We start from the raw sequence: 115,264 nt of genomic DNA, 5'->3' as shown, positions 1-115,264 counted from the left end.
CGGGGGCGTGCTCGGCGAAGAGGGCCGCGCGCAGGCGCGGGTTAGTCGGGGCTGGTCACTTTCCACGCGCGATTCTCTTGTGTGGAAGCCTACCAGGAGAAGGCCGCGGGTCACCTACTCTCTCCGCACACGCAGATTGGCCATGGATATGCTGGGCTCACAGTCGTGTGGCGGAGGTGGGGTGTGCGGGTTGACCGTGCGCGGCGCCTGGGTTTACCCGCCCAGACCCTCCTTGACCCTGTCCGTGGAGTACCAGGTCTTGCGCGCTTACCCACTCCGCCCACCCTCCCTGAGCTCTCCAAGCCATTCTGAGAACCTCTGGATCTGCACCTGGCCACTCGCTCTGCTCTGGAAGCCCCAAATCGGGCCGATGGTGGGCTCGAGCCCCAGGCAGCCCGCCCCCTCTCGTTGGCCACACTTTGTGCCTCACTCCTGTCATCATTTTGTTGGTTCCATGCCCCTTTTCTACAGATTGTTTTTTTAAGTACATATTTTTTTAAACCCATGAAGTTGAGGTTACATTTTGTGTAATATTTTTATACATGTCAGCATTCTTCAGGTCTTGTTTCTTTTGTGCAATGCACTGTACAGATCTCCGTGTCTTTGGGTGTCACCCGAGTTATTACTTAGGAAGCAGCTGGTTGTTGCCTCTTAAATATTTGTGGGAACTTACCCCTTCTCCTACCTATGTCTCCAGCTCCCTGCTCTCACAAACCTGGTTGCAAAGTGGGAACTCAAGATTTTAAGATGCTTTGTTCAGATGTGTTAGCATCTCTTCCTTAACTGCTAATCCTTTCAGGCCTCTCTCAGTTTCTTAAACATTATACTTCTGTTGTTTTTGCGATTGCAAATATCTTTTCTCAACCAGTGCTTTTGTTGAGAACAAATTGTACTTCTAATATGATCCACAATTTATATAATTTTGTATTTCCGCTTTTTGGTGGGGCATTTTTCTGTTACTACAGATGTTCTCATCCTCACCCGAGGACTCACCCATTGATTTTCAAGAGGAAAGGAGATAGAGAAGGAGAGAAACATTGATGTGAGAGAGAAACATCTATTGGTTGCCTTTTCATATGTGCCCAGACTGGCACTGGAACCTGCGACCTAGGCTTGTGTTCTGACTGGTAATCGAACCAGCAACCTCTTGGTTTACAGGATGATGCTCCAACCAACCAAGCCACTGGCTAGGGCTATTATTGCAGCTTCTTACAAATACTTTTAGTGGCTGCACAGTATTAAACTTAACAGATACCTACCTATTTAACTATGTATGGTGGTTGGGCACTTCGATAATTTCTGCTCTACTTAGCAGACCCCTTTGTGTTCTTTGAAAATTGGCACCAGACTCACTATTGTTTTTTGCATCATGGTTCCCAGCTTCATTCTTGGAGGTGCAGCTTTCTCTTAGAGTCTGAGTGGCTGCAATGTGTGTGTGAGTTGTAGGTCATCCTTCCGGCATCCTGTCCTGCAAGGACCTTGTCCTCTGCATGGCCCGAATGCAACCCCCCTTGCTGACCACTCACCAGTGCCTTTCAAACATTTTTAACCATGACCACAGTCAATGAGACATGTTATGGATTTGAAGTTTCTGTTTGGGATAACGACAACTGGGGAGAGTGGTGATGGTGCACACAATGTGAACGTACTTAAAATGCCACTGAGTCACACACACACTTAAAAGTGGTTCAAATGGCAAATTTTGTTACTGTGTTTTACCACAATAAAAATAGTAAAAATATAGACTCATTACGATCCAGTATACACACATGTAAGAAAAAGTTTCATGATTTAGTGCTTATTCTGTGCAGTGCCCTGGCATTCCCTGTACCTTCCTGTGTTCATTCAAGACTCTGACTTCACAAGGCACCCATCGGCCACGGCCTGCAGCCTGCCACCTGTCCCCCGTCACCACCACCCTCCCAACCTCCATTTTGGGCAGCCCACTCGAGGACACGGCCACGCTCTCTGGAGCCCTCCTGTTAACGATCTGGTCACAGCCACCTGCATCAGGAGCCACAGTGCATTGTCCCCTCCACCTGCCTGCTGGCCGTCCTCTTCCCTTGTGCGCTCACCACCCCCCTCAGCCCCTTTCTCACGCCGCACGCTTGCCCGGCAGACCCCCGACCCGGCAAAAAGAGACTGCATGGCTGGAGAAACGCTTTCCTCATGGAGACTGGTTTCCAGGGCAGTGCCGACCATCTGCCTGGCAGCCCTGCCCCACCTCTCGAGTCCATCCCTGCCCCCGCGTTCCTGGAAGATGACCCTACATCTCCTGCCCCTTGCTAGCTTTGTGTCCTATGTGATTGAAAACATCCCCGTCAGCCAGAGAGCTTGCCTCCTGCTCCCACTGCTGACCTTCCCGCCCCACCCCCCACCATGAGAACATCACCCATGTCTTCCCCAAGACCGTGCAAGTAGCACGAGTCCACTCGGTCCACCCCGTGCTGCTGAAGGGCCACCTCTGCCATGATCTCCTCTTCCTCCTGCATCCTCAGTCCCCTCTTTATTGGGTTTTCCCACCAGAATGAGGCGTGCTCTCATCTCCACATCCCCCTTTTCACTGTTGTCCTGCTTCCTGCAACTGTTCCGAGCAAGATCACTCAGGGGCAGTGGGGCCAGGCTCCCCCATTCTCAGGTTTCACTCCCAACCTCTTGATGGATGAGGCGGTGCCAAGCCTAACGCCTGGCCTCAGCCAAGTCTCCATGGAGGGCCCAAGCAGCACCTCACCCCCCACCTCTCATTTCCTACTCCTGTGCATGCATGGGGTCAGCCCGAGTTTGGAGGGACCCCCTCACTTCTGAGGACAACTGCAGGTGTGAGGCTCCCACGATAGATAGCTCTTCAGCCGGGTAATTTCCTAGAAGTAGACATGGGAAGCTGCTACACTCACAGCTACAGTTTACAGCAGAGAGGGGATACAGATTGGAATCAGCCATCGGGAAAAACACACACTGAAAGGTCCAGGGAAGTCCCAAACGTGGAGCTTCCGGTGGTCCTCTCACTGTGGAGTCACCAACAGCCGCCTCTCCTGGTTCCAACGAGTGACGACACACACAGTCTGGCCAAGCAGGGGAGCTCGCAGAGCCTGGGGGCGGGGGGGGGCGGGGATGGCGTTCAGAGCTTTCACTGGGGCTCCTTCACACAGCCATGATGGACCCATCGATCGAGTGCTCCAGGGTCCCAGAGTGGGCGGGCCCCAAAACACCCGCCCCGAACCCCGTGGTGGGTGCCCTCACTGAAAACCACATTGTTAGACCATCCGAAAGGACACAGCCCCCAGGCAGTCCTTCCCGTCAGGGCTTACAGCCTGCCCCCCAGAGCAGAGGGCGCAGGCCTGGCTCCTCACCACCGACCGGGTGAAGTTTGTCCTATGCAGTCCCCCTGCTTCCCCCTCTCCAGACACCTGGGCTCCCAGCCGCTCCTCCTCAGCAACTTGCCGGCCCCTCCCCTGGAAGGCGCCTCTTGCTTCAGGTTTCTCCTTGAATGTGTCCCCAGCAGAGAAGCCACCCCCTCCGGGCTCGGGGGGGACCAGCTGCCCCCACTCAGCTTTGTTCCTTCTCCTTACCCAACCCCCCCCCCACCCCGCCTGCATTTTCTCCTTTGTTTGGTGCATCGTCTGTCCCTTCACCAGGATATGAGTCCCCCGATGGCAGGGGCTTGGTTTGCTCCCAACTGTGCTTCCACCACTTAGAAAACCTGCCGGATGAGCGAGTCCTGCTGGACAACTGAGGATCCATGAGCTCCAAGACGCCAACAGCAGAAACGTCAGCATCCCCCAGCTCCTTCCTGCCAGGACGCCCCGAGCACTGGGAGCAGCACCGAGGCGGCGTGTGGGCAGTCGTCAGGGCTGGCGTGCCACGGAGGGTGCCGGTGTTCAGCGGTGTCACAAAACAGCTGCCAGTGAACCTGCCTTCTGACAGGGACTCCAGTCCAGCATGGGTGGATGGAATTGGAAAGTGGACAAGAATGTGGAACCCATGAGACTGTAGGTGCTGTGGGGCGGGGACTGTCCAGCCCCACGCGGCCTGTGGCACGGGCTGGCTGGCACGGGGCTCCCACACAGAGGTGGGTGGCTGAGGGCTGGGACAGTCGTCCCTAGGGGAGCCAGTCTGGCTGGGTGGGACAGGCCGCATTGTGTTCCCCCAAATGTGACTATTGTGGCGATGGTGGTCTTTATTTTTTTTTTTATTTTATTAAAATTGATGGATTGAGTGACTGATTTTACAGGGAGAGGAAGGGAGAAAGAAACATCCATTTGTAGTTCCACCCACCCACACATTTATTCTTGTTCATTCTTGCAAACATGTGCTCTGACCGGGCATCGACCCTGCCACCCTGGTGTGCTGGGACAAGGCCCTAGCGGACTGAGCTACCCAGCCGGGGCTGGAGAAGGTGGGGTGGTCTTTAGAGGGGTGATTAAATTAAAACGAGGCTGGTAGAGTGGGCCCTGATCCAGCCGGACTGGTGTCCTCGTGAGAAAAGACACACAGAGAGAGACGGCCAAGTGAGGACCCGGGGAGAAGATGGCAGCTGCAAGCCGAGGAGAGAGGCCTCAGGAGAAGTCAAACCTGTTGATATCTTGACCTTGGACTCTCAGCCCTATAAAGAAAAACATCTGTTAAGCTACCCAGCTTGGGGTACTTTGTCATGAAAGGCCTAGTAAGCTAATACTCTGGGTTTTAGTTTAGGTTGAGAATCACATCAATGATATGGAACATAAGGGAAAAAAATACCCCAACCACCAATTGGCCCCGGCTGGTGTGGTTCAGTGGGTTGAGTGCTGGTCTGTGAACCAAAGGGTCACTGGTTCGATTCCCAGTCAGGACACATGCCTGGGTTGCAGGCCAGGTCCCTAGCAGGGGGACACATGAGAGGCAACCACACATTGATGTTTCTTTCCCCCTTTCTCCCACCTTTCCTAAATATTTAAAATTTAAATATTTACATATTTAAAATTTATAAATATTTTACTTATAAATAAGTAGAATACTAAAAAAACAGAAGAAGAAAACAGAATAAAAAAATGATAGCGTGAGCATAAGTGTAAGCAGCCTCTGTCTGGGACAACTTCAAGTCCAACATTCGCATCTTAGGGGTGCCAGAAGAAGAGAAAGAGCAAGAAATTGCAAGCCTATTTGAAAAAATAATGAAATAAAACTTTCCTAATGTGGTCAAGGAAGTAGACATGCAAGTCCAGGAAGCACAGAGTCCCAAACAAGATGGATGCAAAGAGGCCCACTCCAAGACACATCATAATTAAAGTGCCAAAGGTTAAAGATAGAGAATCTTAAAAGTAGCAAGAGAAAAGAAGTTCCCTACAGGTGACTTCCCATAGCACTGTCAGTTGATTTCTCAAAAGAACCTTTGCAGGCCAGAAGGGATTGGCAAGAAATATTCAACGTCATGAAAAGCAGGGGCCTCCAGCTAAGATTGCTCTGCCCAGCAAAACTATCACTTAGAATCAAAGTGCAGATAAAGAGCTTCCCAGACAAGAAAAAACTACAGGAGTTCATCATCACCAAACCATTATCATATGAAATGTTAAAAGGGACTTATTTAAGAAAAGGAAGATAAAAACTATGAATAAAATGGCAAAAATACGTATCAACAATTGAATCTAGGAAACAAAATAAGCAAACGTTTTGATGGTTGCCAGATGGGGGGGGGTGTGGGGGGATGGGGGAAGAGGTGAGGGGATCAGGAAGTACAAACAGGTAGTTACAGAACAGCCGTGGGATGTAGAGTACAGTATAGGAAATGGAGAAGCCGAAGAACTTACATACATGAGCCACGGACACGAACAACGGTGGGGGGACTGCCTGAGGGAGTGTGGGGTGCTGGGTGGAGTGGGGCAAAGAGGGAATATCAGGCCAACTGTAATAGCATAATTAATAAAATATAACTTAAAAAACTTCCAGCGTCAGGATTAAGGAGAGAAAGATGTAAAAGCAGAGATGAAATTAAGTTACTGACAGAAGCGGTTGCCATGGTATCGTACTGTCCTTGGAGCCTGCCACCTGCCACTGTGATTTCTCCCTTCTTCCTGCAAATGAAGGATTCCATGAGGAAAAAAATAAAGAGGGAGAAAAATACAATATATGTCTTAATTAGGAATAGTCACTAATGACAGGAGTTTATATTTTAAGAGTATATATCAACATACAGAGTTTCTCAAAATTTAAACAGGTCCCTTGGCATCTTGTTAAAGTGCGGATGTTGAATGTGGTACGTCTGGGTTGGCGCCGGAGATTCTGCATTTTAATTTTTAATTGCGAAAAAAACTACATAAAATTGACCATCTTGAACCACAGAAGCTGCGTTTTCAATGGGCTCTGGGGTGATGCTGACGCAGGGGGTCGTGGCCCACATTCTGTGCGTTAGGCTTTAATAGAGCCTTTCTTTGTGCTGCCGCTCAAGGTCGGTGGGGCGGCGGGCAGACCAAGCGAGCCAGTGAGCCAGCGGCACAGCGTGCTTTCCAGGAAGTTCCTGGCAGGCAGACAAGGGAGGGGCGATGCCACTTCAGAGTGGCCAGGAAGCTGCCTGACTTAGAAGTGCGGCTGGGATTTGCATGTTGGAGGATCAGAGCCTGACGAGGTCACTTTAAGACACTTAAAATTTGGTCACTGCACCCTGGCTGGTGCAGATCAGTGGACTGGGCACCAGCCTGCGAACCGGGAGGGTTGCTGGTTCAATTCCCAGTCAGGACACACGCATGGGTTGCAGGACAGGTCCCCTTTGGGGAGGCACACAAGAAGGAATCACACACTGATGTTTCTCTTCCTCTCTTTCTCCTTCCTTTCCCCTCTAAAAATAAAATTTAAAAAACCTTTAAAAAAAATTCTGTCATTGCTGTACTGACTTGCAAGTTAGCCCGGCCATTCCTTAATGCTGGATATTGGAGAATGCTTTACTTTTTCTTTTTAATCCTCACCCAAGGATATATTTACTGATATTTTAGAGAGAGAAAAGGAGAGAAACATCGATTGATTGCCTCTTGTGTGTCCCCCAACCAGGGATCGAACCCGCAACCACCTAAGTATGTACCCTGACCGGGGATCAAACTCTCAACCTTCTGATTGGCTCCAATCTCTGCTAGATTCCACGGTATTCATCCACAGCACTATTAGCAGCATCAAAGGTTACACACTCCTAACTACTTCACCTCTGGCTTTTATAACTTTGCTTTTCCTGAAAAACCAGGAAGCAGTGTATGCTTAAAATGGCCCCTCATCATTTTAATTTGCATTTCCTATTTACAAATGGCCCTGCAAGTTTTTCCTCATGTAAGCAGACAACATTCTTTAATTGGCTATTAGTTGGGAACCAGGCAAATCTGTACTTTCGTGATTCATTTGTGCTTTGGAGAACAGACTTTCATTACTGGTCGCCGTGGCAGACGTGCCGCTGGCCCATGCGCCTGCCCCTCACCCCACCGCTGCCCATGCTGGTCTGTGTTGAAGGCAGAGGTTGGAGACATTTCTCTCCAGTCCCCCAGTCTGTCGCCGGACTTCTAGTTTTCCCCAACCGCACCTACTAAGCGAACGCCCTGCTCTTCCAGATGCGTTTGTTGGGAAAGGTGTAGGTAGACAGCAAGCATGAAAGGAGGGTGACTTCTCTTAGCGCCAAGATGAAGAGCTTCACAGCCATCACTCTCGCCCTCACAAGAAAAAAGCTGAACTGAAAATCAGTGATGTCCTAGATCCATGAGAGAACTGAGGTCACAGGACACGCCCACACACCCCAAACTGTAGAGACCGGCAAAGACAGAAAAGCACACAGCTCACCAGTAGCAGAAGCCACTGGAGCCAGCAACTTGAAGGAACATTCCAAGTGGCCCCTTCAATGGTAAGGTTGGTGAAAGTTGGATGCTGAGTGTGGACTCATTTGAGAGTTCAAAACTCATGGGGACCCAGTCTAGGGGGCCCCATGATGTCATGGGTTTACTGTCAGGGAGCCCCAGCAGGTGCTCACAGTGAAGACTGGAGTGAGACCCCCTGGGTTTATTACGGGGAGAGGGAACACATCCATCCGAAATATGCCTGGACAGCCCGTTCTCCATCACGAAAGCCAGACAGCAAGGGAGATGGCTTTCTTAGAGCCTCAGCCATCAGGGCAAAGGGATCCGCCTAACTCCAGCCCCTCTACCTAGGGGGACAAAAAGTCCCCGAGAAGCACCTACGAAGGCCACAGCCCGGGGTCGTATGCCCACTGGAAGACTGAGACCGATCCGTCTGATTACCAAGGCTGCCCACTCCTCCAAGCCTTACCATCCCATCGACAGAGCTCCTGCACACCCCCGAGGATTGCAGCTGGAGGAATGGCACATCTGATTCCATTTAAGAAGGAGTCTCTTGAGGTAAACCCCAACTCTACAGGGAAACAAAAGCAAGGGTGCTGGAGGAAGTTTCAGCCTCTGACCTACAGGTGAGCAAACTCAGCCTAATTCCTAGCCAGAAAAACATAGCTTCACACTCAGGGCCTGTCTACCTCAGTTCTATGACCCAATATATTATGTCTGGTTTTCAGCAGGAAAATCAGCATCAGGCTAAAAGAAAAAACACAGTCTGAAGAGCAAAGCACGCACTAGGAACAGACTCAGAGATGGCAGAGATTCTGGAATCACTGGACTGGGAACTTAAAACAACTGTGATTGACACGCCAAAGCTCTACAGGGAAAAGTGGACATCATGCAGGAACAGATGGGTAATGTAAGCAGAGACATGGAAACTCGAAGGAAGAATCAAAAGAAAATGCTAGAAAAAACACAACAACTAGAAATGGAGAATGCCGTTGACGGGTTCGTCGAAAGACTGGATGCCACCGAGGGAAGAATCTGTGAGCCAGAACGTCTGGTCGGTGGCCTCTGTGCTGCTGACCCACTCCCCGGGTCCGCTGTGGAGGTGTTACATCACCTGCGGCATGGTGTTCCTTCACCTGCTCTCTCTGGCGGCAGGCGCTGGCTCTTCTTTGGTCTGCCTCTGTGATCCTTCCTGGGTTCTTCTGGGGCAGAAGCCTTATGCTCCTCTGTGGAAGGAGACAGGCGGGCTCCTGGGCTGCCCCAACCTTGCTTATGCAAAGCAGGTGAACTTTTACTGATTTCATTTCATAAAAGGGTACTGGCGACAAAAATAGTTGAAACTTGAAAACCACCGTTGCATGGAAACTATACATGAACACTTTCAAAGGCAATTAAAAAAACACACAATTATTTAAGAGAGACCAGCACTGTCTTTTGGGTGCTGTCTTCACATGTTTTCAACACGGGTCTCTCCCCGTGGTTCTGCATCTCCACCTCCACCTCCCTGGGGAGCTGGCTCAATCTCAGAATACCCACACTTTTTCTTGCTTGTGAAGTCAGCCAGGTCCTGACGCTCACAGAATGGGAATTCTTGAGTGTGGCAACACTGGGAAGGAAGTAAAAGGGCTGTCTGGGCTTCAGAGGGAACAAAGGGGACACAGGTTGCTGGCAATGATGACGTGGCCACTGGTCCTTGCCTGACCCCCCCCCCCAAGCTGCCTCGGGGTCAGCACACTGGCCCCCTGCGAGCAGACCGCCAGCTCCCGAGCCGGCGCTCGCCATCTGCAGACCTCCCTCTGGCGCTGGCGCCTCAGAGCTTTGGCCCTGGTGCCCCGGGTCGCTGCACACCCCCTTCCCACTGAGCAATGTGCCTCCCCCATCCTCCCGTCATCTCCACAGCTGACCGCAGGCTTCTGTTACCTTCCGGTCTTACTAACAAAAAAAAAGGGGGGGGGGCATGGCTTCCCTGCTCCTCTGGTCAAGGAGTTCAAGAGTAATGTTTCCCAACTCCTGCCCAATTAGGTGCTCCCCTTCCCTAAAGCTTTCATTCCCCGTTTCTTTCTCTAGCTGGTGAGCCGCAGCATGGTCATTCAGGGTTTATCAAGCTTAACTAGCTGGGCACTCTGCCCTTGGACACAGCCCAGCACATCACGGGCTGCTGTCCTAAACCAGCTCCGCCGGGTCCCATCACCTCACTCTGGTCAGCTGAGTGGAAAAGCATCTCTACAGCCAACATCGAGTGCAGGACATTGTTACATAGAGACTTCTCTCCAGACTCAATTTTAGAAATTAGGAAATGGACGATGGAGGGGAAGAAGGACATGGGATAGAATTCTTCCAGGCACTGGTGATTTAAAATGCCCTTCATTTCAAAATGACGAGATCCCTGCCTCTTCCCCATGTGTACCCACAGCACTGTGGAGGCTCACAAGGCCCACGTGAGGGGGTGACAGTATTTTAAAGAGTTTTTCTGATCATCTCCGAAGGAGACAAAACTTTGCTTCTAAACAAGAACTCCTTTTTCGTATTTGTTGTAGTCATTCAGCTTTTGAGTCCACACCCTTATGGACCTCACAGATAGACTACTGCAAAGCCAGTGGACGCAGTTTCTGGCCTTTTACAGTTGTAAGGTTTCCTCCCCTCCTCCAGAGATCTGCACCACCAGGGATTTCCTTAATAAGGACAGCCCGGGGCTGGCTCTGCGTCAGGCGCACGGCAGGCACACAGTGCTGAGACGACTAGTGAATCAGCATCAAGTCAAGCAAGCAGCAGCCCACACCACTGGTTTCTTCCACTGGGTGATCTGCAACTGAAAGCAGACAGGGTCTCTTCCTTCCCCGCTGCTAACGACCGTCCCATGTCACATGAAAAGCCAACAGCATGACAGCCCACCTCGATCCACAGTTTTCATCCTACTCTGGTGACTTTCTGTGCCCTGCAGACATCCCCCAGCTCGTCACGCCGGGAATGCCTATGAGATTAACAGAAAAACTTGTATTGATCTCTGCCCCTGGGTCCTGGCACAGGACTTTTGAAACCCATGTCATTTCCTGGGTGACAGGGCACTAGGGGCACCTTCTGTTCTAATCGGTCTTTGACCTGGTTCCTGACACTGGGTTTCTGCAAACCTTACAGTTTCGAGTGCTGGGAGTGTCTTCTGTTCTAATGAGGCCACTCGGGGTGGGCTCCTGGGTGAGCACTGGTCACTGGAAACACCAGGCCATGATCAGAAGCTTGGAAATTTTCTCCTGTCCCTCATTCTCTTGAGAAGGGGAAGGGCTGAAAATGGAGTTATTGATCGGTCACACCTATGTGAAGCCTTCATAAAATCCCAAAAGTATGCGGTTCGAGGAGCTTCCACACTTTGGGAGGTCAATGTGCCCCAACTCAATGAGGACAGAAACTTCTATGTCTGCTCGGGACCCTCCCAGACCTTGCTTGACGTGTCTCATCTGGCTGTTCCTCAGCACCGTCGTAGAAACTGGCAAACCAAGTTCTGTGAGATGCTCTAGTAAATTAGCTGACCCCAAGGAGAGGGTTGTGGGAATCTCCGATCTATAGCTGGTTGGTCAGAAGCTCAGGTCACAACCTCGGCTTGTGACTGGCATCTGAAGTAGACGGGGTGGGGGTGGGAGGGAAGTAGTCTCTTTGGACCGAGCCCTTAACGGTAGGATCTGACACTATCTCTGGGTAGAGGGCGTCATAATAAAGTTGAATTCTTGGATACCCAGTTGTCCCAAGAATTGCTTTGTATTGTATGGAGAACCCCACCACACCAATGTTGGAAACTTGGGTACCAGAACCCATACAGCTTCATTTTCAAAGAACAGGACGGGAATCGGAACACTGCCTTCTACGTGTCCACATCTCCCGCCACACCCCCTGCGCACCGGGCCCCCCTCACAACGGCATGCCAGTCCTCCTGCTCAGTTGCCTTGCCCTCTGCCCCGAGTCCCCTCGGGCCCCTGCTTGATATCCAGCTGACATCGCTGCCAGAGACATCCCTGTGGCTGCACGGGCTCGCTGCACCCCACGCAGGCTCAGGAGTGTTGCCTCAGCCCGGCCCCCAGTGCTGAGCACCATTCCTGCTTCTCTCGGTGGCTCTTCCTCATTCTCCATGGACTGTTGCCACTTCACCTGAAAAAACACATCACGGGGTACAACCTCACCCCATTTCCCCCTCTCCACCTAGAAAATAACCTTTCGTTTTCAGCTCCCCCTTGGTACTAGATTCAGAAAGAGCCCATGCCCACCTAGACCCTCCCTTTACCTGCCCTTAGTCCCGCAAGGCCCAGCCCTATTGTCCCCCCGTCCCTCCTCACTTAGGCTCAAGACAGCCAAGCCTGCCCCCCACAAAAACCAATCCTTCCACTGCTCCCCCGTGGACACACACCCCCTCCCCTCCGCCTGCTCCGTAACCCCCCAAGATCTGGGGTTGGTTTCTGCGCTTGTCAGAGCACTGCTCTATAGTCACGGGTCTGCTCTGCACACCCTGGTTCTGATTAAACGCGACAAACTGGACCACCCAGGGTGCTGGTCCACCTCTGACTAGAATGTCTACGTTAGTGTCCAGGCGAAGAGCTTATCACAATGAAAGTGGGGAAGAATATGATCATTAGATTTCTGTGTTGAAGAAGGAAGATGACTGTTTTACTCACCATGTACAGAATTTAGGCAACAAAGTGTTAATCTGTCAAAGGGAAAGCAAATGTCATGCTCCCGTGACTGCTTCAAAAAGTCATTACAAACTCTCAGTTTGGGGGGGATCAACCCGGTGTCCTGCAGGAAGTTGTAGACAGCTAGGTTTTCCTCTCAGATGAACAGAAAGCAGTTAGTGAGATTAGCAGACACTTTAGTGCCACCTTAACAATAAAATTTAAAAAAGCATTTAGGAGGATTTGCTACTTACTGAGTACTTGTCTTTAAATTTTTATGTTTTGACTTTTTTAGAGAGAGGGAGAGAGAGAAACACTGACTTGTTGATCCACTTATTTATGCATTTGCTGGTCGATGGTGTGATATGCTCTGATGGGACCGACCCCACAGCCTTGGTGTATTGGGACGACGCTCTAACCAGCTGAGCGCAACCCCCGCCACCCCGCCCGCCAGGGCCCGAGTACTTGCTTTGAGGTCCTACACTAGACAGCTGGACTGTATCTTCACAGTCCTCACCACAGCCAAGAGGAGGACACCGGTTCCATTTTCCAGCTGAGGGACTGAAGCACAGAGCGGCACAATGACCTGCTGAAAGCCAGCTGCAGTTGTGAGCAGAGGGCTGGTTTTGAACCCAGTTTTATGGGCCCTAAACCTGTACTCTTTCTACACTAGTATACCGAAACATTTCTAATATTTTGTCTGGTAAATACCTCACCACATGATGTCCAATGTCTTATATCCAATAAGAGCCACATTTCCAAGAGTCCTGAAACAGTCATAATTTCTTGGTCTGACAGAGGCTGCCAATGACACCAGCCCTGGCGGCAGAGCTGCTGAAGTTCAGGAAAGCAAGCAGAGATGCACGTGAGCACTGCGTGAGGGCTCCCGGCACCGCCTTCTTTCCTCCCCTTCAGCCAGCGGTCTAGAGAACAAACTGGAAAAATGACGGAGCACTAAAACCCCAATGGACGCCAGCGCACCAGCTTATGGTTCTATCACTAATAAGCCAAGTCAAATTAGGAAGATTTACTTATTTTAGAAACATTCTAATAAAGAACTAGATGAGTTCATATTTTCACACATAAAATTCCAATTAAAATGTACATGCACAGTACCATGTTATTTTGGTAACACGGACACAATTTAATGATTCTAATTTCTTTGTAGTTTTTACAAGTCAGGTGCCATAACATTCAAATAATCCATCTTTTAAAAAGTACGTTTACAACATCAAAAGAATTAAGATGAAATATAAACCTTTCTACTTACAATTTTTATACAGATTAACCAAATCACAGATACCACAAATAAATGTTAAATTGTAACAATATAATGAATAAACATTCAGATTCTTAATAAAATCTTCCTTTAACTTCTTTTTCTAAACTTACCATTATACTAAATAATCTATGCAGAGTTTTGGGGTACAATACCAAGAAGGCACCAACAGTACAAAGCAGATACAAAGCAGTTTCAGAACTTTCTTGAGTGCTCTACACAGATAAACAGCACAAAAAAGGCAACGAGCTTTAGGTGAACCTGGTGCAACCCTACAGAATTCCCTCTGGATGCTCAGAACGGGCCGTTTCTGACCCACGCTGCCGAGCTGGACTACAGTGAGAGAAACCACAGATTTACTCTACTGCTACATGCGTCTTGTCTGCACTATAGGAGTATCATATTTCAAACACCAGCATAACAATTTTAAAGCACAAATGCTTTAAAAATGTATAAGCAAAAGGATTGCTCAAATTTTCAAAACCACTACATTTACAAAAATATTTCCCTTAAACTTGGGATTACTCCAAAACATTGATTTACAAATATAAAAGTATTATGGAAGGACCCAAAGCATGTGTGCATTATGTACGTGTGTATTAACATACTGTTACCACACTATATAAAAGTTACCAATTTAAAAACTGTATTAACAGATAAGCAAATAAAGGTAAAACAGTCGCCTCTGAATGGTCTGAATATTACGTGGCACTCAGCGAGGGCAGTATACCGGTCCGGTGACTCTTTAGAAACAACCACCGATGAACCACGTGTGGCTCCTGAAAGCTAACAGGTGCCGCTACCCCTGTGCCTGCAGCGGAAGGAATCACCGCGAACACACCGAGCACTGTGCACTGCACGCGAGCACGACGACAGCCTTTGCCCCAGGCATCGAAGTGGCCTGTGCACCCCTACCGTCGGCGCTGAGACCTGTGTCGGCACAGGGTCAATGTGAGTGCGCTCCAACCCACTGCACTGGCTTGGGAGGCATTTTATTTCATGCTAAATGAAAGGACTGGAATGTTTCAACAGGAGTTTTTTGCTTACATTTTAGACACCAAAAAAAGCCATTAGTCTAAATGCTTATGTTCAGTATCACCAACATAAACTTATGAACTAATCTGTACATTTTTAGAGATGCATGAAGATTCGAATGATGAATCTTGCACACATAACAGCTGGTACTTTCTCACAGGTCCCTTGGTTATGACAATTCTCTGACCTATTAAATCAGGTTTGGCATGATTAATAACAAGCACACAATGTATGGTTACAGTGATTCTAGAATGCAGTTAGTGGTTTCATGCCATTCTGACTCCAGGGTACCAGCAAGGAGGATGAGAAAGAGCCCCGTCCCCAAGGATTAGTAACCAAGGCTATGGCTTTCTATTTAGAGAACTGCAGATTAACCTCCTAATAATACTAACATTCCATCTAAAAACAAAGAAACAAGAGCAATAAAATCGTCAATGCTCCTTTTAAAGTGAAAACTGACTTGTCAGCGTATCGCGTTAACAGTCACATCTGCATCCGGTCAATGCTGTGTGGACCTGGACATGGTGGCTCTGAGCGTGGAGGTGAAGCTCATTTCAGAGCAAGAATGTGATTCTGAGTTCTGAGGATGAGTCAGCTATCCTTGTTTAGCCCATGAGGCATGAGCATCAGCACCCTGGGCTGGGGCGGGTGGGCCGAGGGATGCTGAGCAGCCCTTTTGAGTGCTCAGCTGTGCCGAGCAACAGCTCTGGGGCACACAGGCAAGCCCTCTTTAGAAAGAACCAGAGAATCCAACCTGAGACGTTTGGGCTTCTTCACTAGAGTGTGACAATATTCTGCTATGATATGTATAAAGAAACAGGTCAGAACTGATTTCTCTGCTGTGTAAGAAGGAAAAAAGGGGAAAAATGCTTTCTAAATCATTTCATGTAAACCAGTGTTGGTGCAGCGCCTGGGTGGGAAGGCGAGGCCTGTAAGCACTTCTGTTCCAAGCACAAACTGAGCCTGACTGTCCATTCGGACACGCTGATCCAGAGGAAATCAACACTGAATCTTAACATGAATATGAAGATAGAAGATGTACATTTATTTCCATGAATTACAAGTGCATTTCTGTTCATATTAGCAGGCAGTCTTTATATAACCCATTCTTCATTGCTGTCAAAAATCAAACAAGAAGAGAAATGAAAAGCTAAAAATAGAATTATTCCTAAGTGATCTGCTGAATAGCATTTTCCGTGGAACACAACTCAGAGGTAACAATAGATTTTTCATTTCAATCATAGGCATGTGGCACTTGGACAGTCATCTCTGCACAGAAAGCTGTAACAGTCATGCGAGGGTACAGTAATTATTGAACAAGGCAAATTTCTCACCACAGAGAGCAGTGGGGGAGTCAAGAGGAGGCACCGCACTGGGACAGAACACCGAGTCAACGCCACAGTGTACAGTGGCAGGAACAAATACTTAAAGAGATCAGGAAAATAAGGGACTGAGCTCCAAACATGACTTAGTGCTAGCTTTTTCCGACAGGCTTAGCTCAGCAGTATCAGAAACATTTGAGAGCACTTGATGACAGAACAGTGCTTCATGTCGTGAGCTCATGAAGGCTTTATTACAAACTGTTATATCGTAGGTTGAAAAATGAACTTGAGATGCTGACATGCTGTAGGAGGAAAAGAATTGTACACTTTCTCATTTAAAGACGCAGTGTTTACCCTCTGCTAAATCCCCAGGCATCGAATGTGGTTACACTGAATGTGGCACACCATGTGAAGTAGCTTGGGGTATGGGAACCCCTGGGACGGAGCTCCGCCCAGTGGTATCAGGCAGCCTATCGGCTACTTCTCCAGATACCTTCCTCAGCGCCCTGCTGTGACCTTTATTTCTCACTAAATCTCCAGTGAAGCTGCCACTTTAAAGCTTTTTGCATAAGTCCTGCAAACACTCTGTTCTGCATATAACACATTTTGGCCAGTGTTATACCTCTGTAAATGGTACAAATAACCAAAGTAAATCTACAGAGTGAAGTCGCTGAGTGCAGTACATCTTTCTTTTATTTAGAAAAATGACTGAGTTTTCTAAAAGCTGGGCAAACAGCGCATACCTTAAATGTTAGTGACTAACATGATATGAGAAAAGACACTGACAAGTGCCCCCAAGGTTCGCAGGACGGAGCACTTGCCGCAGGCTGCAATGTCATCCCAGGTGTTTCCACGAGTTCCTGCTCTGGGGAAACAATTATGGTGAAAAGGTGAAGTGCAAATAAGGGGCTGTCACTGACTTAAAGTGCCCAAGGTAGTAGCCTTTCCTATCATAAAGTGAGATGCCAGTGACGAGAGCCAATGTGGAAAAATGATCTCTGGTGCGACTGCATGGGTCAGCAGGGCGTCATGTAAGCAAGGGTTCGGGAGAGAGAGGAACCACTGCATCTTTCAAACCAGAAAGCGATTAGTGACTAAAGCAACGGTAAGCAGTAGGTGCACTGAAGGTACGTACTGCCACAGGTCACCAGTGGGTGACACACACAGGGGTGCCAGGAACAGTTCTCTGGACTGAAGGAATTCTTTGAAAGCGTAAAAGCCACAACTACCAGAAACCGCTCCTCCGAATGGCTCAGAGGAGTCAAGGTGGGTAAGCTGAGACAGGCTGGAGACAGGACCAGGGTCAAGAACTGGGAAGAACACCGATGTCTGAGCACGTCCAGTCCTCTGAGCCCTTGTCCTATTGAAAAATAAACAAACCTATGAGTTAAGAATGAATCGCATTAAAACATCAGCAGTAGCACTAGGAAAATGTTCAAATGTCAAGAATGAACCATATTAAAGCATCACCAAAAACATCATGAGAAACAAAAAGTGAATAAATAAATAAATAACCCTGCAACAAGGTCATTTTACGCGAAACCACTTCAGGTGTAACATGGCAGTTCTGAAGAGGAAGGGCTGCATTCACTTTGAAGCCACTTCTCAGACATTTCTTAGAGCATGTTTCCTTACCACTCAGAGGGCACACAGACACTTGCTCACAGGTGGGCTGGCTTCACTATGCCCAAGACACGCTAATGTCTGAATCAGAATCTGAGGGTCTTTGTAATACAAAGCAAAAAACTTTTCTCCCTCCTCATATTCTTAGTAAGTCTCTTTCTCTCTGGATGACCAGGTAGGGCAAAATCAACTACATGGTAGCAGAAAGCTCAAGTTTTCTCTGACTGTGATACAGAAGAACAGCAAAACAGAGTGCTGGTTGAAAGAGTAAGGGCAGCGGGCCCAGATTCCAGAAAGGCAGGGAACTGTGCAATAGTTCCTATTAGCATGGGAGGGTTCTGACCGTCCAGGTCAGAGGTGATCTGACCTCCAAGACAGGAGCCTGAAGGGCAGCAGCCAGTAACTTGCTGACAGCCTTCATTCATTGTCTACACAGGGTTCACCTGGCCCTCCAGATGGGCCTTGCAAATGGGCCACCTGCAAGAGGTCCACGAGGAGTGTCACCATATTCAAGTGTAAGAAGCATATTCCCCCCTTCATTATCCTAATGTCTCTATTTTACTTGGAGAAATTACACTCCAAGTCAGATCTACTCTAACTATGTAATAGGCTCATGGTTCTCAACTGTGAGAGTCAGCATCCTTTGGAGTGTTAAGACACAGACTGCTGGGTGTGGAGTGTAGACAGACCACACTTTTGGGAACCGCTGCCTAAGGCACCCGACTGTATGTAATGAATTAACTTCACCCCTAGGTTTCTCTTAGCTTTGCATCATCCTTGGTAGAAATGAAAACACTGCCACTCAAAACATGTTGTATGGTACTGGTTCTGATGAGGAAGCATGGTTAAGGTGGTCAGGAAGGTAACCAAATCTGTCAAAATGCATACAACATATCTCCTTGGAGACCCTTACTGGTGTGAAAGGTTGGCTGGTATGACGTAGCAAAATGTCGCTATGCTAGTTCACAAGCGCTTTCAGATGGATGGCTTTTGTCTACCACTCAAGGTTCAGGACAGGAAGGGTGGGTGTCATGGCCCAATTGTGTAATGAGACAGGCTCAGATAGGGGAAAAGATCTCCATCTAGAAGTACGCCATTTGGAACTGCAACCGAACACAATGTCTATTAAGTCAATTGAGATTATAGAAACTTCCTTTGAAATAAATGACAAAAATAAGATGGATTGAACAGAGGTATATGAGAAAATAAGCAAAGTAAAACATTAATCATAGAATCTAGGTGGCAGAAATATGGGTATTTACAATACAACTTTCAACTTCTCAGAATAGTTGAAAACTGTCATTTAAAAAATACTGGAAAAAAAATCATGCTATAGGCATGTACTTTGCCTCCTGTGACTCTGGAGGAAGTGACCTAAACACAGAGCGACTATCTTCAGAATTGGGGTGGACTCTGGGTGGGGCTGTGGTCCTTGTCTGTTAACTGGGACTTCAGGAGGCACTGAGCCAAGAGCCATGGCCTGTGGCCCAGAAGCACCCTTGCCTTCTTCGCCTTGCTCCCTGCATTCACTGCATTGCTTCTCCTCTAGCAGCCCAGCCAGTTGAGCCATGGGTTCCTGCTCTCCGTGGTTCCCCAACACCTTATTGCCCCAAGTCACCTGCCCTAATGCTTCAGGACCTGAAACCACGTTTAGGGGAAAGGCGGGTCCGCTGGAAAGCCTGGGCTTCAGCCTCTTCATAGCCTGCTCTTGTGGGGCTCCCATGCAGCACTATCTCCCTGGCTCCACACTGCACGTTCCACCAGCGGAATGCCTTCTTTGCAGCACTGTGATGTTGGCCCGCCTCAATCTTTGCGGCCCATACCCACCCATGACACAGCACTCAGCTTCTTGTTGTCTCCCATGTCCAGCCATCAAACTCTGAGAAAGCACAGCCTGGGTCTCACTTGTACTCCTCTTTTGTTTCCCTGACCTGGCCGCCACCAGAAAGTGCTCAATGGTGATTAAACGAAGACGAACTGACAACTATGCCAACCCCAAGCGCTCTTTTACACTAAAACATGGGTGACAGTTCTGCCCCCTACTAGACCATGTGAACTTTTGAGGCCATGCTCAAGTCTTACTTGTTCTGTGCAGCCGGGTGTCTAACACAGCCTGGCTTACAGCATGCCACTGTATGTGTGCAATGACACAAGCTGCTGGGGGAAAACGGAGCCACCAGCTGGCTTTGGTGTAATGACCCGTGAAAAGGACTGTGAAGGAAGAAAAGCAACTGCTCAGATCAATCTTCTAGGCGGGGGGGGTGGGGGGTGGGGGGGGGTGGGTCAGTGAACCTGCTCTGTAAAGGGCCAGATAAGAAGTTCTTCACAAAACCCAGTGGTAGCTGATGAGAGTGCAGGCAGTCTGACCTTGTGCAGACACAGGGAGGGAAGAGCAGGCTCTTGGGAAGTCTTGAGAGACTGTCTATCCTACTGTGAGCACTGAGCAGAGGGGCCAGGAAGGAAGCCCCATGGGGACTCAAGTTAAGGTGTGAACATGGGTGGGTCCTGGGGATTGACTTTCTGTCAGCGAGTGACTGTGTAGATGGATACATGTAACAAATACTTGTTGAAGTATTTTGCCATATCTGTGAGCTGTGCAAACGTAAATGGATTCAGCTCTCACTAGACTCTGTTGTCCTCAGCCCCCTGCTAACTTCTTCCTTCTCATTCAGACTCTTCCCAAGGGCCAGTTTATTAGAGCACAACTGATGTCCTTAGGTAAACATGGGTTTCCTCAACCCTCAATGTGCTTCAAGTGTGTCTTTTAGGGTGTGTCCAGTGATAACACAGGCTAAGGGCCTAACAGTGCCAGCATCACTCCCCCTGGCCCCCAGCTGCTAGGTTCAGAAAATTTGGAGTCTTTCAGACCTTTCCTCCATTCTCCCGAATTCACTGCTTCTCCCCACACAGCCCATGAGTCTCCACACAGTCTGAGCCTAGTCATTTGGTCTGACTTGAGCTCATCTCCCACCCAACACTTACTGCTTTGGTGTCAGACTTCTGAAAGTACCATTTTCCACCTCCCAAACTAGTCGAGTCCATACCCGTTCTGTTCCCAGCCCTCTTACTCGGCAAGGCTCTCTGAGGTTGAGTTGGCCATGTCTGTTCTCAGCTCTTTTCTGCCCTTCCCTTGCTTGTCCTGTCCTTAATGACAAGGCTGGAAACCTGTCAACTGCACTGCTGGAATTCCTTGGTGGCTGGTCTCTGGGGAGATTCTGCCAATGAAGGCAATGAAAGGAAAAAAGCCATACTTCCTTCTCCTTTCTGCTCCTAATGATACATGGCTTCTGGGTTTTAGAAGCACTGGCTCGTCATGGTGGTTTCAGGCCCTCAAGATCCCTCAAGGCAGTGGTACTACAGGTTCCTGACCCCTCTCCAGTGACAGTGATGCTCCAGCAGATGCAGTGACAGCAGGTGCCTAGCACCTGCCTTGTGTGGTGATCCAAGCCCCTGGCTAACACCATTTTCCTTCTTGCTCCTTTCACTGAAGACCAGGGACAGCTCCCAGTAGTTACCAATCTGCAGGTCACCCACCCCACCTCCTTCTTTTTGCTCTTCAACCCTTCAAATGCCTTCTGACCAGTCCCATGCCCTCTATGTAAAACACCTCAAGTCTGGTTGGTGTGGTTCAGTGGATTGAGTGCCGGCCTGCAAACCAAAGGGTCACCGGATTGATTTCCAGTCAGGGCAGCACATGCCTGGGTTGCAGGCCAGGAGGCAACCACACACTGATGTTTCTTTCTTTCTCCCTCCTTTCCCGTCTCTCTAAAAATAAGTAAGTAAAATCTTAAAAAGTAAATAAACTCCTCAAGCAGCTTCTGCTTTCGAGCCTGGATGCTGCCCAACAGAGTCAACCGGAGACCGACCCTCAGCCTGAGCTATTGCCCCCCGCCCCCCCCCCCAGGCCTCGTCATATAACAGTGAAAATGACAGGGCATGAGAAAATGGAACAGAGACCCAGCTAAGAAACTCCCAGATGCGCACCTCTGCAGAATCCGCCGTTACATCATGTCACCAGCGTGGTGGCTTCCTATTCCAATATAAGCACAGCATCCCCAGGCCACCTGTCTGCACTCTGCACAAGATGCCACTGCCTGCCACAGGACACCTCCAGTCCCTCCATGCCAGCCTGTCTGTAGCATTTCCCCAGCAAATGTTCCAACTCTAGGTTGTAATTCTTTACTTCACCATTCTCTTCTACAGAATTCTAGCATAAGCTCTATTCACGTTCCTCTTCCATATATTCTCTAAAATCAAGATTTGCATTTAATTTTTTCCGAGAACTTGTTTTTTAAAAAAATCTACCAGTATCACTGTATTGTCCATCACATCTTACAATCTAACCTTAAGAAGCTTCCATGAAGGCCCATGGAAATCCTTCTTTCTTTTAAATAACTTTTAATTAATTTGTATCCTTTCACCTTTGCTAGCATTTATTATACAGTAAAAGCTACAGGTACCTGACAAATTTAAGATCTATATCCTGGCTGGAATCTAGCAGTCTCTTCAAAAATGAGTTCTTTGAGCTTCTCCTTAGGCAAGTCATCCAATTCCATGTCAAACTTGAATGGTGCCTCAGCGATGGGCTTTAGGAGAAAACAAAGTATTTAGTAGACAACAGTTGTTATGGTTAAGGAAATTGTTTATTGATTCTTAAAATGACCATGGCTTAGAAATTTATACAAGACTGATGTTCTAGAGACTGAGAACCACGGTAAGTAGGTACTTGTGCCCCAGACGCCCGATAGTGCACTTCCCATGAGTCCTTAATAAATGGACCAGGAGCAACTGAATGGAGTATTCATGTAACCTTGTCCCAGAATAACTGTCAAATCTTTTAAGGCACTGAAAGTCAAAAATCACAGAAACATGATATTGTAGGGGTGGTGGTGATGGTATATTTATATAATCAAAACCCATGCTAATCAGATAGATGCATTTGATTAAATGCATCACAGTATCTTTATATGTAGAAATATCATGGAACTGTTAAAAATGAAACTAAAAGAATGATGAATATCACAGTAAAATGCCCATGTTTGTGTTAAGCAGGATGAACCCTATTTTATTTTAAATTTAGATACAGAAATATAACACTGGGTGGCACAAACTCCAAAATTTTAATAATAATAATAACTGTAACAAAACTACAAAGTGATCTTCCTTGTATTTTTCCTGCAAGTTTTATTTTAGTGCTCTCTATAAATAACCAGAAAACTTTTTTTTCCCTCTCTGTGGCACTGAGTGACAGCCGCCAGTGGCACAGTCCCAGGGCAAGGATGCACCCAAGGGTTTTTCTTTCAGCACCAGCTACCAAACAGCCCCACTACCTGGGGAGGACCTGTGAACGTGCTATCAGAAAACTTTTTAAGTACAAATTTGAACTATTTATGTCAAAGAACCCCATACGTAATCACTTACAAAAAATGAAGTTAGTCAATATTATGTATATTTTGATTTTTAATTAACCTCTAATTCTACGCTACAGAACTAACCTAATGATGATACCAGTTGTTGATCACTGGATGTCTAGTAGTTATTCATTCATGTATTTCTCACACTGGACCATTAGGAGACAGAAATGTGGACTCCAAACTGTACTAAGCTTTGGCCTCTTGAAAAGGGCGAAAAGGATTCACGTCCCTTAGGGAAAATCAAATGGCTAGCCCTCCCCTAACGGATGACTCTGTGGGATCACACTAGGTGTCCTACCTACGCCATCCTTCTAGCCCTCCCAACCCCCCTGTGTATGGGGTAGCACCCCAGCTTGTGATTACAACACAGGGCCTTTGGAAGTCTCTAGCTCACAGGGCTAGCAAGGGCTCCAAAAGGTACACTCTCAGCTAGTTCCTTATTATTTACTATGTTGTAGGGATGTTTGCAAAATGCCTTAATTGTTTCTGGAGGGGATAAAGGTGGAAGGGGAACCTGATTAATACTTCCTCTTTTTGATTTCTTCTTTCTCTTTCATTTATCAGTGTTGGCTTTTATAGTTTTTTCCCCTCCTCTTCCATTTTCCTTTAGTTTTAATAAATTCCCTTTGGCGCTCTCTTTTTAAAATAGGAGTGTGAAGGCTTGTTTTCTGCACATATGAGCCTCCCCTAGAAACATCTCAACGTTGGTTCATAATTGCATTTTTCTCTGCTATCTTTAGCTGGATGTCCAGAATGCCCTGGAGGGCTGTCACACTGACCTCTAAACTCATCATTTCTTACCACAACAGGCTCTTGTGTCCCCATCTTCAGGGAGGCACACCAAACAGGAAGTCACCAAGCTACAGTGCGAACTGCCCAGGCTGACCTCCCAACCCTCTCACTCTGTGACACCCTCTCCCCAGGGCAGGCACTTCGGTTCAGGTGTTTTTTCCTGCCATAGATTATGACAATAGTCTTCAGTACTGAACCCCTCCCTTATCTGCGCTCCCCTTTATCCACCCGCCCCCCACCTCTGCTGCAGGGGGCCTGGAAGAAGTTTTCAAAAGTAAAAGAGCCTTAAGGGGAGGGGGAGAAGTTTCAAGCTGTCCTCACACAACTAGGCCTCCAGGCTGAGGATGTGGGTATAGTGGGAGGACCAGATAAGGCACCACACAGTACCTCTCAAAACAATTTAAGCATGACACCTGGGCCCCTCCGGATTGGGCTTGCTGCTGACTCAGATGTGTCCCTGCAGAAGCAGCTAGGAGGCCAGGCTCTTACCTCATCACTTGGGTCATAATACTGCTCCAGATACGGGTGGGCCAGTGCCTGTTCCACTTCAATCCTCTTGTGAGGGTTGAAGGTCAACATTTTGTCCAGTAAATCCAGAGCTACAAAGACGAAGATTTTGCAGTGGTGAGAAGCCAAAGGAATAAAAACTGAAATACTTTCCAATTCCTGTTTAAGTAAAATGACCCCCAAAACAGTTGAGCTAAGCATTGCCTTAGGGAGAATAGTCAGCACGCTAAGTGCCTATTATATTTCTGAGCTTCTTGAGTACGTGACCATCTGACAATTGCAGACCCAGACTCAGAAAGGTGACGTGATCAGCCAAGGACTGAAAGTAGAAGAAAAAAATTCAAACCCAAGTCTGCCTACTACACCCGGACTTTTCCCTAAATCACTACTCTGCTTTGTAGGTGTCAAAAGCAACAACGTTATGTATGTACTTCTTTTAAGTCAACTCCAAAGTGATTTCTGCAATGGTCAATTTATGTTTCAACATACAGAGAAGACCTCCAAGGTTATAGAAGAAAATAGTCACTTGTTCTCCTACTGAGAGTCACGTGTGAAGCACAGGCACCAGTCTACTCTGCAGCTTGGCATCTTTCTCCAGGGCCCCAAACTAAACGCATTCTCTTGACCGGACCATAGTCAGCAGCTGAACATTTCTTTCATGTTCAGAGCGTAGTAGGAAGCAAGTGTGCCAACAGGAATGAGACAAGGGGTGGGTGGCTAATGAACAGTTTATTCTGGTGGATTCCATACACAGTGTCCAGGGACCACTGCAAGCCATGAGGATAGCCAAAAGGGTGTGGCTAACTGTGGCTGGGACAAGGATTATAGGGAATGTGATAGAATACTTCCTGTATTTAGTATCAGGAGTAGACTTCAATGAGAAACACTCATTGTTCCGATAAACAGGTAGCAAAACGGAGCTTCTTTTTAAAATGTCTCCTTTTATTTAATGATGCTCAGACCAGTGGTTTCAATTTAAGCAGCAGGTCCTTGCTTTAAATCCTAAAAGGAGCCTCAAGACAGGGAGTGACAAAAAGTTACCCAAGCCTCTCTTAAGTCCAAGCTCACAGCCCTGAGACACCCCTGAAAAATCCAAGGGCCTCAAGGATCAAGACTGAAAATCCACTGCAAGCTTGAAAAAGAGTATATATATTTTCAGAAAACGCAGTGACAACAAAAAAAACCAGTGAGATGCATCAACTAATCAAACAGTGATAATTAGATTATCATCTGCATCCATGTGCAAATCAGCATATGCCAATGAGTTCTAAAAGTAGAATGGTAAAGGAAAATAATTTTACCTATTCAATTACTAAAAAATATTTTCAGCCCTGGCTGCTGTGGCTCAGTGGATTGAGTGCCAGCCTATGAACCAAAGGGTTGCTGGTTTGATTCCAAGTCAGGGCACATGCGTAGGCTGCAAGATGGGTATTTTGTTGGGGGTGTGCAAGAGGCAACCCATCAATGTTTCTCTCCTTTGTCCCTCCCTTCACATCTCTCTAAAAATAAAAAAAATAAAAAAAATATATATATGTATATATATATATATATTTCAATCCTTGTGAGCAGGAGGCCAACCTCAAGAGAGCAGGTGGAGGGCTGAGGAGGCACCTGACTACCAGAGTTCACTCTAAGGTGTGTGCGTGCACATGCATGCTTTTGCACGCTCACTTCTGACTCTGACTTGTTACTTCCCTTGTTGCATGTCACCCTTCTTGATCTTCAAGACAATTAAATAATGTTGTAAACCACATGTTGTACATAGTAAGAAGTTCCACATAATTTTTCTCATGTTCATAAAGTACACTTGAAGGTTTTTTTAAAGCATATAAAATGAATTTTTGCCTCTACCGATAATCTTTTGAACACACACAAGTGTACCTTAGGAAATTAGGCAACAACGACATTTTGCTCTACAGGCTAGAAGGCCTTTCAGAGCAGAGGGGGCTCTTGGGAATCTACATATTTTGGGCTTTGACTGAAACACTGTCTGGGCAGCAGCAGAAGAGGTGTTTATTCTTGCAGCTATGACATGGGGTCTTGGGCCCACAACCAGCTTCCATTTCTGAGAAGGCTCTATTGAGGGTCAGGACAGCGCAGCCCAATGGTCAAGAACTCAGGAATCTCTTGCTCAAATTTGAGTCCCATGGAATACCAGGCAGCTATGTAAACACAAGACACACCCTTTGCTGAATAAGTTTTATTTTTTAAAAATTTTAAAAAATCTTATTTATTTTTAGAGAGAGAAGGGAGGGAGGGAGACAGAGGGAGAGAGAGAAACATCAATGTGCGGTTACTGGGGGCTGTGGCCTGCAACCCATGCATGTGCCCCAACTGGGAATCGAACCTGCGATGCTTTGGTTTGCAGCCCGTGCTCAATCCACTGAGCTATGCCAGCCAGGGCTGCTGAGTAAGTTTTAGAGTATTCTCTGTAACACAGGTAATAAAATCTAACCTCATTCCTTCTCCCAATCACCCCTCCCCCAAAAGAGCTCATAGACATTTCCCTAAGCACTGTCCTGAGATTAGAAGTCATTTGCCCTTATGTCCAATTAAATACCATCTGTGTTAGGAAAAGTCCAGGTGGTCCTGGCCACAGTCCAATTCTAACAGCATTATTTGTAAATGGTGGTGTGGGGCGGGGGGGGGGGGGAGTATTTTCCCACTTGAAGGCACCTAGATAATTGCAGTTTAAGCATTTCTAAAACAGATCTGTAAATTTCTTTTCAATGTGTGGTTGCCTCTCTCACGCCCCCCACTGGGGATCTGGCCCACAACCCAGGCATGTGACCTAACTGGGAATTGAACTGGCAACCCTTTGGTCTGCTAGCCAGCACTCAATCCACTGAGCTACACCAACCAGGGCTGTTAGTTTCATTAAGTAGACTTCTAGGCCCTTAATCTTCCAGGTACAATTTCAAAAGATAACTCTTTTTTTGCTACTAGAAAAATAACTGAATCTCTAGCCTCCTTTTACTCCAAGAACCATTTCTGAATTATTCACGACTACAGAAGGGGAAAAGGACAGAAATGGGAAGCAGCTGGCAGGTGCCAATGCCAGTTAGAGTGCCCGGCCTCCCTTCTCCCATGCCACACAGCCATCCACTGGCACCACTCAGAGGGCATGAATCATGCTGCCTGTGCGTGTATGTCCTTGGATACAGGTTTTATTTCTCCTGAAAGACCTAAGTCCCTCCAAGGCTCACCATGATCTCTGACTCTCCCTGGTGCCCTCAGAACCCACACCTCTTTAACTTCAGTGGGTGCTTTAGTTAGCAACATAACCCCACCCTTCTGGCCCATCAGGCTTTTTTCTTCCCCTCATAGCCCAGACCCCATGGTGGGTCACCTGACTAGCTTTCTACTGCAAGGCTTTAGGTACATCTCACCTATTCTGCAAAACTGATTCTGGATCAAGGTTGCAATCTGCCACTTCCAGCTTCAACACAAGTTTCTTAATGGAGCCCAAGAAAAAGACCTAGCTGTGCAAACTGTGTCACCACCACTTTCTGAACACAGAAACCTACTCTTAAAAACTGTCAATATTCACCCCTGGCTGGCATATAGCTCAGTGGATTGAGTGTGGGCTGCAAACCAAAGCATCGCAGGTTCGATTCCCAGTCAGGGCACATGCCTAGGTTGCAGGTCAGGTCCCCAGTGGGGGCCACGTGAGAAGCAGCCACACACTGATGTTACTCTCTTTCTCCCTCCCTACCCCTCTCTAAAAAAATAAATAAAATCTTTCTATAAATAAATAAATGAGTGAATAAATTAGGCAAGGTGTGTCAGACTATTTAAAAAACCTGTTGATATTCAATTTCAAAAGGCAGCTATTTCATTAATTCAAACTGTGCCAATATGTCCCTTGAGAAGACCACAGCAGTCATATGTTGCAGGCATGCTCTATGTGCATTTCCCATTTTGTCATACAGAACATTAGTAAGACATATGTGAAGAATGGGGTTCAATAAAGTATTTATCACTGCTTCAATAAGGACATTCTTACTGGTTGTCCTTGGTTTTTAGCTGTGAGGGCAAGGCACTTCCACCACCTTGTCCTGTGTTGAGGGGTTGGCAGTCTTGCTCACCATTGCTTCTGCACCAAGAGTGCAGATGGCAGCACAGAGAAAAAGGTACAAAATGCCTTGGTGTTAGTATAGAAATAGTTTTATCCTCACAGACACCCTAAAAAGCCCAGGAGACCTCAGAGGTGTAAGGAGTACACAACTGAGAACTGTTGTGGCACAAAAATGCAGGGCTTTTTTAAAAACCTCATGAAGGCCACCAGCAGCTCTAGGAAATCCCTAGCAGCCTGTTCTCCATGCTAAGATGCTTCTCAACTCATATGGCTTAAATCATGGCATTCCTGCCTACTGGCTCTCATTACTCTCAGCAGATCTGACTGTGGGTGCTAATGAGGAAACCGAGATCCCCGGGAGTGACCCTCCTGGATGTCCCTCAACCCAGATTCACACACGTCCTTGCTGCAGAGAGGAGATCCTCTCGCTAATCAAAGCCAGTCCTCTGCGATATGTGGCCTTGTCACAACAAGTGCCCCTCACCTAAACCAGTCATTTCTGTCTCCACTTTCCATTTCAAACTTCTTACATACACTAATATTTTAACTGCTGCTATGTTGTCACCAATGACCTCTTAATTGGAAGTCTCTCTACTGCATGGAGACTACTGAACATGTCCTCTTGATTATAATGCCATCTTCTACTTCTGTGAAATATTTATTGTACTAGTTATTTTTTGTTCATTCTTTTTAGTCTTCAAGAGTTGCTATTCCACTGCCCACTGAAGGTTCATTTATCTAGTTTTTTATAGATCTCCTTATTCTATCCTCTCAACATTTTGCATGATTTCAAATGCCATGTGTTAAATAACTCTCAAATCTATCGTTAGCCTAGAACTCTCACCCAAGCTTCAAATTAATAACCCTCCATGGATAATTAAGAAGGATACAGCTTATGATTGAATTTACAACTTGTATATTTATAGGGACAGTTAACAGTCTAGAAGCTTTTCAAATGGTAGGTTATATGAGAAATGGAGAGACTTTCTATATAGACTCCATTGTTTTTAAATCTTAAAAAATAAACAAAAGGAGAAAGAACAGAATTCCTCAACATTTTTTCCATGCAGAATCCTTTGTCTCTTTTCATCTGTTGGTTTTGCTTGCCGGAGTCCACTGCCCTCTGACCACGTGGAGATGATGCACTTGCCATGGTGGGGCTCTCAAGCTTGACCACACTCCTTGGCTGTGCCGTGGGAATAATAACGCTGGCTTGGCCAGTCACCTGGTTGGGTTCCCTTGGCCACAATGACTAGGCTAGGATGAGTACAAAGAGGCAATGAGTACTAGCCCATACCTGGGCTGAAACGAGTAGGCAACCTGTCAGTGGAGCTGCTGGTGGCCATCCTGTGACCATAAGAAAGAGACAAACAGGAAAGAGCACCGAGGAAAGCAATCCTGAAAGTAAGAGTCCAAGTTCCAGTCGAAGTGACTGTTTCTAAGAATCCCAACACTACTGGGCTTGTCAGTTATGACAGCCAGTCAAGTCCTTCTTCAGGCCCAAGTCAGTGAGCAGCAGATTCTTGTTACGTGGAACTGAGAAGGGCTCAAATGGCTGACCCTCGAATCTATGTCACCACAGCTCCCTCAGCCCCATCATTCAATGGTAACCACTGCAAATCTTTTGACATGTGTAGAATTTTTCCATGTGTTTTCTTGTACACAACTGAGATCATAGCATATATTATAAATGCTGTAATATTTACCCAGTAAATACTGATCATTAGTGTTTTCCCATGCTATAAAACTTTTTACCAAAAATCACTGTGACTTTTTAAAAGAATTTTATTTATGTTTAGAGAGAGGGGAAGGGAAGGAGAAAGAGAGGGAGAGAAACATCAATGTGCAGTTGCCTCTCATGTGCCCCCTCAGTGGGGACCTGGCCCACAACCCAGGCTTGTGCCCTGACTGGGAATCGAAATGGTAACCCCTTGGTTCGCAGGCTAGCACTCAATCCACTAAGCCACACCAGTCAGGGCTCATTTCAGAATTTCTTTATTATGATTCTGTAAATTTCTTAATTGTGTAATTTCTATAATTGTGTTCTTGTCCTTGCTCATTTATTTATCCAATGAAGTCTTAAGATTTCTCTCTGCTCTTTATACTAATAATATTAATGATGGGTCTAACATTAATAACTGATAATTCACTTAACCCTCCCAAATTATCCTACATTGCGGGGGTAGGGGGATGCAATGTGTCCCAATTTGAGATGAAGAAATTGTGAACTAGAGGGGTTAATTAACTTTTCAAAAGTGTGAGACCAATTCTAGTGCACATAGCTTAACCACTATGCTGTGCTGCCTTCAAAATGACAGGACAGGGCTGCTTTAAAATCTTACTCAATTTAGAATATTTTATATCTGTTGTCCACACCTGAATTATCTAAGTTTTAAAACTTTTGAGTGATCACATCTACCATCTTTGTTTTGTTTTTAAACCTTATAGGAATATAGTCATTCTCCATGCAGAGATTAGAAAAATACTGAATGCTCTATAAATACTGTTAGTTTTTAATGGTATAATTTTTTAAAAAGTATTTAATCATTAATTCTTTTGGATTTATTTTTGATGTGAGTAATAATTTAAATTGATTTTCTTCCAAATACCTATTCAACTACCCCAGCACCATCTGTTGAATAATAATCATTCCTTCCTCCTCAAGACTTTGGAGAGAATCTTAAACTAGACTCCTTTGAAGAAAAATCTGTACTACTTACTACTTGTTCAAGGGACTCAACAATCAGAAATTCCCAACAAATGTGAAAAAATATTCATTCCCACTCTTAATTAAAGAAAAAATAAATTAAAACACCACTTCTCCCCCATTTGGTTGGCAGACCCAAAAGTTCAACACCCAGTCAGAATTGCTGGAACAAAAGACATGTGAAAGAATTGCCAAACTGTCCTCCAGAGAGATTCAACCAATTCACACTTCACCAGCTGTCTCTGAGAACATCCATTTCCCCACAACCTCGACCACAGTGGGTTACCAAACTTATTGATGCTTGCTACTATGATGAGTGGGGAAAAAAACAGAATTACTGACTTTTCAAAGTTCATACCTTATATAATGAATAAAAATGAGTACCATTCCGTATATTTAAGAGACATTTATACTTCCTTTTCTGTGAACTGTCATTAACCAAACTTAAATGCACTAATGTTTCAGCTTGAAAAGTTTTAATTTCTTGAGTTCTCTGAGGTCTCCCATTCATTTCCTTATGTCATTTTCATATAAATCCAGACTGTTAGTTCCCTGTAGGTAGGCTCTTAATCTGTCTTACTGCTGCTGTTTTATGTCCAAGGCTTAGAACCCTTGATGGCATAGAACAGACATTCAGATCTATTTACTAAACAAACAAGTGTATGTATGTAATAGTAAAAAACAAAACAAAAAAACTAGAAACCACCTGGAAGCAGATTAAACATGGCCACAAATTCTTTATAGCTCCTCTCATCAATGGGTGAATTTATTTCCCCAGTTCTTGAATCTAGGGTGAACTTGTGATTTGCTCTAATTAAGACAATGTGGCAGCCCTGGCTGGCATAGCTCAGTGGATTGAGCGTGGGTTGCGAACCAAAGCGTCTCAGGTCCAATTCCCAGTCAGGGCACGTGCCTGGGTTGCAGGCCATGGCCCCCAGCACCCGCACATTGATGTTTCTCTCTCTCTCTTTTTCTCCCTCCCTTCCCTCTCTAAAAGTAAATAAATAAAATCTTAAAAAAAAAAAAAAAAAAGACAATGTGGCAGAAGTGTCTGCTGTTCTGAGACCTGGCCTTGAGAGATCTTGTAGCTTCTGCTCCGGCTCCTTTGGAATATTTCTGCCATCATGAAAGGCCCAGGCTGCTCTAGTGTAGGATGAGAGGTGAATCAATTGCAAGACACTGTGAGGTTACCTTAGACCATGTAGCTTGAGGTGAGCACAGCAGACCCACCCAACTGCGCCCAGCCTAATGGTCTTATGAACAAATATGCAGTGGTCATCTTGAGGCCTTGAGTTATAGTGTGGAGTGGTATGTTATGCAGCAATAGATAACTGATGGAAAGTTCAATGTCCAATATGAGACTGGCTAAAGACATCATGGGTCATCCCTATTAGGAAACACTGTAGTCATTCTTTATAACTACAGAGTGGAAAGATGTCCAGGATATGTAAATGAAAAAGTTTCAGTCCTGTGAGATCTCAGATCTAGACCCACAAATGCCAGCGATAAAACAGTGACACAGGTTCTGTATCACACAACTCAGTGACACATGTACTATTACTAACCCTACTTTATAAATGGAAAAACCGAGTCCCAGAGAGGTTAGTCTGTTCAAAGTTCACATAGTTAAGTTGCTGAGCTATGGAATGAACCCAGGAGGTCTGCCTGCAAAGCCTGTGCTCCTAACACATGATGTTGTACCGCTCGCTCTAGCACCATCAATGCCATTTCTCCACTTTAATCTATTTACAGACCTTCCCTGCTTCATTGTATTCACCCAAAACCTACATTTCAAAATTAACTTTCTGGATTTTAGTGGTGTTAGTTATTATCTGGATAGAGCAGTCTCAAAGTTCATAATCTTAACATAAGGAAAGTAAACTTTAAAAAGCCTTACAAATAGTCTTATACAAAACTCATGACTAACTATAGAAAACAGTAAGAAAACCAACAGGAGGAAAGCCTGGAAGGTTTATCTATCATGAAGTCTTAATTATGCACTTTCGTTACATATATACCTTTTTAAAAAGGCAACTCAGGAAATAAGATTTAGTTAACATGTTTGGGACAATGTAATAGTCACATGCCGCACGATGACATTTTAGTCATCAAAGAACCACAGACGCAATGGTGGCATACCTTCCCTATACCCTAGCTGTCACTGCACCATCTAGGTTTGCATGTAAATACCCTTTATGATGTTTGCACAATGACAAGAAATCACTTAATGATACATCTCTCAGAATGTATCCTTGTCATTAATTGGGACATACTGTATACAAGTCATGTATCAGGAATATGCAGAATTATGTGAAGTTCTAAATTTTAAAATCCTACAATTTCTAACTAGTTAGAAGATGTGCACACATTGGTGCAGCAAAATGTTGCAGGTTATGTTGGGATTCTGGTAATTAAAGAGTATTTTTTATCCTCTTACCTATTCTTTCTAAACTTTCAAACTGTCTACCAAGATAATATACTACCTTTCTATCAGAGATTTTATTTTTTTTTAAAGATTTTATTTATTTATGTTTAGACAGAAGGGAAGGGAGGGAGAAAGAGAGGGAGAGAAACATCAATGTGTGGTTGCCTCTTGCAGGCCCCTAACTGGAGACCTGACCCGCAACCCAGGCATTTGCTCTGACTAGGAATCGAACCAGCGACCATTTGGTTTGTACTCCAGTGCTTAATCCACTGAGTCACATCAGCCAGGGCTATATCAGAGATTTTAAAGGATAGTTCCTTCTATATCTAAAAGAAATTCAATTTTAAACACAAAATGTTTCTGAACCTTAACTCAGTTTTAACACATGAAACAAATTCAACATCTAAGTACACAGTTGTTAAAATTTAAAAAATATAGCCCTGGCTGGCGTAGCTCAGTGGATTGAGCGCGGGCTGCGAACCAAAGTGTCGCAGGTTCAATTCCCAGCCAGGGTACATGCCTGGTTGCAGGCCATAGCCCCCAGCAACCACACATTGATGTTTCTCTCTCTCTTTCTGTCTCCCTCCCTTCCCTCTCTAAGAATAAATAAAATCTTTTTTTTAAAAAAGGCAGATCTATTAAAAAAAATTTTTTTAAAATATACATGTGCCCTGGCTGCTTGTGGCTCAGTTGGTTTAGCGTTGTCCTGCAAACTGAAAGGTCATCAGTTCAATTCCCATTCAGGGCACATACCTGGGTTTAAGGTTCTGTCCCCAGTCAGTGCATGTATGCAAAGCAGCCAAATGATGTTTCTCACATCAATGCTTCTCTCCCTCCCTCTCTTTCTCCCTCCCTTTCCTTCTCTAAAAAAATAAAAAATCAGCCCTGGCTGGAGTAGCTCAGTGGATTGAGCGCGGGCTGCGAATCAAAGCATTGCAGGTTCGATTCCCAGTCAGGGCACATGCCTGGGTTGCAGGCCACGGCCCCCAGCAACCACACACTGATGTTTCTCTCTCTCTCTCTCTCTCTCTCTCTTTCGCTCTCTCTTTCTCCCTCCCTTTCCCCTCTAAAAACAAACAAACAAACAAACAAAGTCTAAAAAAAAGAATTTAGGTTAATTAAAAAATAAAATAAAAATAAAATGTTCTATTTCTAAATACTGAAAATATTTTTTAAAAAATACACGTACATAAAATAACAAAAATTAGAAAAAGCTACTTTCAACAGAAGACTGGATGAAAATATTGTAAAGTCATTAAAGATTAACTAGACGTATGTACCGACATGGAAAAATACTCAAGACAATTCCATTAACAATGACCTCTAGGAATAATTACTTAGGTAAAAAGACGCATACGTATGGAGATAAAGAAAAATATGGAACGACAAGCACAAAGTGCTAGCAAGCCCCTCCCTCCCTCCCTCTCGCTCTGGTTCCGTATTGTTTCTTTCTTTCCACTTTTAAGAACCATGGCCAAGACATTAGGCCTACCTAGATAATCCAGTATAATCTCCCTATCTTAAAGCCAGCTGAATTTAGCACCCTTAATTCTCCTTTGGTAGGTAGTCTAACATATTTGAAACCTGGGAATTAGGATGCAGACAACAACTTTGGGGGTGGGGTTATTATTCTGCCTACTACAGCTTTATATAATAGTATGAAGCTAAAAAAACTGCTACTTAATATATTTAACAAATACATGTTAAATAAGAATAAAGTATAATACAATTATTAAACAAAGTTAACTTAAAAATATCAAAGAATAAAATCTAATGTATTACTTTTTCTTTTTAAGAGAGAGGGAAAGGGAGGGAAAGAGAAACATCGATGCATGTGCCCCAAATGGGACTGAACCCACAACGCAGGCGTGTGTCCTGACTGGGAATCAAACTCGCAGCCTTCCAGTTTTCAGACAACTCCAATCAACTGAGCCACACTGGCCAGGGCTAATATATTGCTTTTTTTCTTTTATAACCATGCTCTTGGAAGCCTATCTAAGAAATCATCATGTAACCTAAGGTCTTGGAAGATTGTCCTGTTTTCTTCACAAAGCTTAATAGTTTCAGTAGGTTTTTATTCCTTTTCTCCTTTTTGCATATAGATGTCTAATTATTCCAGTACCATTTATTGAAGACACTGATACGAACAACAATACAGATAAATCTCAAGTGGAAGAATCTAGATATAAAAGGATACATTCTGTATAACTGAATTTGTTATATTCTATAAAAGACAAAACTACAGGGACAGAAATGAGATCAGAAACTGCCAAGGACTAGGCGAGGGAGCTGAGTACAAAAGGGCACAAGGCAACGTTTGGGGTTCAAGGAACTACTTCATTATCTTGATAGTGGTGGTGGTAACATTATTGTATATGTTTGTCAAAATTCAACGAATTGCACAATTAAAAAGCATTAATTTTACTCTACATAAATTATTCTTCAATAAACCTGACTATAGAAATTATTAAAACGATAAGATGAAAAAAGAATAATTTGTTTTGCAGTATCCTAGACTTTCTAAGCCCTAAAATAGTGAATGTAATCCACGTTACAAAGTAGCAAAGAAACTGTAAGGCAGAAAACTAGACAGTCACTCTGAGATTCTTACCCTATTGCCACTGCTCCTAAATAAAAGAGAGCAATAAACAGTCATTATAGAATAGCCACAGGCTAACTTTTCAAACTACTGACTTAATGATTTAACAAGTAAAACAAACATACAAACAGGAAGCTAAGCTTAAGAAAAATAATCAACAAAATAATGTTTACCTTTGGAGTCAGCATTTGGGAACAGCCTGTTCCATGGCACCTTATTTTTGTGTGGGAGAGAAAGCAAATAGTTTCTAGCTTTTAAATTGATTATGCAGTTCAGGTCTTCCTGTGATGGGGATCCAAGAATACCTATCAGATAAAATAATTAGCTGTTAAATATCAAGACCAAAGTAAATTGACCACACCCCATCAGCGGAATGGAGAATGGACCTTGATAATTAATGTCTTCTCACACCACCTCCCAATGCTTACTTTTCTTAATAATTTTTTGAAGTATATCTTATCGATTATGCTATTACAGTTGTCCCATTTGTTTTCTTCTTTATTCCCCTCCACCCTGTACCACCCCTCTCCCACCAGCATTCCCCGACCTTAGATGACGTCCAAGTGTCCCTGATTGTACATGTAAGTTCTTTGGCTTCTCCATTTCCTATACTATTCTTAACCTCCCTGACTATTTTGTACCTATTTATACTTCTTATTCCCTGCACCTTTTCCCCCATTCTCCCACCTCCCCATCCCCACTGATAACCCTCCTTATGATCTCCATTTCTGTGATTCTGTTCCTGTTCTAGTTGTTTGCTTAGCATTTTTTTTCTTTTAAGGTTCAGGTGTTGACAGTTTTGAGTGTGCTGTCATTTTACTTCTCATATTTTTTATTTATGTTCTTATTTAAGCCCCTTTAACTTTTCATATAATAAGAGCTTGGTGATGATGAACTCCTGTAACTTGATCTTATCTTGGAAGTACTTATCTCTCCTCCAAATCTAAACGATAGTATTGTTGGATAGAGTAATCTTGGATGTAGGTCCTTGCTTTTCATGACTTTGAATACTTCTTGCCAGCCCCTTCTTGTCTACAAGGTTTCTTTTGAGCTGATAGTCTTATGGGAACTCCTTTGTAGGCATCTGTCTCCTTTTCTCTTACTGCTTTTAAGATTCTCTCCTTATCTTTAATCTTGAGTAATATAATTAGAATATGCCTCGGTGTGTGCTTCCTTGGGTCTAACTTCTTTGGGACTCTCTGAGCTTCCTGGACTTCCTGGGAGTCTATTACCTTTGACAGACTGGGAAAGTTCCCTTCATTATTTTTTCAAGTAAGTTCATTTGTTGCTCTTCCTCTTCTCCTTCTGGTACCCCTATGATTCAGATGCTGGAACATTTAAAGTTGTCCCAGAAGTTCTTCAGCCTCTCCTCATTTTCTTGAATTCTTGTTTCTTCATTCTGTTCTGGTTGAATGTTTCTTTCTTCCTTCTGCTCCAAATCATTGACTTGAGTCCCAGTTTCCTTCCCTTCACTGTTGGTTCCTATATTTCACTTTGCATAGCCTCTACCTTTTCTGTGAGCATCTTGATTATCAGTGTTTTGAACTCTGCATGTGATAGGATGGCTATCTCTCCATTGCTTAGTTCTATTTTCAGAGTTTTGGTCTGTTCTTTCATTTGGGCTGTATTTCTTTGTCTTGTTGCACCTGTTACATTGTAAGGGGCGAAGCCTTAAGTATGTCCCAGGGCAAGGCAACCCACCTCACTGTGTTGTGGCACTATATGTGGGAGAGGGGTCAGAGAGGGAACAATGCCCATTGCTTGGCTCTTGGCTGGCCTTTAGTTACTTCCCCTGCTCCCCACAAGCAGATTGGGCCCTTCTGGTGCTGATTCCTGGGTGGGTGCGTTTGTGCACATTCTAGGACCTTGTGGGTCTCTCCAGTGAACTCTCCTGTGAGTCTGGGAGTTTCTCCCACTGCTACAACCCCCAGAGGTTTTTACAGCCAGAGATTTTGAGACTTTCCCCCGCATTGGAATCCTGGGTTGCACAGTCTGTCTTGCTCCCCAGTTGTTCCTCCTAGTTAATCCACGTGCAAATGTGGGACCACCTGGTTCACCAGCAGCCACCTTATGCCCCCACAAACCCCCCACCCTCTTGCCGCCACCTTGGCATGCATCCTCTCTGCCCAGCTGCTGGTCTCTGCCACTCCTACCAGTCTGAATGAATCTTTCTTCTTTAACTCCTTGGTTGTTGGACTTCCATACAGTTTGATTTTCTGGCAGGTCTGGTTATTTTTTGTTTTTAAATTTGTTGTTGTCCTTCTTTTGGTTGTGCGAGGAGGCAAAGTGTAACTACCTGCGCTTCCATCTTGGCCAGAAGTCTTACTAACAAATTTTTACAAGGGTCCTTAACGTTTATTATTTTTAATCCCTACCTGAGGACATTTTTTCATTGTTTTTTTAGAGTGAGAAGAAAGGAGAGAGAAACATCAATTGTTTGCCTCCCATATGTGCCCAGACCAGGGATCGTGCACACCTGGACCAGGGATTGAACCTGCAACCCTTTGGTTATGGGATGATGATCCAACCCACTGAGCAACACCCGCCAGAGGAGCAAGGGTCCGTAACATTTTCAATCAAGGAAGGGTTAAAAACTCATGTCTGTCATAGGTTAAAGAGTTGTAAGAACTTTTAATTTAATGAAATGACTTTGATGTAAACTGTGGGTAGATGAACTGGGTAAATCTAGCCCCTATTGTGCCCAGGAACCTTACCCAGAATGTGGTTCAGCTGGTCGAGATAATGCTTCCCCGGAAAGATGGGCCTGTTGGATAGCATCTCTGCCAGAATGCAGCCTACAGACCAAATATCAATGGACTTGGTATAGCCCTGCAGCAGAAAGCAAGAAAAAACAGAGAATGGTATCTGGTGTTATGTGACACAATAAGATCTTCCTATGTGACAGGCACATGACTATCAGGAGTTTTAGCTTCTCCTTCGGTTCTATAATTCATAAATAATTGAAAAAAGATGGAGAAACAAATAATAATTTGGCTTTCTTAAAAGATGCTGAACTAAAACTAATTAATTTTATTTCTCTTCAAACTTGATTAGCATTATTAAATCAAAATTTCCAAAGTCCACCTCACTTCTTCCCCCCCCCCCCCCAAACAATTTGAGAGAAAGACTTAGAATCCTTATGCACTGAAGCTGGAAACAAGAAAAAGCAGTAACACTTATTGCTTTGTGGCCTATTCACTCATTTTAGAAACCTGGAAACCAACTCAAAAGAAGACGCACTGTTCCACTTCCAATATATTTTTAACCATTTTGCAAATCATTTTCAAAAAAGTAAAGCTGAAAACTCTTGATCTTTCTCTCTCTCAAAAAAAGTGTGCTCTCTGGTTCCATCGTATTTTACCAACTCCTATTTCTTGTATTCTTTTTCTATTAATTTTTCTTTTTAAGAAATTCTATGAAAAGACAAGGAAGAATGATCTAAATCATACAAAAGTGCAAAAAAAACTGAATTTTACAGAAAATGCTAGATATAGTGATAAATGGAAGAAGAAATATGAAAAGAATTTTGCTAAATGGTAAAGTTTAGGGAAACAGAGCAACATTTTTGGGGGGGAAAATCAAAGAATTAATGATGAGAACTACAGCTATGATAAAATGGGGTTGAATTTCAAGATAATTCTTTCCGAAATTCTTGTAAACCAAAATAACTTTCGCTTTGGGCCAAAACAATATAAAGAGAAACATCTAAAACACAAAAAAATAACTAACTAAAAGGGACCAGGGCTCCCTGGAGAAATGGCCACTCTCAGTCTGGGGGCAGGGAAAGTAGTATAACCTACACCCGGAGCATCCAGTGCCACAGAACAAGCACAGTGGGGACATGTCGAAATGGCTCCCACTGAAAAATCTGAGGTAGTCTGAGCATCGAAATACAGAATGGTAGATATGGATTATAAGCCACAGAATAAAATAACCATGAATTAATAAATGGAGAGAACTAAAATAGAGCAAGAATGATAGTTATGAAATAGTCAATGGATAGTAAAACTAGTGGCTGAAAGTTTGATGAAGATAACATATAGTCTTAAAGAATTTCCTCACAAATTTCTATTAATTATTCACTTATTAACGACTATAGTTAAAGTAATTAACCATAAAAATGGTGGAGACCTGAAGGACACCATCGTAAGTAGAAGTAACATTCTCAGGCTGCAAATAGAAAATAATTTCACTATAGCTGACTCTGCAAGGAGAAGAGAAACCTAGCCAGGCACCCTGCAGAACAGAAGCCACCCTCCCTGGCTACTGCCACCTAGATGGTGATTGAGAGGTGAGGACAGTGGAGGCATCTCGAGTTGGGGTGGAGGCTGTAAGACCATGAAGCTATCAGTACAGAAAGCATACTGACAGCTCTCCTTTATAACCAGCAGGCACCAAACACCAGCAGTGCGTGGAATGGCTGTCACATGGCCACTCCAAAGAGAGCACCTGGTATGTGGGATTATTTGTAATACAAAATTATAAGAGAATCAACATAGTTTTTTCTTCTTTAAAACATGTTATATCAAATCCTTCTTTATAATTCAATTTAATGAAATTTTACTTTTAAAACTGAAATGAATAAATGTATGATATCAAGAATAACAAACTGCTTTAAACAAATTCCATTTCCTCACAAAAGCAATGTAATGTTCACCCCAAACTCTTCTATTATATTACTTATAATGGATGGAAGAAGAGAATACAATTTATGGCCCCTGGATCTGAGACACGAGGTTCAACGTCTATTATTTTTATTGCTTTTCTTCATGATTCTCTCTTTTAAAAAATTACTTTTAGAGAGGGGAAGAGAGGAAGAAAGAAAGGGGGGGAACATCACTGTATGGTTGCCTCTTGCACACCCCCTTCCAGGGACCTGGCCTGCAAATTAGGCATGCTCCCTAGGCTGGGAATCGAACCAGTGACCCCTGGGCTCACAGGCCAACACTCAGTCCATTGAGCCACACCAGCCAGGGCTCTTTCTTAAAATATAACCTTTATTATCTTTTTTCTCATTACCATTTAGCTCCCTTATACTCCCTTCCCCAAGCAATCACCACAATGTTGTACATGCTTTTCTTATTTCTTAATGTTATATTATGGTAAATAAAATTAAGTTCAAGAATCTCATAATTTTGAGATATTAGATACAGGAAACATGTCAGGCCTACTTAAGTTTCCAAGTTTGACACCTTATACTATTCGCAAATTATATATTAAAAATACTGAACCTCAACCTCCAGAGAAGCCCTTAATACCTGCCACTTATTTCATAAGCATAACAAAAATATCACACTTCACCTTTTCTTGCTCTTATATATTTATTCAATTATTTCATCTGGCTAAGACTGAAACCTCACTGAAAGAGTTTGCAAACTAGATGCACTCTTCACCGCCACGTGCTGATCAGACGAACACGTCATACGGAAGTAAGATTATCATATAATTTTGGAACAATCCATAGCATTTCTATTCTTTCCATACCTACGTTGTCTCCAAATTATAATTTTGCTGGAGACATTCTTATCATCATATAAATCTGACTTTTACAGAAGAGTCCCAGTCCGTGTTCACAGGAAGACACATTATTGGATAACCTCTGTTACAGATTAACACCAACTCAGCCTGCACCTAGCAGTGGCAGCAGCAGGTGTAAAAGTTGCCACAGGTAAAACCTCAGCAGAGGTGGCCAAGGACAAAGACCATTTATTGTAACTGTGACCAGAGAGAGAGAGAGAGAGAGAGAGAGAGAGAGACATGCCCTCCAATGCTGTAACATGTCAGCACTACTCCAGCGGAGGTGCAGAGGCCAAAACCCAGGGCCCAGAGCTCAAAGCTGAACAGGAAATTATGACAGCACCTTGGTTCTGGCCAAATGGGCCATACTACACCCAGATGGAAGCAGGCTTACTGACAGGGAAGCCAACTGTGACACATGTCTGAGGGTCTTTTGCTTTCTCATTTTCTTTTTATGTAAACTTGCTCCTTACCTTGGAATTCAACATAATTTCTGGAGCCCTGTACCAACGGGTGGCTACATACTCCGTCAGGAACCCTGTGTGATCATGGTCTGGATCTGCGACACGGGCCAAGCCAAAATCACATATCTAAAGGAAGAAAAAACAAAAATGTATGTCTTAGAGATTCCACCAATTTAATATCAAAACATCATAAGAATAAAAAACACAAGACATCTAGTCAAGATGGCAGCATAGGCAGACATGGTTGCCTCTTTGCACAACCAAATCAAAATTACAACTAAAATATACATCAATCATCATTCAGAACCATCAGAAACTAAGTTGAGTAGAAGTCTGGCAACTACAGAATTAAAGAAACCACATCCGTACGAACCGGTAGGAGGGGCACAGACGGGAACTGGCTGGTCCCACACACGTGTGGTCAATAAAAACGTTCAGGCGCTATCTCAGGAGTGAGGAGTCCCAGACCCACACAAGACCCCGAGCCAAAATTCCAGTGCCAGGAAGATCAGTCCATACAACTTCTGGCTACAAGAGCCAGAAGGGATTAAGTTGGTAGAAGAAACTGTTGGAGCCCCAAGCAGTTCCCTTAAAGAATCCACACTTAGACTCACCCAGACTCACTTCCTCTGAGCTCCAACACAGGGGTAGCAGCTTGAAAGGCACCAGTGGTATACAGGGAGGGACCGAAGTGTCTGGCATCAAGGCAAGCAGAGGCCACTGTCACTTTTCTTAACCATCCCCCACAGAGCCAGCAAGTTGGTGCCCTATCTGAGACTGTCAATGTAGCTAATACAGACACGCCTTGGAGATCCTCCAGATCCTCCGAGATGGGACTCTGCCGTACCCAATTTAGGGCCCACCCAAGCTGCTTTTCCATATGAATGGCTGGTCATGGCTCATGCTTCACAACTTCCTCAATGCTATCAAACAAGCAACAGCTGGCCTCAGTGAGCCGCTGCAGTGGCGGCAGCAGCCAGCCTAGGTTCACAGCTTGGCTTTGCCTGGGAATCTACAAGCCCAGCACAAGCAGCAGTCATTTCAGATTGCTTTAGGCAGGATGCCCTGGGCAAAACACAGGTGGGGGCTGATCTTGGTCTGCACCACCTGGGAAACCCCAGAGCCAGCGCACCCAGTGGACAGCTACAGACCATGTCAGAGCACCACCACCTTGCCCCTGCATAGCTGATCTTCCACTGAGGGCAGAGGTTGGTGGTATTTGGCTACACCCAATCATTGCAGTAGACTGGCCTGGCTAAATCCCTTCCATTCATCTGCCAACGGCAACCAAAGCTTGACTGTAAGAGGAGGGTGTACTTAGTTCAAAAGGCGGCATCTCGAGTACCCAGCTTGGGTGATAAGGGAGGCTGTGCCACTGGACCCTATAGGACACCTATTAACATTAGGCCACATCACCAAGGCACAGTCAAAGCATCTCTACCTAATACATAGAAACACAGGGAGGCTGCCAAATGAGGGGACACAGAAACATGGCCCAAATGAAAGGACAGATCAAAACTCCAGAAAAAAAGCTAAACGAAATGGAAACAATCTATTAGATTAAGAGTTCAAATCACTGGTTTCAAGGATGCTCAAGGAACTTAGTGAGGACCTTGGCAGCATAAATAAGATCCAGTCAGAAATGAAGGATACAGAGACTTCCGACCAAGATGGAGGCATAGGTAGACACACACTGCCTCTTCGCACAACCAAAAGAAGAACAGCAGCAATTTAAAAACAAAAAACAACCAGAACCAACAGAAAATAAAACTTTATGGAAGTCTGACAACCAAGGAGTTAAAGAAAACACATTCATCCAGACCGGTAGGAGGGGTGGAGACCGGCAGCCAGACAGCCAGGCAGAGAGGACTTCAGGCAAGGCAGCAGTGAGTGGACTTGCCCAGGTGGCAGCTTGCAGACTGGGCGGTCCCACATTCAAATGCTGATAACCAGGAGAACCTGGGGAGCTGACCGACTGCACAACCCAGGGCCCCAGCGTGGAGAAATAAAGCCTCAAATCACTGATTGAAAACACCTGTGGGGGTTGAGGTACCGGGAGAAACTCCCAACCTCACAGGACAATTCATTGGAGAGACCCATGGGGTCCTAGAACGTATACAAGTGCACCCACTCAGGAATCAGCGCCACAAGGGTCCACTTTGCCTGAGGATAGCAGGGGAAGTGACTGAAAATAAAGCACAGAGCGGAGCAAGCACCACTGTTCTCTCTCGGACCGCCCCCCCACAGCGTCACAACCCAGCCACTGGGTTGCCCTGCCCTGGTGAACACCTGAGGCTCTGCTTCTCACTACGTAACAGGCACACCGATGCAGGAAAAAAAAAAAAAAAGCCCAAATGAAAGAACAGAGCAGAGCTTCAGAACAAATACAACTAAGCGACGAAGAGGTTGCCAATCTATCAGATGCACAGTTCAAAACACTGGTAATCAGGATGCTCACAAAACTGGTTGAATTTGGTCACAAATCAGATGAAAAAAATGAAGGCTGCACTAAGTGAAATAAAGGAAAATGTACAGGGAACCAATAGTGATGGGAAGGAAACTGGAACTCAAATCAACAATGTGGACCAGAAGGAAGAAAAAAACATCCAACCAGAAAAGAATGAAAAAACAAGAACTCAAAAAAAATGAGGAGAGGCTTAGGAACCTCCAGGACATCTTTAAACATTCCAGCATCTGAATTATAGGGGTACCAGAAGGAGAAGAGGAAGAGCAACAAGTGGAAAACTTACTTGAACAAATAATAAAGGAGAACTTCCCCAATCTGGCAAAGGAAATAGACTTCCAGGAAGCTCAGCGAGTCCCAAAGAAGTTGGACCCAAGGAAGAACACATCAAGGCACATAATTACATTAGCCAAGATTAAAATGAAGGAGAAAATCCTAGAAGCAGCAAGAGATAAGGAGACAGTTATCTACAAAGGCGTTCCCATCAAACTGTCAGCTGATTTCTCCAAAGAGACCTTACAGGCAAGAAGGGGCTGGAAAGAAGTATTCCAAGTCATGAAAGGCCAGATAAAGTGCTTCTCAGATAGGTCAAGTTAAAAGAGTTCATCATCACCAAGCCATTATTATATGAAATGTTAAAGGGACTTACCTAAGAAAAAGAAAATAAAAAACATGTACAGTAAAATGAAAGCAAACTCAATTATTAACAACCACACCTAAAACAAAAACAAAAGCAAACTAAGCAAACAACTAGAACAGGAACAGAAATGGAAATCACATGGAGGGTTATCAACAGGAGAGTGGGAGGAGGAGAGAGGGGGAAAAGGTACAGAGAATAAGTAGCATAGATGGTAGGTAGAAAATAGACAGGGGGAGGGTAAGCATAGTATAGGAAATGTAGAAGCCAAAGAACTTATATATACAACCCATGGACATAAACTAAAGGGGGGGAATGTGGGAGACATTCCCATAAGAACAGGGGAGTTCCCATAAGACTGTCAGCTGATTTCGCAAAAAAAACTTTGTAGGCTAGAAGGGATAGGCAAGAAATATTCAAAGTCATAAAAGCAGCCAAGATTGCTCTACCAAGAAAAGCTATCATTTAGAATCAAAGGGCAGATAAAGAGCTTCCCAGACAAGAAAAAACTAAAAGGTTCACCATCACCAAACCATTATATGAAATGTTAAAAGGGACTTATTTAAGAAAAAGAAGATCGAAACTAGGAGCAATATTATGCAAAAACACATATCAACAACTGAATCTAGAAAGCGAACTAAGCAAACAATAAGAGACAGAATCATGGATACAAAGAGCGTTTTGATGGCTGCCAGATGGAGGGACATATGAGGGAATGGATGAAGGGGTGAGGGGATCAGGAAGTACAAATAGGTAGTTACAGAATAGCTGTGGGGATGTAAAGTATGGTATAGGAAATGGAGAAGCCAAAGAACTTATATGCAAGAGCCATGGACATGAACAATGGTGGGGGGGACTGCCTGAGGGAGTGTAGGGTCCTGGGTGGAAGAGGGCTGGGGGGAAAATCAGGACAAACTGTTAACAGCATTATCAATATAATAAAAAAAAGGCAATAGCAATAATGATGGTAATATGTAGCTGCAACTAAACTGTTCTTTATAAAAATAAAGTTACCAAAAACCACCCAGGATCTTTTCTAGTGCCCCCACCTGCTGGCACTCCCAATATCATCACTGCCAGGATCAGCTCCTCAACCCACACTTCTACTGCTCATACTTCACTTCCTGCTGCTCTTCCAACTGTTCCATGAATGTAGTTATTTCCAAAGATTCTTTCCACTTTCTTCTTCCCTCCTTGTAGTCAAATTCACTCCTACAGTTTTAAAAGAGGTTTCATATACTGAACACAAATCTTTTTTCCTTTAACTCCCAGCTTCTAATTTCTACTGACTCACAAAAAGTACTGCCTTCCATCATACTTTGGCCATCCCATACTTTGATGCTACCCCAGATTCATGTGCATAAAATATAACTATAAAATAGTTAGTCCAGTGCAACTGTAGGATGTTTTAATTCCTTGGTCTCTGGGGAACTAACCTGAGAAAAAGAGAAGCATGTCAACAAAGAAAGGCCAAAGTATAGAAGGCAGCTTGGAAAGCGGAGGCTAGTTTGGAAAACAGAGACGTTTATTATATCTAAATACACAACCACAATCTATGATACTTGTGCATATCCCTTTCTCCCAAGCTAGAATGTAAGTTGCTAGAAAAAAGGCAACACAAACTTACTTTTTATTCCTAAGTGTCCTATACATAGTGAGCACTCAACATTTGGTGAACAAACGCCTAACTTTAGATGTTTTAGGAAGAATGACGAGTGATATGAATTAACTGGCAGGCATTCTAGATCAGCAGGTCCTTGAATAACATCATTTCATCCATTGGCATTTTGTTATAATGTTGATAAGAAACTTAACTTTTGCTTATATTAATTAGCCTATGTAAAACAGGTTTCATTATGCCATTTTGCACAAAGTTGAAGAACCTATCAATGCTGTTAAGTTAGGATTTACTGTATTTTCACAATGTCTGAAGTATTGATAAGCTCTTAAAAATAATCAGGATAGAAGTTACCAGGCTAACATACGACAATAATCATGTTAATAAAATCACATTGTTCAAAGAGGCAATATTAAAGAGGAAAGAAAAATTAAAAATTGGAAGGAAAGACAACTGCACCTATCAGTCTAAATGCTGCAATACATCTGTTTCTTTAGAGTTAAAACCAAGGGTACAGTTGCTCTTCCTCATCCTCTCCTTCCAGGAAACCTAGTCTAAAAGCTACTAGATGGGATTGTGTAACCTAAGGGTCTCTGTGGAGTGGGGAGAACCACAGAAGCCCAGTGGGGTATGTAGCATCCAAATAGAGTTGAGAGTAGGCTCCAGATCAAGATATGGTCTAGGTGTGAGATGAACGAAGTCCTTGTGGGGACACAGCAGCCTCCAACCAGGGGATCAGAGTCTGAGCAGGGCTAACAGGGTCCATGGATTTCACTGCACAAATCAATTATTTCATTGGAGGCTGCAAAATGATAATTTTCTAATTTCATTATTTCCTTTGCATTTACTGACTGGCATTCTTTTTAAAGAAGAGCTGCCCTGGCTGGGGAGCTCGGTTGGTTAGAATGTCATCTTGATATCCCAAGGTTGTGGATTTGATCTCTCGTCAGGGCAGACGCAAGGATCAACCAATGGGGACTTCCGGCAAGATGGAGGAATAGGTGGATGCACCGTACCTCCTCGCACTACCAAGATTAGAACAACAACAATTTACAGCCAGCATAACACTCAGAACTAACAGAGGATTTATCTGAATGGAAGTCGGACAGCCAAGAAGTTGAAGTAGACCCGAACATCCAGACTGGTAGGCGGGGCCGAGAGGACGAGCGGGGCGGGCGCAGGTCGGTGGCACTTGGAGGACAGGGGAAAACGTCGCGAAATCAGCGCGAAAGCCATCCGGCTCGCAAGAACACAGAGCTGGTCCCTGAGTACGCAAGCTGCGGCTGGCAGACCCAGTGAGGCGGCGACTGTGGACCAGGGCAGAGCTCACAGCCCAGGATCCCAGAGAAGAGACTGAGATCCCAGGAGAATGGAACTACCGTCATTGTTCCCTCCCGTCCCCACTCCCGCCCCCACATATAATGTCACAATCTAGTGACTGGGGTGCACAGCCCCGGTGAACACCTAAGGCTCCGCCCCTCACCGTAACAAGAGCGGCCAGACCAAAATAAAAAATAAAAAAAAAAAGAGAGAGAGAGAGAGAGAGAGAGAGCGCGATGGCTCAAATAGAAGAACAAGTCAGTGCCCCAGAACTCATCCTTTTCAGCGACCAAGAAATAGCTAACATATCAGATGCAAAAAAAAAAACAGTTCAAAACACTGGTGATCAGAAAGCTCACAGAATTGGCTGATTTTGGGCACAAATTAGATGAAAAGATGCAGGATACCATAAAAGAGATGCAGGAAGATACACGGAAGAGAGCCAATAGTGAAGGGAAGGAAACTGGGTCTCAAAACAATACAGTAGACCAGAAGGAAGACAGATCAACCAAGCAGGAAAGCATGATGAAATAAGAATTCAAAAAAACCCGAGAAGCTTAAGAGCATCCAGGATATCTTTAAACGTTCCAACATCCGAATTATAGGGGTACCAGAAGAGGAAAAGCAACAAATTGAGCACATATTTGAACAAATAATAAAGGAGAATTAGTCTTTCAAGAAATACAGGAAGCTCAGAGAGCCCCAAAGAAGTTGGACCCAAGAAGAAACACACCAAGGCACATCATAATTACATTAGCCAAGGTAAAAAGAAAGGAGAGAATCCTAGAAGCAGCAAGAGATAAGGGGACAGTCACCTACAAAGGAGTTCCCATCAGACTGTCAGCTGATTTCTCAAAAGAGACCTTACAGGCAAGAAGGGGCTGGAAAGAAATATTCCAAGTCACGAAAGACAAGGACCTACATCCCAGATTGCTCTATCCAGCAATGCTTTCATTCAGAATGGAAGGGCAGACAAAGTGCTTCTCAGATAAGGTCAAGTTAAAGGAGTTCATCATCACCAAGCCCTTATTTTATGAAATGCTAAAGAGACTTATCTAAGAAAGGAAGATAAAGAAAAAACATGTATAGTAAAATGACAGCAAACTCACAATTATTAACAACCACATCTAAAGCAAAACCAAAAGAAACTAAGCAAACAACCAGAACAGGAACAGAACCACAGAAATGGAGGGCACATGGAGGCTTAGCAGCAGGGGGGGTGGGAGGAGGAGAGAGGGGGAAAAGGTATAGAGAATAAGTAGCATAGAATGTAGGTTGAAAATAGATAGGGGGAGGGCAAGAATAGTATGGGAAATGTAGAAGCTAAAGAACTCATAAGTATGACACATGGACATGAACTAATGGGGGGGAATGTGGGTGGGAGAGGGAGTACAGGGTGGAGGGGAGAATAGGGGGGAAATAGGGCAACTGTAATAGCACAATCAATAAAGTATATTAAAAAAAAGAATCAACCAATGAATGCATAGATGGATTGAACAAATCGATGTTTCTCTCTCTTTTCCTTACATTGATGTTTCCCTTTTTCCCTCCCTCTCTCTCTAAAAATAAATTTAAAAATTGTTAAAAATAAAGAAAAATAAAGAGCAGGTCAGCTGTTGTTCATCAACAAGAGCGATTTGTTCATCCTGATACACAGATTCTACAAGACAGGAAAAATGTTTAATTCTTTTCCTTTAATTATCAATTTTTACAACAGTGAGTTGATGTAAGTGGTATCATGTGTTATTATTTGTATACCCCACACCTAGTACAAAGAATAGAATCAGTAGCTTCTCAAAATTTAGGGGATGGAGTGGTAGGGAGAAGGTGGAGACAACTGTACTTGAACAACAATAAAAGAATGGAATAAAATAAATACACAAACATTTATTAGTTAGAATTCAAAAAATAAAGAGGAAGATACGAGTTTAGACCTTTAAAAGATTTCACAACTCCATGTATGGTCATCAGTGGAAAGCTCTTGTGATTTTTTTTAAACAAGTTTCCTTAACATTACAACACAGAAGTCTAACCAAATTTATATGACATTAGCCAGAAAACTATTAAAGGTACAAAATTCAAAAAGCAATACCATTTATTGTAATTCCTTATGAAAGAAGGTAAGACAACTAGGATACAGTATAAGGAACATTAAATGACCTATAGCATTCCAGTTGACTACTTTTAGGTCTGTATAAATTGAATTTTCAGAGTCCTCTTTCCCAGGCATACCCAGGACCACATGTTCTGTGACCCTAGCATCCCAGGATTTCTATGGGTTCAGTGTAGCAGTGAGGACACAGACTAGAAACCATACTCCCCTCGTAGTTCCACTAAAAATATGCCAGCCAAATAAATATCCAATTAGAGTTTATATCCCTTATTTCTGTGGCCCTGAGAAATAGAGAAAGTCTACAAGAGAAAATCCCAGAAGGGTGCCAAGAGGCCAACATCTGCTGGGTCTCAGGCCTGCAGATAACAAGTGCAAAGCACATTTATGGAAACCAAAGGGAAAGCTTATTGCTTTTGGCCATGACTGGTCCAGTCAAAAGTCCAAGATATTGAGAAGTGATATCTTAAGGGCTCAAGACTAGGAAACACTGTAGTAGTAATACAGAGGCCAATACAGTAGTACACTGTAGTAATACAGAAGCCAATTGAAAAGGAAGAAATAATATAATTACCTACTTGAAAATTCATAACAAGAAGGAAGTAAAGCCACAGGCTATAAACTTTCTAAACACAGAGGCCTGTGGGTCAAGCAGCAAGATTGCCCCAAGGTACTAAGGATGTGATGGGTGTACGCTGACTCCAGAGCTCAAGCAGAAGACTCTTCTCATCAGTGCTCTGTCATCCCTCATGTGTGTACCTGAATTGCCACAATACTGTGACCTGCCTTTTGGACACACACTACAACAAATCAGTGGCTTAGTGCATAACCATACTCATCTTTAGAATGAGATTCTCCCGAGTACTTATGCAATGTAAAGGAAGCACTGCCTGTATGGACATTTTAAAAATGTGGGTGAATTCTATTGCTGTAAACATTTAAAACATTCTATTGTGTTTCTGAGTCTTTGTGTTAAATTGGGTTTTGGAAACAATGCTTGGATTATGCAGATTGAATAGTGAATAAAATGGCCATAGGTAAAGACAAGTCCACAAACAGTGAAGAGACAAGTGGTTCTTTCTGTCTTGTTAAGGATGAGCATTTTCAAGCAAAAGTAAAAATCACCTTTTTCCAGAAATATTATATACTTAAAATGTTGACTGAGAATGTTTCTTCAAAAACAAATAGAAGCAGTCTGCAATAATAGGGCTGTGATAAAAAACAAACCAAAAAAAGTACTAGGAGACATAAAAATATCCATTGTAATTTTTTAAAAAAGTCACCAGGAGTCAACAAAGTATGGCCATTCCTAAAAGAAGGTTCATTCCTTTTGTGCCCACCTGGCTTTTAATTGCACAGACTCATGGGAAAGGATCTGGTTACATCCCATGTGAAAAGTACATGAATCTAACTCAGAAGAATCCTCAAAGGTGATGGAGTCCAACCCAACAGTTTCTGATGTGGAAAGCTGTCTTCCACAACACTGTATGGATGTCAGCCATCCTGTATTAAACTTTCAGTGACCACAAATAAGCTGACCACCTAATGACAGAACCCAGTGTCTTTTTTATAGTTACAGAGGCTCTCCATGATTTACTACCAACCAACTTCTCTAGCTTAGTGTCAAATGACTCTATTATTACTCACCCAAAGCAGCAGCCACACAGAACAGGTCTCAAGTGTTTATGCACTAGGTCCCTTATTCTTCTTTCTTTTATTTCTGTTGTCCCTTCTATCAACAATACCCTATGCCCAACCTACCACTGGTTTACTAAAAGCATGTCCATCCTTAGAGTAATAGCACCTTCTTCCTGATGCCTCTCATAGCCCCAGCTAAAACCAACCCACCTCTCTTCTGTACATCTGTTTGTATACCTTTCTTTTTGCTATATTGGTTACAGCAGATATTATTACAATCATATATTGTTTCAGATTTCTGGGGCAGACACTCATCCCCTTGCCAGGTACACTTTACAAGACTATTCACAGGAAATGTCTGTTGAACTAAAGTATAAGAAATTACCATTGCTATACATCTATAGGTACTTTTAAAGCAGCTTTATTACAACCTACCCATTTAAAATATGCAATTCTATGATTTTGGATTATAATCACAAAGTTATATAACCATTGCCACCATCCAATTTTAGAACATTTTTATAATCGCAAAAAGAAACCTGGTATTCATTCGAAGTCTCTTTCCTACTGCACTGGTCCTAGGCAACCACTAACTTCTCTGTTTCTATAGATCTGTCTGTTGTAGACATTTCATATAAATGGAAATATACAACATGCAGTCCTTTATGATTGGTTCCTTTCACTTACATAATATGTTGCAAGATTCAACTGTGTTGTAGCATGTATCAGTACTTCATTCCTTTTTATTCCATTGTATGAGTCTATCACATTTTATTTATCCATCATCATTTGGACCTTTAAACTGTTTCCACCTTTAGGCTCTTTTACTACTATGAATATTTGTATATTTTTTGTGTGGTCATGTTTCATGTCACTTAGGTATACACACAGGAATGAAATTCTCACCAATGCTTATCACCTGACTTTTTGATTTCAGCTATCCTACTTTGTATGAAGTGGTATCTCATTGTGGTTTTTATTTGCATTTCCCTACTGAGTAATATTGTACTTGTTGGACATTTGTATATCATCTTCGGAGAGATGTCTACTCATATCTTTTCTCCATTTTTAAATTGGGTTATTTATCTTTTAATTGTTGCATTGTAAGAGTCTTTTATATAAGCCCTGGCTGGCGTAGCTCAATAGATTGAGTGCGGGCTGCGAACCAAAGTGTCACAGGTTTGATTCCCAGTCAGGGTACATGCCTGGGTTGCAGGCCATGACCCCCAGCACCCGCACATTTGTGTTTCTCTCTCTCTCTCTCTCCCCCTCCATTCCCTCTCTAAAAATAAATAAATAAAATCTAAAAAAACCCCAAACAGTCTTTTATTATAGTTCAGGTACGTCTTGTAAGATATTTGACTTACAAACATTTTCTCTCATTCTGTGGGTTTTCTTTTCACTTTTTTGATGGTTTACTTTGTAACACAAGTTCCTAATCTTAATGAAATCCAATTTTTTCTCTTTCGCTGCTTGTGCTTTTGGTGTCATGTCTAAGAAGCTCTGCCTAATACAAGACTGCAAAGATTTACTTCTATATTTTCAAAGAGTATTCTAGTTTTAGCTCTTAAATTTAGATCATTAATCCATTTTGAGTTAATTTTTGCACATAATGTGAGGAGGGACCCAATCTCATTCTTTTGTGTATGGCTATCCAATTGTTCTAGGACCATCTGTTGAAAAGACTACGAAATAAATGTAACAACTAATGATCTTGGCATTTTTATTGAAAATCAGTTGATCATAAACACATGGATTTAATGACTCAATTCTATTCCGCAGATCTATAAACCTACTCTTATGCCAATATCACAGTCTTGATTACTATAGCTTTGTAGCAAGTTTTGAAATCAGGAAGTGTCCTCTAACTTTATTCTTTTGTAAGATTGTTTTTGGTTATTCTGGCTCTCTTGAATTTCTACATGCATTTCAGGAACAGCCTGTCCATTTCTGTAAAAAAGCCACATGGGGCTTTAATAGGGACTACATTAAGTCTGTAGACCAATTTGGGAGTACTACCATCTTAACAATACTAAGTCTTCCAATCTATCATGTTCCAAAGAACATGAAATAGCTTTCTATTTCTCTTCTTCTTCTTCTTCTCTCTCTTTTTGGCTGGTAGGAAACACCTTTATTAATGGCCTTGATTCATTCACCACGTAGTGTCCAATGTGAATCGCATGTCCAGAGGAGCCATCTGGCACACTCAACTCTTTTCCAGCTGTGGCTGCCCCTGCAATCCAGACACCAGGCCTCTGTCCATCACATCAAGGAAGCCAACCCTACCTTCCCAGGAGTTCCTGGGGCACTACGGGTCAAGACTGTCCCATAGTTAGAACCTCAGTCTCTACCATCTTGGCCAGTGTTTCTGGGGAGAACAAGGCAGGGAACCTGGATGATCAGTTACTTTTTGGTTTCATGATCATTTAAAAAGCCAGAAAAGACAAGCATTCTACTCAAAAAAAAAAAAAAAACCACACAAAAACAAAAAAACAAAAAACAAAAACAACAACAAAAAACCCCCCACAAAAAACAAAACCAAAACCAAACCAAACCAGGAGTCTGAGGAGAGAGGCTGTGGTTCTTCATCCTGGGAATCCCCCTTGAGGCCCAAGCAGCCATGCCCGCTGAGTTCTGCAGACCAAGCTGCAGTGTTCTGGGTGTCCTGTCTAGCCACTGGCCCGAGCTGTAGGGCCAGTTGAAGTTCTTTCTTCCAAAAAGCAGCATGTTTTGGATCAGTGATGTGATGGGTGTCTTGCCCACCAGGCACATGAAGAACAGTGGGAGATGAGAGAAACTAGGGCAATGTGCAGGGTGGGAAGCCACAGAAACAGGTGCTGGAAACACTCTTGTGGGACAGCTCCTAGGCCCACATGTATTGGGTGAGGGCCACCTGCACCTTCTCCAGCAGGCTCTTCACATGCACTGGATCCAGAGAGGCCACAGGCATCGAGTATGAACAGTCTGATGGCCTTGAGGCAAGAGTACTTGGTTGGGTCTACCTGCAGGGGCCCCAGCTTGTGCTCCTGGAAGGTGCACGTCTAGTCCATGAAGACCAGAGCAGCCACCGGCACAGCATGCAGACCAGGGACAGCCAGCAGCTGTGCTGCGTGCAGGTGCAGCGCAGCCTAGGACAATTTCAGCACAAAGAGCTCAGGTGCAGCAGCGCCACCTGGTGGGCCACCAGCAGGCCATGGGAAGAAGGGCCCATGGCCCACCTAACTACACAGGGCTGAATAGCAGCTGTGCTGACAGCTCTCACGTGTTGTCATGCCTGACACTGCGCCTGCCACACAGCTGCTGGTCCTGAAGCATACGACCAGGACTCAGGTCTGACACCAGCTGCCTGGGGAAAAGGTTCAGGATCACTCCCACTGCCTCGAGCAAGGAGCCCAGGAGGCTGGTGAGTATAGCTAGGTCTTTTTGAACTCACATGCACATCCTTTCATCTTACTGAAGACTTCGTAGTTCTCCCTGTTTACTGGGAATGCCTTATTTGGGTATTAAAATCACTGAGGTTTTCTAAGTGTTCTTTTTCTAAAAAGTATTGAAGAAAAAGGTCACTGATGAGACAGATGATTGTTTTAACTTACATGTAATGTGCATGATTCTATTTTTATATATAAGTATAAAGTATACATTATGTAATAGCATAGAAAAAACTTTGGAAGAAAATACACAAATATGTTATAGTGGTTACCTCTGAAGAGGAGGAAGCAATAGGATGGAAAAGAGGAGAAATAGTATTCTTTACTTACAATTTTTTTTTTGCCATAAAAATGTTTTCATGTGTTTCTGGTATAATTTTAATACAAGTAACAGTAAATATAAATATGCCCCAGTAAAAGATTTTTCAATACATATCACCCTAAAAGTAAATAACCTGGCTGACCTTGAGATCGCAGGTGGTGTTGAGCAGCAGGTTGGAAGGTTTGAGGTCACGGTGCAGTACATTTGCTGAATGGATATATTTCAACCCTCTGAGGATCTGGTAAAGAAAATAGCAGATATGGTCGTTGCTGAGGTGTTGTGTCTTCAAGAGCTTGTAGAGATCTGTTTCCATGAGGTCCTGTACTATATATCTGTTTGGACAGGTTAAGGAAGCACACCAAATAGCTGTTCACACTTAGTAAAGCACTGAAAACAAATGAACCCCCTCTCCAAATGGTTCATTACTACATCATGAGGACGAGAGGGAAATGAGAAACTGATGAAAACTTGGTATTTCTTTATGGAAGGAATCTGAAGTAGTTAACTCCTTATTAGGTCCTGTGAAACAAGCAGGCATTATACCTGCTTGATATGACCCATTACTGGCCTAGACTGAGATCTGAAACAGGCTGTTACGAAAACACTGGTCAATCTTGAAACACTAACCTTTTTGTTTTCCAAGTTGTCCACCATCAAAAAGCCCCTCCAAGGGGCTGCTGGGAAGAGCTGGGTGAGGGTGGTACCAGCAAGCATCACATACTCCCTCCTTTCTTTGGCCCAGCAACAACTTGTAATGTCACTGTTCTTTTACCTCCTCTTCCCTTCTTGTTACTGTCTTTTAAAAAATCAACCATAAAAGTTTTGGAAATATAGGCCTAAAGCACACTGCTATTAAATTCAACCCTCAGTCTATCTACTTGACTCTTCAATTAATGTTAAGATCTTAAATAAATAACTATGAGGAAGTCATACCAAGAAGGATCTTATGCTAGTTTTGCTCCTCTTGCTTTCTTGCCATGTTATCTAAGCATCTAGAATTTTAGCTATGGCTAACTTCTTTCTTACAGATATTGTAAAAGCCTTTAGCTTTTAACATCACCATAATATTATTTCATTAGCAATGCTTTTTGACTTCTTTTATTCATTTGTGTTAATATTATCTATGTCTCCTTTATATTTATGGTAGATGAGACACAGTATGGGATTTAACTGAAACTGACCTGAAACCTTGTCATCTGAAATCAAGATTTGATTTTTAAAAGGTAAAGCAGGACAACAGGTGGTAGGAGCAGGGACAGGAGGCATTTCACTTAAAATATCACTACAACTTAGTAACAGATACATTTAAAAATCGAAAGGGCTACCTAGAGATAGCGAACTACGTCTCCCTGGAGAGGCAGAATGCAAATTAAGTGAACTGGTAGGATTGGCTACACTAACCAAAACTGTAAGTTTTTTTCTGGCAGATCCTCTTCAGTATACTTAGTATCTTTATCTTTCAAATGTAGTCTTTATTCAGGCAGCATCCTCTGGACCTGCTTAGTCCAGATTTCTAAACATTGTGGTCATAGTAACACAATTTAGAGGCTAGTACCTTAATTTTAAAGATGAGAAAGCTGAGACCTAAACGTAAAATGACTTTGTCTAAGATTATAGAACAGCCTGGATTTGATCAGGTGATATCCAGGGTACTCTCTCTTTCTTATACCCTGTCCCTCTTAGTCTGTGGTTCTTTCTTTTCCTTTTCACCATAAAAACAAAGCATATCTTGAAGCTGTCTGTATCTGGAGAAAGCATGACTGGAAAATGCATTACCACATTTAAAGGAAATCTTTACTGAAACTGACAGGATAGAACACTGGATTTGTTAAAAGACACTAAAAATAGAACTGATAAAATGAATCAGAGAAAATTTTACATAATGTGAGTATGACAATAAATGGCAAACATATTACAATGTCCCCTTAAATGTGCTTTATATACTTCTCCTTTACTCTGGTAAATCCATAACATTTCAAATTACATTTCGTCAACAAGGTAACCAAGCAGTGGAGTCCGCTGTTTGCAAAGGATACACATCTTTCATTTGCTCAATGGTTGGCGCTCGAATGATATCATTGATACCAATGATGTTCTCGTGTCTGAAGCGCAGTAAGATTTTTATCTCCCTCAGGGTTCTCTGGCAGTAGGTCTGGTGCTCAAAAGGACTGATTTTCTTGATAGCTACTCGAACTTTGTTGACATTATCATAAGCAGAGCTAAAAAAAGGAAAAGGAGGAAGGAAGAGATTGCATTAAAAACAGTCCTCAGAATTATCTTGGTAGAAAGAATACAAACTGATAAAGTATTAAGTGTGTGTTTAGCACTCTGGTTAAATACTTGTGTAATACATGTGAAGGCAGCATGTATATTATCCACAAAAAGGCCTCACACTAGGGAAGATGTAGCTGGAACAATGTAGCAGAGGGCCTGGCCCTGGTAACTGTGAGTGCCCATTTTAATAAACCAAGCAACATGGAATTATGCCACACACACACACACACAAATGTTTTTCTACTGTTTTTTTTTTTTTTTTTTTTTTTTTAACAACAGCTGCATTCTGGTGAGAGTAATCACTTCTGCCTCCAAAACAACTTTCTACCGTTGTATTAGATTCCCCTGACTCAGGAGAAACATTTAAATGACCATCATATCTTCATCCCTAGCAAAAGTGGACCCAAGAGGACACGCCTTGAATGCTTATATCAACTGTTTGTCTTACTTGCAAAATGACACCACTCTTTCTCTCCTCCCAAACTCCCTGAAGAAATTTAAGCAAGATGTCTGGGTAGTCTTATAACAAAACCTATAATGTACTCTTCAAAAAATACTTTCACAGCCCCAACAAAGGCCCAGTTCTTTCCAAGTTGTCATTAAGGTCTGATATAATAGAAATCCAAGCAGGAACAATAATTATATTTTTAATTTCATGATAAATTTGAATCTTGAACATTACTTCTATCTTTATGATCAGTATTCTATTGGAGACTTTTTGTATTAATAAATATCAACATCTGGTCCATTAATGAAAGCAATGAAATAACACTGACAGGCAATCAAGACATTACTTCTTGTTTCCTCAGGGTAAGCGCTATAAGTATAAAACAGTAAAAAATAAGTTTACTTCCAGTTTGTGCTTCTTGAATGATATTTATCAGTCTAATTATTCTGAAAATTATTTGATTTGACCATCACAAACTATGCTATAGCAGGGACCTCATCTTAGTCAGCTTCAATTCTCCCACAATACCATTAATATAGTGCACACAGATAACCCCAACCCTTTAAAATGAAATGTATTTCCTTAAATACAAGAATCATTACTCGAATCTTATTTTGCCTTGATTTGCTGAATAAACACCCAAACCACTGATTTGCAGGTAGGCAGGCAAAAGGATACGTTAAACAGGCTTATTCAATATTGGGAATAAGTAATTTTAGAAATTAAAACTCTCTTTGGGTAATTCAAATCACAGAGCATGAGTTCAACAAAAGGGAACATTGGTTAATATAGTTGTAAAAGATTGGTTTAAACTTAACACTATAAAATTCTGGTTTTACTGAGACATGGTAGTCAGACACGGACATGACCATAAATTTGCTTTTAAGAACAAGACTGTTCAGGTAGCCTTGACTGGTGTGACTCAGTGGGTTGGGTATTGTCTTGGAAACCGAAAGGTCGCCAGTTCGGTTCTGGTCAGGGCACAAGCCTGGGCTGTGGACCAGGTCCCTGTTTGAGGGTGTGCAACATCTGACTGACGTTTCTTTCTCACATGGATGTTTCTCTCCCTCTCTTCCCCTCTCTCTATGAAAGAAAGAAAGAAAGAGAAAGAAAGAAAGAGAGAGGGGGAGGGAGGCAGTCTTAAAAGACTGCTGAAGCCCTGGCTGGCGTAGCTCAGTGGATTGAGCGTGGGCTGGGAACCAAAGTGTCCCAGGTTCAATTCCCAGCCAGGGTACATTCCTGGGTTGCAGGCCATAACCCCCAGCAACCGCACATTGATGTCCCTGTGTGTGTGTGTGTGTGTGTGTGTGTGTGTGTGTCTCTCCCCCCACCCCCTTCCCTCTCTAAAAAATAACAATAAATTAATTAATTAATAAAAAAAAAAGACTGCTGAGGGGAGGATTTATGGTCAGAGCACCCCTTCAATTATATCAACACTCAGTGATAAAATAAAAAACCTGTTTTAAGAGAGAAGGCATAAGATTATTCTCATTGGTTCCCACTTGAAAAGAAGGTGTGACCCTATCTATGGAGCTGTGTCTGTTTTTGTCTGTTCTTCCACTCCATTCTGCTGAGTTTTTGGTTCACATTATCTGCTGCAGAACTGATCACAAAGAGTTTATACTCTTCCCTAACAACTCTGTATTTGCTCATTTCTCCTTGAGTTTCTCAGTTTTGTTTTATATTTTTACTGTTCTGATATCTGGCAAATGTATTTTATTGGGTATATCTTTTACAACAGAGTATTTGGCATCTCTTAATACTGTTTTAAAGAGGGAAAAAGAGAGGGAGAGAAACATGGAAGTGAGAGAGAAACATCAATCTGTTGCCTTTCTTCATGCCCCAAACAGGAGACAGAATTGCAACCCAGGCATGTGCCCTGACCAGGGATCAAACCAGTAACCTTTCACTTTGTGGGTAATCCCCAACTGACTGAACCACACTGGTCAGGACAATGCAGTGTTTGTTTTCAAATCTCTCTGGTGTTACCAACCCTACTTTCTTTTTTTTTTCTCTCTCGAGAACTTAATCTGCTGATCTCCCATCTCCCAACTATTGCCATGCCACAGCTTTTGCTTTAAATTTGAGTCCTGTAAACAACCTGTGGTTGCAGTTTGGGATCTTAATCCAATCTGTAACTATGCTTTGGGTGGATTAATTTTAGATAATTGTATTTTTCTTTTAGCTGATGGACTTGCTCTTTTCAAAAATAAAAATTCAAGGTTAAATAAACTATTCAAGGTTAGGAGAATGAGGAGTTTCCTAACTCATCCCTGTAATGTGAATAATCATTGTAAATAAAGAAAGACTTCCAGTCCAAAACAGCAGCATAGGAAGACCGTGAACTCACCTCTTCCCACACACACATCAAATTTACACTTACAGATAGATCAATGAGCCCTGAAGAAGAAATGAGGGCAGAATGAACAGCTTCTGTACAATGGACCAGAGAGAGAGACCATACAGAAACAGGCAGGAGAGATGGAGACACAGTACCATGGGAACCACATTCCCAAAGCAATGACCTGCAGTATGGAGGAATCACTAAAGGGCCTATGCACAGACTTGCCTGCCCTGAGGTACAATGAATAAATGGTGGTTTAAAGGGCACTTAGACTATACCAGAAGGACATCCAGTTCCTAACCCTATAGTATCTGCCAAATGGGAGGGGAACTGCTGGACCACTTTCTTACACCACATACATACAAAAATAAACTCAAAATGTGTTTAAAGACTTACATATAAGACCTGAAACCATAAAACCGCTAGGAGAAAAAAGGCACTAAGCTCTTTGACACTGATCTTAACAATACTTTTTTTTAGATATATCTCCTTGGGCAAAGGCAACAAAAGCAACAAAAAACTCATGAAACTGCATCAATCTGCAAAGTTTTTGCATAGCAAAAGAAAACCACCCAAAATATGAAAAGGCAACTTATTGAATGGGATATGATATTTGCAAATGATATATATGATATGGGTTAATACTCCAAAACATAAAGAACTGATACAACTCAACATCAAATAAACACAGATCCTATTAAAAAAATAGGTGAAGGACCTAAATAGAGATTGGCCAACAGATGCATGAAAGGATGTTCAATATCAATAATCATTAGAGTAATACAAATCAAAACCACAAGGAGATATCACCTCATACCTGTCAGAATGGGTATTATCCAAAAGATAACAAATAATTATTGGCAGGGGTGTGGAAACAAAGGGAAACCTCATGCAATGTTGGTGAGACAGTAAATTAAATGCAGCCACTCTAAAGAACAGTATGGAGATTTTAAGTTAAAAATATGCCCTGACCACAAAGCAAAAGGCCGCTGGTTTGATTTTGGGCAGGGCACATGCCTGGGCTGCAGATTTGATTCCCAGTCAGGGTGTGTACAAGAGGCAACCGACTGATGTTTCTCTCCCTCCCTTTCCCTCTCTCCAAAAATAAATTAAAAAAAATAAAAAATAAAAAATACAACTACTGCCCTGGCTGGCGTAGCTCAGTGGATTGAGTGTGGGCTGCGAACCAAAGCATCGCAGGTTTGATTCCCAGTCAGGGCACATGCCTGGGTTGCAAGCCACAGCCCCCAGCAACTGCACATTGATATCTCTCTCTCTCTCTCTCTCTCCCCCTCTCTTCCCCCCCCCTTCCCTCTCTAAAAATAAATAAATAAAATCTTTTAAAAAATTATATTAAAAAATACAACTACCGGCCCTGGCTGGTGTAGCTCAGTGGATTGAGCGCGGGCTGGGAACCAGTGTCCCAGGTTCGATTCCCAGCCAGGGTACATTCCTGGGTTGCAGGCCATAACCCCCAGCAACCGCACATTGATGTTTCTCTCTCTTTCTCTCTCTCTCTCCCTTCCTTCCTTCCCTCTCTAAAAATAAATAAAATCTTAAAAAAAAATACAACTGCCATACACATCTGGGGATTTATCCAAAAATAATGAAAACAGTATTTTGAACAGACTATGTACCCCATGTTCACTGCAGCACAGCACTGTTTACAATAGACAAGATATAGAAGCAACCTAGGTGTCCATCAACAGATGGGTAAAGTTGTGATACGTATATATAAATGGAATTTACTCAGCCATAAAAAAGAGTGAAATCTTGCCATTGGCAACAACATGAATAGTCGTAGAGAGAATTGTGTTAAGTGAAATAAGCTGGACAGAGAAGGACAAATACTGTATGATTTCACTTTATCTATGGAAACAACAACAAAACAAACAAATGAACAAAATGAATCAGAAACAAATTCACAGATACAGAGAATAAACTGTTATAAAATAAGTCAAGAAATGTAATGTACAGCATAAGTCACAGAGTAAATAAATACTGTAATAACTATGTATGGTGGTGAACTAAATGGTTACTAAATTTATTATGGTAACCACTTTGTAAGGTATATAAGTGTTGAATCAATATACCGTACACCTCAAACTAATATAATTCTGTATGTCAATTATAATAAAAAAATTAAAAAATAAAGAATAATTGATGACAAAGAACAAAAATCAAAACTAAAGAACAATCTCATTTACAAGCACAAAAAGTAAATAATAAATATAATTTGATAACATATTAAAATAATTAAGTCTAAGTAACAGTTAATCTTAGGAACTCAAGAATGGTTTGATTAAAAAGAAACATTAAAAATAAGATATGTCAAATAGATATTCCTCCAAAGACGACACACAAATGGCCAGCAAGCATATAAAAAGTTGCTTAACATCATTAATTAGAGAAATGCAAACTAGAAGCACAACAAGCAATCACTGCACAACCATAAGGACTGCCACTTAAAAAAAAGTGGTAGGATGTGGAGGAAGCTGGAATACTTGTGCACTATTGGTAATATAAAATGGCCCAGCCACTATGAAAAACAGTATGGAAGTTCCTCAAAAAATTAAACATAAAATTATTATACAATCCAGCAACCCAACTTACGGGTATATACCCAAAAGAATTCAAAATAGGATTTTGAAGGACATTAGTGCACTAATGTTCTCTACAACATTATTCACAAAAACCAAGAAGTGAAGCAAGTCAAATGCCCATTGATGGATGGAAAAAAAAGAAAATGTGGTACAAATACACACAGGAATATTATTCAGCCCTAAAAAAGAAAGAAATTCTATCACATGCTACATCACAGATGAATCTGAGGACATGCTAAGTGAAATAAACCAGTCTCAAAAAGAAAATATTATATGAGCCCACTCGTATGTGGCATCTGAAGCTGTCAAACTCATAGAATCAGAAAGTAGAATGGTAATTACCAAGGACTGAGGGGATGGGAAAATGAGGATAGTGTTCAAGGGTACAGTTTTAGTCTCTCAAGATGGAAAAGTTCTACAAATCTGTTGCACAATAATGTGAGTATACTGAGAACTACTCAACTGTACACTCTTAAATGGTTAAAATGGTAAATTTCATATTACAGCTTTTTTTTTTACACCAAAAATTTTAAAAGTTTTAAAAAGGGAGAAACTAAACATTTCAATAGAGGTCAAAAAAGAATGGCAGTGGTTTCATGAACTTACATATGTGATAAAACTGCACACAACTAAACACACATCAAATGAGTGTTTATGAGACTAGCAACACATGAATGAGCTCTGTAAAATTAACAGTGTCAATCTCCCAGCTATGGCGTTAATACTATAATTATGCAAGATGTTACCAATGGGGGAAACTGAGGTATTTCTGTATTATTTCTCACAACTGCATGTGACTCTATAATTATCTCAAAATAAAACATTTAATTTAGAAAGAGATCTATCAAAAGTGGGTGTCCATACACCCACTGTCCATACAGTGGAGTACTATGCAGCTGAAAAAGGCATGCCATGAAAAGCCCTTCAAGATCTATTCAATGGGAAAAAAAAGCAAGGTTTAGCAGTAGATACTATTCTGTCTTTTTTCTAATAAAGAATGAAAATAAAATATATATTAACATTTGCTTGTGTTTGTGTAAAGGAAGTCTAGAAAGTTACAAAAGGAAGTAATATGAGTGGTGGTGGAAGGAGGGACAGAATACCAGACTGGAGTGAGACAAATAGGGGAAGAAAACATTTCATTGTATTCCTCTTTACATTGCTTTAAAAAAAAAATCTTATTTATTTATTTTTGGAGAGAGGAGAAGGGAGGGAGGAAGAGAGGAAGACAAACATTGATCAGTTGCTGCTTGCACGCCTCTCAACTGGGGACCTGGAATTGAATGGGCAACTTTTTGGATTGTGGGACAATGTCCAACCCACTGAGCCACACCAGTTAGGGCTACATTGTTTTGGATTAAGGAGCCATGTGAATGTGTTTAAGACATATTGAAATTTTTTTAATTAGAAAAAGAAACACAGGAAAATAAATACTAGTGGACTACTGGGATACCCTTTAAAGGAAAAAAAAAAAACAATTATTTTAGAGTTCCTGACCAATGCAAAAATATTAGAAAAATAAAGATTTATTGGGTTAAGGTACAAAAGATCTTAATCTCATTCCTAACTGAGAGAATAATCTTTCAAAGTGGAACTGGGTATATTATTTAAAACAAACACATACACATACTTGAACAAAGGGGGAAGCTTTTACCCAGATTTGGGTTAGTATCTTCTATGTACTGAGGACTATTCTGACACGATAGAAAGGTTATAAACAATACTCTGCCCTTTGATGAGCTTAAGCTATTGAGATCACCCAGTCACCTTACATATACACAGCCTCAAGCCCCAGGTGAGTTCTATACTGAGACTAATAAATTGAGGGGAATGGGAAGGGGTCAAGGAGAGTATACTCAATTTTCAAACAGATTCCTACTATTTGTCAACAAAACAGAATGAACTATTAATATAAACCAACACAGATGAACCCTAAAATAATTATACTGAGTGAAGCCAGACAAAAAGCAAAGTACTTCCATTCATATAAAATGCAAACTAATCCATGGGGACAGAAAGCAGATCAGCAGGGTTGCCTAGGGCAGGTGGAAGGGAGGGACTACATAAATGGAAACTAGGTAACTTTCAGAGGTGATGAGTATGTTCATTATCTCGACTGTGTCAATCGTTTGATGGGAATGTATGTCAAACATACTAAATAGTTTATGTATAGAAGAGACTGCATGTATTTAAAGTATTTCAATTACTTTTTCAGAGAGCAGTTAAAAAAAGGAACCAAGGTTCCTTTGATGCGTGGTTTATTCCTGGGCCTGGGTGGTTGGGAACAGACTAATTCCAGATATGTATCTGACCAGTAAATGTGGAAGTTCTTAGAAGCCCACAAAATTCTGGAGTAGATTATTTAACAGATGTTTTGTGATCATTTATGAAGAAAGAGGAACCAGAATGAGTCAATTATGAACAAGTCATGCTAAATTAACTTCATTTCCTGTTTTGATAGGGTTACCACAACAGCATGAGAGTGATGCCAGAGTTGTGGTGAACTCAAACCTCACTTTTCAAGCACTTCCCATTTGTGAGACTTCATGTTAGGACTGGTGGCAAAAACAAATAATGATCCCACTCTTCAGAAACTGTCTTTATCATAGTAAAACACATCTGAAACACAAGGAGAAGCTGGGGAGATTAAGTCCAAATAAAGGTTTTAAGGATAGGATTAAAAAATGAGGCCTATAGAAACCACATCCTGAAGGATGAGCAGGCTTTCAAAAGAGGAGCAAGGCTACCAAGAAAGGCAAGAGCTAACACGTGGAGAGGGAAATGAGCAGAACAGCCCTAGCCAGGTGGCTCAGTTGGCTGGACTAACATCCCACACACCAAAAGGTTGTGGGTTAAATCCCTTGGTCATGGTGCATGCATATGGGAGCTGTGCAACTGACTGATGTTTTTCCCTCTGTGCCCTTCCTTTCCCTCTCTCTAAAAATCAGTAAATATATTCTCAAGCGAGGATTGGAAAAAAAAGGAAAGAAAATGAGCAGAATGTTATGGGAACAATTGGCCCTCATCCAGCCATGCTCCTCCTCCTAAGGTTTATAGGGTCCAGGGAAGACGACAACCAGGAGCTCCAGAATTTCCATCTTCTGAGTCTGCTTCCAACACTGTGTCTCCTGCACAGTGGCTCTGCTGACAGCAGAATGTTCCTCCGGTGTGTGCAGAAGGGGCAGCATTTGCGGGGTGTGTATTGCACCTACAATATCCGGCTGGGTGTATGTACACGAGTTCAAGCTCACGATAGGGATCACTGGGGCTGGGAAGAAAAGAGGGCTATGCTAGAGGCTTGCTCTTCTTCAACTGCTGGCAACAAACTAAATAGGCCAAAAATTTTCTATTTGAACCTGACTTTCTTGGTCTTTAAGGTTTACTGGTCACAGTAGGAAGGGAGAATATATATATTTAATGTTTCTTAGTTTGATTTGTGGAGCTCCACTGTAGTCTTGATCCAGACCTTGCAAACATTAGGGGCAAGCCTGGGTTTGGGAGGTACAAATGAAGATGGGGAGCTGGGGACAAGGACAGTCTTGAACTTCCCAATTTAGTGATCTAAGGATGCTTGTGGATGATTCAGATGGAAGAAATGAAGGCCTCGTGCTTCCAACATCAGTATAGGAAATGGAATCACCAAAGACTTACATGCATGACCCATGAACATGAACAGTGGTGGGGGATTGTTTGAGGGAGTGGGGGGATGCTGGGTGGAAGGGGGCTAAGGAGGAAAAATCAGGACAACTGTAATAGCATAATCAATTAAAAATAAAACTTTTGTTATTAGTTTACAGGTTCAGTGGAAATGGCAGACGGAGAACTAGTACAGAAGTCTGTACTGAGGAGAAAGAAATGTCAGTTTGGGATCTTGAAGGAGGCATACTGAATAACTTTAAAAACATTTAAATGTTAAAATCAATTTTATTTATCAAGTATTTATTAATCATCCACATTGTATTAAGTGCTATAAATATAACAGTATAAAAACAGAAAGCTTACTGCTCTCATAAACTTATATAACATGGGAAAAATATAAAGAAATATGTTTCTTTACAAATATATATCTTATAGTGGATGCTAAGAAACAATGCAAATTATGTAATTAATGTCATCATGGATAACTAGAGAACTTGTTTTAATTAGGGACTTAGGGAAGGCTTTTCCTCTCTAAGGAAATGTCATTTAAAACAGAGACCTGAAGGATGGGCAGGAATTATTAGCCAGGCAGAGAAGGTAAGTACTCTATCGAGTAGGGAGGGGTTAGGCCTGAGTCTTTGTGGACTCAAAAGAAGGCCCTTATGGCTGAAATGTACCAAGCAGAGGGAGAATGGCTCAGGATGAGGCTGAAGAAATAGGCAGTAACCTGGCAGTTGTACTTAAGAATTTAAAATTTCTCTTAAGTGTACTTCCACTTTAAGCTGGACAATAGAAGTGCCTAATTTATATTTTTAAATAATCTCCCCAGCTGTGATATGAAGAATGAACTATAAAAAGGAAAAAGTAAAAAAAGGAAACCATTTGAAGCACTGCAATAGTGAGAGATGACAGTGGCTTAGACTAAGCAACAAGCACATAACAGGCAGTTCAAGCAGGTCAGTTTACTGCGTGAAACCATGCTGCCCACTGCAGGACCTTTAACATCCCATGCCAAAGGGCACTATGAACCAGCACTCTCAGTAAAATAATTGAAGAAATAAAAGCAAACACACCTTTGAGGTGAGTAGTAAAGCCCCTGGAGTATACAAGAGTGATAGAGAAATTAGCAAGACTGAAAATGAAAGGTGCTGAGTGGGATCTTGTGAATGAGACAGATGAATGGGCCAGATAATGCCATCAAGGCCGAAAATGAGCTGTGCAGATTGAAGGAAAAAACTGCAATATGTAGGACTCATATTTAGAGTATATAAAGAACTCTTACAACCTTCAAAATAAGACAACACAATATTTAAAATAAGCCAAAGATTACAGACACTTCTGTGAGATAATGAACACATGAAAAGAGGACTGGTAAGTCATAAGGGAAATGCTAATTGAAACCACACACCCATTAGAGAACAGTTAAAATAAAAAAGAGCTACCGTACTTACTGCTGAGGATGTAGAAAAGCTTGAACTCAGACACTTCACAGTGGGAACTACAAAAGAGCAGAACTGCTATGGAAAAGTCTGGCAGTGCCTGAAAAGGTATACATAAACTCACTACATAACCTGGCAATTCCACTCCTAAGTATCTACTCAAGAAATGAAAATACATTATCCACAGAGACTTGCATACAAATGTTTGTAGAAGCTTTATTCATAATAGCCACAAACTTGGAACAACCCAAATATCTATCCACAAGGGAAGGGTAAACAAACTTTGTGCCATCAATACAATGGAAGAGTACTTAGCAACAAAAAGGAAAACAACAAATGATATATGTAACAACAAGGATGATTCCGAAAAACTGCCATGGTAAGTGAAAGAAGCCAGACACAAAAAGAGTACAGACTTTTTAATTCCATTTATATAAAATTCTAGAGAAGTTGAAGCTGATCAACAGTGACAGCTGATCCATGGTTACCTCAGGTGAAGACTGAAGGCAAAGGGACACAAGAGAACTTTCTGGCATTATGTAATATTCTGAATCTTCATTGTGGTAGCAGTTACACAAGTATAGACATTTGCCAAGATTCATTGAACTATGCACATAGAAAAGGTGTTATTTTATTGTATGTAGCAATGCCTCGCCCTGACTGGTGTAGCTCAGTGGATTGAGCACTGCCCTGCAAACCAAAAGGTCACAGGTTTGATTCCCAGTGAGGCCACATGCCTGGGTTGCAGGCCGGGTCCCTAGTTAGGGGTGTACTGAGGGGCAACCAATTGATGTTTCTCTTGCACCACATCAACATTTCTCTCCCTTTCTTTCTCCTTCCCTTTCCCTCTCTCTGAAAATAAATAAATAAAATATTTTTTAAAAATAAAAAGTCAGCCCTGGCTGGTGTAGCTCAGTGGATTGAGTGTTGGCCTGTGAACCAAAAGGTCAATGTTTCAATTCCTGGTCAGGGCACATGCCTGGGTTGCAGGCCGATTGATGTTATCTCTCACACATTGATGTTTCTCTCTCTCTCTCTCCCCCCTCTTCCCTCTCTCCCTATAAATAAATAAACAAATAAAATCTTTAAAAAGTAAAATAAAAATGCCTCAAAAGGTGATTTTAAAAAACTAAGCTGTGCTATAAAATTATAAGGTTGATTTTCTTTTATGATTCATACAGTATTATTTATTAATTACATACAAACAACTGTAAACCTACTTTTGCCCCACCGTGTATGCTCATATTGAAGGCAATTGCAAGGGAAATGTTCCAAATCAGTTTTGAGCAATATCAGTATTATTAGAATAAATGCCCAGCCTTCCACAGTCATTTCCTAAGCTTTGGTATCAATATAAAAATTTTGGTATGTTCAGATTCCCCCCCAACCCCTGCCCCCCACCTCCTCTCATTCTAGTCATTTCATAGCGGAGACTCAATATTTGTGGAAAATAAAGTCTGTCTAAATAAAGTAGATATGCACAAGCATCACATACCGTACCCAGTTTTAAGCAACTAAAATGCCACCTATCAACTGTGAATGGGTTATTTTTAGAGAAAGCTATTAAGCTGTTCTCTAAGCTACCCATTTGGGTGAACTTTAATTATCTGAACACAAAACTACAGTACTTTGTTTCACAGATAAAAATTAACTTGTCTTCAGATGCTAAGTAAGTTAGACTGATCCAAATTAATGTTCCAAAAATAAGTAGGTAGATAATACAGATGACTGCTTTAAACGAAAATAACATTCCTTACTTGAGTTTGATTCTCTCGTCATTTACTAACCAAGAAAACCAGTGCAAAGGTTTTTCAAGAGGGTGCAAAAAATTATGTGAGTAAATAAAAGCTAGTCTAAAGTCATTTTAGCTCTAAAACTATCATAATTTTAAAGTATTTTAAGAATCAATGCTCCAACAAACTATAAATATCATAGCTTAAAATCTGATGTCATTAATGCATATAAAACCTCTCTAGAAAAGGTGCAGACACCTCAGAGCTTGAACAAGTTTATCTACACAAGCATTCTTTAATCTCTTCAGTAATAAAACAAGGCCAAGCAGTCAGATGATTTGCAGCTCTGGCCCTTATCCCTTACTAGCTGAGACACTGCTGAGTTATCTAACATCTCTGAACAACCATTTGCTTGGCTCAACAATGAGAGAAGAAGAAAAAATAAAAACAAGAGAGAGAGAGGGGGAAAAAGAAAAGCTCAAGGGTTGTGAAGAGTACAGAAATAGCAGATGTAAAGACTGAAAGGCATTAGACCTTCCAAAAAAAGTGGTATAGCCATTTTTATTAATTTATTATTAATTACATTTATCACATGATACACTAAAAAGGAAGTAACATCAGACCTCAAATCAGGAGGTCTGAGTTTTAGTCCGAACTTGGTTCTACCCTACATGTCTGCTTGGATAGTGCTGGCCAACTTACAAAAAAGAGGAGGCTTTGTTATTCTGTGTCAGGCTTCTTCCAAACATTAGAAGTACAAAATAAAACAAACAAACAGAATGTAGTATTTATACAAGAGAACTGGAAAAACCCCCTCACACCTAGTTATGTGTTTGAATGCATATGCATAGATATAAACATAGAGAAATGAAGACTTAAGAGCGAGTGACTCAGTAAAGGTTCCACAAGTTTTTGGTGGACTGAAGTACACAAATTATTATTTTTGAAGTATAAAAAACTTAACACTTCTCTCCTTACAAATAGGAAAAATTATCTATTGTGCTAGAGCTAAGATTCCTTATCAGGATTTAGCACTGTGACTATCACTATCCTAAAAACCCACAACCAAGGAAGTCTGTTTTATCCGAAGCATGCTAGGGTACCACAAAGTCAGAGTTAGTATTCTCTGCCTTGGACAGTCTTGAATCCAAAGCAGTTCACTTAGAAGTGGCCTTTGTAATTCAACTGTGCTCTGAACTTGTCATAAGAGGCGTTGATGGAGGAGATGGGTTAATCACTTTTTGATCATTCTGCTGCATTTCCTTCCTCCTCAGTTATTCCCTCTTACCTTCCCTGGACAAGAATTTTGGAAAGGTCCAGATCAGGCTGGCTAATAGTGAGCTATGATGTATAATAGCTAGAGATAATCAACAGAGATTAAGAACATCAAGTCTCCACTGCTGCCAAGTATTCAAGGGTAGCAGCACAGGCAGCTCAGTTCCATGTGCCTCTGGAACTGAAGTAGAGTAAAAAATGAGAAAGGACCTCATTAATCATAAGGACATAGTTTACTGGGCACTTAGCACAGAGCTTTAGAAAAATCCTTACATATTGTCTTCACCAGAACCCCATTAACTATAAATCCCTGTTTTATAGATGAACAAACTGAGACAGAGGGGAGGAATCAATTAACTTGTCTATGATTACATAACTAGTAGTTAACAGAACTAGGATTCAAACCCAGGTGTGCTGACCTCCAAAACCCATGTTTTCAGCCACTACACCATACAAGGGCCAATGGACCTTCACTGGCTATGCTGTCTTGGTGGTGATGAATTGAGGTTAGGCTCATAATTGAGCCAAATTCTGAAAGGACAGCTGAAAAGAAGTTGAAGGCAGAGTGATGACAAAAAAATAATCATAATGATCATGATACAGAAAATGTGCTTGACAAGGCTATGTAGATCATCTTCCTCAAGATGAGCCAAAATCTGTCTCCCCTGAAACTAGAGGCAAATATGTGCTGTCAAGGAGGTATGGGGGAGCAGGTTTGAAGGCAGAAGATGTAAAGGCAAACCATACGCAAGGGAGGTGGGAAAGGGACCTGAATGAGGAAAGATCATGTTGAACACCAGTGGAAATTAGTATCCACATGTTTTAGTGATGCCAATCATGACAATTAAGTGATTTTCTCTGGCATATATCTTCAGACTGTGAGCAACATTAGACAAAATAAAGCTGGGTTCTTATAAAAAATAAGTGGAGAGATCAAGAGAAAGTGAGAATCTGGTCCCAGGAGAGGTCATCAGACAGAACCCAGAACAGACAGGATCAGTGCACTGGGAAAAACATCAAGGTGAGGTCTTAAGTCAGGAGGGGCAAGGGAGAAGGGGCAGAAGGGTAGGGAGCTACAGTCTGAGAAGAGGATGGTCTACTTCATAGCACACCTTTGAAGCTATATGCAAACAGGTCAAGGGGGAGAGGCTCAGATGACTGTCCTCATTACTGAAATGTAAAGTAGTCAAGAAATTTGTCTCTTATTAACTGCCTCATTGTTAGAAATACTAAACACCTGCCTCAGACATGTGGAAAATGACACCCTAATAACATGAGGAAAATGGTTATACTTGAGGCACACATTACCTAAACTCAGAAAAGCTGCCTGCACAATTAAGCAGGTGGTGAGATATTACATAACAGATGCTAAACTAGGTGAAGTAGAAAAATGTAACATATAATTATAACTCTAAAATGCCAGGAAGAAAATCTCCAGTCAGCTCTGAAAAACTATTTTTACTTCTTCCCATTAAAAAGTTTCTGCAGTGAAAGTTTTTTCTTTTGCAAACCATCATTACAGAAGAGGAAGTAAGCAAGGAAAAGAACAAAAATCGAGAATTGCTCACATCTATGTGAAGTTTCAAAACATATACAAGGAAGTCTCCTATACTGCTGGTGGGAATGCATATTATACAATCCTTCTAGAGGGCAATTTGGCAACACCTAATGAAACTATGTATCTGTGCACCTGTCTTTTGATCCAGCAATCCCACCCCCCTAGGAATCTACTTTGAAGAAAAACACCAACATGAAAATACATATGCACAAGGTTATTCACTATAGGATTATCTGTAATTGCAAAATACTGGCAATGGCATAAATGGCCATATTTTGGAGGGAGGCTGAATAAGCTATGGTACATCCATATGATGGAGTACTATGCAGCTGTGAAAATAAATGAGAAAAATCTCTAAGAACCACTATGGAGTGATTTCCAAAATACAAGATTTATACTGTTATTCTTCAAATAAAAAGGGTAATAAGAAAATATACATGTTATCTGCTTACATGTACAAGAGAAATATAGAAAAGATAAAGACAGAAACTAAAGAAGCTGGCTACCTGTAGGGAGTAGGCAGCGAAGGGGTTAAGGATAGAATGGGAACAAGGTGGTAGGGGTGAGGAGCAAGTGATACTTCTCTCAGTACCCCTTACATATAGCTGACATTGATGTATCACATATCCCTCAAATTAAATGAATAATTAAAACCAACCAGGATGTGGGAAGACTATAAAATGCAACACAAACACTAACAAATGAACCTAACATCAAATGAGTAACATAACCAGCCTAAGTAACTTTAGAAAACAGTATTTTGCCCTGGCTGGTGTGGGTTTAGTGGATTGAGTGCAGGTCTGTGAACCCAAGGATTGTAGGTTTGATTCCCAGTCTGGGGCGCATGCCTGGATTGCAGGCTGGGTCCCCAGTGTGAGGCACACAAGAGGCAACCACACATTGATGTTTCTTTCCCTCTCTTTCTTCCTCCCTTCCCCTCTCTAAAAATAAATAAATTAAAAAACTAAAATAAAAGAAAACAGTATTTTAACTGGATACTGTAAGGCTAACATCACAAGAACTACAGATAAATCCTATAATGCAATTGGTAAATTTCTCACAAGGATATTTGGTTAGCAATTCTGAAACTACTTTATGTACAGAATGGTACTGAATAAATATGTAAACGAGTGGAAGATGACAGCCAGGTTGGTGAAAAAATTACAAGTAAAAAGAAGGCTAGCCCTGGCTGGTGTGGCTCAGTGGACTGAACGCCAGCCTGCAGGCCAAAAGGTTGCCAGTTGGATCCCCAGTCAGTGCATATACCTGTCTTGCCTTCCAGGTCCTCAGTTGGAGGCATGAGAGAGGCAAGCAATCGCTGTATCTATCACATGTCATGTGTTTCTCCCTCTCTTTCTCCCTCTTTCCCCGTCTCTCTAAAAATAAATAAAATCTTAAAAAAAAAAAAAAAGGAAGGAAGGCTAAAATAAACCACATGGTGTTGGATCAGAATCAGAGATTATCAGTATAAACTCATTTTTTAACATAAACAGATAGATACAGAAATAAAGATCTGTGTGTAAGTGTGGGCTGGTATACACACATCTATTTTCCTAGCTCTATTTTAGGGGTGTCAAACTCATTTTTACTGGGGGCCACATCAGCCTCGCAGCTGCCTTCAAATGGCCGAATATAATTTTAGGACTGTATAAATGTAACTGCTCTTTAACTGTTAAGGAGCTGAAATACCTATAGAATAAAACAAATACCCATGAGTTCATACTGATATAAATAACTGAATAAATAGATGGGGGAGAGGGAGCAGCTCTCTTACAAAAGCTCTACAATTAGTAAATATGGAAGGAATGAGGGAAGTAGGAAAATCATCATTCAGTAAATACCAGAATAATTTTTTTAGACAAGATCCATGGATGCCTGCCTAAATTAGTGAGTGAAAATCTGAGAAGAAACAGGATCTATATGCCCACTCTTAAAGTACTTGGCTACAACACACTGGCATGACCTGTAAAGCTTTTAAAAATTGCCTAGTCACATCCAGAAATTGACCGAGTCAGTCTAGGGTACAGTCTGGGCACTGGAATCCCCCCTCCAAAGACCCCAGGTGATTCCAATGTATAACTAATGAGAATCATTGTCCTAAACCTTCACAGCCCACTTTGTCCTGGGCGTGTATCCCATAGTTTTAGGTCTACTGTAGAAGAGCCCTCTCTATAGAACAGAGAGAGACCACGAAATTTTCACTTTCCCTTTGCAGTCCATCCCCTTCTTCTCAGGCCTACAAATATTTACTTCTATAGAATTATGTTGATAAGGAAAAATGAATTACATTTGAAAAATTAATACCAAAAATTAATAACAGAAGCAGGGTGACACCTCAGTTATCTTCAATTATTTTTAAACGAGGCTGTTGTTTTCTGTTAGGCCAAAGCATTTCTTTAAATTTTTAAGAGGACTAAAACCAGTATTTCAAAAGAGAGGTATCTTGCTTCCATCCCTGTATTCATCCATCCCTATCCCATAAGCATTTTATTAGTTTCTTATTTACCCTCCCACTATTTTCTTATGTGGATACAGACTGATTTATTTATATGTATTGGAGTAAAGTGATTTCCAAATCTGAGCAGGCATCAGAATCATTGTGGGAGCTTTTAAAAGTGTAAGCACCCAGGTTGCTGGTTCGATTTCCAGTCAGGGCATATGTCTGGGTTGTGGGCACATGAGAGGCAGCCATACATTGATGTTTTTCTCCCTCTCTCTAAAAATAAATTAAATTATTTTTTTAAAAAAGTATCAGGGGGAGGGGAAGGGAAAAAATGTGAGCACCCAGTTTCTATTCCATACTGATAATATGAACAAAACCTCTGGGAAGCCCTGACTGGTGTGGCTCAGTGGATGGAGCTCGGGCCTGCAAATCATGGGGTCACTGGTTCGATTCCTGGTCGGGGCACATGTCTGGGTTGTGGGCCAGGTCCTCAGTAGGGGGCACGTGAGAGGCAACCACACACTGATGTTCCTCTCCCTTTCTTAAAACAACACCACCACCACCACCACCACCCACCCTCTGGGGAACAGAGCCTGGAACTCCTTTTATAAAGTTCCCCAGGTGACTTTCTGTGACAGACACCTTTTGGGTACCTGTCCAGCCTACATCACACTTACTCAGAGAAATTTGCTCCTTTGCCTTGTCTGTGCCCCTTAAGACTACTGCTCCTGACCATGGCTGATGAGTTAACACCCAGCACAGTGAGCACCCATCCAAAGACTGAGCTGAGCCAACTAGCTTCTCTTCTCAGAGAACATGGAGCTGGGACACAGAGACCCTGGGACACCTGAACGTCCAAGCTAGTACAGGAATGTCTGGAGGGCTGAGAATGATAGGATGGGCCACATACCCGCAGTTAATTTGCACAGCAATATGAAACAGACACAGCTTCAGAAACTGGGTCTGCTGCTCCAGAGAGCACAACGGAGGAGGCACTGCCTTGATGACTTCCCAATTCATCCCACAGGTCATGGTCTGTGTTTCAATTATCTGACTGTACACAAAGAGCCTCCAAAGGACTTTAGAGATCTACAAGAATTCCGTGGGATACTGGCCAGCAGAATGATGACTTTTTGTGAAATTACTCAAATTTTTTTGGCTGAAGTTACGGTGGAAATCTTATCTCAAATCAATTCCTTTTCTTTCTTTTTCCCTCACTTTTACCGTTGAGCAATAAATAGATCTGTTACCAAATACAATCAAACACCCAGACAGAGAAGTACTGCCAGAGACAGTCGCTGCCCCTAGGTAACTCACAACACTGACCAGTAAAAAGCACATTCAGAATTACATGATTTCCAGGACCAGTGCTGAAACTCATGCCTTCTACTCATTCCAGAAAACCTACTGAAGTGATAGAGTGACACATAATGAAAAAATAAAACTTATTTTGGGACAAGTGACAAAGTTCTAATCCTTAAAGTCCTTGAAATCTGAATTCAAGTTCTTACATACTGTCATAACTCTGTGCTTATAACCTTGGGCAATTCTCTTAATCTTACCGAACCTCAATATCTTCCTCTGTAAAATGGAAAGACTATCTCTCACATACAGGGTTATTTGGAAGAATACCTGGAAGAAAATAATTTTACCAGGGCCTCAGCCCCGACAATCTCATGTTTTACTTTATCATTTAAAACTAATCATCAAATCATTTAAAATACCTTATCAATTTTCTATTGATCACTGTAAATGCATAATTTTAATGTTCCTTATTATTTTTATTACATATAGAGATTATGCTAACTTTAAGAATAACAAAACTATATAAAACTTTAAAAGAGTTCACGTCCTGCCATCGAGTCTAACTGACAGCCAAAGCCACTCAATGAGAGGGCTGGGATCAACTCTTGGTCTTTTCTCTGAAATCTGTGTTCTTTCCATTACACAAGAATGTGCCCAGAAAGTCTTATTCAACAGAACTTTGGGAAGCTTTAAGTGAGAAATGATACAGAATGCCTCCTCTTTCAAAACCCAACAAAATAAAGAAACATGTTATAAACAAAGAACAAAGATAAACTCAACTGAAGGAACCCAGCAAGCAAATTTTAAAGGGCAACCCAGGAGCTGGGAGTGGCAACTAAGGCCCACGAGAAAAAAAGCAGGCTTAGCACACAGAGTCAAGTCTGTAAGAATGGAGATAAAGACAGGACAAAGCTCACTAACAACATTTAAAGTGTTCTATGTAAAGGAAATGCTGGAGAGAACACATGTTGTAGGGCCATAACATATTACAAAAGAATTTAAAACAAAAAGATATCTGTGAATAGCAAAAACAAGTAAAAAAAGAATAAAGAATAAGCCAAGCAGAATGTAAATTATAAGATACTAATTTATAATAAAATAGTGACAGAAATCAGGCAGTTAAATAGAAGACAATGCAGGTGAAACCATCAGAGCTGGAAAACATAAAAAAAAATTAATCTACCTAATGACAGAGGTCCACAGGAAGAGTTAAGGTTAACTATTTAGAAATCGCTAATAGGCCCTGGTTGGGGTTGCTCAGTGGATTGGGCACAGGCCTGTGAACCAAAGGGTCACTGGTTTGATTCCCAGCCAGGGCATATTCCTGGGTTGTGGGTTGGGTCCCTGGTAGGGGCACTCAAGAGACAACCACACATTGATGTTTCTCTCCCTCTCTTTCTCCCTCCCTCCCATCCCAAAAATAAGTGGAACGAATTATAGGTGTCTAGTCTATACTCCTGAGTCATTTATTTAAATGTTTTATTCTGTAGCCCTATATTGGGGTGTAAGAAAAATTGCTCTCAGAATCACATAGTAGTTTAGTTGGTGTAGTCATTTCAACACTCAAAAGACAGAATCCCTGTTTCAAAAAGTGAAATAATACTCTGGGAAGTTAGCCCTGGCAGATGTGGCTCAGTGGATTGAGTGACAGACCATGAACCACAGGTCCCCAGTAGGGGGTGCTCAAGAGGCAACCACACATTGATGTTTCTCTCACTCTCTTCCTCCCTCCCTTTCACTCTCTCTAAAAACAAATAAAATCTTTCTTAAAACAATAACAACAACAAAACAAAACAAAACAAAAACTCTGGGAAGTTAAATGACATGTTCTAAGTTACCAAGCTATTAGTGCCAGAGCTGAGATTTTAAATGCAGTTTTTAAATTGATAAATGAGATGTGCGGAACTTATTTCTTCATTCAGGTATTCAAATATTATAGGGAATTGAATGCAAATATGACAAGAAGGTGAAAACTATGAAGGCCGCACAGAGCTAGCCAGCTAAATGTACTGATATTGTATTTGGCTGATTCAACAAATATTTGCTGAGCACCTACTGTGTGAAATGTGTACTAGGTGGTAGGGATACAGCAGGAAACAAAGTCCTTATTTTTGAGAAGTAGGAACAGTCCTTTGATTCATCTCTAGTTAACTTTCAAGCACACAAAGCTGTCCCAAACTTTCCAAGCCTCTGATCCTTCATGCAATGCACTCTTGACAGACTCCGGATCTTACCTCCTCCTTGACTCAGAAGCTAAGGCCAGCATGCAAAAAAATCCCTCACATCCATTCAGTTTGGCATGGTTTCACTGCATCTCTCTACAGCACCCTTACTTTCTATAACACCCTTACTTTCTTCTCTTGAGTCAAGGGGAAGACAGACCTCCTCTATCCTTCCCATCTGTAATCTTACCACATGTATAACGGTACCAGAGACACTAGAGGTGCATGCAATATAGCTAAAAAGGCCTCCTTCCTTTACTGGGGTTTCCTCCCATGAATATCCCTTCTTCTAACACTGCCAATCTAGACAGAAGAAAATAGATGACAGATGAAGTTCACTAACTTATAAAATAAAACCAAAGAGATTTCATTAAGAGTATGAAAAGGCAACTCTCAGAATGGAGAAGATATTTCCAATACATACCATATTTTTCGGACCATAAGATACACCTAGGTTTTAGGGGGAAACAGGGAAAAAAACTGAAGCAAAAAATGTGGTAAAATATTTAATAACATAATATATTTCACTAATGTAAATGTAAAGCTACATTTGGACTATAAGACACACCCCCATTTTCCACCCAAATTTTGGGGAAAAGAGTGTGTCTTATAGTCCAAAAAATATGGTGACTCTAAAAACACACTCATGTCTAGGATCTATACATGATTCCCATTACTTTAATAAAACACAGAAATCTAATAGAAAAAAAATCTGCAAAATACTAAATACTCCAGGGAAATGCAAACAAAACCCACAATGTATATATCAATTCATACCCACCAGAATGGCTAAAAACAAAGAGAGGAAAATACCAAGTGCCGCAAATATGGAGCAGTCTGAACTCCACACAGCTACTGAGTGTGAATGATTTAACTACTTTGGAAAACTGTTTGGTTAACATCCACTGAAGTAGAATCTAAGCATACCATGATGCAACCATTCTGCTCCTACATATATGGAGTGGGTAAAAGTGGATTTACAGTTATAATACCAATAAGTAATTAATAAGTAATAATACAAGAATAAACTGTGTTCCATATATTCACAACTGTAAACCTACTTTTGACCACACCTGTATACACGACAGAAATGTGTATACACGTTCACCAAAACACATGCACTAGAATGTTCAAGGTGGCACTATTCATAATGGTCCAAAAGTGGGAACAATCCAAATGTGTATTAACAGCAGGGTGGATAATTTGTGGTATGGTCACACCATAAAATACTAATAGCACAGTAAGACTGAACAATCCACAAACACAAAAGCATGATGTTGAATAAGAGAAGCCAAATACAAGAGAACAAACATGATTCTATTTATGTGAAATACAAAACAAAATGAGTCTGTGCTGTTAGATGTCAGGATAGAGGTTACCTCTGGAGAATGATGACTGGGAGTACAAAGGGAGACTGAGGTGCTAGGGTTCTGATTGTGGATCTTTTAAGATTTTATTTATTTATTTTTAGAGAGGGAAGGGAAGGAGAGGGGGAGAGAGAGAGAGAGAGAGAGACAGAGACATCAGTGTGCGGTTGCTGGGCGTCATGGCCTGCAACCCAGGCATGTACCCTGACTGGGTGATTGTGGATCTTGAAAATGGGTGTCTTACTTTGCAAAAATTTATCAAGCTGTAATCTTATGGTATATACTTTTCTACATGCATGTTATATTGAATGAAAGTAAAAAATAAAGAAAGGAGAGGGCCCCGGCTGGTGTGGCTCAGTGGACTGAGTGCCAGCCTGCAAACCAAAGGGTCACCGGTTTGATTCCTGGTTGGGACACATGCTTGGGTTGTGGGCCAGGTTTCCATGGGGGGAGCTCAAGGGACAGCCACACATTGGTGTTTCTTTCCCTCTCTCTCCACTTCTCTTCTCTTCTCCTCTCTCTAAAGGTAAATAAATAAAACCTTTAAAAAAAGAGAGGAGGGGCTGAAAAGCACATTTGTAAGGTTCTGACAATGTTCTATTTTATAATTTGTACAATTACATGTATTTAACATTAAACAATACATGTGTTTACACAGGTATGAATACCTCAAAATAAAAAGGGGCAAGAAAATGATGCTCCAATAAATGCAGAAATAAGAAACAAATTACTAGAAAAATATAAATTATTAAAAAAATTAAAATGGAAAATCATATGACCATTTTTAAAAGAATCTGAATTAGTAGTTTAACATGTTCCCAATATAAACAAACACCAAAACAAACCAAAACATAAAACCACCCAGGTCCAGATTGCTTTACAGGCAAGTTCTACCAAACTCTAAAAGAATTAATCATTCTAATTTTACAGAACTACTAACAAAAGAGAAAAAGAAGAAACACTTCCCAAATAATTTTATAAGAGTGGTCTAATTTTGATACCAAAACCAGAGGAGATCATGATGAAGAAAAAATTATAGGCCGATTTCATTTATTTTTTTCAAGAGAGAAAGAAGAGAGGGAGAGAACCACCAATTGGTTGCCATTCAGACACCCCCAACTGGGGACCTGGCCACAACCCAGGAAAGTGCCCTGACCAGGAATCAAACCAGCGATCTTTTGATTTACAGGCTGGCACTCAATCCACTGAGCCACACCAGCCAAGGCCAGGCCAATTTCCCTTATAAACATGATGATAAAACCCTTATTAGTTATCAGCAAACCAAATTATGACAGTTTTATCACTCTGCATTATTTCCAACAATATGTGATGCTGATAATACATCATGACCAAGCTGGGCTTAGATGAGGAATGAAAAACTGCTTCAGTATTAGAAAAACTTATTATTATAATTTAAAAGCTGTTAACAGATTAAAGGAGAAAAAGCACACAAAAAGTCAACAGATGCAGTAAAAAAAACACCTGTGGAAATTCAACAATCATTCAGGAGAAAAAGAAAAAGAAAAACAAACTTGTCTAACCTAAAAATAAAAGGCCCTTTAAAAAAAGTGAAAGGCAACAAGCATTTATGAGATCAGTAAGAATAGTTCTTCTGAGGCATAGATTCAGGCAGTGGCCCAAATAGTGTTCCAATTAGGAGATAAAAGCAATGGTTATTTATGAGAAAGGGAAGGGAAACAATTACATCAATAGAAGGCATTTCTATTAGTGCTGATAACACAGTGATGCTAACTCTAAACGTTTGTTTTTAATTTTCAGTTTGCAAAGTCATCCATCCTTCCAGGAGTCATAATATCTACTTTCTTATCATTGCAAATAGTTTTCTTTCAGGGTATAAGGTTGCTTTAGTCCCAGTCCAAAGGTTATTTTGCCCTGTTTTAACATTCCAAAGATTTGAGGCATAAAACTTGCAAAGCAATTTCTCTGGCACGGCAGCTCTGACTCCATTTTAAAGTGGCTCCAATTATTATTATTATTTTTTGACAGCTCTGAAAAAACCTGAAAAAGAAAACCTAATAAGGAAAACTGCATTAAAACTGCCAGCCCCTTCATTCAATTAGAACTTTTCTTTTAACGAGTCAGAGATGCTCACTATCACCACTGCTCTTAAGAGAAGAAATCTGAGTGCTGCAAAGAAATAAAATTGTCAAAATTTTCAGATGATATACTTGTCCAAAAAGAATTTAAACACAAAATAATGGAATAAGGCTTTAGCTACGTTGTGGGACATAAAAATCAATAAAAGTCTAATGCACTTTCATAAAACCAGCTACAGATTCAAATTACAACAGCAACAACAAATGTAAGGCACTAAGGAATGAATTTACCAAAATGTGTACAACAATAGCACAAAACTTTACTGGCAGAACTACTTAGGAAACAACAAAGCACTGCCTAGTGAACATGCATGTGTCCTGCCACCCAGCAATTCTACTTTTGGGGATGTGTCTAAAGAAACTCTTGAATATCAGGAAAGATATACAAAGTTATTCTCAGAATCATTGCAGTAACAAGACACAACAAAATGTTTATTAATACTAGAACGGGTAAATTGTGGTATTCTTATACATGATATTTATAAAGCAATGAAAATTATAACTATATTCAAAAAATGAGTAAAAAATTTGAAGAATAAGTACAGTATGATTCCACTTACACAAAATTCACAATTTACAATAGCCAAGTGTTGGAAGCAACCTAGGTGCCCATCAGTAAATGTATGGATCAAAAAACTCTGGTACATTTACACGATGGAATTCTATGCAGCAGAAAGAAAGAAGGAGCTCCTATCCTTTGCGACAGCATGGATGGAACTAGAAAGCATTATGCTAAGCGAAATAAGCCAGGTGGTGGAAGACAAATACCATATGATCTCACCTTTAACAGGAACCTACACAACAAAACAATCAAGCAAGCAAAATATAACCAAAGACACTGAAATAGAGAACAGGCTGACAGTGACCAGAGGGGAGGGAATTTCAGGGGAAAAGGGGAAGGGTCTGCAGGAACAAGTATAAAGGACACATGGACAAAAACTAGGGCCTGGGGGGTGGAAATGGTAGGGAGGTGGTGAGGGCTGGGGGGGGTGGCCTGGGATGGGAGTATAAAAGACAGAAAACTGTACTTGAACAACCATTAAAAAAAAACAAAAACAAAAACCAGGAAACATTAAGTACCATACTGTTTAAGAATAATGACATGTAAGGAGAATAACACATGGAGATGCTTAATGGGTAAACAGTAGTCACAGTGGTGGTTGTGGAGAATCACCTGGAGAGGAAAGAGAATGACGGCAGAGATCAGACAGAAACCAAAACGGAAGGAAACACAGAAAAGCACCAGGCCAATGGTGTCACAGGGAAATTCTATAACTTAAAGATAGGGTAGTCCCAATGCTATCTCAGAACACAGAAAAAAAAAAGAAAATTTCCGAATTCACTTTACGAAGTATAACAGTAAACCCCAAACCTCACAAAGGTTACAGAGAAAAAAATATTACAAACATCACTTGTGTATATCAACACAAACCCTTCAAACAGAATCCAAGGGTACATTACAAAAAAGAATACAACATAACCAAGCAGAATTTATTCCAAGAATGTAAAGGAGGTTCAATATAAGGAAATCCATTAATATCCTCATATTAATAATGCTAAAGAGATAAAAATCATATAATAACCTCCATGGAGGCAGGAAATACATTTGACAAAATTCACTCTTTTATGTTAAAACCACCAAAATAGGAAGTGATGGATACTTCCTTAAGTAAATAAAATACACCTCAGCCCAATGCTAGCTAGAATCTTAATAGGAAAATACTAGAGCCTCTCCTGGTGAAGTCAGAAACCATGTAAGGCCAAAATATTTTCCAATTTACAGGTTAAGCATTACATTCTACGGCACTGGACATACATTTACCAGTTCTTTTTTAAAAACATATTTAATTTATTTATTTCTAGAGAGAAGGGAGAAGGAGAGAAACATTGATGTGAGAGAGAAACATCCACTGGTTTGCCTCCTCACATGCCCCCGGCTAGGGACCTGGGCCACAACCCAGGGATGTGCCCTGACTGGGAATCGAACCGATGACCTTTTGGTTTACAGGCTGGCACTCAATCCACTGAGGCATTCAATCCACTGAGCCACACCAGCCAGAGCCATTTACCAGTTCTTAAATGTTACATTTGGCCTGCTGGGATAACCAGGAGCCTTCTTTTTTAAAAAAAAAAAATTAAATTTTATTTTTTTTGATTCCTCATCTGAGAACATGCTTATTGATTTTAGAGAGAAGGGAAGGGAGGAACGGAGAAAAAGAGGGAGAGAAACATCCACATGAGAGAGAAACATCAATTGGTTGCCTCCCGTATACCCAGCAACTGGGGACCAAGGCACGTACCCTGGCAGAGAATCAAACCCAAGGCCTTTTGGGTTTACAAGATGACGTTCTGACCAACTGAGCCACACGGGCCAGGGCAACCAAAAACAGTCTTAAGGTCTCTAAAAACTTTGGCCTTCTCATGACTATTTCTGTCTTATACTTGCTTGGTGGCAGGAAATATGTGTAAGTAGCTCTCCTTAGCAGTTGTATCAGAGTGGACAGATAATCACAAATGTCTTTCCTTTCTGTCTCCCTTTGGACTAAAGAAAGAATTTACAACACCCCTAAAGAATATCACTTTTATTATCACTTGAATGGTAAGGGATCAGAGTGGCCTGAAAGGATTCTTCAAAACATTAACAAAACACATGACAGGCAGAATGGCTCAATAAGGAGATGGAGGTTCCTGGTAAAAGTCTTAGATTAATCTAGCACTACTACTGACTGGTTTTTCACTGGCCTGAAAGATAACATCAAATATTTTTATACAACTATATTGTCCTGCAGTAAAAATTAACTTATGGGAAAAGATTATACTGACCCTTAAAAAAAAAAGAGGAAAAAAAGGCATCTGCTTCAACCATGGAAACAAAGATGATTTCATGGGGAAATGTAAGTTTATTTGAGGACAGATTCAGCATTGCTAGACTGAAAATTAGAAGAAACTTTTCCAATAAGCTCTCATACTAAACATTTTCACATTTCTATTGAAGCAATAAATAACCGTATCCTGAACTTAGTTACTGACTCAAGATATATTTTTGTGACGAAGGTAAATTCTGTAGGTTTTACTATGTGAGCCTGACCTGTATTCAGTGGCAATTTAGATATTAATTGGGTAAATGTATTATTTATTTTCTTTAGCTGTGCAGCTAAAAACTATTTCTTCTATAGATGAGTGTATCAAGTTTTTTTTCCAGAATTACTTTTAATCAGTTCTGTTTTAAAAGTTTTTTTTTAACTTATTAATTTTAAAGAGAGGGAGGGATGGAGGGAGGGGGAAGGAGAGAAAGAGAGAAAGAAACATCGATTTACTATTTCACTTATTCATGTATTCACTCATTGATTCTTGCATGTGCCCTGACTGGGAATCAAACCAGCGACCCTTTTGTTCACAGGCCAGTGCTCAACCCATTGAACCACGCCAGCCAGGGCCATTTTAACTTTCTTCATAGCACTTATCAGCAAGTGAAACATTGAGTACCTGTGATAGTTTATCTTCACTGAAAAATAAGCCTTCTCTAAGGCAGGCACTATGTTCACCTCTCTATTCTCAGTGCCTAAAAGAGTAGCCAGTACATAAGGTATTTAATTTGTTCAATAAATTAATCTAGTTTTATTATGGTTAAAAGTAAAATCATTTTACCATCCCCACCCCCTCTAAAACACACACACACACACCACTTATGACCCAGCAACTTCACTCCCAAGTACCCAAGAGAAATTAAAACATTATGTTCACAAAAGAACTTACAAATGAATGTTCGTAGCAGCACCATCCATAATAGAGAAAAAAACTAGAAACATTCCAAATGCCCATAATCTGGTATAGCCATCCAAATTAATCACTATTTGATGACAAAAAAGATACAAGCTACTAATTCTGGCAACAACATGGATGAACCTCAAAACACTGTAAGTGAAGAAAACACCATATACAAAACACCTCCCTGTATCTTGCATGATTCCATTTTCATGAAATTTCTAGAACTGGCAAAACAGAGAGCAGATGAGGGCTGCCTGGGGGTGGGAGTGGGCGTGACTACAAATGACAAGAGGAAACTTTTTGGAATGATGGAAACATTCTAAAACTGGGTTGTGGTGATGGTTACACAGTTATGTAAATTTACTAAAAAAATTATTGAACTGAACACTGAACTGAAATTTTGTAAATTTTATAGTATGCCCATATAGCTGCTTTAAAACAAAAAGTAGAAAGCCACAGACAACCTCACTTTCCTTGCTGTTTGGTTAATTTTTTTAAAAAAATCAGTCTAATATAAAGGGGTTAATAAGGCTTCACCCTATAATGGGAATGAGCATTTTAAAATAGCTTGTTTATCCAAATTAAGGTCCAAACTGCAAGTTGTAGGACCCTGATAATTGGTAGGAGGTGCTGTCTTCCTATTCTCTCTCTCTGCCTGGCATAGAAGATGCTGTTAGATCCAAGGATGAAAATGAGTTGCCCAAGGTCACACAACTGGAACTCCACACACAACCTGTGTGACCCTAAGTCTATTATTTTTATTCCTGCACATCCTACTTTACACTCCAAGAGGATATGCTAAGAGACTGAGGGGAGGGAGGATCAGGTCTTGCCAAGCCCATTTACTTCAAGGAATTAGAACAGAGCATTAACCAGAGGTTGTGTGGTCAGTACTTCCCCTATACGACTCACTTAATCCTCACAACACTGAGGTGTGAATCACTATCCCCTTACTACAGGTAAGGAAAACAAGGTTCAAGTCACATATACATAGTCAAAGCCCATGCTTATACCCACTCCACTATACAGATTCCAAGAAAGAAGATAGAACTGTGGGGCAAGGACTGTGGCCAGGTTTCAGAATGCTGGTGTTAGTCAATCTAGTCAAGAAGTCACTTGCTAGGTGGTGAGGCCTTAAGCATTTATTGTTAGGTTTCATAACTCATATATATATATAATCACATGTTATATATGTACATACATATAAAATAAAATTTAAAGATGCCACCCCCATATTGCCAGAGACAGGAAGGCAGAAGAGCCCTAAAAGCAGCCCAAAACCCTTCTCGTGCCTTAATTACTCACTCTTCTCACTTCCCTACAGGTTCCAACAGCAGGGAATGGTTCCAGCCTGGAGAAAAGCAGGGGCAGCAGCACCAAGAATTTTAACCTGTCAGGCTGGTAATCAATAGGAGACATCTTCTGACCACCCAACCTCCACTACTCATGCCTTAAAAATGTCCAGTCTTATCAAACGACCCCACTTGGGGCCTCAGCTGACTGGAAGTAGACACTATCCCAAGCTGGATCAGACTCTCTCCCCCTAGGCATCGGATTCAGAAAACTGAAAACACATACTATGGGAAGTTCAGGTCAGCTCTCTTACGATAAGTGCATGTAGAAGTGGCAAAAACAAACAAACAAACAAACACCCCCAAAAGACAAAAAAACAGTTGTGCAGAGATGCAGGGTACAGGAAGATTTTGTAAATGTAAACAGAAAGAGAGATAGATGCATTGATCTGTTTTCTGGTTCCTGGTTGCAATCTTACCTGAAGCTTTAACTACACTTTCTTTTCCTTTGGTACCATGAGAAAGACCCCTGGATCTTCATTATACACTCAGTATTTACAAGGTAGTACTTGAAACACTCCAGCATTTCCTGGTCCCAGCTCAAAACTACTTCCTCCAGGAAATCCTCCCAGACTATTCCTCAAACTTCCTTAGTCCACCTTTATACTCTCTGGTAGCACTCTCTGCACCTCATCATATTCAGTAAATGATATTACTTTCCTGTTGGACTCTATCAGAGTAAAAATCACTTCTGTTCACCACTCTGATCTTACCACCTAGCACATAAATCAGGTACATGCTAATAATGTCAGTAAATGACTGAAAATAAAAAAAAAACTAGTAGAGATAAGTAGGAGGAGTGAGAAGAAATCAACACTACCCTCCTGATAAAAAAAAAACCACAACTAAGCTGCTTTGACCCAACAGCCCTTCTAGTTATCCAGTTTTTCCTCTTCCTCCTTCAACAGGCTCAAGTCAACTATGACAATCATCATTTTATAATTTGGTGCCAATGCAGGAACAAGGGCTATATGTAGGAAGCATGTTTCCAGGTAATTTGGTGTAACAGAGGAAAACCTATACTAGTTAAAGAAAAAAAATATCACACATTTGAGGGTCTAATCAAATTTCAGTTTTGCTATGTATTTATCGGCTGTGAATCTTGGACAAGTTACTGAAGACCTGGTTTCCTTATCTATAAAGTGAAAAAAATACCTGAAAGATGAGGATGAAAATGAATTTCACACCGTGACACCTAAAGCAAGGCAGGCCTGTGACAAATGTTAGTTGGTCATAGAATACCTCATGGAGGCCCCCACCCTTACACACCACTTCCTAGATCCTATGGGCCATAGGGTTAGAACCCAGAGCCTGCCCTAAGACTGAGAATCTCAGAGGGACCTTGGAAAACATTTATTCTGTTGGCTTTCCAGATTATGTAGGAGCCCCAGGAAGTAACAGAGAAAAAAAAAGCAAAAACATAGCCCTGGCTGGCGTAGCTCAGTGGATTGAGTGCGGGCTGGGAACCAAAGTGTCCCAGGTTCAATTCCCAGCCAGGGTACATTCCTGGTTTGCAGGCCATAACCCCCAGCAACCGCACATTGATGTTTCTCTCTATCTCCCTCCCTTCCCTCTCTAAAAAATAAATAAATAAAATCTTAAAAAAAAAAAAAAAAAAAAGCAAAAACAGATGGCCAGCACCTTAGGGTCAGGCAGATCAGTGGGTGAGTATACCGGATGTACAGTGGAGTAGCTCTGGATGTTCGCTGACATATCAGTTGGGTTTTAATTTAGTAAGTACATTAATGTGAATAAGGGACAAAATACATTTATATATGGTTCTGGGAAAACCCAACTTGGATGTTTTTTTCATTCAAGTATTTTTATAAATACTTGAGAACCGAGAACACACCAATTAAACTCATGGAAATGGAGTATCTGTTATAGCTAGCCACCACAGCACATTATCAGGGATGTTATAAATATCAAAATTAATTTTGTTGAGCTTTATTTGCACTTGAAAACTGTTCAGAAACACTGGATTTTCTGTTGCTCACATAAGTTGGTTTCCTCACATCTTTGAGCTCCAAAAAACATACAAGAGAGTACTTTATTAAAAATTAACAGTTAACAAGGAAAACTAAGAATCTGAATCCAGATGTGTTTCCAAGTCTTGAGCTTTTATAGGTGATACATACTACTGCTGATCCAGCTTTTCAAACAGGTGGTGCAAATTCAGGCTGAATTCCAGGGAGGGAGTGAGGGAGAGAGTGGTGTGGCAGGGAGTAATAAGGTCAAATTTATAGAGCAGACGGGCCTTAGAGGAAGGAAGACAGGACTTGAATAGGGGCCACTGTCTCCCAGAGGTGAACTGGAGGGGTGTACTACTGGTATCGTGGCAGGATGATTCTCTAGTGGTGGGACTGTACCATACATTGCAAGTTGTATAGTATGCCTACCCCCACCACACCCACCCCAAAGGCCATTCACATCCCACAATCAATGTAACAACCATGTCCCTATACATTTCAAAATACCCCTGGACAGGGGGTAAAGACACCCTCTGAGTACCCCTGGGTAAGCAGGAAAAAAAGAATAGCACAATGGGCAGAAAACATAAGACAGACAAAGGGGAACACAATCACAAAATCTGATGAGAAAGAGGGCTATCCTTTAGCGACTTATCTATAAAATCAAGTCCAAACTCCTTAGTACACAATGTCCTTCAGGATTTGGCACTGCCCATCCCAGCTGTCTCAATTCCAGCTTTCTCCCTGAGGCACCCTATATTCCTGCCATCCCAAACAACTTCTGGTTTTCCTTACCTGATGTGCTGCTGTGGAACTTCTAGGCCTTTGCATGTACATTTCCTCTACCTAGAATGCACTTCTCAAAGCAAACTCCTAGTAATACATCAACACCCAGCTCAAGTCTGTGAAGCCATACAAAGACAGCCCCATGCCACGCAGGTCTTCTTTTTCTGTCACAGAACTTCATACATTCCTTCTTTATACCTTCTGGTATAGTCTCTGTTATTGCCCAACTCCATCCCACTGTCTGGAGTATGAGCTACGAAAGAGCAGGGACCGTGTGAATCCTGGCACATAAAAAGGTACTCAATAAATAAATGCTTTGAGTGAATAACGTGGCATGAAAGGTTTTTAAAAAGACTAAAAAGTGATACAAGTAAAAGCAGACAATAGCTATATTGTTATTGAAAGCATGCATTTTGGCAACTTTGATCTTTGGTTGAGTGTCATTTAGGTACTGGACAGACTGGGATGATCTATCACTTCCTAACTGGGTGTCCTTAGGCAAGTTAAACTTTCAGTGTCCTATTTCCTCACTCACAAAGCAACCACCTTTGCAGTGTGGTTATCAGGATTAATTAATGTATGTTTAAAAAAAAACAACAGCCCTGACCTGTGTGGCTCAGTGGGTTGAGCATCACCCCACAAAGTGAAAGGTCGCCAGTTTGATTTCCGGTCAGAACACATACCTGGGTTGTGGATTTGGTCTCTGGTCAGGGCCCATGCAAGCTGCAGCGGATCAGTGTTTCTCTCTCACATTGATGTTTCCCTTTCTCCTCCCTTCCCCCTCTCTAAAAATAAATAAATAAAACCTTAAAAAAAAAAAACCCCAACAACCCAGCAATGACAGAAAGTGCTGACTAAATGATAGTTCTACTACTTTGTCATAATCACAAAAACCTTCCTAAAAGAGGATATTATATTAGACTGGCCAAAAAGTCCCATTTAGTTTTTTCCATAAAATTAAGGATACATTTTTCATTTTCACCAATAACTTTATTGATGTGGACATTTTGCGTGTGTTGGCTATTTCCCTTTATTGGCTTCTAGGGGGTAGAGGCCAGAGGTGCTGCTAAACATCTTCCAGTGCATAAGACGGCCCCACAGCAAAGAATAATTTGGCCAAAATGTCAATAGTACCAAGAAACTTCACAAACCACTTTTGACTTGTTAAATCCGTCACAGCTCTATACAATGCACAAATCTTTTTTTGTTTTTCACTTGCCTTTTTACCTTTCTTAAAATAATAAAGCATACTATGTTGCCTATCTTCTTCCATCTTCAAATCTACCCATTTGGCTACACAAAAATTCACCAATTTTGGTGAGTTTTTTTTTTTTTTTAAATGCACACTGATAGCCCTGGCTGGTGTGGCTCAGTGGGTTGAGCGCTGGACTGCAAAGCAAAGAGTCACTGCTTGGATTCCCAGCCAGGGCACAGGCCTGGGGTGCAGTCCAGGTCCCCAGCTGGGGGTGCACGAGAGGCAACCACACACACATTGATGTTTCTCTCCCTCTCTTTCTCCCTCCCTTCCCCTCTCTCTAAAAGTAAATAAATAAAGTCTTTAAAATAAATAAATGCACGCTGACATAAAAACTGTCACAACACAATCTAACAAAATTGTTTTGAATGAAGTTAAAGACAACCAAACACAGCTAAGCACCATACAGGGAAAAAAAATGTAACGATTTTTTGGCCAACCCAATACTATCAGGAATGTGACCACAATGAAATTATGTTGGAACCATCTGTTTTTTGGGGGGAGAGTGGAAAGTCAGCAAATCCAACAACTTTGTCTTCAGGCTGCTTTGTTTGTCCTATATGTGTACTCTATACCAATCCCTTATGACCGCTATCTTCCTTGGCTCCTTTGATGATGTGCACTCAGGGTTCTCTGGGCTCTCTGACCACGCTTCCTCTGTCTTCTTCCGTAACTTGCCCTCAGGCTCCATTCCCACATTTTTCTTCGTCTTGTCTACTCTTAAGGTTTCAATTAGTCTCTCTATGGAGATGACCCTATAACCTCTCAGTCATATTCAGAAAGTGTTTCAAATTTCACTTACTCAAAGTAGATATTTCTTATCTTAATTAGATGGTCTAAAAGATAGCTTCAATTTTTCTTCTCATATCCTTCTTTCTTTTTTTTCCTGATTCTTATACATCGTACCAGTCCTCAGGTTCCTCTTCCTTTGCCTATCTCCTCTTAAAGTGTTTACTGGAGTTACCTCTTCAGTCTTTCTCTTCTACCTCAGTGGCTCTTAACCTTTCAGGGATAATGGACCCCTTTGAAAACCTATTGAATGCTATGGATTGTTTACTAAACAGATGAGCATACCCAACATCAGCATGTAATTTCACCTAACCAATGACCTCAAATAAGAATCTGTGCTCATCCATGTAAGACTAAACTTTATACAAATTTTCATCTTCAGGTTCTATTTCCCTGCTATAAATTTCAAGATGCCTTATGGATATAGCCTAAATGGCCAACGGACACCACAAACTTAATCCAAACCAGAGCTCATTATTTCTTAACAAACCTGCTCTACCTATGGTATTCCTTCCTGGATGATAGAACCACCCCCCCACCCCACCCCCAGGAATTAACAACCATGCCCAAACCCAGTTAATCACCATTTGTCTCAGAAATCCCTCTCAAATCCAAATCCCACCTCTATTATGCTCTTACCCTTTAAGATCTCATCATCACGTGCTTCTTCCCATACGTGCCATGATTAAGTCTTTCTTCCCCTCTTCTAAAAAGAGCCCGTTAACTAATTCAATCTTTGTAAGATCACTCATCTCCATCTGCTACCTTCCAAGGCATTACATTATTTTATCTCTAGATAGTTACAATACCCTAAATGATTTCCCCCATCTCAGTTTTTTTATTATTTCCAACACTGCTCATTTTCCTCTAAAATTCTAAAATTGATGATGTGACTGCCTCTTTTCAAAAACACTGATGCTTCTCATTGCTCAAATATACAAACCCAGTTTTGCCTTTGGAGTCCTCTACAATTTGCCACCTTAGTACTCATCCAGGATTAGATTCCACTGCTCACACCGCTGCTCATGCCTATTATCTATCAAAACCATACCCACTCTTAAAGGCCCAATTCAAACTCTGTTCACTCTTCATCTTTGTATTCTCCACGTAATGATTAAGAAAGAGCTCTGCACAAAAAAGATAAAATTCCTAATGAACTGATTCAGGAAATTTTTAAAAAATGCTTGAAAATCCTTAAAACTTCCTGGAACCATTACTTTAAAAAAAATCTCTATTTAATGTTAAGATATACATTTCAGTCAAGAAGCCCTCCATAAACTCAGCACTGCTAATCAACATTTATTAAATGCGAATAATGTGCAACACAGATTAAAGTCTTACTAGTGTCTATCATCAACCTGAAGGTAAAAAACTACATTCTGGATGCAGGATTTTAATTTCAATTTTATTTGTATTTATATTTTACTTAGCAAAGCAAAATTACAGTAAGAAAACTTGGCATTTCACCTGATAGAGACTTCGAAGTCTCTATAGCAATGAGACCTAAATAGTTAACCTAAATGAGACCTATAGTTAATAGACCTAAATCATTTTCAGACTAGTAAAAATCCTATTAGATGGGGGAAGGAGGGAAGCCAGGGAGAATAAGAATAACCCTTTCAATTGAAGTGTCCTAAACTTAGCCCTGGCCACAGAGCTCAGCTGGTTAGAGCACTGTTCTGATATACCAAGCTTAAAGGTTCAATCCCCAGTTAGGGAGCATACAATAATCAACCAATGAATGCATAAATAACTGAAACAACAAATTGATGTTTCTCTCCCCTCTCCTTTCTCTCTAAAATAAATAAGTAAATAAATGCCCTAAAGATTTTTTCAGCCTTTATTTTAGAAACTGATTTTTTAAAAAAGGGCCAAAGGACATGATGGGCAATTCTGAGCCTCTCACAATGAGACGTTTACTGGCATACTTACCAGCAGGTGCAACAGTAATTGGATCTATGACAGAGAAGTGATGCTGCGGGCAGTACTCTGTTACTTTCTAGTGCCTTATTTCCTTTAAGCCTGACCTGATTTAATTTCCCATTTGGTTCCTAAGCCTCTGAGTTCATGTTAATTTCCACAGTTGTATACTGTGAAGAATTTTGCTCCTAAAGAGAATGAGAATATTCAGTTCTGAATTAAAATCTTTTTTTTTTTGTAAGAATTTTAACCCTCGTTGGTATGGCTCAGAGGATTGAGTGCTGGCCTGTGGACCAAAGGGTCGCTGGTTCTATTTTAACTAATCTGTCTAGCTAACATACTTGGTAAAACATGCCCTCTGTGACATTTCTAAAATTATGATCATTCAAGTTTGAATGAATTCGATTTGCTTATAACAGTAAAATATGCTGAAATTCTAAAATTATTAGTAATACCTCGTAAGGATAGCAGGGTATAATGGAAAGAGCTGCAACATTTGAAACAGGATCTCAGTCTGCATCTCAAGTCTGACTCTTTGGTTGTATGACCTTAAGAATTGGATTCACATCAAAATACTTTCCCACCTGATAGAGGAATAGTACCACCTTTCCTCCTTTGAGGTGGCTGTTCCAATAAAATAATGTACGGCATGTGCCATGAAATGTTTAATAAATATTAGCTTGCTTCCTTTCTTCAAAACACAGTCATAAGAAGTCTTAGCTGTCAGGGAGTCTACACTTCCACAAGCCTTCATGAGCATAAAACACTACAGTTAGTTCGTTCTATTAAAAACAATACCGTCACCCTTATTCCACCCCTTCTGAGGGATCCGGATTAAGATGAGGGAGCTTGCATATGACTCTGCAAGAACTACATTAGGGCTGCATATATATTTGCCATTCAAACGTTAACAGTAAAAGTCCACAATAATTGTGCTATAACGTGTGGATGCGTTTATGCTGGTAAGAGAGCTCACTTGGGGGTAAAGAAAAAGAGCCCTATTAGGCCCAACTCCAAACGACTCTTTAATAAGTCAAGAGAGCGATGCTGACTTACCTTTCCCGAAACGTCAACAGTAGGATATTAAATTCCATTTAAAAACTTCAAGATTGAAATATCCACAACTAACCCTGGTGCCGCTAATGCTTTTTAGGAAGCATGCGCAGGAGAGCACCATTAGCACCACTGAAGATATTTAATGAAAGCCGTTCACAGAAAACACAGGCGAACAAGAAAACAGATTATCATCTCGATGTTCTGCACACAAGCCGAGGCAAACAGACAAGCATCTGGAAGAATTCCCGGCTTTAAAATCCGGATGTCAAAAAGAAGACCACCATGCTGGCAAATTGGAAGTCTGGGGTTGGGTCCCGTTCCCTTCCTGAGATCCTGGCTCTAAAATCCGCGATTGCAACAGGGTCCGGAGGACCCGAGGTCCTGGCCTCCGCCCCCCGGCGCCTTTCTCAAAGGCCAGCGAGGGCACGCCCGCGAAGTGCCGCGAGCAACACCCAAACCTCGACTGACCCCAAGGCACCGCCCGAAGCCCAGGGCGCGGACCGGGACGAGGCTCGGGGTCGGGGGCGCGGGGGCGCGGTGGCGCGGGAGGCCCAGACGCGGACGAGGCCGCAGCTGCGTCCACTGCGGCCCCGAGAGGTGGGGTGGGCGGATGTGGACACTCACCACACCATGCCGTAGGCGCCCTCGCCAATGTAAGAGAGGTTGGTGTAGCGCGGCCCCACGTCGAACACCTGCCCGCGGACCATCTCCGGGCCCGCGCCCGCCGCTGCCGCCGCCGCCATGTTGGCTGCCCGGCCGCCGCCGCCTCCGCCGCGCTGGGCTTGACGCTCTGCGACCGTCCCTCGGCCCACGCCGCGCCTCCCGGAGGGACTGCGCCGCCGCCGGTGCAGCCGCTGCCGTTGACCAAGAAGGAGCAAGGGGGTCGCGCTCAGGAATGCTGCAGAGACCAAAGGCAGCTCGAACCGACTGCCTGCCTGCCTGACTGACGGGCGGGCCGGCGGGCGGAGGGAGGGGCACACGCTGAGGAGGGCGCTTGGGCGGGGCCAAGAAACGTGCATGAGGATTGGCTCTCCGCGACTTGGGGGCGGGGCTGTGCTGGCCGGCGGAAGCGGGGAACTCTGGGCGGAGAGGGGCGGCTGCTGCGGCGGCGGCGGCACCGCCCTACGCGGTCACGTGTGTTGGCGGAGTCTGCTTGGGGGTGGCTGTTGAGATGCGAGAAGTCTGCTAGGCGTCGGGAAGGAACCGCCAGGACTGAGACTGAGGGACAGCCAGGGGCAGGGAAGTTCCCGGAGTGTGGTCATGACTGAGCCAGAGAGCGACCCGGTACAGCACGAGAGGGACAGCGAAGCTGCGCACACGAGCTGCGGACCTGGGGCAGGCCTGGAAAGCGTGTAGCTCACCACACAAGCTTAGGAGCTCCTGACACCAGAACTAAAACCAAAAGGCCTGACCAAGACCGAGAAAAATATTTACATACTGAGAAAGTGTGAAACACAAAAGGTGGGAGGATCCTCTAATCAGACAGAGGTTCCTCCCTGTAATTCAACAAGTGTGTTGAGCACCTACCGAGTTCCTGGACATACACCTCATAGAAGTTGCATTATAGAGTGAGGAGATGGGCTGATCAATAATGTGTAATGCTCAAGTTGTGACAAGTACTGCGAAGAACTATGAAGCTGAGTAAGAGATTAGGGAGTACAGTGAGTCCTCAACATTGTGGAAAGTCTCTGAGCTCTCAAGTGAAAGGGGTATAAGGAAACCAGTGTTACCACAGATTAATTGATATTAAACAAGAAGTTCCTAGAGCATCTCATCAATCATTATAACCAATCCACCTTATTTGAGAACCTGCTGAAGTAGGTTGAGACACTAGAAAAAGACAATGGGATTCAGAGGCAGAAACCTACAATGATACAGATGGATAGAAACTTAGAGGATATACTGACATATAAACACTAAGATGGTGCCCTGGCTGGTGTGGCTGGTGTGACTCTGGATTGAGCGCTGGCCTGTGAACAGAAAGTTCGCTGGTTGGATTCCCAGTCAGGGTACATGCCTAGGTTGCAGACCAGGTCCCCATTTGGGGGTGTGTGAGGGGCAACTGATGGATGTATCTCTCACACATTGATGTTTCTCTCCTTCTCTTTCTTCCTTCCCCTCTCTCTAAAAAGTAAATGAAATTTAAAAACACAAAAACAAAAACACTAAGATGGAAATCTAAACCAAAGCATCGGGTTGAAAAATAAAAATTGGAATCTGAAGCATATAAATGCCAAGAAGAGCTAACACGAGACAGAAATGATCCAGCCACTGCTTCTGAGCCATTTCACACACCATCTTTAGAAGGGAGTGAGAATGGAAAACCCTGTATCCTGATTGTGCAACATGGTGAGCTTGAAAGCAGTCAACTCTGGACTTGCAGCCATCTGCAAAGATCAACTAGTCAATCTCAAAGACGAATAAACAACTTTTTAAAAAGCCCTGTGGGAAAAACATGTGGCACATGAGAAGAGAAAGTGCTAGAGCCAAAAATTACTCCTTTGAAATATATTTAGTCCATGAAGCAGAATCCAGTTTTAGAAAACACCTAATTCTTTTTCTTGGTTATAAGAGGACATTGCGTCTTTTAAAAGCAGGCCAAGGTAAATGGAGAGTACTATGAAATTAAAACCACAGTAACCAAAGTAAAATTCATTGATCAAAGTGGTAAAATGCAGATTTGCCAAGAACAGCAAGTCAGCAAGATGGAAGATAAACAATTGAGTGATGGAATTCTTTGAAAGAGAAGAAAATGGACAGAAGAACATCGTGGAGATTGAAACTATAGGCATCCCCAAAAGGAAATAGAGCAAATCAATCAGAGGCAATAATTAAAATTATAATAAAAAGAAAACTTTTCTTGGGTCTAAAAAGATGTGAGGTGAAGGTGGAATATTGAGTGAGTTCACTGGGATCCAAAAAATTAATAATTATAGACCAAGGCATAAATTCTTGGAAAAATTCTTAACTTCCAGGGATAAAAAGAAAACACTAACATTATCCAATCAGAGAAAAATTATAAAGCTGAAAAATTTTTTTCAGCTCCCTCCTCTGTAATAATTAAATGCCAAAAGGAATATAGAACAAGATAGAACTCCATGGGGCGAGGTTGTAATCTCAGATGGTTTCATTATTCTCCAATGCCTTAATTCTTCCCAAATTTTTCATCATGGCTCAGAATCTGTCTCCTGAACTCCATCCAGTTCAACATATACCCCTGGACAGCTCAATGTGACATCCCACAGGAGCTTCGCCTCAACATATCCAGACTGTCCACGGTTAGCTCTACATGTTCTGCACTCACACTGCCAGGGGGCTTGAATCTTGGTTGCTCCACTCACTACCTGTATGACCTTGCCTTCAGTTTCCTCATTCTTTGAATCATAAGTTTGTTGTACAGAGTAAATAAGACAACATAGGTAAAGAGCCTGGCACATAGTAAACACCCGGTATATGTTATGTTGTTATAACCTACCTCACCCAGAACTGTTCTTCACCTTCTATCTATGGAGAGCATTACTTTCACCCAGATACTCAAGCCAGAAGCTGGGGTATGATCCTTAACAACTTATTTTATCTCCCTACCAACCCCTCCCCCACCCATCTAATCACAAACTTTTGTCAATTCTATTTCTTTAACATTTCTGAAATTGTTGCTATTTAAAACATGGTCTCCAGACCAGCAACATCAGTATTATGTGGGAGTTTGTTAGAAATGCAGCATCTTAGGCCCCACCTCAGACCCACTGAATCAGGATCTGCATTTTAACAAGATCCAGGGGGTTCTCATTAAAATTTAAAAAGCGATATTTTAAATATACCCACTTTATTTCCACTGTCATTCTGCTGCTTAAAGCCTGCTGCATCACTCTCTTACTTAGGCTACCACAAAAGCCTTCACTGTTCTGCTTTCCGTGTTGCCTGTCTCCAATGACTTCTCCTTATTTATATGCAGTCAGTCTTTCCATAACAGAATTGACCATGTAATTCCCTTTCTTAAAGAAGTCAGTGGCTCCCAAAGCTCTCGGAGAGAGACCATGGCTGACTCTCCCTCTACTCCACCTCCTTTTACTCTGCCCTTCCATGTTCCAGCCAGACTCGACTATTCTCAGTTCTCTTTCTGTCTTAGCACAGACCAATCTCTCTCCACTCTTGCAGCATTTGTGGACATTTTAAGGCCCCCACACTATCATGGCACGATGCACTCGACCACTGATTTTCTCCAGAGAACTTCTCTTGTCTGGTTGCATGGGAAGTAAACAACCTTATAATTAGAGTTGGCTTCACTTGCGGTTTACTGTCAGAGAAAGTACACTGACCAGACGACGACCCTATTTACGTCCTGCGGCAATTATTGTTCATTCTAAGATGGGTTTTAGTTATACATCAGCCTCTGCTGAGTCAGATTAGCATGAGCCAGGCCCAGAGGGAAAAATTATCTAGCCACCGTGACAACGACAAATTTCTGGAGGCACAAAGGTGAGAACTAGGCTCTGGAATGCTGAAACCAAACTAAGCCACTATGACAGAATAAGAACCAACTTGGATGGCTAGCTGGACACCGGAATGTCTTCCTTATTGTCTTTCTAGGGTGGTGACAGCTCACAAATTAATAGAATCTTAGAAAACAATGGACATCTGTTATTTTTGCCTGTACAGCATTGAGTCTCCATATCTCTGGTAGCACAGCCCAGTTTTTTATTGGTGACCCGTCTTTTCTGCACTCCTGTGAGCCTGTGACCCAGGGCTCCCCAATTAGAGTCACAGACATTAGTTTAAAGGATGGGCACGTGACCTGATCCAAGACAATGACACACAGCTCAGACTTTTTAAGAAACGATTGGGGACGGGGGTGCTCCCTTTCTGAGGGGGTGCTAGGGCAGCGATTCTGAGTCTGGAGCCAAACATACCATGATGTGAGAAATAGCCTCTGAGATTGAAGATGATACAGGAAAAACAAAGTCCAGATTTGGAGATAATTTTCTGATGACACAGTTTCAGACTATATTCAGCTGAGCCTGAAATTCACAGGCTCAGCTGAATATATTATTATTATTATTTTTACTGAAGTCAACTTGACTTAGTTTTCTGTCATTTGAAACCACAGAGTTTCTGACTAATACATACCCAATTAACTTGCTTTTCTGCAAAAATTGCTCAGAACTGTACAATAAATCACCAAGACATGAATCAGGAACTCATGAATGATGACATGAGAGGAAAGAACTGGCAATGAGCCTTGAAACTAGCTAAAGATAGGGAGATAACTGAATAAAAACACCACTCAGTATAGACTGTTTGATGCTGATAGGTTGAAATAATTGTTGCTATGGTAACAAATAAAATGCAAAAGAAAATTTGAGAAAGTAGATTTTTTTAAATAGCAGGGTTTTTAACCTTAGATTAATGCAATGAAAACCAGAGAGGGAGGAAGGAGGTAGTTTTTAAAAGCAAGGCATACTAAGTCTTATTTTGCATAAAATAAAGATAAAAGTTTTTTAATGATATAATTTTATATGGGTTTTTAGTTTAAAACATTTTTTGTGGCTTAAAAAATCTCTATATCTACCTTATAAATTATGACAAAAGATAAAGGGGAAAATGTAGTTCATATAGCAAAAGTCAAGTCCTGTACCAAGAAATGTACTAGACACTTTCCTCACAGTATAAATAGAAAACAAATGGCAAAGAATCATAAAAACAGTATCAAACCACCAAAATATTAGATGATGGAAAGTTAGACTAGGTGTAACAAATAAGGCAAATGTAAATAAGGAATTGTACATAACTAAATTCCCATATAAAAATATGAAAATATCAGGTCAAAGGTCCAACTCTGGAGATCTATTCTTGTTAAAAAAAGATGTGATGCAAAAAAATCATATGTATCAAGTAACATAGTGACACAAAACAGTGAACAAAAATCTTTTTTTTTTTTTTTTTTTTTTTTTTAGAGAGGGAAGGGAGGGAGATAGAGAGAGAAAGAGAAACATCATTGTGCGGTTGCTGGGGGTCATGGCCTGCAACCTAGGCATGTACCCTGACTGGGAATCGAACCTGCGACACTTTGGTTCTCAGCCCGCGCTCAATCCACTGAGCTACGCCAGCCAGAGCCAAAAATCTTTAGAAATACAACACAACCAATAGAAACACAGTTATAGTAAAATATATTGCCACTATTAGACTCTGATATATAAACAAAAATAAAGATGAGTTAAACAACAAGATTAATAAGACGTAAAAATACATTCTGAGTTCTATCACCTACATAAAATATAAAAAGTATCCTACACTGGACCACAAAAAGCTTTAATAAATTCAAATAAGCAAATGTTGTTTAAGTCTAATCTTCTGATTGCAATTTCACACATAATCACACAGACTTAAATTTTAAAATCCTAACCAGTGAGAAATTAACAAACGTTCTAAGTGACATTTCAGTCAGGGAGGAAGTATGAATACAGTAACATGCCCTAGAAAATCATGAAAATAAGATGACTATTACCGAAAGCTAGAAAGGCAAGTTCTTTACTATTAGGTTGAGGGCTGGGCTGGTTGCTGGTACAATTACTATATCACAGCACTCTAACCCAAACAGAGCAGCTGTTTTTCATCTCCAAGTCCAGGTTCCTCTTCTTTGTCCATTCCTTACACTTCTGTGTCTTCCAATTGCCAGTTAGAAGCTTTCAGATGTAGGTCCAGAAAACCTTGAATCAAACCAGACCAGGACTAGGATAAGGCCAGTAAGGGAGGCACCTAGGTTGCAACATTGAAGGAAACACTCTCAGGGTTATGTAATTGCCGCATCAACATCTGAGAGCCGGCACTTCCTTAAATATCGCATCCAAGGCGCCTCAGATGCCTCACCCTAATCTTGTCCCTGCCAAATCGAAATGATACTAATAGTTAGGACCCATACTTTCTTATCTAACGAAAACCCCACAGGTAAGGCTCCTGCTTCTCTCTTCTGCCTTTCTAGGATCTGTCCTATTCTGGGCATCATACTCAGGCAAATAGGAGATGGCTGCAGCAGTTCCAGCATACATGGTGCCACACTATTCAAAGGCAGAAAGGCATTGTTGCCTCTTTGGGAGTCTTCTTAGGAGTGAGGAACCTCTTCAGAAGCCACTCGGTAAACTTCCCCTCATGACTCACTGGCAATCTGGGTCACATGCCTGTCCAGTCTAATCATCAACAAGAACAGTGAGACCACCTCATGGTGTCTTAGGCCAATCAAGATTTACCCTTTGGAACCTTGGAGAGGCTGACTCCCTTAGTCACATGGGGGAGGGGCGGACACTCGAATAAAATTAGGGCTCCAGCATCCAGGAAGAAAGAAGAAATGGACGGGCAACCAACAGGGCTGTCCTGCTTTCTCATATGACCCACTGCTCCCAGGGGAGCTCATCATCTCCACCTCCCAGGTGCCAAGTCTCCCTCTCCAGCCCAAGTCTTATGCGTCAGCTCCACACTCAAGTGCAGGATCCCTCGTTACAAATCTCTACTGAACTCCTCACCTGCCCGCCCTTCGCTGTCTCACCCAGGAGCCCCTCCACCTCCCTTGTTCCCAAGCCAAACAGTAAACGTATTCCTCAGCCTCATTCTTTACATCAGTTGACCCTAACTTCTAATTCACACCCAAATCCTGCTCACTGAACTGCATAAATATTTTTTAGATTTACAGAAAAATTGCAAAGATAGTACAGATAGTTCTCAATACCCCACACCAGGTTTCCCCTATTATTAACATCTTAAATTAGTACGGTGCAATGAATGAACCAGTATCGATACATCATTATTAACTCAACTTCATACTTTATTCAGATTCCCTTAGTTTTTCCCTAGGGTCCTTTTTCTGTTCCAGGGTCCCACATCACATTTAGTCACACCTAGGCTCCTCTTCATTGCGACCTTTTCTCAGATGGTCTGTTTTTGATGAGCTTTGGGGAGAACTGGTCAACTGTTTTGTAGACTGTCCCTCAGTTGGGATTTGTCTAATGGTTTTGTCATAAAGATCTGGGTATGTGGATGTGGGGGAGGAAGCTCATAGAGTTAAAGTGCTTTTTATTATATGACATGTCAAGGCTGCTTAATGTGACTTCACTGTTGATGTGGATTCCGACCACCTGGCTGAGGTGGCGCCTGTCAGATTTTTCCCTGTAGAGGTACTCTTTTCCCCCCTTTCCATACTGTACTTTTTGGGATTGTCACTCCCCAATACTCATTCTTAAGGAGTGGGGAGTTATGGTCCTTCTCCTTGAGAGTGGTGTATGTACAGAAATTATTTGGAATTTTTCTGCATGGGCAATTTATCTGTAATACATTTTGATTTTTATAATTTATCATGAAGTAACATTACACTTCAAAGTGGCAAGAATAGTATAAAAACTCATATATATCTCCACATATATTTATGCATATGATATACATACATGTATATATTTATATGTAAGTATATATGGTCATTATCATCATTCTTTTTTGAACCATTTGAGGGAAAGTTAAAAGAGTTGATGCCTAAATACCCCTATAGGCATTTCCCAAAACAAGGAGTCTCCTACTCAGCCAAGGCACAATCATCAGAATCAGGAACTCAGTACTGATAGGACACTGTCATCCAATCTGCAGACTCCATGCAAATTCCACTGACTGCCGCATAGTGTTTCTCTTACTTTTCTGGTGCAGGATTCTATCCAGGATCATGAATTGCATTTAGTTTTTGTGTCTTTTTAGTCTTCTTCAGCCTGTAATACTTTCTTGGTCTTTCCCCATCTTTCATGACCACGTGTTTTTGTTTTCTTTGTGCCTTTTGTGAACTGTTTCTAAATTTATTTTAAAAAATCACACAGTCATGCCCTGGCCAGGTAGCTCAGTTGGTTAGAGTATCATTCTGATTGCCAAGGTTGTGGGTTTGATCCTCAGTCAGGAACAAATGAATGCATAAATAAGTGGAATGTGCTCTGGTTGGTGCAGATCAGTGGATTGAGCACTGGCCTGTGAACCAAAGGATCGCCAGTTTGATTCCCAGTCAGGGCACATGCCTGGGTTGCAGGCCAGGTCCCCCATGGGGAACACATGAGGAGCAACCACACATTGATGTTTCTCTCCCTCTCTTTCTCTCCCTTCCCCTCTGTTTAAAAATAAAATAGATAAAAAATAAAAAAAAATAAGTGGAAGAATAAATTGCTCTCTCTCTCTCTCTCTCTCTCTCTCTCTTTCACATTCTCTCTTCCCCTTCCTCTCTCTCTCTCAAAAACAAAAAATAAATAAATACATATTTTTAAAAAAAACTATTATCCCACTTCCTTGGCCTCATGGTTTCTGACGAGAAATCTGTTGCCACTTGAATTATTGTTTCCCTTTAAGTAATGTACTTTTTCTCTAGCTGCTTTCAAGATTGTTTGTCTTTAGTTTTTAGCAGTCTGATTATGATACATCTGAGCATGAGTTATTTGGGATTATTCTACTTTGTATTTGCTGAGCTTCTTGAATCTGTAGGTTTATATCTTTCATCAAATTTGGGAAGTTTTTGAACTATTATATAAATTTTTTTCTGTACTACATGCTTTCTCTTCTTCTTGTGGAACTTTAGTAACAAATATCAGACTTCTCAGTTTTGTCTCCCAGGTCTCTGACTCTGTTTATTTACTTTTAAATCATTTCTATCTCTGTGGTTATGATTGTATAATTTTATCGCTCTATTTTCAAGTTTTGCTCTCATTTCCATTCCATTATTATGATCATCCAGTGAGATTATTTTTATTATTGTATTTTTGGGTTTCTCTTTCCATTTGGCTCCTTATTATTATTATTTTTTTTTTTTGCTGAGATATCCTAGCTTTCCTTGTTTCAATGGTGTTTGCCCTTACTTTTTAGAGCATTTTTATAGTAGCTCCCCTTAAAGTCTTTGTCAGACAATCTCAACATCTCTGTCACATCAGCATTGACTGATTGCCTGGGTGAGTTGACATTTCATTCTGTAAGATATCCCAACCCATAGATGCATTATGACTTTTGTAGGTCCTTGGCACATTTGCATTATGTGGGCTCCTTCCTCCACAAAAATTTAAAATACTTTTATATTTTAATATTTAAATTAGGCAAAATAATTTTTAAATTATTTGCCTAATAAACCACCCTGATATGTAATGACATTGGTTGGCAATGGTATAAAAATGAATATAAACCAGGATGGATTCATTATTATTGCATTATTTTTCTTCTTGTTTCCAAATAAATTAAGATTAAAATATCTTTATGGGTCTCTAAAAATATCATAGATACATTGGACTGTTCCCATCTATTTGGTGTTTCCTCATGATTAGACAAATTCTGTGCATTCCTGGTCGGAATACCACTAAATGATGCTATGCTGTGTTCATGGGGTATGATGGTTTTGACTTGGTTGTCACGGAAACCTTGATTAGTCATGGGAAACTTGGTTCCACTGTCCAGTAACTGTCTGCCAGACTTTTTCTTCATAAAGTTAGCATTTTCACCTTTGTTTGGGGGAGGTATTTTGTGGGGAGACATTTGAAACTATGCCCATGCTTTACTTATCTATATTTGCCTAATAAACCACCCTAACATGTAATGACATTACATAAACCAATTTTATGGTGCTCATAGATCCTGTGGGTCAGGCATTCAGACAGGGAGCAGCAGGTCTGGCTTATCTCTGCTCCTACGTGGTGAGGGGGCCTCAGCTGAAATGTTTTGCAAAGCCAGAGGTGACTCAAATGGCTGGTGGCTGGATGATCCAATTCCAAGATGTCACCTGGGCTGGAATGGCTCACGGATAGGCTCAGCAGGGATCATTGTCACTGTAGCCACCAACATGTGACTTCTCCATGTAGCCTGGGATTTTTACAGCGTGGCTGCAGGGTTCTCAGAGGCAGCATTCCAAGAAGAAACGCTCTGAGAGACAAAGGCAAAAGCTTCAAGGTCTTCCGACCCGGCCTTGAAGTCACAGGTCACTTTTGCCATGTTCTGTTGGTTATCAGTGAGTCTCCAGTGGCAGAAGAATGCATGGGGAGGGGGGTGTTTGTTAAAACCAATTTTGGAAAAATACACCCTCTATTTTGCAATATTCTGTTCTTCATCAAACATCTACCCACCAGTCTTAGAGCATCCACGAAGTCTCTTGTCTGAATCAACCTACCACTCTATTTCTATTTCCATGACCTCTTCTATGTTTATTAGTTGGCTTTGTACTATAAGAAAGAGATTTCCCTTCTCCTGAATCAATACAGACCCACAGATTCCTATGTTATTCAGTGGGCTGTAGTCTGTTATCATTTTTATTTTGATGCTCCAGTTGCCCCAGACCTGGTCAGTGTGAGCCACTCTGACTGGCTCCCATATCCCTTTGACAGTCACCATCACTATTTGGACATTTTGCTACATTCCAGGTGCCCCAGCCCTGGAATCGGTCATTTCTTCTGGAAGCTCTAGTTCTTTTCCGTGTAGCGTGGTGTCCATGATCCAGGTGCCGGGTGTGCTTGTTCCTGACAGGATGTCGTTGCTTCTGGGTCTTGTCAGTAGGCAGAAAAACAAACACACAAACAAACAAAGAACACACACACACACACATAGATAGTTCACACTCTCTCCAGTTCCTCAGGGTTCTTTCTAGCCTTCCCCCTTTCCAATTCTCTTCTCCAACAGTGAAAACCCCAGCTACCATTATGTTCAATATATTTGCCCAACTCCCTTACATGTAACTAATTTTCCAACCACACCAGCTGCCTCCTTGGCTTCCAGCCATGTTTCTGTCTCCAAGGAAAGGCAAGGAAAAGGAAGGGAAGAGAAGAGAGAGAAGAGGAGGAGGAGGGTCTCAAACACTGTGCGAGTCAGTCCCCCGCTCCTTCCCTGCTTCCCTTGCCTCAGCTGGTCCTGGCCGCTGCTCGCCGGGCCTCTCTGTGGCACACAGCGCTCTTGGCTCTCCCTGCCTCAGCCCATCCACTCCTTCTGGCTTCCAAGAGGGTTTCTTTCCTTTCTTTCTGTTTTATGACTTTTTAAATTACAAAAATATTTCATGCTCATTTTTAGAAATTCAAATAATGCCAAGCACGTAAAGCAAGGCATAACAGCCCACCTCCAAGAGGTAACCAGGCTTCTGTAAGGCCACACTTATGTATATTTACACAACTTTAAATATTGAAATAAGATAGTTTTATATATTTTCATTACTTTTTCCCCCCTAGGCCTGAGCAGAATAAATCTACTGCAATTTTTTTAAAGAGACACATGGGAATCCATTGTAAGAACGTACATAATGTATCCTTTTACCTACAGACTATGCTTTTAAGGGTAACTTTCATTTGTGCCAGATGCCTTTCATAGCCACTGCCCCCCTGGGAACCCTGTTCTGCATCTGCAGGAAGGCTTTTGACTGGGCTTGGCAAGACGAGGATGGCAGGGTTTGAAGGGAGAAGAGTAAGTCTGGCTATTTATTCCCTAAGTCCTTCCTTCTCCACAGGGTAGCACCTGGCTGGCCACAACCATCACAGCTCCTGCAGGGGTCGCTGTCCACACAGCTCCTCCTCTCACCCAGGGGGCCCACAGAGGTCAACAGACCCCTGCCCCTGACCCCTCTCACTGTGCCTTTGGTTTCCCTAACCTTTCCCACACTTCAGTAACAAGTCCCTCTGTGAAACTTGGGTTGTCTGATTTGCCCACTTGCACATGCGCAGGCACTGTATGGTCTGGTTTGCAAAGCATGCCCACACATCACCTCAAGCAGTTCCACCTGCCACAGAGGGCTCCTTTAAGTGTGGATGCAATGACTGCCGGGCCCCAACCTTCATAGACAATCAAGGGCTTGTTACTGTGCAAGAACAGGGATGAAACCCTCAGGTGCGGCATTCAAGGCCGCTGCTCTGCCAGAGGTCTACAGCCACCAGAGCCTCTGCTCCAGCCATACCAGGAAGAGCAGGCCCCACAGTCTCCCACCCTTGCTGACTCTAGATTTACTTTCTAAATGAAGCGACGGGTCAGGTGAGATCATGAGATTTCAGTGAAGCGTGTTGAAGACTCATTGCCAGCACACACAGAATTCTGAGTTCTAACGGATTTATTCTGTTCTGATTTAGCCACATGGGCAGCCATGTAATGTCCTCTCTCTCTCTCTCTCTCACACACACACACACACAACCACACCGCTGTTCCGTGGTTCCCCCACTACAGCAGGTGATGTCCAGATGTGGGGAAGCTCGGTTCTAACTCTGGAAGAAGGCGGCCTGGGATTGGCTGCCTCCCGGCTGCCCTGAACCTCTTCCTCCTCCGCCTGTGCCCAGCATTCATGAAAACCTTCAGGGCTGTAGTTATAACCTAGTGGGCTTCAGCCTCTCAAGCCCAGGGCCTGGCACACAGTAGGCCCTCAGTGAGTACTAACTCCTTCTCCAACTCCTCAAGGACTCACCCAGGTTCCCCTGTGGCTCTCTTGGACCAGTGATCATCCCTCAGCACAGGCCATGGTCCGTGGCCATGATCTCTAGCCACCGCTGGAGCCTGGGCCACTGGCCTACTGGTCATCCACATGTGTGGCCACCTTAGGGGTCCACCCATGGCGCTGCTTTGGGGTACCTCTCCAGGTGGCCTTCCCTCTCAGTTTTCATGACTCCACCAACCAGACCGCCTGGGTTGTCAGAGTCTGACCTGAGTCTGTTTTTTTTTTTTTATCAAGGTGTAACTTACATACAATGAACTGTACCGATCTTAAGGGTAGGTATGATCTAATGAATTTGGACAAAAATATATATCCATGTCACCAAGAACCAAATCAAAATGTAGACCATGTCCATCACTCAGTACACCCCCAGGTGTTCCTTTCCTCACATCCTTCACCCACAGGCAACCAGCCACTTGGCCTCTGAGATTACAGATTACTACTGCCTGATCTCAAGCCTGCTATGGGTGGAATCTCCCAGTATATCGCTCCAGGCTTCTCTGCAGTCTGGCCTGGCACCTGGAGTGCCCTCCGCACCACACAGGCTGGTGGGAGGGAGGCTGAGCAGCTGCTGGGGAATCGAGCATGGGCTGCAGAGGACATGCTGTCCCAACCACAGAAGAACGGGAGGGCAGCAAGCAATTCCTCCCCATGTGGACTTGGCTCAGCTTGCTGTTCCTTCTACCCAGAATGCTGGTCCTCCCCTTTCCAGCAATGAGGTGCCCACCCTTTTTGCCCATGGTTATGTGCATCAGTGGTGGCCTGGCTCCTTATTCTGTCCCGTATCCATTAGTGTGTGTTTCTGTCTCATATCCTACCCATCTTGTCACATCATATCTTATCAGTGTGTTAAATGTGTGGATAAAAGAGAAATCTCCCTGGCTCTAGTCCACCTGGGACTCCCAAATGCACCTGCCCCACATCCTACTCCCAGGTCCAGGCTCCTTGGCTCCCTCTCAGTGAGTGGGCCACTCGGACCCCCGAGGCCCTCTGGTCCACAGCTTCCCATCCTGTTCTCCAGTAGTGGCCAAAGGGAGCTTGGAAAAGCCTCACACTGGCTACTCTCTTAGGCCTGGACTGCCCAGCAGCTTCCAGATACACTCAGAATATCACAGGCCACCAGGCCTTGTGGTCTGGCTGGAGCCTCTCTCCATGGTCACCCAGCCATTGACCCTGAGCTTGCAACCTCCCACCCTCTCCCCATCTCCAGGTCACCCTGGGCTGGCCTCCCTCAGATCGGAAGGTGTAGCCAAATAGCCCAGCCCTGGAGGTGGGGCCTCCCGTCTGTGGGTTCTCCAGCCCAAAGTCCAGACCAGCAGGCCAGCAAGCATTTGTGAAGGAATGAAGCATTTTGGTGTCTTAAAATAATGTTAAAGTTTTTTTTTAATCCTGATTTTAAAAGTAAAGCAAACTCATTACCAAACATTTAGAAAAAAACAAAAATTACAAAAATACAAAAACCAAAGTAAAAAATCCAACCACCCAGAGGTAATTATGCTTGAATTCTAGTGTGATTCCTTTTAACTTTTCCATATGTATAGAATATATACGTTTCTTTGTAGGTTCGTATACTTACATACATAATTAGACACACACTTCATACACTGTCATTTAATATCATTGATCCTGTTTTTCTCCTGATATATATACTTTCTAATTATTTATATTTCCTAATTTTTCTATTTAATCTTTTAAAAACTATGTAGCCGTGGCTGGTGTGGCTCAGGGGATTGAGCACTGGTGACCTGCAAACCAAAAGGTCATGGGTTCAGTTCCCGGTCAGGGCACCTGCCTGGGTTGAGAGTCAGGTCCCCAGTTGGGGGCATGTGAGAGGCAACCAATCACACATCGATGTTTCTCTCCCTCTCTTTCTCCCTCCCCTTCCCTCTCTCTAAAAATAAATAAAATCTTAAAAAAAATTATTTAGGAACAGCATTTTCAAATGCTGAGTAAGATTCCACCCTACGAAGGACTCCAGCTGGTAGAGAACTAGGCTGCGTTCCATTTTTGGCTGCCACGGCAGTGCTGGGGTAACTATGTTTGTCATTCGTCGTCCATGTCGTTGTTATGCACAGGGACCAGATGTCCCAGTATTTGCCTGTTGGCCCTTGCTCACTCTTAAAGGTCACCTTTTAGACAATTGATTACATGGATCCTCCTTAAGAGGGCTCAGGGGCACCTGGAGATGACCAGGAGTGGGCAGGAGAGGGGGAGGCAGGTGGAGGTGGCTCCCAGGTTCTGTTGTGGGGACCTGGGTGAAGGATGGTGACACCAATCCCCGAGATGAGGTGGAGGCTGGTGGGAGGGCAGTGAGTTTTGGACACTGTGAGTCAGAAGTATCCAGGTGACTTTGCAGGGACATCATCCAGGGGCTGCTGGAGATGCAGTCCTTGCCTACCAGAGGTCACTTGGTTGGTGGCCGGACAGCACTGGTGATTCCCTGCTCTACTTTCCTGAGGTCACTCAGCAGCTTGATGGATGGATGAAGTCATCCACACATTTCACCAACACCTGTGTTAGGGCACCAGTGAGCTGGGGGGTGGGGGAGAGAAGGGCTCGCTGTTTTTGACAATTCATCACCATCTTGTCCCTAAGCTTATCACACACACAGGTCTCAGATAGTCAACAAGGAAAAGCGGTGTCGGTGTAAATTGTACCTCAGTCCAAAAAAGAGGTGGGGGCATGGTGACCATCTCAGTCACAGCTCTAGCTTATTGGGGTTTAACTGTCCCAACTTTGAGCCTCTCTCAGCAGCCCCAGGGCCCATCAGTGGGGAATCAGTGATGGGTCCGCTTCCCTGACTGATAGAGAAAAGATCTGGGGCCCAGAGAGAGGAGCAACCCCTCAAGTTCAAGGTCGGACCTATGGAATGCATCCTAGAACTCAGAGTGAGAAGAATAACCAACAACTCCATATCCAATTCAATCCTCAGTGTAACCCTGCAGATGGGGAGGTGATGCCGTCCGCCCCACCTACAGATGAAAACTGGAAGCGTAGAGAAGTGAAGTTCCCTTCCCCAAGGCAGCAGAGGTTGGCAGAGGCCGGCTTTGAACACGGTCTTTGCTTTCTGCCCCTCCACCTGCCACACGCCTGCTTCCAGAGGGGAGTCCCTAGCCTGTGCACCTTTGTTGACACTTACAGAGCCACCTGGTGATTTACAGCCTTCATTCAGTAGATGTGACGGACACATGTGAATACCGTGCCTGGGAGAGGCCCTGGGTTGAAGGCACAAAGATGAAGAGCGGTTATAATCTCGTGGCAGAGCTATAGAGCAGCACAGCAGATGAGAGAAATGTGCTTCCAGGAGGGAGGTGATCTGCCGCAGCCCGCATGGTCAGTGAGGGGCAAGAGTAGGATGAGAGTCTAACTCTGAACCCTGTTCCTTAATAAAGAGTCACCCAACGGTCCACACTTACATAAATTGCTCACTCTCTCGGGTAACCACGGAAATGTAAACAGAGACCACAAAGAGATGCCACTTTACACTCATTGCATCGACACACATTTAAAAGTCTGATGAAGCAGGTGCTGGTGAGGATGGGGAACAGAGGACACCCTATGCACTGCTACCTGCATGGCATAAGCACTTTGCATAACCCCATCAGGTGGGTAAAGACACCGTGGCAGTGGGTACCTGTGCAGTCACAGGGACCTGCACCTGGCACAACACTCCACTGGCGCCACCCTGAACCCCCAGTCATCTATCAAGGTCCCTACATTCTGATCTGCACCAGGCCCCGTAGGCTCCCTGGCCAGTCCATCCCAGCAGCTGCGCTCCATGGCACATGGGTGTGGGAGCCCTGATGAGGATGTTCACACAGCTCGGCTTCTGCGGAGACCAGAAGCCCACACAGCATGGATGGATTTGAGAAACAGAATGCTGACTCATGACAACATGAAGTAGAATACACACAGCAAAAGATTTTTAAAAAATCTTGTCACATTTTTCAGCATTTTTCTATCTTTTCATAAAAAGACAAGCAAAATGAACATTGTTTACAGTAGCCGAGGTATGGAAGCAACCCAGTGCCCATCAGTAGCCAGGGGGTAAAAGGGCTGTGGCCCTTGCACACAATGGAATGTTACTTGGCCATAAAAAAGAATGAAAATCTTACCTTTTGCAACGGCATGGATAGACCTAGAGGGTACTGGCTGCATGAAATCAGTCAGTTAGAGAAAGTCAAATAAAACAAAATTGCGACAGATTGATAGATACAGAGAACGGACTGCGGCTGCCTGAAGAGAGGGGGCTGGGGGCTGGGTGAACGAGGTAAAGGGGTTAAGAAGTACAAGTTGGCAGCTGCAGAACAGTCACGGGGATCAAGCGAAGCGCAGAGAACACAGCTGATAACATCGCGATAACTAAGTATGGCGTCCGTGGGGGACTAGGAATGTCAAGGGGAACACTATGTCAAGTATGCAGCGATCCCTCACCTGTTGTGGGAGTTACGTTCCAGACAGCCCTGCGATAGGTGGAAATCCGTCAAGTAGTGACGTTATACTTATTTTATTATTATATATTTTAAGGCTTTATAAGCCCTTCCCACACTCCTATAAACCTTTCCCACTGTCTTATTAACCTGTCCCACACTCTTATAAACACTTCTTATGCTCTTAAATGCTTTCTACACTCTTAAACCTACGTAATTTTAACAACACATAAAATTCTATACGGGTGCTCACCAGTGAAGTAATATAGTCGTTCCTCCCTATATCTCGGTTCACTTATTGTGGCTTCCCTGTATCTCGGGTTGTTTAAAACCCACGATACGGTGAAGCCGCAGTAAGTGAACCGCGATATAGCGAGGACGACTGTATGAGACTTGTCTAACCACTAAGCTGCACACCTCAAAAAAACACAAAATAAACAAAAAAAGACAAGCAAAATAAAAGTGTATAGAAAGATATATATATATATATATGTGGTAAAATTTATTTTAAAAATCCTCTTTAAAGATGATGCAGAGTGTGGGAACTCAAAGGTGCTGCTGGCAAGACGATGTTCTGAGGTGGGTTGGTGGGTGTGTAATTATTAGGCTTCATAGCTAATCTATGGCATCGATTTTCAATGTGTTTATGTCAAATACTTCATATTTTAAAAGCAGAAGAAGCGGCCCAGGTGTGCGTGCCGTGGGGATCAGGCATGGAGTTAGGGACACAGGGCGCATGGCAGGGCCGGGCAGCTGCACCGGTCACGCTGGCTGAGCCTGGAGCGGGGAGGCCGCCGTGAAAGGGGAACTTTCTGCGGAGGCCTGGCCCTCCCGGGGGGTGCGCGGTGGCTGCTGAGAGCCAGCTTCGTAAAGCCAGGCTTCTTTCTCAAACACGATGATGCAAACAGGCACTCCGTGCGCCCGACGGCAGCCGGGTTTCGCCAGCTCTTTGTACAGCTTATTCTGCGTCTGTTTCATCTTCCGTGGCTCGTGGACACCATTTTAGCAGTGTCTCTGGGCAAGAAGGTGCCTTTCGTTTGTAAAGTTTTATTTATTTTTATTTTTTAAGGCTTTTTAATAAAGATTTTATTTATTTATTTTTAGAGAGGAAAAGGAGGGAGGGAGGGAGAGAGAGAGAGAGAGAGAGAGAGAGAAACATCAATGTGCGGTTGCTGGGGGTTATGGCCTGCAACCCAGGAATGTACCCTGGCTGGGAATCGAACCTGGGACACTTTGGTTCCCAGCCCACGCTCAGTCCACTGAGCTACGCCAGCCAGGGCTGAAAAGTTTTATTTTTTTAAATGTACTTCTAAACACCTTGGATATTTTGTTCCATACCCAAAATCAAATCTTGTTTTTCTTCTTCTCTCTTGTCTGAGTTTTGTCACGTTGTCATATTGCTTTATAATTTAAGAAAGGAGGGGAAGGGCCCAGGGAGGAGGAGAAGGAGGAAGAGGTCTTCCCCATCGTAGCCGGAATGACTGAGACAGTGGTCTAGGGCGGGGCCTGCCTGGGGTGGGCAGTGGAGCCCCTGTGGGCCCCTGTGCTGTGCCCAGAGCTGGCACCTGGAGCGATCCTTAAAGGTACTCTGAGGAGGCCATGCCCACTGCTTGGCCTTGGGTGCCCAGATGTCCAGGACACCCCAGCCCACTCCCAGGAAACAGACCCAGACGAAGTGTGGCTTTATGTGTGGGCTTGGTTGAGCCGTCCTTGACTGGTTCAGGACCTGCCTCTGGGGGTTCGGGCAGGTGCCTCTGCCCCACACCAGCCTGATGAGGACAGGAGGGCAATGTGGGACCACAAGGGGCAGCTGGGGAACTGTCAGGGCCCTCTGAGGACAGCTCTGGGGTGGGCTACTCACCAGCTTTCCCAACGGGGCATCTTGCCTCTCTGCCCACCCTGCAGCCACTCTCCCCCCAAGCCTGCCCTCAGGGAACCTGGCTGACTGCTTGAGACTCAGTCCCC

At 42.4% G+C, this 115,264-nt stretch overlaps 1 protein-coding gene across 1 annotated transcript; it reads right to left on the bottom strand.

Annotated features, from left to right (window-relative positions):
* Positions 1-13,577: 13,577 nt before the first annotated feature.
* On the bottom strand, positions 13,578-96,383 carry MAPK1 (mitogen-activated protein kinase 1). Its single transcript, XM_028528870.2, has 9 exons — positions 96,044-96,383; positions 57,793-57,975; positions 55,899-56,088; positions 42,229-42,345; positions 38,953-39,067; positions 36,412-36,543; positions 24,412-24,521; positions 22,177-22,302; positions 13,578-17,453 (listed from the first exon to the last, which is right to left on the bottom strand). The coding sequence occupies exons 1-8, from the start codon at positions 96,160-96,162 to the stop codon at positions 22,186-22,188; spliced, it is 1,083 nt and encodes a 360-aa protein (XP_028384671.1). The 5' UTR covers positions 96,163-96,383; the 3' UTR covers positions 13,578-17,453; positions 22,177-22,185.
* Between the last annotated feature and the right edge of the window lie 18,881 nt (positions 96,384-115,264).

The sequence above is a fragment of the Phyllostomus discolor genome, chromosome 13 (genome assembly GCF_004126475.2).
Source record: "Phyllostomus discolor isolate MPI-MPIP mPhyDis1 chromosome 13, mPhyDis1.pri.v3, whole genome shotgun sequence".
Taxonomy (NCBI): domain Eukaryota; kingdom Metazoa; phylum Chordata; class Mammalia; order Chiroptera; family Phyllostomidae; genus Phyllostomus; species Phyllostomus discolor.
The sequence above is the reverse complement of the archived record's forward strand: the minus strand, read 5'-3'. Positions and strand labels throughout refer to the sequence as shown.

Coding starts and splice junctions, on each gene's coding strand:
- MAPK1 (XM_028528870.2), bottom strand. CDS start 96,162: ATGGCGGCGGCGGCAGCGGCGGGCGCGGGCCCGGAGATGGTCCGCGGG. Junction 42,346..55,898: donor ACACCACCTGCGATCTCAAG/GTCAGCCAGGTT, acceptor TTCTTCCTTTAG/ATATGTGATTTTGGCTTGGC. Junction 36,544..38,952: donor CCAGCTGAACCACATTCTGG/GTAAGGTTCCTG, acceptor TTTATCTGATAG/GTATTCTTGGATCCCCATCA.